This window comes from Artibeus jamaicensis, unplaced genomic scaffold, assembly GCF_021234435.1.
Source record: "Artibeus jamaicensis isolate MK-2021 breed Jamaican fruit bat unplaced genomic scaffold, CSHL_Jam_final scaffold_3222, whole genome shotgun sequence".
NCBI lineage: Eukaryota > Metazoa > Chordata > Mammalia > Chiroptera > Phyllostomidae > Artibeus > Artibeus jamaicensis.
Window position 1 is genome coordinate 2,432,628 of NW_026522038.1, and position 144,179 is coordinate 2,576,806.

Here is a 144,179-nt window from a genome sequence, read left to right on the forward strand (position 1 = left end):
TTTCTCTCTTTGTTTCTGATCTTCATGCGAGGCTAAAGAGAGCCAACTCTTTTTCTCTGATTCTTCATCCAGTCCAACAGCAAATCCAGTTGACTCTATCTTGTACAGTCCCAAAATACAATGATTTCTCATGACTTCCATTTTATCTTGATAATCTATGCCCCCTGCAGTTCATTCCTGGTGCACTAGATAGAATCTTCTCCACATAGTAGCCTGGTTGATCTTTTCAAAACATGTTAGCTTATGCGACTCTCATGCTCAAAAGCTCTTGCCAGGTCCAAATCTCTTTCAAAATACACTGGCCAATATTTTGCATAACATTCTGCACAATCTGATCCAAATCCTTCTCTGACCTCATCTCCTACCTCTCTCCTTTCCCATCCCAGTCCACTTTCCTCATTTGTCCCATTGTCAGTTGCTTGCCTTTCTCTTCTTCTTCCTATGCTACTGTTTCTCCAGTCCTTTCTATTGCCAACCCCTCACTTCACTCTGGTTTCTTTTCATGTTTTTTCCTCCAAGAGATCTTCCCTGACTATAGAATTGAAAATAGCACTACTCATTTCTCTCTGCTCCTTTATCACGTTGCAATTTTCTTTGAAGTGCTCCTCTCTGTCTTTTATAGTATTTATCAATTATTTGGTTATTTTTATGCCTCATAGCTATTTCTCTAAAAAGTAACTGGAATGGAAAAACAATGAGAAAACGAACTGTATTGGTTTGGTTCTTTGCTTCTACCCACTGTACCTACAGCTGCGTTCCTTAAAAGGTGCTTTTGGTGAGCATGTCCTTGAGTGAAAGAAAGTTGGAAGTTCCTTCTGTGTAGTGGATACTCCTTGCTAAAATAATTTTTGTATCAAGAGTAATTTCACTTCAGTAATCCACTGATGCGTTTTTAGAACAAAAGCAAGGATGAGGGAGTAGATTCACAGAGTGAAGCAGTGGAAGCTGTCACTGAGGCACACCTCTAAAAATAAGTCAACTTGAAAAATATTGTGAAGGTCACATCACCAGACCAAACCTATTCTCAGGTAATCACTGATGATGCTTTTTATATGCTAGGTCCATGAGAAAGAAGCTTCAGTAAAGCTAATACTATGATGAACTTCTGAAGTTGACCAGTTTTACATGAAGGCAGCAATTCTTCAAATCCTGTACACTCTCTAAAAGTAGGTGGAACACAGGTGGAGTGAGATTCTCCTCCCACTCTACCGTATGGTAAAATATAGTGCTATAGCTAAAGCCTTGGTGGGATAATTTTCTAAAGTAAGTTTAAGTACATAGGTCATGGGTTCCAGACAGCTTATTGGGATTGATTGAAATTTTTAGCAATGCAGAAACAAGTGTTTTCTCCATCTATCTTCTTTCACTCAGGTGTCAAGCATCTCTGCTATGGTTTTTGACAACATCTCATCCTAGCACATTTTTTGAAATATCTGCCCTAAGAGCTAGAGATTGGCTTGTTCTATAAATGTGGTGAAATGTTTGGCTTACTCTTGTGTATACTAAAAATGTGTTGGGCATTTTTTAAATGAAGTTTGCCATCCCAGCAAGACCCTGTCGAGGCCATAGCAGCTGAAGAAATCTGACTTCTAGATCCTGAGAACCCCTCTGAGGGACAAGGAGCCAAATGTGGAATGAGGGCAGACAACTCTGACCATTAATTTGCGGATTTTGAATTTCAATTTCTTTGGCTTCCTTATTCTAGAGAGAAAGATAACAAATAAATACTTTTACTTTATTTGACTTCAACTTATTTTGACTTTAATATGCAAGTGAATTTAAAATTTTATACTCTGCTTTTTTCCTCAGGATTTTTAAACTGAACTTTTTGGGTAACATTGGTTAATTAAAGTATATAGGTTTCAGGTGTACAATCTATGATACATCATCTGCATATTGTTTTGTGTGTTCACCGCCCCAAGTTAAGTCTCCTTCCATCGCCATTTACCTCCCCTTTTATCTTCTGCTTCTCCCCACTTCCCTTTCCCCCTGGTAATCGCCATACTGTTGTCTGTGTCCCTGAGTTTTGTTCTGCCCTGATTTTTTCTTAATCTTCTAGGGATTTTTAATGGAAGATAAACATATTTAAAAGTGAGACATCTCTGTATTGTTGAAATTTTACGATTGAAGTGCTTTTATACATTTTATTATCTGATGCACGATGTGCCCTTTAATCTCATTGCAGAACCTCTGATAGACTGTGATAATATGGTAAACATAATTTAGGGTGGTAAAGAGAAAGAGGAGTTATTTTCCAGTTCTGGGTGTAGTGTGGTCTTGGAGTAAATTGAATTGATTAACTATTTTCATCCACTTTGCAGTTTGGGGAGGATAAAATCTACACTGCCCACCACTAGTCCTGAGAGGAACCATATAGAAAAAGTGACTGGCCTTGAGCGAATGACCTCATTAGGGACTGTTCTAGTAGACAACTGATCAGATTTTGGGTAAAACCCATATCTTCACCATAGACAAGTGGTTATTATGTACAATGGGTTAAAATATAAAGATCTGGGGAATGATATCAATGGGGGCATTTCTAATTCTTAATGTTAGTTTAATGTGTAATGTATAATTATCTTTGTCTCACTCATCCCCTGCTTACTCCTCTCATGTGGTATGAATTATTTAATTTTGGAGAATTTCAAATGAAATTATTTAATGAGAAAAACATAGTTTCATCTCTTCTCCATGCTTCTTCTCTGGCACTAACTACCAGAAGAAAGGGTGTCTTCCTGTTCTGCCCATCCAGGTGGTACATTTTATGGGGGCAGCTCCCACAGGTAGAATGTATGTTGTCTGGTCTTGCTTGAGAATGGGCACAGAACATATCTCTTTCTGGTGTCCTTTTCCCCACAGATACAAGCCACATTCTGCATTATTAATTGCATCTGGATAATCTGTCAGCATCTGCCTTGCTGTCTTAACCTTTTTCTCCAATGGCCTGAATTCGGGGAAGGAAAAAAGTGTAATTGATTATTTCCTCAAATCCTAAGGCTACAACAGGAATTTCATTTCTTGGCTAAAAAGGAAGTCAGGACAATTTGTCACTTCTCAGAATACCTCACTGAACTCAATGGAAAAGAATAAAGAAAAATAATAATACCCATATGATTGGTATGGTATAAAATTACACTGCAGCTAGAAAACACAAATGTTCTGAATTTGAGGAAATGGATAACTACTGATGTTTACATTTAAGTGACTAATTAGAAATGTGGATTATTTCAGCAGTGCTCAAGGTGTCTTTAACTGATCTCTAGCTATGGGGCTGTTTCAGCTTCCTTAAGCTGCCATCACTATACTTAACCATTTCCACTATGTTACAGAGTGTTTATTTTTTTCCACATTTCCAGCCATTAACATCTCCAATATAACATGGGCTCTTGCAACCATGCCCAGTCTCATAACTGGTGAGTACCATTTGTCAAACACTCCTGACATCTCTGTGTTCAGGAAGCTCTCTTCTTTGCACCATAAGGGAATGAACCAATATCCTAAGCATGCTGGCATCTCTATTTTGAAAAAATTTAACCTGGAGAGAAGATTATACGAAATGTGGTAGGTGGCTTCAAGGGCTTTGAAGAAGTTTGTAGAGAATCCTTGCTCCAAGATGTTCCAGAAGGCAAAGTAAGAATAAATGAGTGGAAAACATAAACTGGAATACTCATATAAAAAATGACTTTCTAACAGCTACAGCTGTAATGCTATGAAAGAAGCTGCCTTCAGTAACAGTAAACCGCCTTGGGTCATCTTACAATCATGCCATCCAAAGGATTTCTACTCAGACTGCAAAATCAGATCCAGTCCAGTTGAACTTTGAGAATCTACGATTCTGTGAAAGTTTTTCCCATGAGCAAAATACAAGAAAATCTGAATTCAATTATTCAAAGAGAAAATTTAATATATTTTATCTTATTATACATTTCCCCTAAATTACAAAGTCAATTGCTGCAAATATATTCTGCTACAAAGCTTTCTGTAAGAAATATCTCTATAAGAAAATACATCTCATTAACATTTCCTGTAAATAAATTACTTCAAATAATAATTTTTGAAGGGATGTCTGTAAGGGAAATAATGCAGAAACCAGATTGTAAATGTAATTGTTACATAGGAAACGTTTGACTAAAATGTTCCATTTTCATGTTGCCAAGCTTATAGAATCCTGTTTGTACAGACTTTGGTTCTTGAATAGATTCGTTGAAATTTTTCTGTTTTTTTCAGACATGTGAGGAAAATGTAAATCCTAATTATCCTAGTAAATGTGTGTGGGAAGCTGAAATTCTTAATGGACATGCAGGCCCGGGTTCAATTTCTACTGGAGGAACTTGAATTTGAGACTGAAAATGACGGTTAAGTAAAAGAAAATTAAGACTTTTAGTCTATAAAAAAAGGTCAAAAATAACAACTATAACTGTTTTCCTTATGCTCTAGACATAATATTTAGAAATGAGTAAAGTAAAAAAGGTGATAAAATGGTTTCAAAGAATGAAGAACCTGTGGTTTTTATAGGTTAGCACTATGTAGATTTTACAGTTTATTCCATTTATATATTTTTCTCTCAATGGATGCAGAAAACAGAAACTATATCTTTGGCAAAACAATAATAAAAATATAAAAAGCTGTTGTAGAGAATGGTTGGCGCAGAAAAATCAGACGTTGCCACCTGCCAGTTGGACACTGATTGAAGGCAATGGAAATTTACTAGGTACTATCTGTCTTGGTAGTCCATTTTGTAAGAACTCCTCATATTATTTTAGGACCTCAAAGGTATAAAATATTCATTTTGGGGTCAAGTATTGACCTCACACTGTGCTCCTCTGTGTGGTAAATACTTGAGATAGCAAATTCCATGGAAAACTTCCATTTAGGTTGTGCAGCATTGGAACTCAATATGAAAGGTCATTTTGTGCTTCAGACATATCTGTTAGTTGCCCAAACCTGGATACTTGACAAAGTTTTGCCCATTTCTCTGCTGGCTTCAGTGCAACACTGACACAACTCCAGTCGGTGTGGTCAGCTTCACCCTGCTGTACTGCAGAGTATTCGAAGAGCAAGGGTGTTTACCAGTATAATGCTATGGAACATGGGACACGTCAAAGCTTTAGGAAGTAATGATCACTCTACTAGCTTTTTTACCATGTATTTTGGATATCTTAAAAAGATTTGCAATATGTGAAATCTCTGCTGTGTGCTTTTTATGGCTAATGGGGAGATGTGGGAAAATAAAATATATTCATGGTAGGAATCAGATATGATCTAAACAGATGAAATGCTATTCTTTGAGAATCTGAATGAACTACTTTTGCAATATTGGTTTTCAGTAAGTATAGGTGGAAGTAAATATTGGAAAATAAGCAGTTTGAGGAAAAACAAATTTTGTTCTTTTCTAAAGGCCTTGAAAAAAGACCTGCAATTATTTTAAAATTAAATGGAAAATATCGACTGCTTTTTTTCTTGTGTACCAAGGCCTTTAATTGAACAGTAGTAATGTTCCAAATTTAAAGGTGGTTCCATGTTGTGACTTAACTCTGCTCAGTGTTTCATTTCCTATTTAACAATTTTTAATGTTTTAGACCTTATTGTATACAAAGATATAATGAGAGTATTTTGTTAAACTATAACTTTGAACAGAAATATATCTTTTAGGTTATTTTGTAGACAATCACCAATCTGAAGGAAACCAATCCTCCAGCACAACCTAAAATCTTGGGAAGTCACATGGTATTTGTCAGTAACTTTCACTGTGCTTTTTTTTTCAATAATTGCATTTTCACAAGTGTGTACATTATTTACATAAACAAGCTGCAAAATGGAAACACACTGGTTGTATTGTCATCCTTTCCAATCAGCTCAGTTCTCTTTTTTTCTCTTACTCTGTGACCTATATTTTTATCACAAGCCTTACATTAGCCATTCTTACAAGATCCAAATCCTATTTTCCACCAGGCCATGATGCATTAAATGCACAGATTCACAGTCCGCTCATGACGCATTTCCTCTGAAGAGATCATATTTTCTGACACACGTGGAGTCTGGCTTTGGAGGAGTAGGTGGCATCTTTCCACACTTTACAAGACAGGCCCTTCGCGCAGTCACACCGCTGGAAGATTTCCAAGCCGTGAGAGCCCTTCTTGCGCTGCTTGGTACAGACTTCCCCCTGATGGAGAACCGGCTTGCAGATTTTGGTCCAGAAGTGACGAGCACAGCAAAATCCTTCAATGCAGTCTGATGATCGTAGGCAGGGGTCTCCTTCATGCCCTGCAGGGATGATGACCAAAATATATCACCATGACACTTCAGAAAAGAAGCACAAAAAATATTTTTACTTATGCTGTTTTCCATAATGTCTTGGATTCACATCAACTGGCTCTCCCTCTAATCACATAAATCCATTATTGTTTATTTTTATATTTGTATGAATATCAAGTTTAATAAATAGCTTGACCGTACTTCCTCTTTACTTTGTCATAGTCTGCTTCTAAATATTTCCTTGATCATCATCATTATTTTTTACTAGGTGAGTAAAAAATAAGTAAATAAAATGAACTGCTCTCAAATGAATTATTCTGGGACATTTTTGAGAGTTGTACACAAACTCTGCTTCAAGTAGGAAGGTGAAATTCCCAAGGACTCCTAAGATCATGTGACAGAGTCTAGCCAGGAAGACAGAAACTGATTCCTCAAAATAAAAGGTATTTAATGCAGTGAACTAATCACACAGGTACTGGCAGGACTAAGAAGTACCGGAAGATGCTAAAGCAAAACAGCAGGAAGCCACTACCACATTCGGGCTAAAGGACCCAGAATGAGAATTGAACGGGTCCAGCTGTCAAGGACTAAAACCCCCAGGAGATAAGGTCCTGCCGAGAACAGCAGTGGGGGCAGGGAGAACACACTGGCTTTTGCCTTCCTCTCCCTGTGGGCTTCCCACACAGCCATAGCCACTTGGCCACAAGCTATCTGACGGGGAGCTGAAGAAATGCAGTCTATAAAATGTGATGATAACAGAATAGGGCAGAGAGCCCCAGGGTCAACAAACAACCCATCATAAAAACCATGTGGGAGCACAAATGTGTGTATTTAATTCAGAAAAAGGATTAGGTCAGCAAAGAGCACCCACACATCACAGCTGGCTTGATGTGTAACCTGTATAAAGAAGGGGTCAGCAAACTTCTCTGTAACATCCAAATTGGAAATGTTTTTGGCTTTTTAGATGGTGTATTGTAGAATCTAAATTCTGCTGTTGTATTGCAAAAAGAGCCATAGATAATGCCAAATGAATGAGCATGTCTATGTTACAGTAAAAGATTATTTTAAAAAAACAGGCAGCAGGACAGATTTGACCTGCAGACCATGGTATGAGAATCCTGCTCAAAAGTATTCTCTGTCACACCAAATCTATCTCATCCCACCATGTGACATAGACACAACTCACTAGCCATCGGCATGAGGTTCCTTCCTACTTGCCATTAAAAATTACACATATAATTATATAAAATAATTAGTAAATTTGAAAGTATACAGTGACATAGACATCTGTTACAATAAAGAGAAATGCTTATGTACTAACAAATACCTGTGGATTTGATGGAGTACAAATGGGAGATAGGAGTAAAGGACTAGTCCATCAGGGAGTATAGACAAAGGATAATTGAAGAATTGTCATTCACTAGCCCTATCCTCATGACCATTAGTATCCCGGGTCAGACTAAAAGGTCAGGTATCCTACATGGTGACTTCACTGCAGAACACGAAAATGCATGGAAATAATTGTTGTGTTCAAGCAAGCCAGGGAAATAGAGTATTTTCAAAAGTTAACCAGTTTTCTTCATCACTGACTTCTAAGAACATTCAATATACCAACACTTATAAAGTTCCAAAAATGGCAATATACATGGATAAAGCTAAAGGGGGTTAGGATCTTGGGTGGGAGGTGGGGAATGGGTGGGGTAGGGGGGAGTGGTGGGGAAAAATGGAAACAATTGTACTAGAACAACAATAAAAATAGCAAGATAGATTATTACAAACAATTGTAATTATTACAAACAATTCTAAATTATTTTCAAACAATTTAGAAACTCCAGAAAGCTCTAAGCGTCCTCAAGATTAAGAATAGACTGAATTAAATATTTGCCCTTAAAACTATTGAACATAGGGCACTTTTATTCATAAAATGTCTAGAAAGAATAGTGCTCCACAAAATACACTTGCAAAAAGCTTCCTTTAAAAATGGATGTGTCTAATGCCATCAAAAGTATAAGGTTCATACTTTTACATTTTACTATTAGGGATTGGGCTTCTCAAAGGTTTTGAAACAAGGAAGAGGATTTCTGGCCATACATAATCTCACCAGAAAGCAATTATTTTTGGTAGATTGTTTTCTGAATAGTATGTTATCTGGTTGTTTAGTGAAATAAAATTTGTGAATCTGCAAAGATGAGAAAAACTAAAAAACACAGTAATTTAACCATGTGGAAATAAATATTGTCCTATTTACTTTTCAGAATGCTTTGTCATTTGATATGTGACAGAAATGCTTGTGTAAAAAATGTCATCTAAATTCCATGTGTAAGACAGGACCGTCTAAGAAAAGGTCATGGCACGGCAGGGTGCCACAACTCGTAGCACACATTTTCAAACCATTTAGAAACTCCAGAAAGCTCTAAGCATCCTCAAGATTAAGAATTAATAGACTGAATTAAATATTTGCCCTTAAAATATCTTCCTAAAACCAATGGAATTAATGATCTATATTTCATATCCTTCTTTATAAAACAAGAAAAAGTAAATATAAAACTACAGTTATTCCTACCTTTTATATGTGACATCTTAGTGTGTGGTCTTCCTAGATTCTGCCATCCCAAGTCATGGTTTGAGTAATGACCATGGTTTCGATCTCTGTGCCGAGTGCCGTCCAGAGCTGGGATGTGAGGGGTTAAGATGCTCTCAGTGACTGGGATGCAGATGCCTGGAGACAGGTAAGCCATTAGTCTGACTCAATTCTACACTGTGTGGTTCTTTTTTATCCAAGTATTCTATCATCCATCTATCTATTCATCCATCTATCTCATTTATCTATCATCTATCATCTATCAATTTATTTATCTATTCACTCATTTACAAAGTTATTGAAACTAAGTGCTGAGAATTTGGCCCTGACCCAGGCTTCCTTGATTAGCATCTTTTCTCTCTCAATGCTAAGTGATCTTTGGTAAAAATCAGAATAAAAATAGAATTCAGTTTACTAAGTTATCATGAATGCATGTGAAGTGTTTAGAATAGTGACATAGTAAAGTATTAAATCAATATTAGCTATTCGTACTTTTAAAGGTCTGATCAGACATCCAACTTTGGAACTCAGGTCCCTTTGTTTAATCAACAATACAATTCTTTTTTTAAAGATCTTATTTATTTATCTTTAGAGAAGAAGGGAAGGAGAGAAAGAGAGAAATATCAATGCATGGTTGCCTCTCATGTGTCCCCTGCTGGGAACTGGCCTGCAACCCAGGCATGTGCCCTGACTGGGAATCTAACTGCAATCATGTGGTTCGCAGGCCCACTCAACAATACAATTCTAATCTGCACTGTAAGCATCTCAAATGCCATGAGGTCCTCTTCCTTTCACCTCTTGTCCAAGGTTATTTTCGGTAGGACTATGCCCAGAGGAAAGGAACAAATACAGGAACATAAGCCTGATTATGTTGTTTGCATGAAGTGTATGTTTCTTATCATCTTCTGCAATTATTTAGTGGTTTTACCGCATTTCTGTGGTTCTTCATTTTATTATTAATGCTGAATTTGTGCTGATAGATTCATTGAGATTGGGTGAAGCCATGCTGATGGAATGTCTGGGGAATAGATTCCTGTGTCTCCTTTTGGAAGAACCCATCACTCCATCACCATCTGAGGGTACCACCAGGTAAGGCCTTCAAAAGGAGACATCTTGAGTATAAGAATCAAGGTGTGAAACTGGTATGAAATTGGAAGATGGACTCAAAACTGCATTGATAAATCACAGCAGGTTCTTTTCTTTAGTACCTTTGCATGTATTTGTTTATGTGTTTAGTAGAATAGAATATCTAGCTATTTTCACACAACTCTTCAACAGGGCAAATCTTAGCTCAGCATACAATATTAAATACAAAAGGTTATCAGAGTCTAGGAAAATTAAGATTTTAGAGGTAATCTAGGTAATTTTATCTAAACCATGTTTCAATTCTTGCCTATTTAAAAATATTCTTTATGTCCTGGCTGGTGTGGCTCAGTGGATTGAGGGCCAGTCAGTGAACCAAAGGGCTGCAGGTTTGATTCCCAGTCTAGGACACATGCCTGGGTTGTAAGCCAGGTCCCCAGTAGGGGACACATAAGAGGCATCCACACATGGATGCTTCTCTCCCTCTCTTTCTCTGTCCCTTCCTCTCTGTCTAAAAATAAATACATAAAACTCTTTTTTTAAAAAAAAACTGTAAAAAGTCCTGATATTTACATATCAGGAGTCTAAGGAAAAGGTAGCCTAAGTGGCCAGATCTCACAGGTGAAAAGAAGCCCACCAGGACTGAGCACGGTCTTTACCATTGTTGCAGCGGGTACCAGGACAACACATGCCATCCCTGTGGCAGCGCTTCTTTTTCCTGCGGCACACCATGCAGGCCGACGATCCTTGGTGGGGACTGTGGCAGTATCTCCCAACTTCACATTCCTTATCACTGCTGCAAGGGTAGGCCTGTCGTGAAGTGGAACAACACCAAAAGCAAAGTAGATTAGATCTTTTAACACTTAGGAAAAGTTACTGTTGCAAATTATAATGAAAAACACGTCACAATATGTACCACTGTAATGATGCTCTGAGCATAGATCCTACCTAGTGACACATACTTGATTGAGAACCTTAGGAACATTGATTATTGGTCGTCATGATACAGGGTGCAGCCGGGGGGGGGGGCCAAAAAAGATTTGGAATAGTGTCCAGAATTCAAAGTGTACAGGAATATTGGAGAGACATATAAGATGTCCTCACACCTCCCCCCAGGGGGGAAGAAACGAATGGAGCCAGGCCATTGAGAGCTGTTTTGCATAGCAACAGTTTTGGAGCTAACCTCTGGAATGGTTATTTAACATATGTATAACCTTTAACTAGTTTCATAGATGATGTTAAATAGCAGTGGCCAAGTTTGGAGCAAGGGAGAAGGGAGTAGCGGGGACTGAGGATGGAAACTAGGGTCTGCGTTCCTGAGTGAGGAGGCTTGGGTGAGAGCTTGGAAAAGACTGGCTCCAGGACATGAGGGGATAACTGCCCAGGTAGGGGGGAGAGCCACGCGGTTTCAGCAGAGTGAGGACCCCCTCTTGGTGAGGTGAAAGAGGGAGCCACGTGGATTTGGCAGAGTGCGGACCCCCTCTTTCCCAGGTGAAAGGGAAAAACCACCCAGCTTTGTCAGAATGGAGATCCCTGCAGCCAGGTGAAGAAGACAGCCACATGCTTTTGGTGGAGTGCGGACTCCTGCAACTTTGGTAGAAGAGGCCCACGTGGCTTTGGGGTGCCCCCTTTGGCCGCGGGGCCTGAAAAGCAAGAGAGACTTTGGCTGGAACTGGGTACAAAGGACTCTTGCCAGTGGACCATGAGAGGGTACCACAGTACTTTGGATTAACTCAAGATCCTGCACAGTGACACAGCTGACAGTGCCAGCAGCCTGCAACACAGACATGTGCTCTTTTCCTGATTTACGGTACCCGGAGTTGGGACAGTGGGAGAATGGAGCGCTGTGTGGGTGTAGGTGTACAACCTAAAGGACTTTGATATTTTAGTGGAGGCGTTAGGCCTGAATAGCATTAAATAAACATTTTGTTTCCTTTTCACAAATCTCTGGCATTAAGAGATGTCTTTCCAATTGGCGGCGGACAGAAGGGCCCAGTAGATTTTAGTATTTTGTTTTTTGGGGGGAGGGGCCCCTGTTGTATAGCAGTTTTGGGCATCCCTAGGTGGGCCAAATATTGTATTGCCCCTCCCTCGGACCTCTTGTTTGGTAACAGAAAAATAAAGTTGACACTATTCATATATTTTCATTGACACAACTTTGGAGTTAAAATTTAGACTTTCCACGGATTAGGAGAGCCCTTAAAAGTGACTTTGGGAGCTTACAAGCAGTATAATTATAGTGGCAAGGAGCAGAACCACTTCCAAGGTGGTGATGAACAGCCCAGCAGTGCTTTGAGGGGTCAGAGAGAGGCTAAGCTCCAGTCACATCCTCATGCTCTCAGGACACTACAGAGCAGGCTCCTTACACACAAGAATCACCCTATTGGCTACTGCATCTTCCATTTATGCAGAAAGGACTTCTAGTCCCACATTTCTCTACCAAGTTATGCATTTAGAAGGCTACTTAAGCAGTGTCATACATAGCAGCTCCAAATATAAAAACAGATTCTGCAGTTATATACTCTTTGGCTCTTGAAAGTTTTTAGACCACTTAAAACATCCCTGTTTTCAGAGTGTGAGAGCTGATTAAACTAAAATGTCACATAACACATCAAACTTACTCATATTTGGAGGTATGTTGAAAAGGAGGTTTCTTTCTATTTTTTTTTTTTTGGTAGTTCATTTCCTCCCCTGACTTTCAGAGTAATACATAGATATCTTTTTTAATTGAACAATAGGAAAAAGCTATGTAATTTTTAAAATAAGCATACATGATATAAACTATGGGATAATATTTTTGTGACTGAAATAAGAAGTGTGAATCACGTGCTTTACTTATGACATGGAGTTTGATGGCCTAACTCTGCATGCATTGCTTGTTCCTCTTCCCCTTCTCTCTCTCTCTCTCTCTCTCTCTCTCTCCTACCCTCCTTCTTTCTATTTCTACCATTGCCTTTCTCCCCTGCCCTTCTCCTGCTTTTGTGTATACACTGTGTGCATCCCTTCATCCCCCACATGGTATTCATTTAGACTGGATCATCTTCAGTAAGGGGAAATAAATATGAAGTTGATGTGTGAGTCTGAAAACTTTACATATGGTTCTATGAAAAAATACTTTTAGCATCATTACAATTTACTGTTTGCACTCAAAAGAAAATAAAAACTAGAAAAATCACTAACTTTAAACTGAAGTTGCATTTGAAGGACTGTACAGTGGCAATATTTGATGCTTGTGTTGTTATCACTGGAGCCAGATAAAGTTGTATGATGAATTGGATTATTAGTGTCCCATTCTGGAACTCTATTATTAGGCTTAAGGGAGACTCTGAATGAAGTTGATTCAGAATAATAGGCCATTTTTCAAGGCTCCAAAACCAATGAAAACAAAACAAATGCTACTTCCTGACTTGCCACACTCTTTCCCCCAAGCATTTTACTCCCTTTATATTTAAACCCATTCGTTTTAATTGAAACACAATTCACAAGGATCTGATTAATTCACATTTATTTCACCAAATTGTTTTGCAAGAAACATTTGATGTCTTACAAGTTTTTTTCCTTCCTCAAAAATAGGACATGTTCTTTCAACAGAAATAAACACATGCCACCTAAAACATCATGTGCAATTTACACTTCAAACGACAAATCTTCAAGAGCATCTGAATATGAAATAACACTTGGTTTCATTCCTGAAAAAACAGTTTATATTGTAGAAACCAAGTTGTTTGCTAAAAGCTGTTATTTATCCAGAAAATTGTGGAAAGCACATTATTATCTTCTCACTCTTACTGGATAAGAAATGAAAAATATTGAAATTGCAAATATTCAATACAGATGATATTATAAAAATAATGTGTATAGTAGTCCTTTATTTGAATGGGATCACCATAAAATTCTCACAATTTCTTTTAGAGATAAGCTCATTTTTTCTGAGAAAAATATATTAGAGGGTAAGTAGCTTTGTTACATTTCAATATATCTTTTGATAAACTTGAAACAGAAATGACAGGCAGAAAAATTATGCAGAATTTCTTTTTTAAAGGAAGGTTACTGTTAATGTGAACTTATACTTAGAATGGAATCCAAGAACATAATATTGAGAGGAATTCTTTGACAATTAAAAAAAATAAATTTTAATCATTGAAATGCCAGGCTAAGTTCCATGGCTTCTAGTCTGCTTGTAAAATAGTTCTGTTTCCAACAAATAGTTTTTAGGTATGAGTAAAATCAGGAAAGGATGCCCCAAATTAACTGAAGCAGGTTTTAGGGAAAGCAGGTGATATTCGGGGCATTCTGGCCTCCTGACATCAGAGGCCCCCAGCACAAATGTCTCTACTCAGCCATAAGGCTCCCCTTGCCTTAGCCATTAGCAAGGAAATGAAGAACGTGAGAAAATAGATGTGACCCATTAATTAATAGCATTGCTCATGTTTTCAGCCTAGTGATTTATTTTTCAGTAGAGAGTTTTAAACAAGACATTTTCAACTCAAGTATAAGGACTCTGCATCTTGCTATTGAGGATTTTTTCCCCTACATTAACCCCTTTAATACCTCTGAAAATAGTGTCATACAGTGGGAGAGAGATGGACGAAGGGAGGGAGGGAGGGAGGGAGGGAGGGAGGGAAGGAAGGATAAAAAAGCACTTGGTGAAAGTCGATGTGGAAGATTCTAAGCAGTGATGACGGTGGTGATTAACAGACCACTGAAGGAAATTATATACGTTAATAAAGGTGCCATTCAGAAACTTCCTCATGAAAAATATCTTACTTTTCCTTTTACTTTGGCTCCAAAACTCTGTTCTTGGTCTCATTCGAGGATGGTTTGTGACTAACAAAAAGTAAATTTGAGTAGTTTAAGTTTCCATTTAATAACAAAATATAATAATATGCTTCCTTGGTACTTATTTTATAAATGAGTGAAAAGACTGATTTATTTTACCTGCTATGGAAATTGTTCACAGTGAAGTTTTATGACTCCTCATTTACTTGACCTTCGGGAAACAGTCTGAGGAACAGTGACGTCTGTGTCACTCTAATTCAAATGATAGAATTAGAGAGAGACTTGAGCCACTTGTCCCGTACTGAAATACTCCAAAACTGCCCTGGCCAGTGTACCTCGGTTGGTCGGAGCATCATTTATAAGTCTAGACTGCGGGTTCGGTCCCCCATCTGGGCATGTGCAAGAGGCAACCAATCAGTGTCTCCCTCTCGCACTGACGTTTCTCCCCCACCCCCCCACCCCCCCTCTCTTCCCCTAACTTCCCCTCTCTCTAAAAATAAAATGAAAAGTCAATAAGCATGTCCTCAGGTGAGGATGCATACATAAGGAAATAAATGAAATAAAACAAAATGACACATTCTGAAACTGAAACAGGAATCTGGCTCCGTGAGCATCCAAGAATAATCACTGTCATGAAGAATCGTTCATGACTTAGCTCTGGTCACAATTAGGACAAGAACTCATTTGAGAAACCTAATAATAGCAGATGATGATGGGCCATAAATTAAGGATGTCTGAGAGCTGTCCAGAATCAGGCCAAAACACAAAGAAGTTTTGCCCAACCCCCCTTCCTAGGCAAAGAAAAAAAGGTTTCCCTAAAAACAGTGCTAGCTATCATTACAACCATAGCCTGAACCAAAGAAAAAATGTAAATACATTGACACACTGGACACAGCTTGAATAAAGTCAATCAGAAATGAGCATTTTTTTCCTTAGTATAAAAATTTTTTTCATTCCATTTACTCTGCGCTACTTTGAAATAATTATTTAAAATTTCAGCAATGAAGTGAAGACAGGCCAGATGACTGACTTCCACTAGTGAAGTCGCAGGTCTGTGCTCAGCAGCCGGGAGCTCAGGGATCTTGGGCCTGGCTGCAAGGTGTCATGACTCAGCACTCAGTAGTGACGGTTTAGTGCGCCCACGGAAAAGGTGTTTGAATGCTGACCTGGGCACTGGGGTTAGAGACTAAAAAGTAAACTTGGCCACTTCTCTCCCCGGAAGCCTCCAAACAACAACAGCATGTCCTGCTGTGGCTGTTGTCACGACACAACACTGGCAGAAGCCACCAACAGGACTTCGGACAACAGTTTCTCATTCCATTTCTTGACAACAGTTTATGTCCAGTTAAACTCAAGGTAATCAGAGTTATAAGCAAAAGCCCATGATGCAAATAATAACAATTACATGATATTCTGGTGAACAAAAGAAAATGAAACGTTACTACATCTTATTTTACCTTACTGAGCCTTGTTTTTCAATTATTCTCAAAACTGCAGAGAGAAAAGTCCTATTAATTTGAGACTTAGATTTAGGATTGAACTTATTCTTATTTCTCAAATACTGCCCATTCCTTAGAATGTTCAAATGCAACAATGAAGTAATCCGATCAATAAAAATAATAGAATAAGAAAAAGTGTTTCAGGAATCTCAACGGTACTGGCTATCCAATAGACATTTGGCCACGACTAAACCTTAGTTTAATTCTCAAGTTTTCAAAATAATGGCATTGTTCCTGTTTCATAGAGGGGAGCAGAAAGGAAGAGGGAAACATCACCAATTGTTCGCGTGGGAGGGCCACCCATCCGGATTTTTGCAAGACCGTCCTAGTTTTGTTGTTGTTTTAATCTGGACAATCCTTTGCCCCCAAGCACTGTTTGTAACAACCTCGGAAGTTTTCTGGAGCCAGAAAAACATCATCAGCTGGGCAGGCAGAAAAAAAGCCTGCAGGGGGTGGGGGAGGTGGCGACCCGGCTTCGGAAATAAGAAACATTTGGAGCGAGGGAAGGTAGCAGTGAGGAGCTGGGGTCTCAGGGAAACAGCAGAAGGTCACATGTGGGACACCAGATCGGGCTGCCTATCTCTAGGATTTTAGAGAAAAGATTAATTTTCCTCATCAGACATTTCATATGACGGATCTCTATTTCAATGAACAGGCAAGGTATGCTGCCCTTGAAGGTGCTCATTTCAAATTCGAACCCTGTGCCTGCAACTGCAGGAGGTCCAGCGACATCACCTGTCTGGCTCCTGTGTAGTTGAACCCTGCAAGCCACAGGCTGTGCCATCGCTCTTCTCCATTGTCCACGATTCCACAATTGTCTCTAGGGGATAAGGGTGTACTATGTTTAGAATTTCTGAACTTAAGGCCAAGAGGATTGAGCTATATTAAATTCCAGTGTAAAAGTTCAGGTATTTCATGATGTTCTGGATGTATGCCATAGCTTCATTAAGGCAGCTGCTTGGTAGTCATTCAATTTCAATAATTATTTAATTGGTATTTATTTACTGAACACCAACTACAATACAGACACAACTGGTTCAGTGCTCTATACATATTTTGCCTGTATAACTCCTAAAATAATTTTGAAAAACAAGTATTTTTCACACATTTGACACATAAAGTTTTCAGCATTAGTTTACCTCTGTTTCATTATTATCATATATACCATTATGTATTTTATAAAATGAAGTTCACAGCAATTTGATATCATTCAGCTGATCAATACATATTGATCCTAAAATAAATCACAACATATTTATTGCTAGATTTAAAAAATTAAACTGTCTTAAAAACATTTAGTTAAGTTTTAAAATATAAAAATCATCACAACTCATTTGAATATTCTGTATCCAGAACTTTCCAACTGGAGCCCAGCTTTACTTTTAAAGAATTAGTGACAGAACAAAGAAAAAAGTGCCTTTGTGCATTTGAGATGCCCTAATCAACCATTAAGAATATCTTTGTTAAACCAATATTCCAAATTCTACTTCAATTTGCCATCCAAAAAAGTTTTTTGTACCTCTGGCTAAAGCCAGAAGTGCAAAGAAGATTTAGAATGCATAATGGTTCCCCACTCCCCCAATAAAATGGCAAAACTTATTCTAAACACAAGCATATTCTGGACAATTTTAAGAAAAAGAACAATGGAGGTTGAGGATCTGGAAATTGATTCCCTTAAAACAATTTGTGCTGTGCACACTAGAGTACCGTACTTAAACTTGTCTGGAATATGCCTGTGTATAAGTACCTCTTACACATATTCATCTAAGGCTAAGGTTGTTGGACCTTTGTTTTTTGATATCAAGTTCAGAGCTGAGAAAATTTGTACTAATATTGCCTGGGTTATAAATTATAATGATGGATTTCTGCCAGTGGTCCATTAACTTCCCCACTGTATTCAGAAAACCTCACTTAAACAATCATTCTGTGAAATAAAGTCAAGGGCCTCTCTAACTTCTCTGTTCTCTGTGTGTCATTAGGCAAAAAGGAGATTCCAGGGAATTCTCCACTTGGAACTTGGACCATGTCCTCACTGTAAACCGCACATTAGCACTACTGACCGTGAGGTACATGGGGACCCCCTTCCCTGTGGCCTCAGTCCCTGGAGAAGAAGGAAATTCACCTGGCTAAAAGTTTCGCCTGTTTTTGACCCATTGCTCCCTGATTTGGAATCTGTAGGGCAAAACGATTCTATCCCATGTTCAAAAAGGGGCACCTCAAGAGTGCTTTTGCTGCAGTGATCAGAAACCATTATATTTCTTATATAATTATAAAGCCCTTTATAAATTCTGTGACTGGTTGAGTATAATTGTCCTAACCAAAACAGAGAAACCACATCATTTCAAGTTTTCTTCCAAATCCAGAACTGAATGTATATAATATAGAACTTTCATTGTACCTTACAAATTTCCCTGACCTCATGACCTTCAGAAAGGTAATGTGGCAGGAAAAATTTTGTAGTTCCGCTGCCATTTAAATTATGCCTCCACATTGAACTCACTGTTACAAGTATTTAACTGAGTCTGTTTCCTCCTTGATAAGCTGGATATATTGCTACCTTCAGCAACATTTTCCTACTTATCTAATCGCAAAAACCTCATGGGATTTGTTTAAAAATTATTTTTACACAGTCTTCTCATAGAGACTTTACTCCTGTAGGAGTAGATATGGTTTGAATATCTGTATTTTAATAAATACTGTCCTGCTGATCATATTATCAGGTAAGATAGGGAAATAGTGCTTATAAAGTTGTTGCAAAGACTAAGGGTTCCTCTTATATCGAGGTCTGTCCAGAAAAAGTCAAACCACTGTTAATATAACAAGAACAGTTTACACAATTTCAGTGTAACCTGGCAGCCAAGGAGAGTGGACTGGAATGGGCAAGTGTGAACAATGATGAGTTCACTGTACTAGTCAGTGGGGGTGGTAGACGCCACTGAATGAGCATGTGTACTGTGTGGCCATCACATTCAAAATGAGTAACTGAGTAGAGCAATGAATCTGCATCAAATTTTGCTTTAGGTTTGAACATTCCTCTGCAGAAACCAGTCAGATGATTCAGAAGACCACAGTTATGAGTGACTAGTGATTGGCAGCTTCATCAGGACAACATACCCACACCTTGTGCAGAGTTTTTTGGTGAAACATGAAATCATCTGGATGACTCAGACCCCCTACAGCCCAGATTTGTGACTTCTGGCTTTTCCCAAAACTAAAATCACCTTTAAAACGGAAGAGATTTCAGACTGTTGCTGATATTCAGGAAACACAATGGGGCAGCTGGTGGCAATTGAGAGAACCGTATGAGGTCCCAAGGTGACTACTTTGAAGGGAATAGAGGTGCCATTGTCCTATGTACAACGTTTCTTGTATCTTGTATCTTCTTCAATAAATGCCTCTATTTTTCATAGTGCGTGGCTGGACACCTTCTGGACAGATCTCATGTATTATACAGACAATGTCTGTTCTACATGGAACATGGACTCAGTGTTATCTCCCACATGGACATCGGTCTAAGTGAGGGGTTGGTTCCCTGATATCAATATTGAGTCTAAGTAAGATATTCACCGACAACAGCAAATACAATATTTTCAGGCAGGTTCATCTTCACTCATTACTTAACCACTATACTTGAGAATTTCTAAAACTATATGAAAAAGTAAAATAACACATAACAAACACACCTGTGAACTTTGGGAGAAATACAGTGTAGACTCAGAGCCGTCAACCCACCCATTATGGCTGTACTGTTTCATAGCCTCATGTGACATGCACCTGTGTCTTGTTAGCAATGCAAAGGTTTGCAGGTTTGGGGTGTTTTTGTTTATTTCTGATTGTGTGTTTTTGCATCCTGCGGCTCTTTACAAAACAAGTACTCTCTCTCCTGATATCCATTATGATATATGGATGATGTGTTTCATTATTTTTTATTTTTTGTATATCATCAAATTTCCCTTTCCAATGAAAATCACATTTAAATTTCAAATATTAATATCTAGGGAGATATGAAAATTTAACATACTTTAAAATTGCTATTTAGGAAAGACCTTCTTTACGATGATAGAGTAGGTCAGTGTCTGTAAATATTTTACTTTAAGTCATTTTCATTTATAATAACATGGATTTATAAATTAGAATATGAAAGGATGTGTAGTGTGTATGTGTGAGTTATCTAAGGAACTCTATTGAATAAATGTGGAAGAGAATTAAGTGAAATTTCTTATTCCTTGCTAATTTATGCTTTATGGTTGTCATATTAGAAAGGCTTAGAATAACTCTGCTTCTCTAGAGATAGGGTTTCATACAAGAGTATCAAGAATTCAGACTGAAGATTCTTAGCGTTACCTTTTTAGCAGAATCAGACTATCAGTGAAGCAATCCATATAAACAATCCATTGTTCCAACAATTATTTATTTGAGTGAGTGTTATCTTAGCCCATTTCATTTAGTATAGAACAAGCAAACTTTATATTTCTCTAATCTTCCTTAATTCTCTTTCATTTCCTCCAGGAACTAGGCTAGACTTCTATTAAAGGGCCACTCACTACAGTCTATTCTGCTATTCTGATTTTGAGGAAACAGTTCATGGAAACTGATAAAATTGAAAAGATTACTTTCTTTTTTGATTGAGAAAATGAAAAATAAGCATAGCAAAATATAATTCTCAGTATTTCTTTGCAGAGAAATGACTCTTAATTTCTGTTTAAGAACACCCTGAAGCCCTGTACAAATATTGCTTGAAAATACAAAACTGTTACCACTGAACTTAGAGTCATAATCAGGAAAGTGGACAGCATCTCATCCCTCCAGGTGTGCTGGGCAGGGAGGCAACTGTTTGAGAAGAAGCATGGCCCAGAATGACTACCTACATGGCTGGAGTAGGAGGTTTACTCAGTAGTGATAACACAAAGATCAAATCAACTAAGAAACCTTTTGATTAAAAAAATAGGATGAAGAGGTGGTTCACAGTTCTAACACAGAACTCTGTCATCTACTTCTGCCTCTGCCATTTCGAGGAAAATAAACAGTAAGTCTGAGAAGAGTCTTGGACTGGAATCATTATGTATTAGATACTCCTGATATTCAGAGATGCCAGTTACATGTGCAACAACGTGAAGGACTTGAACTCTGAGCTTTGGATAAGCAGGTTTGTCTGTAACTAAGAGAAAGGAGGGTGTTACCCCGTGTAAACAGTTTTTTTAACATCCTTATTTTTCCCATTTCTCAGCTCGCCTTCTTCTACGGGCATCTCAAGCCAATATTTTATAACCTGTAACAGTTAAATGATGTGTATTTTGTGCCTGTGTTTCATTTTTATTTACCTGGTATGTTCAGTTGGTAAGGCACATCTCACACATGTGTTCATGCAAAGAGCACACTAAGTAGACTTATATTATCATTTCTGGGTTCCAAAGATTAGGACTAACTACAATTGAGATGATGTGAACCGGTCTCAGACTTTCTAACATAATGACAAGGTTAAAGCATCCAGGTGGAATGGTTGCCTGACTTCCTGATGGAGGAAATTACAATAGCCATGGCTACTCATTTATTTCAGACATTCAAAGGATGATTGAGTTCAAAAGTGCCAGCTTGTATTTTTACTTTTTGTGTCTAATAATAGCAATTATACAACCACATATTTATTAAAATAAAATAATTTTCCAAAAAATAATTGATATCTCAATGCACACATGGTCTTTTCAGCCTCCTACCCACAACCCCATTTAAATCCTTATTGTATGGGAGAAGGGAGGGAAGGTCAGCACACACAAAGACAAAGAAAATTTATGTCTAGTCAAGGGTGTCACTCATTGGCTTATAACCCACTTCTATCAAAAAATTCTATTTAAATGTTTGCTAGAGGATTGAAAAGGGAGGAAATTCTGAGCTGGATGACAAAATCTTTTGTTTTATGTGACCCTAGTGTTCAAATCTCAGTCTCAGAACCGTGGTACATCTTGTAATGACATACTCAATGTGTTAGTAACTACAGAGAAAACACATTGAAGACGTTGGTCCCTGACACCATCCACATCCCAGTGCATCTGCTTTGTTGGGTGACCAGAACATTTGTAATAATGCAATAGGGACCAGATGACTTGTTACTAGATGAAAAAAATCATGTCTCTGGGCTTAAAGTACCTTTTCTTTTCCATTGGTCCTTCCAGCCTGTGCAAAGAGTATGCTCCTCTGTATGCCTATTGCTTCTTTTCTTGGCCCTTGTTCATCACTAAAGATCTCCAGATGCACTGGCATTGGAGTCTTGCTAACACCCCTGGGTCTGGCCTAACATCTCAGCAGACTGCAGCAAATTCGGGGGGGCTGTAAAATGTGAGATGGGGAGGGAAAGTGAGAAAGAGACATGGGGAGCAGCTAAGGCAGTAAGGGTCCCTCCAAGGACTGTTGGAGACATGTCTTAGCACAAGTGACTATTTTGGTTAAGGAAATCTAGGGGAACAAACTGAACAAAATTCATTAGCTATATAATTAACAGAGGTTTTACATAACTTTGTTGGGGCCAATCTGTAATTCTATGCATTTTTCAATTTTTTTCCCTTCGTATCTAGGAGTAAAGTGTTTCTAGAATTCGGTTTGGAATCCTATTTGAATTCTGCCCTATTTGTTTTTGTTGTAATCAGAGAAGACAGCTATGTTATAATAAAGATACACAGAAAGCATGTTCCTTGTTAGCACGGCATGTGATCCTTACGTGCCACCAGCACCTGAATTAGACACTGCAGCTCCACTCACAATTGTCTCCATGAGACACAGGCAGCCCCACTCTCTCATGACCATGTATGTGCAAACACTTTCCTCTGCCAAGAACACCTGTCCTCCATACGATTCACCGTTAGCCTAATTCCAACTCATCACTCAGAGGTTATATCAAGTGACCTTACTTTGGGGAAAACTTCCAGGATGGCTCCTCACTCCCAGCTGATGGGAAGGCCCCCGGTAACCTGTGCCCTGCTGACACTGCACGCTCATCTGCATGGTGATATGGGTCACGCTCTGTTGAATTCTTTGCTTTCATTAAACTCTTTGATTACAGAATCATCTCTCATCTGTATCCACAATGTCACGTAATGACTGGAATAATGTAACACTTCACATTTGTCCAGTGATGAATTAGTGAATGTGATTTTGTTAAAAGAGTGGTTGGAAATTTATACCATTGAATTGACCAAAAAAAAGAACACATGCAAGTACCATCACAAGATGGTAAGAAGAAAGAATTTGAAAATTAAGAGGTGATTTTATAGATATTTTGAAATAGATTTTAAGCAGTAAGACCTGCACAAAGCATTTATAACCAGCATCTACATACCTAAGGGCATCATATGTGTTTAAGGAAGAGGGGGTGGGTGATGAGTCATTTTCCAGCCAGCAGCTTGACTACCAGTGTTTCATGTTGAGCTCAGATTCGCACCTTTGAGTGCTATCATTGGTTCTTTTACATTACCTTCTTGTGGCTGTTATTTTTCACATATAAATTATCTAATGCAGCAATTTTCAAGGAGTATGCCACCACACGGTGGTGTGTCCCAGGAATTTTTAAAACAAGTAATATATGACTATGTAGTCAGGGGCACTGATGTCTTTTCCCTTAGACTGTCAAGTAAAGCAAATGACAACAGCCAACACAACGAGACCTGTCCAGTGTACACAAATCAAAATTATACCTCGTTTTTGTCAGATCGGCCAAAAATAACATATTTTTAAAGTGCTATAGAATTTTAGTAATTAGTTTATGTGTGCCATGAGATAAAAACAGTTGAAGATCACTGATCTAAAGTGAAGAGTAAGCTCTTTGGCTTCTAAGTGGCATCAGTGGTCTCTGCCGGAGCAGTAACACTGTCCTAGTCGGCATCCACCGCAGTGACTCTGTACTGCACCTCTTTCCTAACTGTTCTCTCAACATTGTTTAGACCTTTTAGTGGGTGGGAACTATGACACTGAGTCCTCTCAGGGATCAATGTGACAGTCCATCTAAAATGCTTCTTTCTAACTCTTCTTCACCTCTGCCTCTCACTGTTTTTCCCATTGGTGGATCATATCTGATAGTGTTCCTAGTTAACCTCCACCACCATGAGGTGTTTTTGCAAAGAAACCAAGAGAAATGAGCAACATGTGATGTCTTCCTGTATCATCTCGGAGGTACATAGGTAGAATAATAAAGGGATTCAATTTCCTGATACACATTAGTCACAGCAACATAACAACCAGGAAATAAGAAACTAAAGGACCTTTTCCCAATGCTTGTCCCATGGAATGCCACCACTAACACAGTTATTTGATGTCTAACATGATTATCATCCTCACGAATTGAGTTAACAAGCTTTTTCCCAGGAAGGTTGACAAACACACAAAATGTGGACAAATGCCTCTTGGTTTTGAGCCAGTTCCTTTTAAATCATGTCCATGGTTATTGGGCACACCTAAGCAATTCCTGTCATTAATCTTACACACTGAAATTTAGAGACACATACATTTTTCAGACCGTACTCCAAACTTTAAGATCTTAGAGAAATTTGGGAGGAACTTCATTCAGCTCAATCTAAGTTTGTCTTTGGTATTTATGAAAGGATAGTATAAGCCTATCGCATGGGCAAAGAAGCAAGAAATAGGAACTCTACCTCACAGGTTAAATTTTTAAGTTACATGTTTATTATATGTTTGGAGTCTAGGCAGGAATGCCACTTTGTGTTTGAAAAGGTTGTGTCTCTGTAAGTCTTCTGGGCAGTTTAGCTGCAGAGTCTGGAGAAGAGAGTGGTTGGATTTCCTTATAGGAAGAGGAAAGGCACAGCCTGACCTGGGCACAGCAGGTATCAGACAGGATGGATTACAGCCTGACTGTAACATTTCCTGGGTTTAAATGTGATCAGCAAAGCTTTACGCACACAAGCAAGTCAAGCTGTCTCCCCGTGAACCTTAGATGAAGTGAGTTTTATTACAAACCCCAGCACCGGCCGGGCTCTTCTGCGAGGGCAGATCAAAAACATCAGGATCTGGTCCTGTGCTGCTTTTCATCTCCCCTGCCTGAGCACACTCTAATTCACACAGGCCTGACTCTCCTGGGGTTTTAAGCGGGAGGGTTTGGAAAAGCCACGAATGAGCTCTTGAAATAAGGCTGCTCATCATTCCATAGACTCAAGAATAGGAGCCAAACTTTTATAGATAGTATATTGAAAGCTGTTTACAACTTAGAAATGATGGTTCCAAAACATATTATAATGGCTGTCTTATACAGAAATATTGATAAATAACAGCAAATTTGCTAAAATGTCCAGTCTTGCCTTCTGCAAACCTTTCAAAAATAAATCACAGGTCTCTGAGACACAGTTTTGTAGAAGGAATCATTAGGGTATTAATCAACCAGTTACTGGCTACATAATAACAATTAACATTAATATTTAACAGAAACTATGTTAAAGTCATTTGTCTTCAAAGTAGTGAACATCTTAAGTACCGGCAAATTAAGTCTCTGTCACAACTGCCAACATGTGTTTGGAGAGCTGTAGGGAGAACTTTGTGACATTCAGCATTCTGTCCTGGTAACCTCAGCAGGGGAATCTTTCCATTGTTTATCTAATGTTTGGATGTACAGAGATGGGGTTATAACACACACCCATGTCCCGCTGTCTGGCTGGTTCACTGCTGAGTCTTCAACTAATATCCAATCAAAGGGAAAATGTGTTTCCAGTGATAGAGTGGTATGGTTTTCATTGAGGACAGACTGCCGGAAATAATACAAAAACTGTCTGGGAATTTGGGTGCATAACCTGGGTGTGGTGAGGATGATCTTTCCACATTTCTCACTAGAGTTCAGCAACTCTCCTCATAACCTCAGTCCAGCCGTGGATCCTTGAATTCACCGTCTCACCAGCCAAAAATTTTCCTCCAGCTAACAGATGCCACAGTTGTTAGAATTTCTCTACAAACTAGACCCATTTCCTCGAGACCTGAAAACAGCAGGCTCCTGGAAACAACAGCTATTTTGCAGATGTACTTTTTACAAAATGATTTTACACTTTGCCTAGGCGCTTAATCAATGTGTTGCTTTACAGACCACTAGCGACCAACCACTGATGTTTACTACAAATCTCAAAATTTAATTGTAATCATTTTTCCCAAACAATTTCCAAATTTGTAAAGCATTCAAGAATTTTACTTACTGGATATTTAATGATATTCAGGTACTATTGTTAACTCCTACTTTTGATAATAGTAGGAGTTAACAATATTAACTCCTACTATTTTGAAATTGCTAATTTCAAAAATAGCAATTATATTTTTTAAATTCTGTCTCTTAAGCAACTGAAATATTTTTGGTGAAATAAGGGTATGTAGGATTTATTTGAAATGCTCTTCGGAAAATGGCGATGAGTTGGGGAGTGGGGAGAAAACAACATTAGCGGCGAGTTAAAAGTTGTTGAAGAGACAGGCTGGCCGTGGGGGCGTTAACCCAGACTGCACTCTCCCTTTGTGCATGTTTGAAATCGTAAAGGAAGGCTAAAGAATTCCTGCATCATAGGCAGAACTCTAAAACTGATCTTCCAGGAACAGCCAGCTCCAGACATAATCTAAAATCGCTTGGTTCCCCACACAGAGCACAGCCAATGTCCTGACAACAGGAAATAAAAATCTCTCCTGATCCCATTCTCACCTGGAAGAGGGGGGAAAGGTAAGCTCAGGTAGGGTTATGGCGGGCTGACAAGACCTCTGATAGTGTGAGTAAATGTCTGCGTTTGTACGCACTGGGTCATTTACATTCTGCCACACGGAGGTAGCCAGGAGTCCATTGGATTTATGAATTAGTGCTCCATCCTCTGATCCCCAAGTCTCTTAAGTGAAAATTACCCCAGGAGCCCACAGAAAACACCTGTTCTGAGCCATTGCCATCCATTGAGTATTTACTGAAGGGCTAGTAATGCGAGCATCTTAGGGCTGGTAAAGATGAATAAGACAAGATCCCTCAAGAGACGTAGGCCAAAAATAAGCCGTTGCTTTTGTGAGTAGTCACAACCCAGGTGGTGATGACCCGACCAACCCATCTCTTCAGGGAGTGCACAGGAGCCCCGTTACCTTGGGGGGGACAAACCAGGGGAGAGAGAATTGATACTAGACTGGGTGAAAAATCTCCAAATGCACCGAGTCTCTCAGTTTTTCTGGGTGGGGCATGAACTGATGGGGGGGTGCAGGTGTGACCTGGAGGTGTGGGATTGTATCTCTTGACCCTAACCAGTCAGCTGCAGCTGCATTCCCCTCCACCCACCCCAACTTCACCCCAGGACAGCTGTGGGGTGCAGGATACTGTAAAGATACCATGTTTCCTTTAGAATGCCACATTGTTTCACAGCACTTGCTAAGTGTCTGTCTATTGAAATGACAGAGCTCTTTCTTTTTTGCAGGAAAAAATAGAAGTAGCCAAAGGTACTTATTCTCTGAACAGCCTGCTCCCAATCTCACACCTGTATAGCACCTTCAGGTTGGCAAAGAGCCTTCACACACATTGTTTCATCCAATTAGGGAAGCTATTTAGGCAGGCTTTTTAAAAAAATTTATCGACGTCAAATTCACATGACATAAAACTAACCATTTCAAAGTGAATAATACAGTGGCATTTAGTACCTTTACAGTGGTGCGCCACCACTACCTCTGTCTAGTCCAAAACATTTCCCTCACTCCAAAGGTGTGGGCATTGTCAGCTTCAGCTTCACAGGTGAGGACGTTCACAGCTCGGAGCTCGGAGGTGACCTGGGGTCAGTACAGGCGGGAGCCACAAGGCCGGTGTTCTGTCCCTGAGTTCTTTACCAGACCAGTTGTTCTCAAACGCCAGTCTGTCTCTGAGTCACCTGGAGGACAAGGGAAAACAGATCGCAGGGCTCTCGCCATGGGGTTTCTGATTCAGTTAAGTCTGGAGCAGGGCCTGAGATTCTGTGTGTCTTGTAAGTTCCCAAGTCCTGCTGATGTTGCTGGTCTGGAGACTGCACTTTGAGAGCCACTGTGCTGTGATGAGCTGACTATTACCCTACTTTCTAATGACAGGTTTTGCTCATTCAATCAGGGATATTATATATATTTATACTAAGCAGGCTTATAGGAGCTGTCTGCTTTCTCCACCCTACAGGTTTATTGGCTCAATCAACATCAAAATGCAAATGGAGGTGAAAACACTTTGGTAGCTTCATTACCGCCATGTACATCCATATCTTACTCATTGCTGCAGGTCTGCCCTTTTACTTCACTATCTGAGCTTGTCATCTCTCCCAGCATGTCTGAGGAAACTGACAAACCGTGAAACTTTTATTCCCCAACACCAGAACGATTATGTGTGTGAGCCTGACACAGTGCCTGGCATAAAGCAGTCATTAAATGCTGAATTAATAGGTTTACTTAACAACCAAAGGTCAGAGGGTCTCTGTTAGTATTACTTAAGGCCCTTCTACATATACAGCTATGAAGCAGCCTATGTGGTGAGCATTATGCGCAGAGCTCTATTCCGTAGGGTTGTCCTCACCCCAGGTGGAGGTCACCCCAGCACCCCAATCCGACGGCACTGAAGACCTTAGCAGCGCTGCTTCGGGCACCCCCTCCTCTCTGCATCTCTGCACGAGTGGATGCCAGTGTTTTAGCATCAACCCCAAACCACTCTCTTTGCCCCCGTCCATGTGTGTAGATGTGTATGGATGGCAACTTGTAATACAGCCAACACAAATTCCAACATCTGCCCACCAGATACGCGTGCACTGCCCTGGTCACTTAGCTTGAGGTTGGGTAAGGAGGAGCATTGCAAGGGAGCAAAAGGTAGAGCTGACAATGTCTTATTTCTCAAGTGCTGGGATCCTTTAATCTCTCTTACTTTGATGTCTGGGATTTCCTTCTTTGTACAGTGACACCAGGACTAAATGAAACACCAGGAAACCATTTACCACTAAAGAGCGTGCGTTACAAACACCTGCAGAGCCCATGGAACCAGGTGACTTGAATTACTCACACATTTCTTGATCTCCGCTCTGTGGGTGGGAAGCGGCTCTGACTCTTTTTTAACTTTGGGTACAAGATGACAGTTCTGCTCACACTGTTGACTTCTATGTATTTTCTGTCCATTCATCAAATAAAGGCACAATCATGAAATGTGAAAAAAAAAAACCTTTATAGCTCCGATAAGTATAAAATCAGCTGCTTAAAAACAGAGAACCTCTGCACAGATGGTCTTTGCATTCACAACAAAAGAGAAATATTGTGGTCCAAGAGGCTGAGGACTGGAAGGCTGAAATTTTGGGTTCCAGTTCTGACATTTCCATCAATTAGCATGTATTTTATTCCATCAATGTATCATCTGTGGGCTTACGGCTTTTCATCTCTAGAATGAAGGAAATCACCTTAAAAACGTTGTTGTTTTTTGTTTTTAGCAGGCTATTTATTGCAGCTAATAAAATATAATTACCAATTCCCCGGGGCCTATTTATCATTATGCTGCTTTACTTTGCATTGCAGAAATAATATCAATATATTGCCTCCTTTTTTATTATTTGTCTCCATCTAGTAGAACAAACAAGACACTTAGGCAGAATATTTGATAAATGGGAGCAGTATCAACATTGTTAACACAGCCCAGCATTGCAAAAAGTTCTAATCGAGCTAACATTTATTGAGTTTTTTTACTATGTCCCCTGCTCTGTATTAAGTGCTTATAAGCAATGATGTGTGCAAGGCTCCTGCTCAGTATAAAACTATGAGACTTCAACAATTCAATTTCACATTGGAATGTCAAAAAGGTCCCAGTAGATATGTGTGTTTTGTGAAAACCCACATAGGTAGGTTTCAAAAAAATTACAAAGGGCATTTGATTTCTTTTTCACAGCAGTCTTCCCCATCTCAGCCTGGTAAGTCTGTAATGTTAAGTCTGTAATGGCAGCTGTCAGGCCAAAAACCTTGCCCCAACCTGGCTTCCTTTCTTTTGCTCCTAACTCCCTAACTTCAAATCCAATCAGCTCTGTCTTCAAAGTGTTTATGGAAACCAACATCCTCTCACCGTCTGCACTGCTCCGCCCCGCTGCATGCCTTCCATCTTTGCCCCTCCATCCCGGCATCCTCCTAACCCATTTTACTCTCAACACAGCAGCCCTTGTAAGCCTGTCAGTTACTCGCTAAAAACTGCCCACTGACTGTGTATATCACCCAGCATGAAAGCCTGAGCCCCTTCTGTTTGATGTGAGCTGATCCAATGCTTCTACCCCTCACCGCTTGCTCGCCCCTCTCCAGCTATGCTGGTCTCCTTGCTGTTATTCCTACACACAAGGCATCCTCGCACTGAGGGCCCAACACCACTTCTCTCTTCCCCAAGAGACACATGGCCACTTCCCTCTTCCCCCTCAGGTCTTGGCAGAAATATGCCACCTTACTTCTGAGGCCTTCCTAACACTGCCCTCTTGTTCCCCTTATCTCTTTATTGTTCTCTGTTTATAACATTTTCACTGTCTGACATGCCATTTACTTTATTTACATTTATTGTCTATCCCCTCCCTGAAATATGAGTACCATGAGGGCAGATATTTTTTTGTTTTGTTTTATTTACAACTGTATCTCCAACATCAAGAACTGTTCTCTGGCATATAATAGGTGAATGAATGAATGAATGAATGAATGAATGGCTGTATTTTATAAACATGGCTTTGCATATCTGGCCTTGAAGAGGTCCTTCTATTGCCTCTCTCCACAAACTCTTCCACCTCCAATTATTGTTCCTTTCTCTTGTAAAAGTTTGCTCCACTACTTGAATACATTGTTTTCTGAATTTGAGTAGTGAGAGTTTAGTTAGAAAGAGCTGATGCATTTATTTCTCCTCAGCAATTTTTCCCTAACAAAATTCTCTTATTAAAAATAAAATCTCCAACTATGCTCATTCTCTCTTTCATTGGAAAGCTTCTTAGAAGAGTAGTTTCTACCTGTAATGTCCTCTTCTGACCACTCATGACTTCTTAATTCAATATCCGCCCTCAGATCTGATACTAGCAATGTGCAGACACGCATCACCGCTCCTGGTCATCCTTAACCTTCTCCAAGCTCAGTTCAAAGGGCTGTGCTTGATTGTATTCTTCCCTACTCTTCCACTAGAAAACGGTTCTCCAGGAAGGACAACTGTTTTCTCCTTAGCTTCCTCCTGTTCTTCACCTTGTCTTACCTGGGTTCTCTTTTTCTCTCCTCTTTCCAACACAGTTATTATAAACACCTCTGGCCAAAGTTTATTTTTATTTTTGTAGAGTTTTTTGCTCCAGAATTTCACTGACTTCTGTGATTTTGACTATCTTACAAAGACAGTCATTCTAAATAATAATGACTATAAAGCTTGTCCCTTGAAACTCCAAACATTTCCCATTCACTGGATCTCTTTTGACTTCTTAAAGGCTGCATATTTACACCTATGTACACTAAGAGTCCCTCAAAACCACCTTTCCTCATGACCTTCTTGTTTTTCTTTAAACAGCCTCCAAAAGGTGAAACTGGAATGGTTTAAAGAGTGACCAACAAAACTGTGCCACCGAGGGAGTAGGGGATAAGATTACTTGAAAACTGTCCCTGAAACTATGTTTCTTAAGAAAAAATTATTGATATGTCTTGCCACATGGGAAAACTTTTTCATTGGTGGGAAATAATACAGTCAAGTATTCACTTATTTTTTTCTGAATGGCATTAAACAAAATGCATGTTCAGAAATAACTGCATGCTTGTTGCGGCACTGAATAAACAAGAAAACTAAGTCTTGGATTTTTACATGAGCTTATCAGTTATTCAACTGCACAGGAATCTCTTCCTGGGCATATGTGACAAGTGGCCCATCAGCCTGGACTGCAGTGCACAGCTGTGACCTCCAGAGACTGTTCATTCCATTTTGGCAACAAATTTCTAAGCAGTTCTTCCCCATATCAAGTAAAAGTCTAATTCCCTTCTCGTTCCTACTTGTTTTTTGATTCTGCCTATTAAATCTACTCAGAATAAGTCTTATACTTTTATTAGGTCAGTAGTTTAATAGAAAGTTTCTGTTAAGTTGATCTCTGCTTAGCTTTGGTAGATTTCCTTTTTTTTCTTTTTTGAAAAGGACCTATTTCTATTTGGATAGTCTGATATAACCTAGTATAAAGTAGGTACAGCATGAACATTTTTAAATATAGGATTGGAAATTTAATAAGCTTCCCAATTTAAGAGATTAAGGTGAAGAACTGTCACCACAACTCTCCATTAACAAGTTTTTGTAAACACTTAGATCCTATGGCCTTCAAAATGAACAGTAATACTGATGCCAAAATTATTTATTTGTGTTAAGGTTATGATTTAAGATGAGCACTACTTGAACATCGATGTGTACTCAGTGAATCCATGAAGTAAAAACAAACCTCAGCCCTGGCTTGTGTAGCTCAGTGGATTGAGCACAGGCCTGCGAACCAAAAGCACGGTTCGATTCCTCATCAGGGCACATGCCTGGGTTGCAGGCCAGTTCCCAGCAGGGGATGCGCCAGAAGCAACCATACATGGATATTTCTCTCCTTCTCTCCTTCCCTTCTCTTCTAAATATAAATAAATAAAATTATTTAAAAAACTGAAACAAAAATAAACCATTAAAAAAAACCTCAAAAATAAAAAATAGCCTCAAGGTTTTCAAGTATAATGATAACATGTTTAATTCAAAGAACAGATATAAAAATGTAAAAGTTATGCCTGGCTGGTGTAGCTCAGTGGATTGAGCGCGGGCCTGGGAACCAAGCAACCACGGTTCGATTCCCAATCAGGGCACATGCCTGGGTTGCAGGCCAGTTCTCTCCCTCTCTCCTTCCTTTTTCCTCTAAAAAGATAAATAAATAAAATCTTTTAAAAATAAATAAATAAATAAAATGTAAAAGTTATTAGTCCCCCACTCCTCTAGGGGAAGGCTGGAGCATTTTCCAATCTTCGAACACCTAACCATAAATTTGCAAAAGATTTCACCAAACTGGTAATTAGAGTGCCATTTCTGTTAGGGTTTGCAGAGACTCCAAAAATTCTTACTTCTTCAAAATTTAATTTTTATCTTCCATCTTACTAACATGTTGGTCAATTTGCTTATAAAAATAATGAAAACCTTAAACTCAATTTTCAGTTTAGTTTTTAGGGACGACATTATCTTTTAAAGTCTCTGATATATTTCTTTCCATCTTTTGCAAGTTGCATCTAATTTCCTGCATTAGCTTGGTTATTTCTTGGTATTCCTCCTAAATAACCACTTTTATTTTGTGGTATTTCCATTTGTGTTTTAACTCCTTGTTTAAATTTTTCTGTAGGCAACCAGCTGTTAGGCTTAAGAACACCAGATATTAGTATAAGGTTTGAGATGATGTTACCAGGGCAACCAGCACTGAGTACCGGCTGTGGGTTGTCCCCATCACTGTGTTCACTGTTCCAAATGGGGATCAAGCTTCACCTTTCTCTATGGAAATAAGACAAACAAAACACATCTGTAACCCAAATTTAAAGAGGCGGCTAGTATACCCTTCTGGGTATAAGCTCTGTTCGTACCTACCCAATGGCTCTGGTCTACATAAAAAGAACAAAATAACAAATGTTTAATCAAAGAAAAATGTGCAATAAATAAGGCTTTAACCATCACCACTTGCAGGATCAATCGCATTTTGATGATGTTCAAAGTAATAGATGAATTGTCTCATTCAGTAGATGAAAGGAGAAAGCTTCAGACCTCCCATCCTTCTTTCCCTTTCTTCAGAAGCTTAGGGGCTGCTGAGGTGTTTTTCTCCCTGTATCCATATGAGGCAACTCCTCACACAAAAAGAGAAATCCTACATTCAAATTATGACATAGCCCCGTGAAGTGTTAGGTGAGAGATCCCGGGTGTTCGCTGCAGAAAGGAAATACTTTTGCCTCCTTCTGACATTCCAGAATTGCAGAATTGTAAGACAAAGAATTTATAAAAATGTAGCACAGCATATCACGTTCAGATAAAGAAATTAAATATCTTAGACTTCAATCTATACTCATTTACTTTATCATTCTGGGCAATTTACCTTAAGCTTTTGACATCCAGTTTTCTTGTGGTGCCAGAGTCCTGCTGTGTGGCATGGTAAGGAAAACCCAATATGAGTACTATCTCCTGAAAATTATCAGCCAAGCCTCAGTGTCCACAAATATGCCATGAATAGAATAATGGCTACAATTTTATTCACTACACCATTCACTGGGTGTTCAAATGACATACCCTACTATTTAAAGTACACGGTCGATGTGATGAAAGTGGTATTATTCTCATTTATTTACATAAAAACTTTAAAATAGAAAATGACTAGTATGATGGAAACTTATGTACTGTCCCACATGTAGCTGAGGTCACCACTGTGGCCACTAAAGTTTCACAAACAAAAGATTTAGAATGTAAGTTATCACCTAAGTCCTAGGATTGTACATACAAATTTTAAAGTTTTGAGTTGTTGTTTTGCTTGCTGATTCTTTTTGCCTGGTGTAATATTGTCATCAGTTCCTTATATTTTCCATTTGCATTATCTAAAAGTCAATTTTTTCATAGCATAATAAGAGGGGAAGAAGAGATTACTATTTTAATTGCATTTTAATTAAGACACAATACATTCTTTAATATACCACTCTACTATTTTAAATGACAGCCTACAACAGATGTGAGAAAATGCTCATTTTTTTCTCAGTTTTATTGAGAATTTATTGGTATTCATCACTGTATAAGTTCAAGGCATACAGCATGACGATTTAATTTAGACATATTGGGAAATATTACAATAGGTTTAGCTAACGCCCATCTGCTTATACAGATACAATAAAAAGAAGAGAAAACAGAAAAAAATCTTCTTGTGATTGGAACTATTAGTACCTTTTTATCTTAGGGCTGGAAGAGTGTGCCTTTTGACCACCTTCTTCTGATTCTCTCTCACCCCCATCCTTCACCTCGAGTAACCATGAACTTGATCCCTTTCTCTCTGTGAGTCTGAACTTTTTGTTTACTTGTTTTCAGACACCACGTATAAATGAGATCATACAGCATTTGTCTTTCTGACTTATTTCACTTAGCACATGCCTTCCAGTCCCATCCATGCTGTCAAAAATGGTAGAGCTGCTCAATTTTTATGTCTGAATAATATTCTATTTTATACATAAATGTTATAACTTCCTTATCGACTCATCCGTCAATGGACGTTAGGCTGTTTCCATGTCCTTGTGATTATAAATATTGCTGCCATGAGCATGGGGGTACAGAGATCTTTTTGATTAAGCGTTTTTGTTTCTTTTGGGTACGTACCCAGAAGTAATATATACCCAAAAGTGAAATTACCGGGTCACACGGTTGTTCTATTTTGAATTTTTTTGAGGAATCTCCATACTGTTTTCTGTAGTGACTGCATCAACTTATAATCCCACCAACAGTGCCCAAGAGTTCCCTTTCTTCCACATCCACGTCAGCATTTGTTCTCTCGTCTTTTTAGATGATGGCCTTTCTCACAGGCGTGACGTAACATCTCACCGTAGTTTTTAACTTGCATTTCTAGTGACTAGTTATGTTCAGCATTTCTTTGTGTGCCTATTGGCCTTTAACATATCTTCTTTGGAGAAATGTCTGCTTAGGCCCTTTACACATTTTTAATTGTTATTTGTGTTTGTTTTTTTGTTACTATTGAGCTTTGAGTTTTTATGTTTTAGATATTAACCTTTTATGAGATACGTGGTTTACAAATATTTTCCCCATTTCATCAATTTTCTTTTCACTTTGTTCATAGTTTCTTTTGCCATATAGCAGGTTTTTATTTTGATGTAGTTCTCCTTGTTAATTTTTTATTTTGTTTCTTGTGCTTTAGGGTTATATCCAGAAATCCACTACCAAAACCCATGTCCAATGGTAAAGAGTTTTGTTACTGTTTTTTTTAGGAGTTTCAGGTCTTACATTTATTTAAAACTTTAATTCATTTTAAGTTGATTTTTTGAGCATTATAAGATATGGATCCAGATGTTTTGTTTTTTTTTTCTTTTTATGTGCCTGTCCTCCTATCCTAGCACCATTTATTGAAGAGCCTGTCTTTTCTCCATTGGCTATTCTTGACTCCCTTGTCACATATGAGTTGACCATATATGCTTGAGTTTACTTCTGGGCTCTTGATTCTGTTACATCTATCCATTTGTCCACTTTGATAACTATACCTTTATTGTGCAACTTGAAATCAGGAAGTATTAAGTCTCCTACTTCGTTCTTCTTTCCTAGTAGCTCTTTGGCTAGTTGGGGTTTTTGTGGTTAGGAGTACTTTTTTTTCTAATTCTGTAAAAAATACCATGAGAATCTTGATAGGGATTGCATTAAATCTATAGATGGCTTTTGGAAGTATTGACATTTTAGCAATATTTAGTTTTCTAAACCATGAACACAGGCTGTCTTTTTATTTTTTGCATCTAAGGAATGCCCATTTTTATGTGACAGAGATAAGTGGGTCTTCGGCAGTTTGCAGTACATAGAAACCACCATCTGTATTAAGCAGAAGGCCATGCTTCTAAAGACTGGAATGGAAACATTTCAGAATGTTGTGCAGGGGTGTCCCCATTGTGGAATATGATCTCATAGTTTTATAATTAATAACACTGCTTTGCTTCAATTGGACGATCTTGAGAAATGGCACAGTGAGGCCATTTTGCATGTGTTCTCACTGGAAATTTATCATTCATAAATCAAGTAATAACACAACATAGCATGCTGGATTTTAATGTTAATTATTTTTTAAAAAACAACAACTAACTGAAAATGTAATGGGTGCTATTTTCTCTTTCCACGTTATAGTTACCACCTTTCAAAAACGAAAGGCTTAGTGGCTTTTTAACCCCTTTTTATTATCCTTAGAGGTGAGAAAAACTAGGTTTGCCCTTGTCATACAAACAAATACAATAATGAATAAATGAGAAATAAGAATAAACTCTGTGTTTGCACACTCCCAACTGTATTTTCCTACCTGTCCTTCTAAAGTCAGAAAGATAAAGTATTTCCATAGCCAAAACTCTCTGACAGTAAATATAAGGGGAACACATTTTAAAAATAAACTCATTGCTTGTTTCCATTTTTTAGAATAGAGCATGACCTCTGGGGAGGTTTTATGTGGCGTGGAAAGAAAGCACCGCGTCACAGTGTGTCCGTTTGGAAACTGTTTTCTCTCTTCCGGAATCACATCCAACACACATCAACATGTCACCCATGAATTTGCCACAGTGCAGGTCATCACACCGAACCATACATAGGGAGTGGCAAACTATTGCTTTTTTCTAGGAAAGGTCAACAAATATCTGATGTACCATGGAAATCTTTGGTAAAATTGCAGCTAAACTGAGATATGCCAACTGGCTTTATTTGCAATAATTAGAAATACAAAGAAAACAAATGAAAAGCATTTCTTGGTGTGAGCTATTGCTATTTACCACAGAGTACTGACAGACAAGTCTTACATTTAAGCTACGACATAGACAAGCAAAGACTATGTCATAACTTAAAGACTATGTCCACTCTGGAGCCCCTCTTCCATGCCTTCCTCTGGCACCCCACTCCCTAAAACAAAACACCAGCCCCAGCTTCCAACTGAACTCATTTTTCTTGGTTGCAACATTTATCATAATCTACTATAATGGATTACAAGTTTCCCTAAGGGCAAGTAGGGTGTTTAGCTCATCTCTGTATGCAAGTTCACAGTGCAGTTTCTGGTGCCTACAAGAGAATCAGTGAACTATTATCAAATATACGAATTCTGAACTCAGAAGATAATTTAATTTAACACCTAAGAGAATGTGGTCCATATTGATTAAGATGATAGTCTACCAACATTTTTAAAGATAACATGAACTCTTCAGAAAATTTAGCTGACTGCCGCTATTGAATTAAAAAACTAAAAATTTATTCCGAATTGTCTACATTATAAAACTTTTTTTGCATGTTTGTAACCTAGACGAGAAATTATTTATAACATGATAATGTATATCAAAAGTTATATATATATATATAATATATATAGGTTATATTACAGGGCTCTTGCCATGGACTTACTCTTATCTTTGTTGAAAGAAACTCATTTTAAAAAATAAAGGATCAGCCCTGACCAGTGTGACTCAGTGGATTGAGTGCCAGACTGAGAACCAAAGGGTCATCAGTTTGATTCCCAGTCAGGGCACATGCCTGGGTTGCGAGCCATGTCCCCAGTGGAGAGAGCACGAGAGGCAACCACACATTGATGTTTCTCTCTCTGTTTCTCCCCCCCTTCCTCTGTCTCTAGAAATAAATAAAATCTTTTTTAAAAGGAGTAAACATTATAAAAACTAAAAGAAAAAGAAGAATCAGTGAAAAGCAGATGTGAATGTGAGATGTATGAGAACACACCTGAATTACAAACTACCTATAATTTATAAGAATCACACTTATATTCCAAAAACAAAGGTGATATTGTCACTCTAAATCTCCCATTTATATTATACATTCCCCCAAATAATACATATAAACTTTAAAAAATGTCCTACTGTATTGAGTGCATATGTAGCATCATTTAGTTTGGTAAAAATTCTAATCAACCACGAAGGGCAGAAAAATTATGCACTTGAACACATCTGCTTCTAATTTTCGGTACCCAGTTCAACTGATTGCTCTCCTACCTCAAAGATTCAGTTTACCTCATGTTTTCTCCATTTCTTAAATACAACAAAATGAGCAGAAATGTCATTATTAAGAATGTAAGAAATGAAAAATGACATTAAATACAGACATATGTTTACATTTCTTATAGTTGATATCACACAGACAATATTTTGAAATGCCAAAAATATATGCCTAATTATTGTATTTGACTTACTACATTGACGAGATATCTAAAATAAGATATTATTTGCCTGTGTAGGAAAATATTCTAAACATATAAAAATGTTTTCCTGGTGGATTAGGAATGAAATACCCCATGTCTCCACATCACAAAAACTAATGACATTAAGCTGTTTTGATGAGTGCCTGATTGCCTCACAGAAGTTTCTGTTCTTCATTCATCTCCTTTCTCAGAGTCTCTAGGAAATTGGCCTTCCATGCAGTTAAATATGATTGGTTTTCAGTACTCAAGAAGTCAACCCTTCCCCTTTCATGTAAATCTCCTCATTTATCTGGTAAGCCTATTTGACTTTATATGCTTATTTTTCCAAATGTTTCTTAAAGACTTAATCTTAAAGATTAAATGGGATCTAGACACCCAATTTGTAAAATCCATATAAATAACTTCATGTTTAGAACAGAATGATCTGATTTTAATGGGAATTGCAAAAATTAATATGGATATGATTATAAAAATAAAATACAAATTTAAAATATGAGTAAACCAATGACAATATGGTTTATAAAAGGAAAGGATATTGAAAAAGTTATAGTTGGCAGAAGTTTATTATTTCTTCTCTTATTCACTGATTTATTTATTCACTCATTCAACAAATATTATTAGCCACTTTCTACCATAGAGTGTGTAGATGTATATTCAATTAAGCTCGTATACAATGAAGCTCGGATAATTTTTAAAATGTGATTTCTGAGTTTTCTCAACATGTCACCAATTTATGAAACAACTTGATCTCTTATTTAAAGATAACTGAGGTCAGTGAAAACTTAGACTGAAAGAGGAAAACTAGTAAAAAGAAGAACTTGGATGTCTAATATCTATATAAACAGTGATTTATATCTCATTAAATAAATGGTCAATTACTCTTAAGACATACTGCCTAAAGATTCACAGTTTCACAGTAACATTGATATTGTTATAAAATGTGTAAACTTTTCTCATGCCGTCTCACCTGTTCTATCTTTTGAAAATCCAGAGTTGGCTAGATTTCTGTGTGTTCTAAAATAGTAGTCCTATACTCATTAAATCTTTTAGGGAGGAAATAAAGGTGTTTGACTCTGTTGAAAACTTGGAACATGTTGTGTATTGTTTCTTTTGCAATGTTTTTAGAGTTGAAAAATATTTAGAATTTAAATATAGTAGCTATATTTTAATATGATGTTACTTTTCCTAAATTTCAATCTTTACAAGTTTTAAGACCTTGACATTTTTTACAAGAAAGTGGTTCTAGAATTCCAACAAAATCAAATAACCATACAACAATAAATGTTAAAATGTTTTAACCTTACGAAAAATTTCACACACTTACATTTGCAACCACCAAAATTTTAGTATAAAAAAATTTTTAATCTGGTAACAGTTAACAGCCATAGATTTTCTTTGTAAGCATGGGTTTTTTCTGTCCTGTGCTTCTGACATTAACAATTTAGTTTTAATTTGTAAATTAATAATGCTTTATGCAAATTTATGTATTTAAACTGAATTTTATAACTAAAATTGACTTCTCACATAATCTTGTCTATCATTTACCACAAAATTCATACAAATACAAAGAAACCAGCTGGTAATTAGATAGCACATTAATTAAAAGACCATAAAGAACCTGGTTCCAACACTTAAGAACTGCATGACTATAAGCAAGTAACGCTACTTCTCTGTGTGTCTGTAAAATCTTATCTCATGAAGTTTTGCTAAAACTGATGTGAGGTGACTTATATAAAGCACTTAGAACAGTGTCTGGCTACTGCTATCGTGACTCTTGTCATTAGGGCAATGCTTGAGAAATTAAATGCATAGATAATCTCTACGTCTCGGTCAAACTATCTTGTTGTTGTTGTTCTCATCAGTGAACTGGTTCTTAACCAGAGGTCTCTGACCTTGGTTGGGAAAACATGACAGCTTTCTCCAGGGACCTCTAACTACATAGCCCTCAACTGTGAATGCGCAGTATCAGTCCCAGCGGGACTGGCGGTATCTGTGCCTGTCAACAATAGAGATCACAGATATACAGAAAGAGTTACTTCTGAATCTCAAAGTACTGTTTCCACTCATCACCATTATAAAATTATGGTAGCTATCAACCTAGACCTAGATCTTGTTATTCAATATATAATAAAGACATATTTTGAAATATCACAAACTTAGTTTGTCACTTTTTTTATTTATTTATCTTTAGAGGGGAAGGGAAGGAGAGAGGGAGAGAAATATCAATGTATGGTTGCCTCTCATGTGTCCCCTGCTGGGAACTGGCCTGCAACCCAGGCATGTGCCCTGACTGGGAATCAAACCTCAATCCTTTGGTTTGCAGGCCCACGCTCATTCCACTGAGCTACACCAGCCAGGGCAGTTTGTCACATTTCAATATAAATGTTTTTTCATATTTTATTTTAGAGAGAGAGGAAGAGAGGGAGAAAGAGATAGGGAGAAACATAAACATAAAAGAGAGACATCAATTGCAGGCCAGCCCAGGCATATGCCCTGGCAGGCAATTGAACCAGCAACCTTTGGGTTCACAGGTTGGTGCTCAATTCACTGAGCCATGCCAGCAAAAGATCAGCCATATTATTTTATTTAAACATTATTCTGAGAAGGATTTCTAAGTTTTACCAGACTGTCAAAGGGACCTTGTATACTTGACCTACTGATCAAGTACATGAATGGATGGAGTGAGCTTTATTTACTCTCTTTTTTATAATTCTAGATGAGTATACCAATATACAACAAAAGAGTAAAGAGTGAACAACTAAACAAAGAAAAGACAACTCTCACAAGTACCAGAGTTTTCAAAACTGCTTTATTTTGAACTTTAAATTCAGCATGTGAATTGAATTGCTAGCAAGGGCAAGATCAGAAGTTGGAGACTAATAAGCAAGTTGGTGGTTGCGATGGTTGGGTTTATGTGTCCACGTTGGTAGACTACTGTGCCCAGTCATTTAATCAAACACTAATCTATCTAGGGGTTTCTGTGCCAGTATTTGTAGATGTGGCTAACATCTCTAATGGGTTGACTTTTGCTGAAGAGATAATCCTTGATAATGTGAGTGGTGGGCCTCATCTAATCAGTTGAAAAGGCTAAAGAGCGAAACCTGAGATTTCCAGAAAAATTCTGCCTGAGACGGCAGTGTGTCAGCTGTCTCCGAGTTTCCATCCTGTGGGTTCGGGACTTACTGGCACCACAAGCATGTGAGCCAATTTCTTTTAAAATGCACACACGTGGGTAGGCAGGTAAAGAATAGACACAGACACAGACATCTGTACAGTCTCTTTCTCTCCCATTGGTCCTGTTTCCCCAGAAAAGCCTGACTGATCTTACCACTCAACCTACTTGATTTCAAACTGAATAAAGGTAAAAAAAGAAATACTTCTCTTTCCATATTCTTATACTCCTCCATCCTTTTCACTGTATCTACCTCTTGTAAATTTTGTTTCTTGACACTTAAATACCACCTAAGAAGCAGTTTTGAAGACAAAAATAGAAATATACTTTTATCTTATTTTGTTAATGTTCAGATAATTCATATTTCTTCTTTCTTAGAATAGGTAATATCAGCCATTCTGTTAAAACTATGGCAACGTATATTTTTATGAGCCTAGTGAGTTATTTCTAAAAGCTCGAGAGGAATAAGCTTTCCCAGAATGAAAAGCTAAGAGTTATGCAGGCCTCCCTGATTAAAAAGCAATTAAAAACTATTTGCATCATCCCACCAAAGACAAGATTTAATACAGGTAATGTACTTCACTTGCTTTCAATTTTTTACATAATTCTTTCTATCTTCTTCCAAACAATATGAATACCATCGAGAAGTTCCTGGTTGTATTTGACATCCAGTGGGAAATCCCAATAATACATACAGTAATTTAAGACTTAAAAATAATTTGGAAAAATGTAAAGGCTTTTAAGCACATACTTTAAAATGAACTTGGGTTTGAATGTTTTTGACAAATTATGGATAATCAATTTATACTTGTAAGATTATTGAAATTACAAGATAGTGACCAACTGGTAATTTCACATATTAATTTGCCCCAAAACAGTAGCTGATATACCAACTCTAGTAAAAAGTTGACTTTCATGACATATTTTTCTTTCACTGAAAAATAATAACAAACATTTCCAAACTTGGAATCAGACTCTGAGTTTAAAGAAAAGCAGACAATACATTCAATGTTTTCATATACCTTCCACACAGTGGAATTTTTGTAGGAATATGCATTTCAGGTCAAAATTTATGTAACATCGCTGTCAACTTTACTCACAAAAGCTGCATCTGAATACCACCCTAATCAATTTCCTGGGATTTTCTCATTATTGGCCAACTCTCCATCCCTTCTAAATTTTCAACCACTGTAATTTCCCAAGTATGCAAGCGTGTTTTTTATTTAAATCTCATCTGTTAGGAAGTAAACTAAATGTCTTGACCATTGTTCTCAAACAGTCGTGTTTGAAAGAGAGTATTGTAAGCCTGGGGTTCTTACTTCCTTTAAACAATACGCATCTTAATGAAGAGCCTGAAACTCATAACTCTCTGAAGGCCGTCTCAGAACTACAGGCTTTTCAGCCACAGGCCTCTGGTTAATAATAGACTACAAGGATTAAGTAAGCTCACAATAAAAAAAAAACTGTCTTCCAAGAATTATTTTCATTATTATAATCCACTTATGTATTACAGAAGTGCACACATTTTTATTTTTATTTTTTATTTTAAAGGAGGAAACGCTTATTAACATCTTTTCAGTCACAAACAGAGACAGGAATTGATGCCAATTTCACCAAGTCCCTTGGTGGGTCCACTCATTCCTTCACACATTCATTCAACTAGTAAATATAGAGCCCTTATCATAGGTCGGGCCCCGGGGGAGGCACTGGCTTCACAATAGTGGAAGAAGACAGGCACAGTATGTACTCTTACGGGCTTTGTTGTTTGGTAGAGCTTAATAAATAAGTAGGATAAGCTTAGAGAATACACCGGATAAATGTGGCACAGTGCTATGGGAGCGCAAAGCAGAAGAGAAGGGTCAGAGAAAGTTTTTCCAAAGAGGCGATATTTGAGCTGAGATCTGAAGGATGCCTAGGAGTTAACTAATGGAAGGGAAAGCCATGCCGAGGAAAAGTTCCCGAAAGTGGAAATGGTTTGTGTTCAGTCCCTGTGGCAACAGAACAGCATGGTGAAAAAGAGGCCCAGACAGATGAGAGCAAGGTGGCAACAGAGTGAGATGAGGCTGGCTCAGACATGATGCAGATATCTGTTATTATTGCACAAGAAATAGGAAGTCGCAGAAGGGTTTAAGGAGGATAGTGGCATTATCCTAGGGCACATCACCGGTTTTCCCACTGATGGTTTTGTTAAATACTTAGAATACAATGCCTGTCACTTAGTAGAGTTGACAAATACTTGAAAGAAAGAAAGAAAGAAAGAAAGAAAGAAAGAAAGAAAGAAAGAAAGAAAGAAAGAAAGAAAGAAAGAAAGAAAGAAAGAGAGAGAGAGAGAGAGAGAGAGAGAGAGAGAGGGAGGGAGGGAGGAAAGAAGGAAGGAAGGAAGGAAGGAAGGAAGGAAGGGAGGAAGGAAGGAAGGAAGGAAGGAAGGAAGGGAGGAAGGAAGGAAGGAAGGAAGGGAGGAAGGGAGGAAGGGATTGAAGAAAACCCCAGAGAATGAGACATGCCAGAGATGCAAAATTTGCACATATTGAAGCTGGTAGAAGTAGGGAAACTTTGTGCTCACCTCCTCCTATGATCACATTAAAATGAGAACTAAACCATAGAAAACTGTCACTGAGAACCACCTGAAGACTATCTACAACTAAGGGTACAAATAAGAAGCCACCCCTATCAGAATGGCTGTTCTCAACATATCAACAATAATGTTGATGAACCTGTGGAGAAAAGGGAACACTTGTGCTCTGTTGGTGGGATTGTAATTGGCACAGATGCTCTGGAAAACAGTAAATATAGGAGTGAGTATTCAAAAGATATATGCACTCCTATATTTACTACATAATGGTAAATTATTTCAATAGTCAACATGTAGGAGGAACCAAAGTGTCTTTCAATAGATTAATGGAAAAAGAAGAGGTGGTCCATAGACACAATAAAATATTACTCAGCCTTAAAAAAGAATGAAACCTTCTCATTTGCAACAACATGGATGGACCTAGAGGGTATTATGTTAGCTGAACTAAGTCTGACAAAGACGAACAGCATAATTTCACTTATATGTGGAATCTAAAAAAATAAATGAATAAACAAGACAGAAACAAGCTTACAGACACAGAAAAAAAATGATGGTTTCCAAATGGGAAAGAGGTTGGGGAGTAAGTGATAAAAGTGGAAGGAATTAAGAAGTACAAACTGCCAATTTTAAAAATAGTTACAGGGATGGAAAATACAGCATAGGGAATACAGTCAATAATATTGGCAGAACTATGTGTGGTGTCAGGTGGGTACTAGACCAGGCAAAATAGACTTCACCACAAAGTCTCTAACAAATGACAAGGACCCAGCATCTCCACTTCTGGATATTTATCTGAAGAAGCCCTAAACACTCATTTGAAAAAACATATGTGTTCATCCGTTCATTACAGCATTATTTACAATAGCCAAGACATTGAAGCAATCTAAGTGTCCATCAATAGATGAGTGGGTATAGAAGTGGTGCATATATACCATGGAATGTGACTCAGGACTCACCCATAAAAATGAATGAAATCTTGCCATCTGCAACACCATGGAAGGACCTAGAGAGTATTGTACTTAGTGAAATGAAACAGAAAAATACAAATGCCATATGATTTCATTTATACATGAAATCTAAAAAACAAAATAAATGAACAACAACAACAATAACAAAACAGAAGCAGCCCTGGCTGGCGTGGCTCAGTGGATTGAGCACCGGCCTGCAAACCAAAGGCTCGCTGGCTTCATTCCCAGTCAGGGCACAGGCCTGGGTTGCAGATCAGGTCCCCGGTAGGGGGCACATGAGAGGCAACCACACATTTATGTTTCTCTCTCTCTCTCTTTCTCCTTCCCTTCCCCTCTCTAAGAATACATTTCGGAGACATTTGTAGACATTGAAGTCAAAGAGAGCACCCATTCGCTACTGTGGCTCCTCAACATTTTTCTAGAGCTTGCCTCCTTTTGGGTGTTATCATTTTTATAGATGAGGATGTTAAATCTAGAATAGTTAAGCAACTTGCTTAAAGTGATACAACCAATTCTCATGTCATCCTCTCTCCAGCGTTTTAGTGCTGTGTTCCTGCATGCACACACACACACACCTTTTTTTCTCTCCACTTAGGAGGTCTTGATTATTATTAATATTTGAAGTAAAAGTCTAAATAATAGGACTGTTACCGAACAAGAGGTCTAAGGGAGGGGCAATACAATATTTGGCCCACCTAGGGATGCCCAAAACTGCTATACAACAGGGGCCCCTCCCAAAAACAAAATACTAATATCTACTGGGCTCTTCTGTCCGCCGCCAATTGGAAAGACATCTCTCAATGCCAGAGATTTGTGAAAAGGAAACAAAATGTTTATTTAATGCTATTCAGGCCTAATGCCTCCACTAAAATATCAAAGTCCTTTAGGGTATACACCTACACCCACACAGTTCTCCCTTCTCCCACTGTCCCAACTCCGGGTACCGTAAAACAGGAAAAGAGCACATGTCTGTGTTGCAGGCCGCTGGCACCGTCAGCTGTATCACTGTGCAGGATCTTGAGTTAATCCAAAGTACTGTGGTACCCTCTCATGGTCCACTGGCAAGAGTCCTTTGTACCCAGTTCCAGTCAAAGTCTCTCTTGCTTTCCCAGGCCACTCGGCCAAACGGGGCACCCCAAAGCCGCGTGGGCCTCTTCTACCAAAGCTGCAGGGGTTCGCACTCCACCAAAAGCATGTGGCTTTCTTCTTCACCTGGCTGCAGGGATTTCCATTCTGGCAAAGCTGCGTGGTTTTCCCTTTCACCTGGGCAGTTATCGCCTCATGTCCTAGAGCCCATCGTTTCCAAGCTCTCACACAGGATCTCTCACTCAGGAGCGCAGCAGCCCCTCATTACATTCTGAGTCCAAGCCCTTCTCCCTCGGGAGTGCAGCCCCTAGTTCCATCCTGAGTCCCTGCTACTCCCTTCTCCCTCGCTCCAAACTTGGCCACAGCTATTTAACATATCTATGAAACCTGTTAAAGGTTATAGATACGTTAAATAATCATTCCAGAGGTTAGCTGCAAAACTATTGCTATGCAAAACAGCTCTCAATGGCCCTGGTCCATTCATCCCTTCCCCCTTGGGGGGGGGGGGCGGGCGGTGAGGACATCTTATATGTCTCCAATATTCCCATACACTTTGAATTTTGGACACCATTCCAAATCCTTTTTTGGGGCCCCCCTGGATGCACCCTGTATCAGGACCATGCTTCAACTTCTTAAAATTAATCCACATGTTACATTTACTTTTAGCTAAAGTTGCTGTAAAGCATGGTGTGCCCAACAGACAGCAGAAATACGCTCTGCAGAAAACGGACTGCACAGTGAGGTCACCGAGTCTCCATTTTCCACACGGCTTTCTGGGCAGTTCGGCTTTGAATGTGCTGGTGAGTTTCCTGAATGGCAGTCACACACGGGTTTACAGAACACCCAGGAGCTGGCTCTGGGGGTAGTTTCTCGGGTTCAGAGGAAAGGAGTTACTACTACTGACTCTCCCACTGAAGAGAAGATAAAAAGCCACTCCCTCCAGATACACACTCGTATCCTTCCTCCCCTTCCCATTTGTCCAGTTTGGGTTTCCCAGAAGCACGACTGGTCAACTCAGAGATATTCCCAGTACAAAAAGAGTACTCAAGAAGAAATTTTAGCCTTTGACCCCAAATAAATCCTAGTTGAGTGGTAGGTTCCTGGATGATAAGGTGATTTATTATTTTTTTAATTATTTAAGGTAGGAGTCAGTTACCCCAAGAAGTAGTTTCATGATTTTTGGTTAGTACTGAAGCCTGGCTTACTTATCTGCCTTCCCCCAACCCCTAAGCTCCACACTGGGAAGTCTCCTCCCTTTGCTTTCTCGCATAGCCCAGGGGCATCCCAGGTGCCCCACTTCTCCTCCCCCAGGACTATTTTCCTGGGCTCCCTCACCCTCTGGACCTATCCTCAGTTATGCTAATGCCATCCTTGTCCTCATCCACCCCTTTCCACACTCCCCAGCCCACCCGGAGCAGGACTGCAGCCCATGCTGACTCCAGAATAATGGAAAAACCTATGACACTGAAAATCAATTATATAACTTGTGTCATATGTGTGTGGGGGGGTGTAGTGTCTAAATGGTGGTGTGGGGAGGGAAAAGGATAGATTTTTTTTAAAGGAAGAATGTATTTTTCCCTCTGATAAATTCACCTTCTATTTCTGTTCCCTGGCAGTAAAGCCTTTGAAAAACTTTTGATACTTACTTTTAATGCTTGCTTCCAGCGTGCAAAATATAAAAGGGGTCAGATATATGGTGACTAAACTTGACTTTGGGTGGTGGGCCCATAATGCAATATACAGAATTATTATTATAACAGTATTATAGAACTGTATACTTGAAACTATATAATTTTATTAACCAATGTCATCCTAATAAAATTAATGAGAAAAAAAGAATACAGGTAGGAAAAAAGTGCTTGGCATACAGCAGGTACTTAACAGTAGCCATTATTACAATCAGCATCTTTCTCCTCCTCGTGAGTAGGTAATATCACACGCTCACCTTCTTTTCCTCATGGCACCCCAGAGGGTATCTCCATTATCAGTCCCTCTTGCTACTACCTCTCAAATGACTGACCCAACAAGTACTCACTGCTTTTGGTCAAAATGCAGTCTTATTTTTACTGCTCTGGTCTAGCTGGCAAACTGCTGTGTCTACGCGGGACCTATTGCATCCACAGAACATGGGGACTGTAGCAACACTGGCATTACTGACCTTTGGAAACATCTTTAACCCAGAGAACGTGCTTCCAAAACTACAGGTAAATTCCTGATATCTTTGCGGCTCCCTTGTACCTGAAGAGGAGCAAACTAACTGGTGGCTACAATTTACAGTGTTTCTCAGAAAGTCTTGCTCTTAAATGCGATTGACCCCTTCTTTACAGAGAACCAGAAAGATAAAGTTTCCAAAAAGTTAATACAAGTATTAGAAACATAAAAAAAGAATAAAACAACTGTTGTTGTGTTTCAAGCTTTCAAAATACCACATTAGGTTCTGTTTTGCTTTGCTTTGCTGACAGAAGTAAACATTTGTTTGGGTGGCCATCTTAGAATCTGTTTTAGCGCTGACTTCTGTCACAAACACTTTCCTATGCAAACATTTTTTGCAAACATTTTATTGCCTTACGTTTTCTCTGGGTAAACATATAGAGAATGCGATTTTCCAAATGTACTCTGTCATTTGCATTACTTTGGGGATTTGGTTAGTCTGAGATATACAAGATCCCTGAATTAGGATAATAAACCCAGCCGCTAGCTTTCTAAGTAATTCTGAGCTAATCCCTGTAGACATGTAATTTCTTTGCATTGTAGACTTATCTCTCCTAAAATAAAACCATGTTATGTTCCTTGCAATGCTTTCTATCTTATTAAAGCAACAGTAGCTGCATCATTCAATTCAATGTATTTCAAAAATCATTACTAAGCAACTTGTATCTATACTGTGCTTAGTTCTGGAGGAGGAAAGGCCTAGAAGGTGAACAGCACATGGATGAGACAGAGCAGAGCAACCCCCTCCCTCACGGTCATCAACTCCAAAAACACAGACACGGCTACCCGTGATGGAGGCAAGACCATGTAAATGGTAAGCAATGCCTTAAAGTCTTCTGCAAAGTAACGCCATAACAAAATTTCTAAATCCAGAGTATGAACGGTGCTGTTATTACTTATTTCTATTGCTTTCCATTTACTTTAGTGTCCTTTGATTCATTCTTTGCATTCTTATCTGAAAGTAATATTCTTGATATGTTTAATAAGAAGACCCCCTTCTTTATTCCTAGATGCTTTGGCTGCTGGTCAACAAAAGCCACTGAAAGACTTAATCTTCTAAGCTTGGCACCACATCAGTCTGGAAGTAGTTTACATGTAGAGACTTTTGGAGTAAATACTCATTAGAGATTCTGTTGGCTCCTTTGGTCACCCACATTTTGCAGTGGGTGGCCCAGTTGGTATCCTCGTTATTTTATTTTCCACTCCTGAAAATAGTCCAGATGTAGCAACCTGACACTCCTTTTTTGGTACCCTGAATCCATTGTAATGGAGCATCCATTTATTTGTGATGTTAGTTAATAGGTCCAGAGAAGTAAGGGCCTCAGCTAGTGATGCTATAATAATTTTGTATTTTTGCTAATACAGTATGCCTTTTTCAGCACAACTTTTTGAAGTGCAATCCAATCACTTCAAGGACAATTCACTAGCCATGTGTCACACATGAGACCTCAGAGAATTGTCATCTCCTTCCCTGCTTCCTTCTCTCTCCCTCCCTCCTTCCACCTCTCACTTTCATCACCCTGCTTCCTCTCCAGGCCCATATTTACTGAAATGAACAAACTAGTTCACAGAATCAAAATGTACCAAAGTGATTAACAAATTACAGAGCAAAACTCTTGCTTTTTCACTCACAACCTAGATAGATTTTCATTACCTGGAGCTTCTTGATTAGTACTTGGATTGGAGAAGCAGCATCTGTATAATGTCACCTTCTAGGGTTAGCAATAAAAGTTTTCCAGAAAAAAATCAACTAATGTTCTTTGACTAACTATTAGGTGCAAAACAAAGTGCTGTTAAAAATACAGAAGGATCGATGCTTTTTCTTCTTGTGGAGCTTGAACTCTTGTTCTATAGCCAATATAAACAGGTTGGCACTTTTTCCTCGTGATTATTATGGAAAGCATTTGCAAAATTCTTGTAATAATATCTATCAGATGAGATATTTATTAATGTATGGATTGAAATTATAACATACATGAAGTTCATAGGACAGTTGATAGCTTTTTCTTATAGGTACCAATATATGAGAAGCTATCGAATTCATCTCATATGAATTAGCATCCATTTTCAATAGGGAAAAATCAAAGTTTTAAATTTTAGAAATAATAAACTCTAAGGTTATATTGTTAATTTCCCCATGGATGACAGAAAATGGAGAAATGGGTGTTGGAGGATAAGGAAGCATGACCATCTAATAGATATTGGGCAGTATATTGTATATTTGATTCCATTATCTCATTTAATATTCAAAATGACCTTGCAAGTGCATGTGGTTTTGTCTATTGTGCAAAAAAAATCCTAAAACACAAGCCAACAAAATTTAAATAAAGAGCCCAGATTTGAAGGCAAGTTCACATGGCTCAAAAATTCACATTGTTCCCATTCCTTGAGTTCTGATCAAACTACTTAATATCACTTTTTCAAAGACAGGAAGAGTGTAGGAAGCATCCTGTCATCTTGTGCAAAGTCATATAGTATCTTGGATTTTAACTGCTGCTAAGATTTAATAACTGTGGAAAAAACAACCAGCAAGGTATCCTCCTGTGTACCATAAATAGGCCACGCCACGGTAAATTATCCGCTCCTGACTTATCCTAGGAGAATCCCCAAATCACTGTTGGATGGTGTTGCTGACCAAAACCATGAGGGCTTGCACGTGTTCAGGATCTGCTCCGCTAAGTGTGTAGCACACTCAGCAGATGCTGGGCTATTTTCAGCCTCACTACCGACTTACTCACTACACTCATGCACATATGTAGTTTCTATCTTTTCTCACACAGTACAGTATCCAGGTATTTGTTTGTTCATCAGACTTTTGCAGTTAACCACAGAAGACTTTTATAAATGGTCAACTGGATTCATAGGGGACAATTCATAAAACGAGTCATTTCATTTTGGTGTATGTATTATGGTTCCTTTCACACCAATCTATATTACAAAAAGCATCTTCCTATATAGGAGGCTATCAGAGCTCTGGAATAAAAGCTTAGTTTTAACAAGATGACATAATATAGCTATTGCTGTGTAGCTGTAGCTATACATATTTATTTTGTTTAACTATCAATGTGATTCAAAACTCAGAACAGTCTTAGGCACTAGTATTATTAATTTTAACTTAGACTATATGGATGTATGCCTATAATATTTACAAATGCATATATTTACATATACAGAAGTATATAGATATATTTTGTGTGTGCATATGTACACATATATGTATATATATGTAGCCATATATTATCAAAAATAAGTTTAAATATTTAGGCTCAAACCTTTAAAATTTAAACTTCTTAATTTTTCTGCATGTTGTATAATCACTATTATATCATGTATTATGTCTGCTTAAACATGAAGGAAAGCCAGTAGGAGACATGTCATTTGACTTTTACTCAGCATTACACTAGATGTATCATCCAAAAAGTATTACAAGTAATAATTCCCTGAATTTGGGGTTTTGTTTCATTTTGGACACAAGTAATATGACCTTTCTATTCTGGCTGATTTACTATGATTACATGCTAAGCCCTTTGTTAAGTTCATAGAAAATTCATTTACTCACCAATGAACTTGTTAAACAGATTCTATGTGCAAAGTCAAATAAAAGTACTTTGGTGCTTTTGCTGATAATGCTGCTGTTTTCAACACTGCTACCTACCAATAAGTAGGAGCTCTGAGGTACTGCAGGAGGTACTTTGATATGGATTAGCACTCTAACAACTCTTTACTAACTTATATACATGGTCTCATCTTATTCTCGAGACAATAATGTAAGTAAATATTATTATTATATCCCCATTCAAAGAGAGCAAGTGACATGGGCAAGAACTCAGTACAGGTCAGGACTCCAACTCTTAAGCACGCTGGTAGGGCAAGGGGTTCTGCTCATAACTTTGCCAGCCCAGCATGTAGTAATTTAAAAACTATTTAAAGTGTTGACTGACTGCTATTATCAAAAGGGTCAGCCTATATGGGAAAAGTGGATAGAATCAGAGTAAAGCAAAATTGTGTCCTGTGGACTTATGAAGGAATGGCCTGAATTTTTTTAAATACACAATTGGACAAATAATAAAATTATCATGATTTTATGTTGACACATTATGCAAAAAAAGTATTTCTAACCTTTAATTGGGAACTGTGCTTTTTCTCCACGCTGAGCTTTTCTTTGGGCAATTATCTTCACTGCCCTTTGCCTCCTCCATGGTTTTTCACTATTTGAAATCTTGCTTCCCCTTTAAGGTTTGCTACAAATCCCATCCTGGTGACATTTCTCAATGATCATTTCCAAGGAAAGGACTTTCCCTCCTCACTGTTTTTGTTTAAACTTTTATTTATCATACTTTCTCTTCATATGACACATAATATATTTGTGTTTATGTATATTCTTATCTATTCATCTAAGTTGTAAATTCTTGGACATCAAGACTTATGTAATATTTTTTCTTTGGGATTATAGCAGCAGTTAAGACAATGTTGGTATACTCATAATATTGGGTTAATTAATAAAATATTGTCAATAAATTGAACCCCAATAGCACTCTAATGACACATCTTATAATTCTAGTAGTGCCATCAAAATAACTAATATTCAAAGATTTGGAATATTTCAAAGTATGACAATGATAACACATTATAAAATGGCATTTATTCCAATCTAATTATTCCATTGATTTATTTACTTATTTTCTTCATTTCACCTAGGAAGATATACAGACAGCAAAATGCATCTGAAGGGTGTCCACACTAAAACCACAGTGAAATACCAGTGCGCATCGATCAGAACAGCTTAATTGAAAAACAATCATGGTGACGCCAAATGAATGTTGTCAAGGATGTGGAGAAACTGAATCACTCATACTCTGCTGATGAATGTTAAATGGTGCGTTACTCTGCAAAATCTGGCATCTTTTAAGAAAACTAAAAACACAACTGTCAAACAACCCATCACTTATATTCCTGGGCTTTTATTCCAGAGAAATGAAGACATTTGATCATATAAAAAATTATCCACAAATGTCTGTGTAGTTTTGTTGTAGCGAATATACATAAAAGTTACCATTCTAACCATTTGAGGTGGGCAGTTCAGTGGCATTATGTGCATTTGCAGTGTTGTGTAACTATCACACTCTCCATCTCCAGAACTTTCTTATCATCCCAAACAGAAACTTCATGCCCATTAAATAACCCCCCATTTCCCTTTCCCTTCAGTCCCTGCTAACCTCTATTCTACTTTCTATCTCTATGAATTTGCCTATTCTAGGTACTTCATATAAGTGGAATCATACATTAATGTTTTCTTTCATGTTTGACTTATTTCACTTAGCATAACGTTTTCAAGGTTCATCCATGTTGTAGTGTGTGTCAGAATTTCACCCCTTTTTAAGGCTGAATAATATCCCATGTTACGTATATACCACATTTTGTTTATCCATTTATCTGTTGATGTACATAAATGGGCTGTTTCCACCTTTTGCCTATTTTGAACAATGCTGCCCAGAACACTGGTATGCAAGTACCTTTAGTGGCCTTATTCTTAAGGAACAAAAACAAATCCAGTTGTCTTTCAATAGGTAAATAGCTAAACAAACTGGTATATTCATACCATAGAATACTACTCAGCATTATAAAGGAATGAACTATTGATATATACAACTGAAGGAAGTTTCAGAATTATGCTAAGAAAAGTTGATCCCAAAAGATTATATGACTCTATGATTCCATTTATGAAACATTCCTAAAATGACAGGATTAGGGCGAGAGAAAAGTGAATGTGAATATAAAAGGCAACATAACAGATCTCTGTGCAATGGAAATGTTCTATATTTTGACATATCAATATCAATATCCTGGATGTGATACCATACTATAGTTTTACAAAATGTTACAACTGGGGAAAACTGGGCAAAGGGTAAACCAAGTCTCTCTCTCTTATTTATTACAACTGCATGTGAATCTACAATGACATCAAATAAAATGTCCAACTAAAAGAAAGAAAAGAAGAAAGGGAGGGAGGGAAGGTGAGGGCTCTGAAGACAACTTGGTGTAGATTTTGTCAACCAAGCTTCCTCCACATTGCCCCCTAATGGTGGCCCAGAAGTACTGTGAGAATATTAAGATACAGTTCCAGAAGGGAAGGGGTGGTGACTAAGATATATTTGAATACCTAAAGTGTACTTATATACAATACAGTTATAGGATGACATAATTATAAATTTCTTTCAACTTGAATTTCTTCCAAGTATTCTCTGAAAAGTCCTGGCATATGCTGTATCTTGACACTAAGGAGCCACAGTCAGAGTAGTAAGAGTTACTCTTACTGGAGATGTGTTATGGAAGCACAGGGCATACTGTGGTTCCTCCTCATATTGCATAAGTATCTTGTCTCTGTACTAAAGACTTCCGGAATGGGAAATAAATTTGAGTCTTACATTAATCGTATGAGGCCTTGCTTTGATGGCGCAAATTATTTAGTTTCAATGGAAGACGTTGTGAAGTGAAAGCGGTAGTTTAAAGAAATCCAGAGTTGGTTACTTTTTCTTTTGCCATTTCATTTTTTATTTTAACTCTTGTTTAAGTACAGTTTTCTGTCTTTTACTCCCATCCCAGCCCACCCACCCAGCACTCCCTAGAGTTGGTTACTTTTAAGTTCCTGGTGTTGTCATGCACTCCATAGGAATTTCAGGCTAAGCATTAATAGATTATGTTTTAATATTCTTAGAAAGTTACAAATTTTGATGCAGATTGGCAATCTTTGTGTAGAATAGCAAATTCCCACAGAATATATCTCTCTATAAACTAAAAAGTGTTCCAGAGACATCCACATACTCACACATGAACCCATGTCAGAAAAGTCTACAGTCTCTCTAACTTGAAGCAGCTGGTGCATGCTAAATATGGAGAGCCCATGCTCCAAGAATCATTAGTACCATCATTAAGAATCAAAATTCTTGATTTAAATGTTCCTCATTATTCTCTCTTTAGGGGGATTTATATCACATAACTGTTAGGTCCTCCCTATTGTTCCCAGACTGTCGTGCATGAATGTCAACAAGAGCATATTTCATTCATATACTAAAATTAAACCCTTTATCCCATAATGAGCCATAATCATGACCACATACAACTCTGAGTTACCATAACTAAAATAAATGGCATGGGATATATTGTTGACTTATGTTTGAAAAAGCAAAGGCAGATTTTTGAATTAAATAATTGCTTGCTAACTATTTGGGGCATAATTACTACATATTTTGCTTTCCATGTATCTCCATGTAGACAGCAAATTGTTACAATGCCCCATTAGTAAAAGCTAAGAACCACTGTGTGTGTATACAAAACATGCTCTGAGAATATGATGATTCTTAGTATAGAAGAATAAATTGGATCATGAAGTCTTTCCTAATGATGAAATGTTTAAATTATCTTTATTGACAACTTTTATGTACTGTCACAGTATGTCAATGATCTCATTTGAAGGGCATAGTGATTCTGTAATTCAATAGGACTGTAAAATACCTTTTCTACCCAACAGCCATGTTCCTTTCCTTGGTAACCTGGTGTTTTGTTTAAGAACTCAGCCTCCTTCATTTACAAACTCAGGTTGGTCAGTTGGGGCATTGTACTTTCTCCTCCTTCCCTTGGCCAAAGGAAGGATCGCAACTAGTACTCACAAGTCTCTCTGGGAATGTGCTTCTTGAGTAGAGAGGCCAAAGGATAAAATTTGATTAGCACTCTTTTGTTCTGTTGAGGTAAACTTATAACACCCATCAGGTCTTTTCTGTAGCCCTGGAGCTCAATGGGTTCATATTCTCTTGAGACCAAGTTCATTCTTTCATTTAAATGTTTTCTTTTTTTCTTTTATTTTTATCATTGTTCAGTTATAGTCGTTCCCCTCTTTCCCCAGGTTGCTCTCCCCCTGCCCTGTCCAATCTCTGCCCCTGAAAACAACCCCCACCCCATTGTCCTTGTCAATGGGTCCTTTGTACGTGTTCCCTTTCTTTCCCCTATTACCCCCTCCCAACCCTCTCTCTAGTCACTGTGAGTTTATTCTTTATTTTCATGTCTCTGGTTCTTTTAAAAAATTTTTAGCTACTTCATATCCCTATAATAAATATAAAAATATATTTTTATAAGTCACTTAAGAGTTTATTTCTATTGCTTATACCTAAAAGAACTCTCTGATATGATGTCACCCTCTTCCTGCAGATGAAGAAATGTAGAGAGAAGAAGGAACTAGGCCACAATCATACAGCATTTAGGTAACACAGGTGAACTCAGCAGATATGCTTGATTCCAAGCTCTGCTTTTAATCTCCAAGTAACAATGCCTCTGTTTTCAGTTTTAGGCAAGTTTACATGAGAGAAAGACTAGATGGCCACAGGTCATATTAGATCAGACCAACAATATAAAATGGATACAGGAGAAAGCACCACTTGCTTTGTTTCAGTTAATCAGATAGTATTTATTATGCACCCAAAGGATTCCTTGCGCTAAATAAAAAATACAAACCATAACCAGTTTTGCAGTGATTCTGAAGTTTCCTGTCATTCCCTTTTGAGTGTTTGATGTTACACAGCTGTGCTTAATTCCAGAATTAACATGGGTTCAGGCACAGTCCCTACCTGCACTTAAAAAATATTTTTATTTCACACCCATTTAGCAAGGGAGGATATATGAAGTCTAATGCAACAAGTGGTAACATGTGTGTAAACATTACTTGAAAACTCCCATAAGGATTTACATTGTAAATTGAAGTTAAATGCAGGAGGGTTTAATTATGCATAGATTGAAAATAAGAATGGGAAGCAGCACTGTGATGTCTTTAACCCCAAGGTCAAGGGCATAGTCCCTATTGTGACTTAGGTGTGGATCACTTCTCTGTTTTCCTCCTTTCCCGGTGTTATTAAAGGAAAACAAGACTATTGAATGGTCTACACGCACTCCAATTAAAGGTCAAGGACAGGATGTGGTGAGACCATGGCTGAGGAAGGGGCTGGACGCTGCAGAATAGAGCCTGCCTGATTTATTCCACCAAACCACGGGCTCTCCCTTCCTCAAAGTGACCTTACAAGCCACTCCTAGGAAGGAGTTTTCATAGAAGTGTTGTGAGCTACGGTCTTTTCCAGGTCTGTTAGAAAGTGGTTACCCTTGGGGCTGAGGAAGAAGTGTGAGATTATCTAAGAGACTGGATGGGAGGGAAAAGAAACATGGAAGACCACCAACACTGCAAGGAATGTTTTAAAATTAGTATCTAGCAACATCAGCAACCTTTTCCCCCTTTTGTTTAAGATGCCTTAGGGTTATAAAGACAAGAAAATCTGAGCTTGATTTTGGAATCTACACTTACTAGCTCTGTGGCTTTGAAGAAGTGGTTTCTCTGTGCCTCAGTTTCCCAGTCTATAAAATGAGGATATCTCAAAAACACTGCTATCTCCCAAAGTTATGGGGAGAATTGTATTGGACAATATATCTAAAACTTGTCTGGCAAAGGATAACTGCTTAACAATATTAACACTTCCTTCTATTTAAGAAATAGCTTTGAGGATTATTCCTCTAGATCATACTGTACAAGTTGTTTAGGAAATATCATTAGAAGCAAGTGCCACACCCCTAATAGTGCCCACTGAACATATCCCACAAAAGAAGTCTGTTTCTTTTCTCTTTACAAATAGAGTGGTAATTTTGCTCATCGAGAATAAAATGAATTAGTCACTGATTTTATTTTTAGTGGTGGTGGTATTAGTTAGGGTCTCCCCAGTCAGAAACTGATGGCATATTCAAGCCTTGCTTTTCAAGAGTCTAAAGGGGCTATTTATAGGAGTGTGGGCAAGGTTTAGAGCAGGAATGTCCAATAGTGGCAGCCATATAGTAATTTAGAATTTTTAATAACCCCATTTAAAAAGTACAAAGAAACAGGTAAAATTAATCTTAATAATATATTCAGTTTAACCAAACATAACCAAAATATTATTTTAATATATAATGTTTTAAAAGTTATTAGTAAGATGTTTTTCTTTTTTTCATATTAAGTCTTTGAAATGGCATGTGTATTTTACATTTACAGCCCATCTCAGTTCAAATAATAAATTCTCAAATAAAAAAAATATAGTCCTACAATAAAATTCTGTTTAATGGAAATAACCTTTATACTATTGCTGTTTTTAAGTTTTAATCAAATAAAATTAAACATTTCATTCACCTGTTACACTGTTTTGACAGTCACACCATGAAGTGCTCAATAGTCGCATGGAGCTGTCAGGTACCATATTGGAAGGTGTAGGTTTAGAGAAATAGAAGCAATGGTGAAGTTGCCTGAGGTGGGCAGGGAAGAGAACCATTATCTCTTTTAAGCCTGAGGAAGAAACTGTTCTTAAATCTGAATAGTGTTGGTGTATAAAGTACCCTTTATGCACCTTTGGTTGAGAGACTTGGCCAACCTCGATGGCCCAGTACAGAGGATAAAAAATATGAACATGAGGAACCACACTCCTCCAGGGGCATGCTGGTAACCGGATTTTCCAAAAATGAAAACCTTGATTTGTAACATTCACTCAGTGTCATGGTGTAAGTTTACCATCATGGCTGATTGCAAGCTAGAAACATGATGCCACTGAAAGCGGAGTTGGGGAAAATGTGCAGAGTTGACTTGAACACACCACTGCCTCTCCTCCTACCACTCAATCTCCTGTCTTTTCCGGTGGCCAAACTCAACTGGCAACCAGAGGCAGGGGTGCTTCTGATGCATTTCGTGCAGGTCAGCCTCCCAGGGCACAGAACAGGTTAGAGAAGGATCAGAAAGCCCAAGAGGAAAATATACAAAGGTGAACTGAAAGGTAAAACCTGGAACTATCTTCTAGAGCGTGGTTCCCCTGCGGTACATGCTTACCCTGCTAGGTGAGTGTTCTAGAAATCCGTCTGTATCAGTGTAACAGCCGGTGCTGTCATGAGAGGCTGTGTCTGGCTTCAGTGAAATTTTTTTGAAGACTGAAGGTGCTTGCCCATTTCATAATGAGGGATTCACAAGAGCATCTACCCATACTGGGCTGAGTGTTCAGCAGTTTTTGACCAACAACACCATGACCCCCACCTCTCACTATTCCCTCATCTTGCCCTGAGCTACTTTCTTTTTGTTCCCCTGATGCAAAAAGTCCTCAAAGGGAATGTTTTGCCAGTGTGGAATAAGTGAAACAAAAATGGCAGAAACACTAAAAGACATCAAAATAGATGCATTCAAAACCCATTTTTAAGCACTGGAAAAAAGTCTCCACGGGTATAGTGCATCAAATGGAGAGCACTTTGACAGTGACTGAAGTTTGAACATGTAAAAATGAACACAAAACTTTATAAATAAATTGGGGTTTTTTGCACCCCGCCCTTCTGTACTCAATGTTCAAATAAAGAAAGCTTGTCTACCTTTTTCTCTCTTCCTTCTGTATATTTAGAAGAAAATGATGATCAGAAGGAAACTGAAAGTGATAGCATAGACTTTGAAGGTAGGACGCAAAATAGAACAAGCATCAGATTATTTCCTTTTTGGTTCAAAAATTTTACTCTATGTCGGTGCAGAATTTATGCAAAGGAAGAATGCCCTTCCAGTGTGAATCAATGGCAGACACCACTTGGGGAAGATAGTTAATATAGCCTCACAAATCATGCGAGCACATTCCTTTTTCTTTCTTTTTTTTTTTTGCAACAGAATAAGAAAATTCCTTTGCAAAAATAATTTTGCAAACAATTATGGAAATGTTACATTTTGTATAGAATAATGAGTTTATATTAACAGCATAATTATTTAGGATGCGTTATTGTCAAAATTGATGTGCTGCATAAAGTGTGGTTCAAAGCTCATTATTTTAACCTCCACTTCAGAATCACCAAGTTTGTATACCTGCATTCCTCTGCAGCTGTCTTCACCCTTATGTCTGGTAATCCTTCAAGCCCCCCCTTTCAGTTTTGCTCACAAAATGTAAGTCCAGGTTTTTATCATGCTGACGCCGTGCCTGTGCCTGCCGTCTGGTCCTCTGCCCTGTTTCCTTCCACACTGTCTCACCCAGCCCCGCTCCATGATTCTTCCTGACACAGGTCTTCTGTCATCCCACTGCTCTAGAGCCTTCAGGGTTTCCTTTCTACTACCAACACAGATCCTAACTCTTGGCCTGGCTCTTCAAAACACTACTTAACTCAAATTTAACCTACCTTTCTAAAGTCTCATATGAGCACATCTGTGCAGCCAGATCAAGTTATTGTAATTTCCAGAATGCTGGCTGCCTTTGTCACAGTACTTTTGTTTCAAACAGACTCCTTTTTTTTACTGGGTCTCCACACATACACCCACACACACACGCACATGTATACATGTGTATACAAATCAGAATACTGTTTTTCCCCATCAGTATGGTTCCAAACCCCACCCATTATTGAGGTTAGTCACTGGGGCTCAAGCTTTCTGATGCCTTGATGAGCCTTCAGCCTGCATCCTCAGCTCCAGATGCTGCATTTTAGTGACCGTTCATTCCAGCACACATTTGCCACTCGGAGGCTCTCCTAGTTGTTTCTGTGGCCAACTTCACACCGCTTTTTCTTACTTCCATCTTAACACTAAACTCAGAAAGATCCCTTAAATCTAGAAAGGTGACCAGATTTTGAATCCAAGTCACTTGCTCAGTGTGTCCTCAGAGGTCTGAGGTTAGCCCCAGACCACGAAAGATTAATAATCTTGCAAGTAGGTGCTTGTAATAAGATTATCTATGCTTGAGCAGAATTATCCTATCATCAGCAATTACATATGTGGTGCTACTCTTCCCTACGTCTTGGAATCACCTTATTATTAAATAAAAGATTTGCATTAGGAAATAGCAGAAATACTAAAGGTTTGGTTTGGTTAAGTGCCAACCTGAGGTTAAGTGCCAAATATTTTGCATATTTTTGTACTGGCAAAAAACTCTCCAGCACTGAAACACTGCTTTGCTCTTCTGAGTCCAGTGTCTCTCGTGTGGTCTCCAGATTTACTGGAGAAACGCCCCTTCCCACCTGCCGCCCTGCCCCAGCACCTCCTGGCCATTAAAGCTTTTCCCATGGGTTGGCTTCTGAACTCAGGCTATTATTGACAATCTGGAAGACCAATCATCAGTCTGTATTCCATGAGATGTTAATAGATGCTGGTGTAGAGGGGAATGTATATTAAAATAAATTTGGGATATGCTGGCTAAAACAGAGATGTTCTTATTGCAGAATTCAGAGCACTTACTAGGCCAATGTGAAACGTGAATAATTAAAAAGAGAATACAATAGGTAGCATTTCACACATATATTTGAATTTAAAAATCTCCCTCTGCTGTAATACACTCTGCCCCTAGAACATGAGAACTTACATTATAGGATTGTTGTGAAGGCCAACTGGAAAATACTTAGTACTTAGCAGAAAATGAAAAAATGCTTTGGGCTCATTGTTGTCATCGTTGTCATGGAGATGTCTAACTAAGGTCCTACTGGGTGTTCCTGTGCCCTCTGAGAAAGAAACAGCTGTGTATGTATTGAATGGAGATCTTTTTTGGAGCTAAGAAGACCCCATATGGATACTGAAGAAAACTACTGTGGACCTCTCTTGGGGTTCCTTTGAATGAGAGACCAGTTCAAGTGCAGAGAAGTTTATTCTTTTCCATTCTTCCAAAAGTTGGCTAACCAGGACTCATTTAATGGTGTGGGGTAATGAATGGTTCAAAGCACAGCTTTGGAGTCTTGCTTAAATTTTGGTTCTTTTGGTGACCATATATCCTTGGGGAAATTGTTTAAGTAAGCTATGCCTATATATATATATATATATATATATATATATATATATATATATATATATGCATAATTTGAAAAATAATATTTATCTCTCTGGGTTGTCAGTAATTCAAGAGATTAGATATATAAAGTACTTAGCCCATGCCTGATATATTATAAAGTGCTCAATAAGTGGAGGCTCTGCATTATCTGGGGGTTAGGTTCATTTCTCTAGTTTATTTTAACTGTGAAATACTAGCTAACTTTACCCATGTGGCCATTGCCACAGTATCCATGAAGACCAAGTCACAATTCGCTTGAGTAATTAGGTTGGCCACTTGGACTGCTGACTGATTGGACTGCTGGGTTAGGCCCATGAGGCTTAATGTGTAATTCCTTGCTGTTAGGACATGGACAGGGAAGTCATACCAGCTCCCAGTGACCACTGCTCTGGGCAGCCCACACAGGCCAACTAGATTACAATATCAAAAAGTAACCTCTAAAGCAACTCTGGTATTCCTTTATTTTTTAAAAAATTATGAATAGTTTCTAATCTAATGCATGAAGATTTAGTTCCTAGATAAAATTAAAAGTATTCCCAAGTTCATTGCTTTGATTGGGAAGGTTGTGAATAATACTGAAGTTATCCACAATCCAGTGGTCGGAAGCTGTGGGAAAAATAATTTTAATTTTAGATGTTTCATGCACCACTGCTAATGTTATCTATCCTGTTTGGGCAGGGAGAAAACTGGCAGGAGTTGTGAGATGGGGAATTTATGTGAGTTAATGGAAATGTTGTGGCTGACCAACAAAGGAACTTACCCAGCCAAAATCCAAACAAAAAATATTAACTTGGAAGAGGGAAAATGCCTACAGCATAATAATATCGTGCACTGAAATCTTATCTAGTGGTTGAAGTAATTCAGTTTGAAGAACTTTAAGAGCATTTTGTGGTTTATGGTAACTGCCAACAGACGCTGTATGTAGCCGCCTCTCCATTATTTAGTTCACATACCGTCCTCCCCACTCACCAAAGGGCCATTTAGCTTTCCTTATCTCTGGGCTGTTACCAACCTGTTTAAGACCTCTTAGGACAAAAGCCATGCACGGCTTGTTGTTTCCAAAAATCGAAGTGGCCACAACACATGAGAATACTTACTCACACTCACTTAAGAGAATTTTTCAGTCTACTTACACAAGTTTGGTCCGGGATTTAGACGCATATATGCCTCTTTCTTCCAGAAAGAAGTCTTGCAAAACAATCATACACACACACACAAGATCCTCATTACAACTTCACGATTAAAGTTTATAATAACTCTGAATTAAACAATTCAAAGGAATGCTTATATGGAGTTAATGCAGAAAAAAATTAAAGGTTAGAGACCAATTCTCCTTTTCTCTTTTAGATTTTATCACCATGGCTTTCTTTGTGTTAAATAATAGGAAAATGAGCCCTGAAGAATAAGAAGACCTTGCTAAGAAACTTAGCAAATTAGCCCTTTATTGTCAATAACTGGCCCCATCTGGCCCCCAGCTGCTCTCCTTTGAAGTCCTGCTGCTCTTTCAAAAACTGTCCTGCTCACCTGACCCTAGAGCACATAGTACAAGGGCTCTTGTTTGACCAGCACCTGGCACAGGCTGTTAACTCAGCTCAAACAGCTTCAGGGAGACGTCTGGACTTACTTCCTTGTTCATTTTGCTGGTAAAATATACTATTATTCTACCACTAAGAAATTCTCAAGGCTGCCGTATTATTTTATAATAATAGTGTTCATTGGTTATAGATAATATTATTGATACTGTTAGTAGTATTAATTATATATCACACTAGAACTATTATCTAAAATACTAATTTCTTAAAATTCATCTTTTCATTTTTTATGTCTCTATAACTTAATAACAGTAAGTGTTTTATTAAGATTAATAATAGTCCTAATGTCATTTTCCAGGATAGTATCTAAGAATTAATATCAGGAATTAAAATATGCAGTATTGTTAATTTTTTCATTTCATTTTTCTAGCGATAGGCATTGTTGAAATATGTTGATTTTCCTACTTAAAGTACTTTATATAAGAATCTATAAATTAACATTAAACTTCATCTCAGAAATTTCACCAATGTTTCATTTATTAACTTTTCAGTTTAAAGTCTGGTACTGGTCTCTTAATTTTCATGAAATAAAATACACAGAAAGAATTTATTGTGCTCTTGCTTATTCACTATTTGCTGAAGCAATAATTGAGAAATAAAATCCCCAATATTAATTTTTATAATACTACAAATATAGGGAGAAAAACAAATTGTTTTCATGCACAGAATGAGGTCACTAAGGAAGGAGACTCTATGTACCTTTAAGTGCCCCTCTCCATTAGAAATCCATAAGAAATTTTACTTCCTTATTTTTACTTGATCGGCCATATAAAAATCTGTCCCAAACTCTATTTTTGAGACACTGAGAAAGATCTTATGGGGGAAAATAGTTCTGAAGAATTAAAAACTAAACACATCTACTTTGGAAATCTATCTTTCATTTGTGAAAACCAAATAGAATTATATAGACACTGATTAGATTTGTCATTGTGGATCTTCAGAACCACAGAATCTCTAAAATGATGTGTTCAGCTACAAATCTAACCTCATCTACAAAATTTGTAGATGAGATTATAAAAATGTGATTCAACTTACAGAGGCTGTAGCATATGGCTCAAGAATAAAGTATAAACTTAGAGATTTCTTGTTCCAAGTGTTCTGAGCAGGATCCCATTCTACTTCTGGGAAGGATAACTGAACACTTCTCAGAGACAGCAGATTGTAAGTTTAGTATCTACAAACAGAAAAAAAAAGGTTCCTGAATGAAGAAAGAACTCCTTTGAGCTCACAATTCTAAGGTAAACTATGAAATCGTGTGGATATTGAAGTTGGCAGATCTCAGAGGCCACAGCTACCCTCATACTCTAAGACATCAAAGCAAAGGCAACGTCTGGTGATTAACCTCACACACAAAATTATTGGGTCATGGGATGGAGACAGGTTTTCATGGTTCTCTCAGTGACCTGTTTGCTAGTCTAATAACTAGCAGAACAAGGAAAAGCAGCTGCACAAGACTGGCTCTCTCCTTCCGAAGGCAGTTGTGACAGGAATACAACCATAGGTTTTTTCTTGCTTCTCTACAGTGTCTGTCTGACATCTAGTTCAGCTTTTTTCTGTAGGCCAGGGTTAACTCTGTGAACCATATTTTAATTTGACTAATAATAAATGACACATGATTCTAAAAGCAAATCATTGACTTGAGAACTATTATATATTAAATATTCCTTATAAGTTGGCACATGATTATATTCAGAACTCTTCTAAGGGCTCTATAACAGAAAACAGCCATTTATTTTCATAAAATCTCTGACTTTTTGAAAAATTTACCTTATGCAAAACTCAAACTTGAATCTCTGTAATGCCTACCCACCAGTCCTAATGCCCTCTTTCCTTTACAGAGAATAACTATTCTCAGCGCACTACACAATGCAAGAGCTCTTTCTATATCAGCATCTAGCCCAGCGCCTGACACATACTAGGCTCTTAATAAATGTGTGTTAAATAAATGTCTGAATGAATGCATGAGCAATTAGTTTATATCAACACACAATACTGCTAGACATTTTTCTGGGTTAAAATGTTTTAGTTATTTTATTTGTTCATCCTGTGAAATAGTTTTCAGATATTTTTACCAGCAAAGTGTTGTATATGTTGGTGGGAATATATGATCACATTATGCATGCAATGAAAGTATGCAAATGGATTAAATTCCTTCTGAAATATTATAATTCACCAAGAGTCACAACAGATTACTTGAAGCCAATCAGCTAGCCACACATCCGGGAGCTACAAGGGGGGACCTCTCCCCCAAAACACCTCCATTTATTTATTAAAAAATGTGTACTTATTCTTACATGTTTAAACTTCAGTCATCTTCAAAATACTCTCCATTTGATGCAATTCAGCTATCAAGACATGTGTTTCACTGCTCAAAACAGTTTTTGAATGAATCAATTTTGATTCCTTTTAGTTTTTCTGCTGTATTTTTGTTTCAACTCTTCCACGTCTACAAAACGTTTTCCTTTGAGGACTTTTTCATCAGAACAACAATGAAAAAAAGTCACTGACGCTTCATTGGGTGAAGCACAGGGGTCACGCCATTTTTTGGTCAAAAACTGCTGAACACTCAGCCCAGTGTAGGCTGGTGCTGCATAAATATCCCATCATGAAATGGGCAAATGCATTGACTGATATGCTGATACAGATGGGTTCCTGGAACACTCACCTAGTGAGGGAAATACTGTACTACAAGAGGCCAGCCCTCCAGAAGATCATTCAGGTTTCTGGGGGGGTTCCCTCTGTATCTTTCTTAATTTCCTCAGCATTCAATTCTTCCTTTACTGCACCAACTAAAACACTTCCTTGCAATTTCATTCAGAAAAGTGACTGGAGGACAGAAACAGATCTTAAGTCTGAAGATCAAAATATCCATGATAAAGACCCTAGTAGCTTAAATACTGAATTTTCTTCTCAAAAATCTCTGATACTCAGGTGTATTGAAATAAATACTCAGGTCTACATTTATGCATGTATGTGTAATTGATTACTCAGATGCTTTTTAATAGGAATTATACACTTTTCTTTCTCATTGTCAGGAAACAGTTTTCTTTTTTATGACCTAGCAAATTACAGCTGACTAAACGTACCTATTTAATGAAAATGGATTCCATGAGAGTGTAATCTCACCTAACTATTGTTTTCTTTTCAGGAAATAATGGAGAACATATGCAGATGCTTTGAATATCGGGCTCCTGTTTCTAGAATTACAGTCTTAAAGCTGTCAAGACTATTCAAGAACATGGATGATCCAGAGCTGGCCTGGCATATAAGATGCTTTTTGAACATCTTTTTGAGCATTTAAGTAGGAGAAGCAGGAGAATGCCAAACATAGAAAGCTTGAAATATCCAAGCAAAGGGACATTTCTTCTCGGGTGTCATTCTGTTTTTCCAAAAATAAATGAGTCATATTTTCTAATCTATTTTCAATGTACTGGGCCTTTCTACTCCATTCTGTTTCAAATGAACCATGTGGTAGCCCTTCCTCTGGCCACAAAGCAATTACTTTTGCTTAAATTTCTTTTGGAAGAAGAGGACATGAAGTATATCCACAATTTTCTGTCAAATCATTGCAATCATTTTGGCTATGCAAGAGCGTAAAGGCCTATTTATATCCCTTTTTTACTTCAGTAAGTGCGACCATCAATGTTCCCTCCAAAAGCGATCTCTGTGATGGAGGCCAGCAAGCAGTTTACAATAAATTTTATTTAAGTCAGAAGTTCTAGTCAAAAAAAATAGTTATTCAACAAATTATAATATTTTAAATAAAAATCTTTAATGGATTCTCATATAAGGGGAATAGTTCTATGAAGTAACAATACTTCCCAATATTGTAGGCCTAATAAATTTGTTGCCAAATATTCTTAAGATAAGCCATGTCTGAATAGCTATGGATAATCAGAAAAATTGCCCTATGTTCCATTTAGAATGAAAAATCAGTTTATTTGTGCTAATTACAGACAGCATTAAGTAGCACTTCACATTGAGTACTACCTATTTATTACAAAGCTTACATCTGAGGCAAGTATCCCAAGCAATTTTGTCACCTATATTATAGGTGATCATATTATAGTGTGTAATTTTGCAATGGATAAAAATAACTTCCTGAATACTATGTGCAAAAATTCTAGAGGATCAATCATAACATTAAAAATGGGCTCACTGACATAAGCCAATATGTGTGAAAAGAAATTCCTTATAGTTACCACTTTACATTTCTTTAGGGAAGGTAAGGCAGAAATTGGCGTCAGAGAAAGCATACAAACTTTGAAATCAGGAAGACCTGGATTATTATCCTGATCTCAGAGTTTGTGTTCTTAGGCAAATTGCTTTATCATCCTGATGATAATTCTGCACCTACTTTCTAGAGTTACTCTGAGATCCACAGCTGAGGTATAAATCAGCACAGGCCTGGGTCATTGTACATTGTAGGGTTTTAAGAATCAGGTGTGACCCTACTTTATAAAGAAAAATTTTAAATATAAATATTTGGCCCTGGCTGGTGTAGCTCAGTGGATTGAGCACTGGCCTGTGAAGCAAAGGGTCGCTGGTTCAATTCCCAGTCAGGGCACATGCCTGGGTTGCAGGCCGGGTCCTCAGCAGGGGAAACACAAGAGCCAACTACACATTAATGTTTCTCTCCCACTCTTTCTCCTTCCCTTCCCTTCTCTAAAAATAAATAATAAAATATTTTTAAATAAAATAAAATAGAAATATGTATGTATATGCAGATATGTTTGTATGTGCATGAACATGCATAAACATTTATCTTTTTTTCAAGAATACTTTTCCAATCCAACCTTTATTTCTTTAGTTAGAAAGCATGTGGCTACATGAATAATAAATAATTAAAAATTAAGTCAAATTATTGTACTTTTTTATCTTTGTAATTTTAATATTCTATAGATATGTGTTTAATGGAAAATTTAAGTATAAACTAGAGTATTTTACATTGTGCCCATAAAAGGAAGGGCAATGTTTTGAAACCTTATCATCACAAAAATTGAATAAATGTGATAAAATATGTAATGTGTAAATAAATGCATAAAGAACTGATAAATGCATACATAATTGGAGAAAAGGATATTATGGAAAAGGGTGATAAAATAGAATGTAAACATTAACAGACAAAAATATCGAAAACAATAGCTTTAATGGCAAATTTGTTTTTACTATGGATTTTTCTTTGCTAGAGCTTTAGACTGAAAAAAAACCCCACAGTTCATTGTTTTGAAATAATGTTAATGGCTAGGGAAAATTACAGTGATTCTGTTCTATTTATCAGCAATATAGCACTCATTTCAACTGGAATGAAGAATGTTGTTTATAATATTTGGACAAAAATATGGGTTTTTTAATCCAAGCAAAACTTCCAACATCAGTTTTGTAACACTGGACACTAAATTACTTTTAGCACCTGAAATAGTGCTCAGAGTGATGGCTTCTACTCAAGGAGTAAAAAGGAGACTCAAACCTGCAAAACTTAATTTGTTATTTGGTATCTTTTCGGAATGTTTGTGTTTTGTGTATGCTAATTTTTTTATTTTACTATTTGTCCTATTCTATATGCTAAAATATAGGGGCATACACAGATTTCCTAAATGATGACCCCTTCGAAATAACAGTGTACCTGTGTAAGCCAAAGGACAAAGGAATAAAACAAACATCTCTGTTCGCGTGTGTCAGACATGATGCCAGACCCTTTAAATGTCTTGTCTCATAGAGTCCTCATGTAATGTATTTTACGTTCAAATGAGGACACCGAAATTTGAATTTAGTCTCTCGCCCACAGCCATGCAGCTAGGAAGTTTAGATTTTACTGTCTTCAAGATCCGTGAGAGGTGGGGGAAGTAGTTACTCTGGGTTCTACTACCTGAACTGTACTAATTTTAACTGGTTCCAAGATCACAGATTTGAAGCTTCCTGGAAGGGAAAAATCAGGTATGACCAGCCTAGAGATTGACCTCTTTTCACTTTCTTCCATATCCTGTGGACAGGCTCTTCTCTCTGCTTAAAAAAAAAAAACACGAAAAACAAAAAACCTTACTGTCAACTTAGAAACATAAAGTCCCAATAAGACCAGGTGCTATAACTGTGCAGCATCACAAGCCTGTACAACAGACAAAGCTAAGGAATGTCAAGAATTGCCAACAACCATCAGATGCGAGGATGTGGCAAGAAAGAAGCCTTCCCTGTAGCCCTCAGAGGGATCATGGTTCACAAACACCTTGATTCGGAATTCTCCCCTCCACACCTGTGAGAGAATAAATTTCTGTCTTTTTAAACCACCCAGTTTGTGGTGTTTTGTTACAGCAGCCCTAGAAAATTAACAGAAATCTTGGTAATCCTAAAGCCTTTCCTTTTCTAAGATTTTTCCAAATAACACAATGTAACTCTCATATATGTGGTGATGTTCATAGTTTCAGAATTAAATTAACAAGAATAGCTCTTCAATGCACCAGAACTGGCATTTAAATCAACTAGTGCTGATTATTGTAAGGATTAAATGATACATTGAAAGCTCTCAGCTCCAAACGTGGGAGGTATCTCCTGCTCAGTAAAGAGCAGTACATTCTTTCTTTCCTTTTCCTCTTACCCCAGATCCTTTGCAGGTGTTAAGGTCCCACAGGCAGGCATCGTGGTTTCCCACTTTTCAATACCACTTAGCTGCATTGTCTTGCTCTTAGTGGACAGTATCTTATGTATACAAAAGAATGAACTATTGTTTTTTAACCTATATACATTTTTCATATTTGTTTCCCATAAAGAAATGCATACAACAATCACTAAAGACAATTTCTGGAATGATTAAGAAAAATAAGCAGTTTGAATTCGCAACAGGGAGGAAATAACCATTGTCCTGTGGAATGTGAAAACTTCATCATCACATTATTACCTTCACTAGACTACTGCAGACCTCACCACTGGTCTCTTCCGATAGGAGATACACCCACCCAATCAAACATGAGCAGGGAAAGAAATGATACCTGCCATGAAAATCTTAACCTGTACTTAATTTCTATACTTGGTACATAATGGCATTTTCATCTTCCTTTGAAGAAAGAAATCTTCAATTTCAAAGCCATGTGTTCAAGAAGAAAAAAAAAGTCTGTCCTGAATTATATCATTGAACAAGTTACAATACTCTGTTTATTCACAATGCCTGATTTCCCAGTGTACAGATATGCAAACAAATTGCTCAAATATTTTAAGTGTATATTTTTGTATTCTGGAATTCTAAGTATCACTGTTTGACTATATGGTTAGCAGACCTACTGGTTCTCCCTGCCTTTTACTTGCTTTTTCCATAAGCAGAAGCTGGATCTAATTTCCAAATGAAAGACCTCTTCACCAAAAATATATTTTTATGAAAGAATGACTTTACAGTGTTTGCCATTTGGGTTCTTTTATTTGGGCTGTTTTATTCTTTTCAAAATGTGAATGGAAAATGTTTATCTGCTGCAGGGCTGCACATGCTTCTGCTTTGCTGGCTCAATGATTTTTACTGCCAAAAAGGAAAAAAAGAAAAATAAGAAAAAAAAGGAAAAGAAAGAAAACCACTAGTCATTGAACAAATGTTGAGTCAAAAGCAACTTTGGTATGTCCTAAAAATGGTATAAAATTGAAAATTAGCCTTGTTGTAATATTCCTACTTCTGAAACTGGAGTATTCAGTTACTCCCTGTTTAAATAACAGTGATCAAAATTCCAGATCCTAGAATAACATAAATGTATTTGAGTTTGGCTGTGCCACTTAAACATTGTGTGATCTTGAACAAATCATTTGACTTGGCTCAGCTTTTGCCTCCTTTTCAGTAAAATGGGGATAATACCCATTTTTTGACACTGGTATCTGAATTAAATCAGATGACATACACAAAATGCTTAGTACAGTATTAGATAATTTACATTTCATAAATGATTAATAACATATACTTCATGGCATCTACCACAGCATCATAGATGAATTAAAAATGAAATCCTTCATAGTGCAAGTCCACTAAAACCTTGTTACTTATAGGCAGGGCTGTTTTCTTCTGAGAGTGCTGAGGGAGAATGTGTTCCTTTCTTCTCCCTCCCAAGGCATGCGATGGTTGTGGACCATTTTTGGAGACCCTTGGCTTGCAGAGGTTTGCCTTTCCCTTCATATCATGTTCTCCACCTGTGCCTGCTATCCTGAGGGAAACTTTAAACAGAACCAGCAATCGGATGGCTCAGACTTTCCCCTCTATACTCGGGTCGAACAAGGGATTTGCACAGGACTGCTACGAACCTCCACCAGACTGTCCTCTGGCTTCACTATGCCCCAGCACAGTTTACCATCATTCTAGTCCTAGCAGAAGTGCTCACGCTCTATATACACTCACATGCACGCTCCAGTCCTGACTGTGCCTTTGGCCGACCTGAAAGACATTGGGTTTCCACTTCAGTGAGCAATCCCATTAGCCTTCACTGACATTGGGCCTTTGGCTCAGTGATATTGTCTTGAAGTTCTACTTTGGTGGGATTCAAACGTAGATGTGTTTAATTATAATCCCACAGAACGTAGCTCCACTCCTTTGGTTCCTTAGCCAAGTACATACACCAAACACCCAAATCAGCTTTCTGTCCTGCCCCAAGGTTACCATGGCAACAGCACATCATCTGTAGGGTACAACTAGGTCCAGCGTCATCACATTACCTGGGGCCTTGTTCAAATGCAAAATATTAGGTTCACCCGGGATCTGCCGATGCAGATCAGCATTGAAATCAGATCCAAAGGTAATTTATATGCATGTTATGATTTGAGAAGCACTGCTGTAAGAAGTTGTATAATTCTTGTATTCCAAATGAATTATGACAGAAAAACTGATAGGATGGAATTCACATTCTCTATTCCTTATACTTATTTCTCTTCTTGTGAGAGTCAAAATTAGAATTTGTGAAGCAACATAGTTCAATATGACATATTCATAATAGTATGTGGATTGGGAGAGAGGACATGAGAATCCATAAAGTAGAGTGCAAGAGGAAAAGACAATTTAAATTAAACCCACATTTCCAAACCAGGTAATCAGAGTAAGTGAGAGATCGGGAATATGAGTATTCTATTGAATTACTCAATTCAAAGTATTTCTTATACTGCTATATTGTGGTGTCTAACTTTACTGTGACTATAGTTATTAGAGATACACATTTTTCATCTTCTAACTGTATCATCTGGTACTCAGACATATCACAATTCCAGCAATATATTCCAGTAATGAGGAGAAAATGGACTGTATTGATAGAACTATGCTAGAATTCACAATGATGCCTTCCTAAGAAATGTTAAGGTTGATTTAGACCAAAACCCCAAATGAGAATTTAGTAACATCTATCCTACCATTAACCACAAGTCATCTGCTATTGCCAAAAAATACTTCCTATAAAATTATAGGAATTATACATATATAATTCAACAAAATTACAGACGTCATATACAAAATAACTCCCTAAAGGTCATACATGTTGTAGTAGGAAGAATAATGGTCTCCCAATGATGTCCATATCTAATCTTCAAAACCTGTGACAAAATGGACTTTGCAGATATTAAAAATCTTGGGATGGGAAGAACATTCTGGAATATCTGGGCAAGGCCAATCGAATCACATAGGTCTTTAAAACTGGAAAAACTTTCCAGGCTAAAGTCAGAAGAACTATAAGACTTAGAGGTATCACTAACGAAGAAGGGTCAGAGGGTTGCAATGTGAGGACCGCACTTGCTGTTGCTGGTCTCAAGGACAGAGGAAGTGGGTCCCGTAAACCAAGGAATGTGGGTGGTCTCTAGAAGCTGAAAAAGTCCAGGAAATGGATTCTTCCCTAGAGCTCCAGAAAGAAAATAAAAACTAAACTGAGAAAGTCATCCATACGGTATAGCTAATGAGCTAGAAGGTGAATGTTGGAAATAAAAATTAAAATGCTGAAAGGTAATTGTTTGAAGGCTTGCATTAAAGTGACTTTTTAGAAAAGACAAGCAGTCTTTTTCTGTTATTAATGATAATCATTTGAATATATAATTTTGACAATGTGGTGTTACAGCATGGTTCAGATGGAAGAATTTCAACATCTCAATGATGATACCAAAGCAGTCCATTTTTCTATACAACCTAACTAAACCCAAGGGCAAGAGTCCTCCTTGGTCTCTTTGGATGCTCAGCAGCACCTGGTTGTGGGAAAAAGAACACCCTTCAGCAAACGATCTTTTGGTGACCAACCTTGTTTGTCTGGGTCGAATTTCTAGGGTCTGGTTGAAATCAACAGAGACTTCAAGATCAATTTAAGTGCTCAGTATTTGTCAAGTGTTAAACACTATGATTCATTTGATGGCCGAATTAAGTACAGGTGGTTTCCACTTTTTTAACCCTTTGCTCACTCCTTTTTGCACACCCACACTACATACCTCCAATTTGACTTAAGTAAAAGGAGTGAAAAGGCATGTGACAATCTCTGGCTTGTGTTCTGTTTTTGTATAAAACAAATCAGATGACAATAAAGAAAATATGTAACTTAAATAAGAACCTTTTGACAAACATAATGTTATCAAATTTTGATTGCAAAATACAGCATTTAGGGCAAGTTGAAATGAAATCTTAACCTTCTTTGGTTGCGAAATGCATCTTTTTTGGAGGTGAAAGCGAAGGGAAATAAGGAATGCTAATATGACAAACATGTCGAAGATTGATAGACTGTGAAATTTTTCAAAGGGATAGTGTTTTAGATGTAACAAGAGGACATTCTTTAAAATACAGCTTCATACTTTTACAGCTAATAGATTAAATAAATGGATGCATAAATCCTAAAAGACCAACTATCATAGTAACTTTTCTTTTTTAGGTTAATGATTTTTGTCCACAGTAGAATGATCCTGAATCTTTTTTCAATGATGTTTGTGTTGAGTATTAAGTTTGTGCTTACACTGAACTGACTACATGAAAGTTGAAGATATCCCTTCTGTGTTAATGGATTGAAGAGTAAAAAAGGATCTCTTCTCTCTATATAGGGTAACAAGGATTTTAGGATTTTTTCAGCATAGGTTTAAGGAAGGTGGCAATAGGAAACAGGTTGTTTTTTTCCAAAGGTATTATCTCCTTTTTCCAAGGTAGCCATTTTTCTCAACACTGCTAAAAATAGAGTGACTTTTTTGAGACTTTATTAATATTTCAAAATAATATAGTTTTAAATGATACCACTAAAAAATAAGAAATGTTTGAGAAAAATCAAATGCCATATGTGTAGTGGTGCTACACTTCACTGCAGGTGGCAATTTTCTAACCCAAAGATGCCTTTACTTGAGCATGTTCATGGAGCTTAATGAGACTCCCAATCAACAGTTGCTGTCAATTCAAGTGCAGTGGATATCAAGTTGACTGTGTACTGAAACCACCTGAAGAACTTGAAGAACTAGTGATGCCTAGATTTTACCCAGGAGGTTTGATTTAATCAGTCTGAGGTACAACCTGGGCATCTGGTGATTCTACTGCTTAGGAGCCGGTATGCTAGTGGATGGAGTCATGCTAAATGGCAGGAAGACATACAGTGACACATTTCATATTGTTAACTTGAGGTAAATAGTGGGAGGCAATTGCATTTTATTATACAAGTTTGTTGACTCCTTGGGACACATCAATTCTCAGAATGAGAAATTATCCAAACTAGACCCCTAGCTCATCTCCTGACCCTTACTTACTCCCTTCCTGGATGCACCTTGTTATATTCAACATCAATGTTTCAGCCCCTGATATAAACAGGGTAAAAAAAATAGCTATTTTCTAATCATCACCATTAAAACCTAAGTAGACTACATTAAAAGCAACATAGAATTATATTTCAGGGTTTAGAAGGACTTCAAAGCATTTGTAATTCAACATTAATTCATCCATTCAAGAAATATTTAATATATATTTGCTCTGTGTCTGTTACTGTGCTTCACTGGGTATACAATAGTGAAAAAAGATGCAATATTTCAGTATGAGTAGGAATGGGGAGTGAGAAGTAATACTGACCAAAAATATTCAGAATAGCAACAATTATGAGAGTAAATACAGGGTACTACTGAAACACTTCGGACATCTAGGAATCTTATTTTGTCTTAAACTCAATAAGGCCTGAAGGATAAGTAAGAGTTATCCAAGTAAAATGGTAAAATGTGTAATGGGAAAAGGAAAAATGTACTAGGCAAAGATCAGCAGTCTTGTAAGTCAAGGACATCCAAGTCCTGTTAAAGCAATTAGATTTTATCTTACCATCGGATCTGCAATTTTGAAAGTTTACCCTAGCCACAATTTAGAAGAGCAAGGAAAAGGGCCAAAGTTCCTTTAGTGTTTCATATATAAAACAATAACTTACATATACGCACATGCAAATTGAACCTCCTCTAGATGTCAAATTATTTAGTGTCTAATTAGGCTCATATTGTTTCCAAGTCAAATAAAATTACTTCAATGGTAGACTTGATACTTTACTATGCAGAAATTTTCAAATGTAGAAATATGAAGACTGAATATAATCAAAATTGGACTATATAAAGTAAATATCAGTTAATTACTCTACAATCAGGAATATTTGAATATTTGTAATATCTTTTCATAAACTGCCAAATAATAGAGAATTTTGTTTTTTCAAATCTGGTAAATAATTGAAAACAAATATCAAATAAAAGGTTATCAAAATGGAATGAAGTATGTCTTCTCAACAACTGAAAGGCTCTCATATACTTACATTTTTAATATGAAGGAATTAAAGATAATCTTCTAAAAGATCAGTTGAAAAGGTTGGCCATCTACTGTCTTCAAATATACAAAAACTTCCCATTAACTTCAGAACTAGAAAACTGCCACTTGTCCTTCCTTGACTAATGCTTATTCAGTAATGTTTTGAGGACTGATGGATTCAAAAATAAAATAAAAATAGTGGAATTTAAAAGTAATGTTGCAGCTGAGGAAGGGCCTGGGCTAATCTTCACTGGTGAGAATCAGAACCACTGAGAGTCAGGAGACAGTGTGGGCCTGGAAAGAAGCACAGGAGAATCTAAAGCATGCCCTGTATTGATGAAGTATCACTACACACAAAAAGCTGAAAAGGCCATGGAAGTGCTGGAAATCACAAATGGGACGATAAAAGAGAGAAGATGAGTTCTTATTTTAAATATATATATACTAATTATTGCACAAGACTGGTAGAAGTTTGCAGCTGGCAGGGGTACAGCAAATGAAAAATGAAATTTTATTTCAGAATACATTTATGAAATCATGCTTCAACAAGGGAACTTGCAGCTGGGGGGGAGGATGAAGGAACAGCAATATTTCTCAAGTAAGTCACTTCAAACATGCAGCCCTCACTCTGACACAGCAATAGGAGGGACGTTCTTGAATCAATATCAAAGTGGAGTAAGGCAATTTGTTACGCAAAAAGCAATTTTTGGCTCCTTGGCTAACAGATATTTTTCTTTAAATGAGTACTTACTAACTAGTTTCTAAATCTCTAATTCTGGGGGAATTCTTCTGGAATTACAGGGAATAAGAATTTGGCTGCAGGTGAAGGTTTCTCAATTCCTCAAATTTGTGCTTCAAAGGATTTTATTTGCCTCTAAGGATCCTAAAGTATTTTACCATCTGTGAAATGCACCAACACTTTATGGAAATAACTAAGATGCTTTTAACACGAAAAACAAGAAAACCCTCTCCCCCCAAAACTGTTTTCCTCTGTTTACGTGATTTTATTTACGTACAATAAGGCTGCCTTCCCACAAAGTTAGGAAAGGAATAGTGAAACAACGTCCATACTCACAGTGTGCGCTTTGAGTTGGACTACAGCCATAGTTCTTCGTTAAAAAGCTATCAACTTAAAACTATAAAACATCCAATGATTTCCTTCAAAATAAAAGATTAACCTTTTATGAATACAGCGAAACATGAGAGTGGGTAGGCAATAAATATAATAATTTTATTCTTTTTTTCTAAATTGAAATAATCTACTAAGTATACTTCAGTGCCTTTACATAATCTTTCACTCTTATAAATTTAAGTTAAATCCAATATTTAGTTTAAGCATCCCTTCTGAGAGAGGACAGGGGCATTTGCCTTTTCTCTGTATTCCCAGTTATAGCCCGACATTTATCCCACAGAAAATTCTCAGTAAATGTTGTTTAAGGGACAAATAAGGAGTTCAATCTTAGTAAGAGGCTTTCAGTATGAAAAAGTAGACCAGGAAACTAAAACGAATGGATCAAGTCACCTTCCTACTTCTGCTGGTAAGTTCTGGAATTCCTGAAACTTTTCTATTGCCTTTGCTTCTCAGCACTGGAAGACCAAGAATTTGCACAAGAAAACTGTTCTCTGAGTTGAGTCTAAGGACCCTAGTAAGTCTTAGGAACTATTGAGGGAACCAAAAGGCTTTTGTGTATGTTTGTTGTATCTGTCCATAATGACCATTTCAGAAGTTAAAACTTAAAAACATATTTCTTAGTTAATTTTTTACATTTTTGAAAATCTCTTTCAACTTGACTTAGTAGAAGACAATTGGATTCTCTTATCTGCTTCTGTATTTAATTTCTTGAGGTATGTTATTTTGGTTGAAATAAAGAAAATCTGATTTCATACAGACATGTAGTTTGAAAGGGAAGGAGTATTTTAATAGCTTTTTCACATATTTGTGAATATTTTTTTAATTACCACACCAAAACTTGACAAATGGTGGTTTCTTAAAAAGGTCAGTTGCAATATAGAATTCGAAACCATGCCAATGAATCTTTCATATGGCATTACATTAAGATTCTTTGGTTTCAACATCATCCATTGACTATTTAGAAAATGTTGGTTCATAGAGTTATGGAGACCTTGAAAGTTCAAATCTTATCATGGCAACAAATATCACAAAATGTTTTCCTTGAACTTATAGTCTCATTTTGCTCATTTCTAAGAAAATACTTGAAAAATACTTACTAAGCCTGAATATCCACAGCTTGCTTTTCAACTATTCTTTCAGGGGAAAAAACTATTTCTAAAAAAAAAAATTGTAACTATATTCTCTTACATATAAATCTGCTTTATACACAACTCTCCCTAATACTGCTGACAACATATGACCTGTAAAAACTACTTTTAGAGCAAAAACGCTTTTCAGAGGATGTGCTTAGAGATACTTACATCTCTCTTGTCTCTCATTTGCAGTTGTCTCCACATGGAAGATGTATACATTATACAAAGATTCTCAAATCTTTTCTTTACTTTTTTATTTCTAAAAAACCTAAGTATATTAGATACATGCAAAATATGTTTTTGTGTTAAGGTATGTAACACAATTACGACCCCAGCATCCAACCCAAGAACTATAACAATATTAATAACTTACCTCTAGTTAGTATACTTCCCATAGACCCAGCCCTCTGACTCCCATCAAAATCAACACTATCCTCAATATTATTTATACTTATTTTTCTTTCCACCACAAACTATTTCATTTCAAAACTTTATTCATGCTCATTTATAGCTAGTTTATTTATTTATTTCCATTGTTCTATCACTTTCCATTGTATTAATCTACCATAACTTATAGATGCATTCTCTCATCAATGAACTGTTTTTTAATATTAATAACAGTATTGCTATAGCCTTTTAAATACATATCTTCTGGCATACACGGACAAACATTTCCCTGGGTGATACAGGAGCAAAGTTGCTACATCACAGAATATATGAATTTTTAGAGTTATATTTACCAGTAGTTATAGCAACTAGTCTCCCATGAACAATATGTTAGAGCTTTACATATTCTCCTGCACATTAGGTATTATTAACTTCTTAATTTTTGATTATCCAGTATGTATACAAATTAAGATGTCAGTATCTTAATTTGCATTCTTTTTACTATGAATAAGTTTGAGGCTCTATCCAAATATTTATTGACTATTTTATTACTGTTCCGTCAAATGCATGTTCATGTGTTTTCCCAATTTTATTAGATTATCTCCCTTTTAATTCCTCTTTAATTTATAGGAATTTGTTAAATATTCTGGACAATAATCTATAGTCCCACAGGCGTTGGGATTGCTATATGCACTGCCCACTTACTGAGCTGCATTCTACTTTCTTTATAGTGTCATTTTGTAGGCCCATAGTATTACCTTTATCAAAAATTTTTTTTCCTTTTGGTTAGTGTCTTGCTTTAAAATCCCTGCTTATGCAACACTTTAAAGATATTTACTATATTTTCTTCTAAATATTTATTCTTCTTATTTATAAGTACTGGTCCATTTGGAATTGATTGGTGTATATAGTAAGGTAATGTTATAATATCAATTTTTCTACACGGATATTTAATTTTTCCAGCATCAGTTTTTATTTTTTTAATTCAATTATTTATTTATTTATATTTAGACACTTGTTTTTTTTCCTTTTTTAACTTTTTTAAAATTATTGTTCAAGTACAGTTGTCTCCATTCAACAAAACACACAAGCAAGAAAATATAACCAGGGCCCCGGCTGGTGCCGCTCAGTGGATTGAGCACAGGCCTGTGAACCAGAGGATTGTGGCTTGATTCCCAGTCAGGGCCAGGTCCCCAATAGGGGGCACATGAGAGGCAACCATACACTGATGTTTCTCACCTTCTCTCCTTCCCTTCCCCTCTAAAGATAAATAAATTTTAAAAAAGAAAGAAAATATAACCAGAGACATTGAAATCAAGAACAAACTGACAGTAATCAGAGGGGAGTGGGGAGGGGGATAATGGGAGTGGTGGGGGAAAAATGGGCCCAGCATGAGTTGTTAAATGGTTCCTCTTTCTCTCTCTCTTTTTTAATCCTCACCTGACAATATTTTTTATTGCTTTTAGAGACAGAAGATGGGAGAGATAAAGGGAGAGAAACATCAGTGTGAGAGAAGCATTGATCTGTTGTCCTCCGGACATGCGCTGTGCAAGGATCACATGCACCCCAACCAGAGACGGAACCCACAAACCAGGTATGTGCCCTGACTAGAATTGAACTCCTAACCTTACAGTAATGGGATGACACTCCAACCAACTGAATTACACTGGGAAGGGCCCTCTGTCTTTTAATGACCTATGGTTCAATCTATACCTAGGCTCTCTAGTCTCTGTCATTGGTTAATTTGTCAATACCATAGTATCAACTAATACAGCTCTGTATTTTTCATCTCTCTTAAGACACAGATACTAAGTTCTATAAATGGGATTAGAAAATAACCTGAGCTCCCAGCCAAGATGGAAGTGTAGGAGGAAACACATTGCCTCTACACACAACCAAAAGAAGGACAACAAATTTAAAAACCAAAAATAACAAGAACTGACAGAAAATCAAACTGTATGGAAGTCCCACAACCAACAAGTTAAAGAAGAAACATTCATTCAGACTGGTAGGAAGAGCAGAAGACAGGTAGCTGGAGTGGAGAGGACTTCCAGTAAGGGGTGGCTGGAGGACTGAGTGGGCCCACATTTACATGCAGATAAACCAGGAGGAACAATGGGAGAATGAGACAGACTGCACAATCCAAAGTTCCAATGAGGGGAAATAAAGCCTTAAAACCTCTGGCTGTGAAAATCTGTAGGGGTTGCGGCAGCAGGAGAAAGTACCACCTTCACAGGAGGGTTTGTTGGAGAGACCCACAGGGTCCTAAAGTGTACACAAAACTATCTACCTGGAAATCAGCACCAGAAGGGCCAATTTGCTTGTGGGTAGAGGGAGAAGTGACTGAGAGCTGAGCAAGCAGCATTGTTCCCTTTAAGACCCCTTCCTCACAGGCAAGCAACCTGGGTTGCCCCAACCTGGCAAATACCTAAAGCTCTGCCCCTCGCAATGTAACAGGCTCACTAAGAAAAAAATATATATGGCCTAAATGAAAGAACAGAGTAAAGCTCCAGAAAAAATACAACTAAGTGATGAAGAGAGAGCAAACCCAACAGATATAGAGTTCAAACCACTGGTAATCAGGATGCTCACAGAAATGGTTGAGTATAGTCACAAAATAGAGGAAAAGTGAAGGCTATGAAAAGTGAAATAAAGAAAAATATATAGGGAACCAACAGAGATGGGAATGAAACCAGGACTCAAATCAACAGTGTGTACCAGAAGTTCCAAACATTCAACCAGAACAGAATGAAGAAACAAGAATTCAAAAAAATTAGCAGAGGTTTAAGAACCTCCAGTACAACTCTAAATATTCCAACATCAAAATCATAGCAGTGCCAGAAGGAGAAGAGGAAGAGCAAGAAATTGAAAACATCATGAAAGAGAACTTCCCCAATCTGGCAAAGAAAATAGACTTTCAGAAAGTCCAGGAAGCTCAGAGAGTCCCAAACAACTTGGACCCGAGGAAGCACACACCAAGGCACATCAAAATTATATTACCCAAGATTAAAGATAAGGAGAAACTCTTAAAAGCAGCAAGAGAAAAGGAGATAGTTACCTACAAAGGAGTTCCCATAAGACTACCAGCTAATTTCTCAAAAGAAACCTTATAGGCAAAAATGGGCTAGAAAGAAGTATTCAAAGTCATGGAAAGGCAGGGAGCTACATCCAAGATGACTCTATCAAGCAAAGCTCTCATTTAGAATGGAAGGGCAGATAAAGTGCTTCTCAGATAAGGTCAAGTTAAAGGAGTTCATATCACCAAGCCCTTATTATATGGAATATTAAAGGGACTCATCTAAGAAAAAGAAGATAATCAAAAATATGAACACTAAAATAAGAACAAACTCACAATTATCAACAACTGAACCTAAAACACACACACACACACACACAAACCTAAGCAAACTACTAGAACAGGAACAGAATCACAGAAATGGAGATCTCATGGAGGGTTATCATCGGGGAGGGGAGGGAGCATGGGGAGAAAGTATGGGGAATAAGAAGCATAAATGGTAGGTACAAAATAAACAGGGGAGGTTAACAATAGTGTAGGAGATGAAGAAGGCAACAAACTTACACATAAGACCCATGGACTAAGGGGAGTGGAATGCTGGTGGGAAGCAGGTGCAGGGTGGAGGGGAATAAAAAGGAGAAAAATGGGACAAATGTAATAGCATAATCAATAACTATATTTTAAAAATTTAAATGAATAAAATTTAAAAGGTCTATTTTGGGAAAAATATAACCCAAAATTTAGGCAAAAGATGATACTTTTCATTGTTAAAATGAAACATCATGTTCTTTAAATGTCAATGTACCAGTGTGACAGATAGTTATATGAGTCATTTTAAAACAGAAAATTTTAATACAATAAAAATTGGGACTTTAACTAATGGTGTGATAACAATATCATGACACCTCTCATGTGATGGCGTTTTCCCAAGACCTACCCAACAAATAAAGCTTGCTTTTTAGAGTCAGATTAGAGCAAGGTTATTTGAAAGTCCGAGTTAGAGGAGCTGTCACATCTCAGTGTAAGACCATTAGAGAATGTCATGGCCAAGCAAAAGATTATTCTCCTTATCATCTTAGCATCTAACACTATCTATATGCACACCATGACAGAGAAAAACAAAAAAAATTGTAGGCATCAAGAAAACACAGCATATAAGCCACTTGATAGGTTCTGACATTGTCTAGTCACTAAAGGAAATGATTGAGGAATCCAGCTTACTAGCAAAGAGCAGGATTTACAAAGTGTCTTTGTTTTTATGGTGTATGACACTTGTATGATTTTTCCTGCCCTGGCAATAGCAGACTTGATGATAGAACTGGTTCCCAGAATCCTAATTTTTTTAATGTTCTACATGTATATAGATAAACACCTCCTAAACTATAGAATAAATATGTTTCTCATATTTGTATGAAGTAATTTTCTTAGAAGGTCTGCTCTTCCCTATCCATATCTTGTTCAGTATGATTTAAATTCCTAAGTCATTTTTCTGTGAGCTCCTATTACCTCATACCTTGGTAGAGATGTCTGTTTTGGTTTATAGATATGTTTTAAAGATAGGGCTAAGGGGCTAAGATGGGATGAATGGGAATATGAGGGAAGAGAAAAGTTATAGATAAATTCAAGGTTTGGGGTTGAGCAATTATGAAAAATAATTTATTATCAAGTAAGATATAGAAATCCATGGATAAGCCGACTTAGAAAAGGGAAAAGTTTTGATATGGTAAGCAAGAAATCTCTATCAGTGGAAATGTTAGGTACACACTTGGATATTATTTTGAAGTTCAAGGAAGAGATTTTGCCTTGAAGTATAAATAAATAGGAAAATCATTGGCATACAGTGGCATTTAAATCCACAAGACCATTAAATCACAAAGGGAATAACTACAAATGGTAAGAATTAAACATCATACTGACAGCAGACCAGGTTTTTTGTTCGAGAAAAAATCAAATTAGTATGTCATCATTTATTGTAAGAAATAAATTATGTTATTTGTTGGGCATTTCTATTTCCCTAAGTACTTAATTTTATAATCTGTTCTGTAATGTAGTCTAGATTCAGTATCAAACTAATCATTCTAGGAAATAAATTCTTCACTTTTTAAAAATAAGAATATCTTCTCTATATTATATCATTCCTTTCCAATCAATGGCAATGGTCCAATATCTTAAAACAGTGGCATAAAATCACTTCTGGGTAACAAAGTTTTAGTTCCCTCCGGAGTCGAGTAATCATTCATGTGTCCAAAGGCAAAGCCAGTCAATTGTAGGGAATAATTAAGTGAAGATGACTAGCTTCTAGTAAATGAGACACAATTTTCAAAGTCATGATGTGAAATAGCGAGAAAGACAGACAAGACAAGAACACAACCTAAAACTCTAAGTTTGACATGATCTACTTCTATCACTATTTCCATTAATGTTTTTCCTAGCTGGCCATACTCATTATAAGCAATTGTTAGAGGCAGCTGTTACTAAGCTGGGAAAAAATGAAAACATTTAAAATATTGTTTTTTTAGAAAAAATAAAACTTAAAAACATCTGGACTTTGCACTGAGAAATATTTTTGGTGAGACTGAAATGATTATGAAAAATATTATGCAGAAGAAACAGCAACTAAATTTCTTGTTTGCTGCCTGCATTTGAAATCTCCTTTTACTTTCACAGTAGTTTTTGTCAAACGCTGTGAAAAGTTTAATAAATGTATCTCGTTTTCTCAGTTTTTAAATCCTTGAATGTTGCTTAACATGGGAACGTGGTTGCCCAGTATTTGCCAATGATGAGAAAAGCCACCCACTTTATGTTCGATTTTCAGCCTTGTTTATTACAGCATTTTCCCCAGCTGAGGGACTTTCCCACCCTTCTCAGAAATACCAAAGTTCAGAGAGGTGAAGGGAGGAGACATGGATGACAAAAGATAATATAAAAGAGGAAATCAAAACCAAAAAGTTGGCTCAGACTAGGAGGACAAACTGTGTACTCTTTGGGTCCGAGCTAAATATGAGTTAGAGGGTTACGTTATCGCCCTGGTCAGAGCTGTTGTTAAGCCAGTATATTTGTTGTTACTGGAAAAAATAGCATAGCCAAGTCACACTTCCCAGTGGAGGAAAGTGTGGTGTCAGAATTTCAAGAAGGTCCAAATCAGGACACCTGTGTGCCAGATAGGCCCAGCTGCGCATGTGGGCTGGCCCGTACTGCAGGACACCATCTGCTCCACACACCAAGTGCCAGTTTCTTTGCTGAAGATGGGTTTGAAGAATGGGACTCTTTAGAGAAAGTTCACAGCTCAGCTGTGACATCCTTAGCCTTTTTCATATTTTAAAATAAACAATTTTTGGAAGAAGGGATTAAAAGCTTATGTCTGAAAGATGACAAGTAGGGTACATTGCTAGCTCCAGAAGAATTGCCTCAGAAGTTCTCCTTCAGATCAGCATTTGGCTTTTCATTCTGGTGACGGATGAAGTATGACTGTAACTCTCAGAAAATTCCAGGTGTTAAGCATGTGCACATTCCAAAAATGCTCTATGTTCCTGTCACCGGGTTTGGAATTATCAGACCAGCAAGGGAATATCTCTCTTCCTTAGTCTCTCTAAAACGGAATGAGACTTTTGGCCTACACCTTGACTCCCTGATCATTAATGAAAATCTGGTCAGAATAAACAGGATGAACAATCCAGAATCTATTGAACAATTAGTACTAATTGCTTTTTTCTTGCTGCACTAAAACTGACATTTAGAAGACCCTAAACTCTCATTTTGTTTGTGATTTTGTGGGCTGAATACCCCACAACCATCTTTAAGTCCTTGTTTAGCAAGGTTTCCTTTTTGGAATGATCAGATACTTATAATGTTTATTTTTTTCATTCAGTGGATATCTATGGTTACTCCCCTTGAAGATCATGGTAACTTTAGTATCTTCATCAGACAGGGGAAGATAAGGACTTCAATACTGTGCCTAGAGTGTACAGGCACGGCCCTGCCAAGTTGCTAAACTCCTGTAACAAAACACAATAAAAACCCAGGATAGGGAAAACAATTTCATTCAATTTTGTTTTAGATCAGTAACAAAAAACTTAGATTTTATAATATACCTATAGTTGCAATATTACCCTGAAAGTACAGTAACTCTAACAATGATTTCACAAATCACATTCAATAGATCCCAACTGATCAAGATCATAACATTCACCTTAATTCATTGAACAAAAAATTCATAATCTTAATGCAAGAATATAGACTGATTTGAGAAATTATTCACATTTCAGATTAAATACCACTGATCATTCTTCTTTCTCAGTGCATGTAACGCCTGCTCCAGTAAAACATGCTCATCCACCCCTGTATAATGGAAAATATCTTGCACAAGCAATGAAGTACATAAAAGAATACTCAGATACCTTTGCTAGACTGAAGTCTCAGTGATGTGTTATCTTTCCCATTCTTTTTTTTTTACTTAAGATAATTATTTTTATTCTTCCACCCTCTACCATCTGTCTTTAGCAACCTCCAATTTGTTCTCTGTATGTGTAAGTTTGTTGTCTGTATGTATGTTTGTTTTTTATAAGAGTCCACATATAAGAGAGATTATATGGTCATATGGCATTTGTCTTTTTGTCTGACTTATTCCACTTAGCATAATGCCATTGAAGTCCTTCCATGTCATGGCAAATGGCAAGATGTCATTGTTGGTTATGATGCAATTATACACAAACACACACACACCCCCATATATATAGTCTTGGCTATTGTAAATAATGCTGCAGTGGACATGTAGGTGCATACATCTTTTGAAGTAGTGCTTTTATTTCCTTTGAATAAATACCCAGAAGTGGAATTGCTGGATCATGTGATAGTTCTAGTCTTCAGTTTTTGAGGAGACTCAATACTGTTTTCTGTAGCGGCTGCACCAATTTTCATTCCCGCCAATAATACCTAAAGGTTCGCTTTTCTCTACAGCCTCAATAACGCTTCTTATTTCTTGTCTTTTTTCTAATAGCCATGCTAACAGGTGTGAGGTTTTATCTCTCTGTGGTTTTGATTTACATTTCCCTGATATTAATAATGTTGAGCATATTTCAACATTATTTGCTCAATAATGTTGAGCAAATAATGTTGGCCATTGTTATGATGGCCTGATGACCTGGTGACTTTCTGAATTTCATTCACTTTCACATATTTTAAAAAAAATCAAGTGGTCTCCCCATCATCTCCGAGTCTGAAGGCGAGCCATCATGGGACCACAGATACCAAATGCTGAGCTAGCTCATAGTGCATATGGCCATAGTGTAGCATCTTTCTTCTTGCCTGCCTGCTTCTTTCAACATTTGCTATGCTCTGCATATGACAGAAGCTCACAGCATATTGAGAAAATTGAGTGAGGTAACACAAAGTTCTCAACAGAAAGTAGGTTCTGAAAAACTGTCAGTTGCCCCATCTTTTAGAAACAAGACACTCTCTATTGCCCAGTATCCAACCACACTAATGCTGGCTGTAGTACTGCTTTGAGTGTGCTGAAAATGGGTGGTGCTATCAGGTTCGATATCAGACTGCATTGTCCATGCCTGGACAACGACTATGATTTGGAAGTTGGCCTCTTTAGCCAGCTTGATTTTGTGTTTATCAAGTAGCTATTGGTTGTGCTCTTCCTTCTTTTTCATACTTCTTATCTGAAGAATATCACTCCTTCCAATCCTTACATTAAATCTTACTATGATCGCTGGTGAATGAATGGAGCTTCATTGAGTTCGAAGTTCTTAAATGGATTTACATTATTTACATCATCAGCATAATGGCCACTATGAACAGACATGCTCTTGACCATTTATGGAGACAGTCTTACTCTTCCAGGTCAACTTGACTTTCCAGCAAAGGAGCTTCATTGAGTTTGCAGCTCTTAACTGGATTTAAATTACTGTCTGTTGCTTTGGCAACTCTGCCTTGACTCCCTAAAGTATTTTAAATTTGAGATACCCTAAGGTATCTGAAATTTGCCCTTGAAATTTCAGAACATTTTGGTCTCGACCATTAGAGCATTCTCTTCAGTTAGTCTCTCACTTCTTGAAAAAACAGAATTACTGTTGAGATTGGACTCCACTCTTCTTTACTGATGTTTACTAAGAACCAGAATTATATTTTTGTCTTAATTCATTAAGTGCCAGGCCATCAAATATAATTATTCTGTTGTGTTGAAAGCTTGTGTTTTCTAACAAGACATCAGAGTACACACTCCAATCCAATTTGTCCTTAGGCACTGGGTCGACCAGGGCACAAGACCTGAGTGGTCAGCGAGCTTCAACAGTGAGAACCAACAGAGATGGGAATTCAGCTACAATGTGCTACAGCCAGTGGGGCCAAGATCCTTTGGAAATGCAGTTTCAAGATTTTTCTTGTTAGAAAGCCATTTCCTTCTGACAGTGTTGGGGAGATAGCAGGACGGCAAACAGGCAAACAAGGAAATTTACAAGAATTTCCAAAGAGCTTTTTGGAAGCATTGTATTAATTTGAGCAATTGCAACAACATGTTTACTGAGTTAAGCAGTTTAGCATTTTCTCTGAAATTTTAATTGGATATGTTTGCATTTTAAAAAATAACCTTTGACAGACTTCTTTTTTTTTTTGCCTCAGTCCATGAATTTATCTAATAAGTGGCAGTTAAAATGTGTCACCAGACTGATCTCTAGGGAATTATACTGTGTATGACTTGTTCCTGCCTCTTCTTTCAGAACAAGAGTGGGTTTTGGGTGGGGAGCTTACTGCTGGCTTGCACTCAGCAACTGCTTCCTGAACACTATGAATCTCTGAGAAATAGTAACCATATTACACTAATTTTGACCAGGTTCCTCAAATGGAGAAGACCTCATTACAAAATAATATTACATACCTTTTTAAAAAATTTAAGACTATAAACCCAACTAAAGGTTTTCGCCGTAAAGTCCTCACCACCATTGAAAGGTTCATAATCGAAACCTCAGTACTGATTTAGTGACTGAGAAAATCTTTTGGAACATTTTGGAAATGTTTCCAAAAATACCCCCTTTTTTTTACACCCTCATCTTCCGTGGGATATTGGTTTACGGAAATAACACAGCCACTCAGAGCCAAGTATTTTGAAAGTGGAATGTGAACATGTATAACATTGTTTATGGCCATAAAGTTATTGTCTAAATCAAATAAACATATAAACTATTTCTAAAATTAGTTTCAAAAAAGTTCTAAATGGTAGTATCAAACAAATGAGTTGTCTGTGGGTCCCAATATTGAAAAATAATGTTAAAGTGTGTTTGTTTAAAATAATCTGTGGCATCATTTTGAGTTGCATCTTTATCAAATTTCTGTCTTCCGTGTACGCCAGCACGCATTCTACCCCTTTGCCCTGCCTGGCGCTCGTCCATCTCACAAGCACACCCCTCACCAGTCAATCCTGAGGTCACCAGACCCCCACCCTCCTGCTAGTGCAGCTTTGTTATTTCTTACCATATTTCTAATCCCTTGTACATCTACCTCTTCCCACGAATGTTTCTTTAGTGTGTTGTAAATGTTCGGAGTAGGTTTCCTCAGGAAAGAGTAGGGCTTTTACAAAAAAAAAATGTTTAATATATTTCTTCTAAAACATTGGGGAAAAACGGGCAGATGGCACCTCTTTACATCATCAGCATAGTGTCCACCGTGAACAGACATGCTCTTGACTATTTATGGAGGCAGTCTTACTCTTCCAGGTCAACTCGACTTTCCAGCAAGGGAACCAGAGTCTAATCCATGAAGAATGACAAAAATAAATAGCTTACATTTTTTTGTTAAGAAGGAAGAGTTTTTATGCCAGGTTGATTCCTAGCTTTGTTATATACATGTTTTGCTTACAGCAGAAAGCAGAATGTTCCCATTCTTACCCTAATTAAAACTAAGATGATAAGCTAAGAGATGCAATGCAAATGTCCATCCTTAGAAATTTTTCTAAAAAGGAAACCTTATCAAATTGCTAGCTCTAATATTGTATTGGAAATGGAGCACGAACTGGGCAATTTCTAGGTGCTTCTGTTAACCTTAAAATTCTAACTGGATTTCACAAGAAGAGAACATTTGTTTTTATAGCTACATAAACCAAGGACCCAGCATATGTATCTATAAGCAATTCTATTATTTTTGCTGTAATAATAGAATCTAATACACCTAAGAAGTAAGTAAGCAATGAGCAAGTTCACTGACTTACCTTAAAGAATTCAATAGCATAAGAATTAGAAAACATGCCAATAACAAGTTTCTAGCTAGTTTCTCTGGCCTCTGGTCTATCTGAGGGGCAGCACAGCCTAGTGATCAAATAAACAGACTCAGTAAGACTATCGGGCTTTACATCCCAACTTTGCCACTCGCTAGCTGTGTAGCCCCAAGAATAAAGTGCAAAGAAATAAGACACTTGATGACATTGATAGCACATTGAGAAATTTAGATTTTGTGCTCTAGAAATGTACATAAAGTGGAGAAGAGCCTGATCAGATTTTTACTTTAGAAAAGTGCCTGGCTGATGTAGTGTGGACAATGGTTTGTAAAGTACAAAACTCTTAAAATAGTGTAATAGTCTCTCAGAACACAATAATAGTGTGTGTCAAAGCAATGACAACTAGGATGACAATAAAGCAGCTAAAGAGATAAAAATTAATGATGGAATCCTATAGATTAGAGAAATACTGAACACTTGGTTGTCTGATTCCTGACAATTTGAAGTTACAGATAAAAGTCTTGATTTATTATAGGAAGAGTTTTTTTTTTTTTGATGTTTGTTTCTGGAATAAACTTCCAAAAGAATGGAGCAAGCGAAAGAGCTTGGAAGTTTCATCAAGCTAAAGACAGATATCTGCATGGGTGAAATGATTCCAACAAAGGAAATAATATCAGCAAAGAAGAGAAAATGGAACAAAAAGAAAAAAGGGCTGAAGAGAGAATGAGAAGTGCCCAGGTTCATGGGTAAAAGGTTATGGAGGAATCAGCGGGAAAATAAAAGAGGAATGAACCCTAGTGGAAAAGGGAAATATATAATATTACAGAAGCAAAAAGATATATAATGTATAAAAGATAGACAACAAAGTACAGAGGGTGTTTACTGGGAAAAAAAGACTTTGAATTTCAACAGACGAGTTAGCAAAATGCCCCTTGAGCCAAATTTCAAAGGGTTAAGATGAAGTAGAGCTAGATTGAGCAAATGAAGACTCTTATTTGAATGTGAACTGTCATTTCAATTGGTTTCCAATGACAGCTTTCCCCCCACCTCCACATTTGGAGGAAGCTTGTTTTTACTTCATTATTAGATAGAAACATTTACCGACAAATTGTTTCCAACATGCTAAATTTATCACACACTTCGATGAGATGACTTTCACTCTCAATTCAACACTCTTAATGTATTTCCAAATTACCTGAATCATAAGAAACAAAAACTTCAAATTTTAAAAAAAGACAGTGAAGAGAATGAAATGGGAATAATGATCCCGTATTTCTGAGTGCCGCTAGTAGGACAGCTGAAACCCAAAGAGAGCTGTAAACCTTCCAAATTCTCAGCAAGCTCTCTGGGCCCCAGGCGCTGCGCACAGCGTGGAGAAGCCTGCCTTCGCAGAGGCTAGCTTACTTCGGAGAATATCAGATTAATGCTGTTGGCAGCGGACTCCAAATGCTCTTCCATCGTTGGGTTCCCGTGCTTAAATAACGAACATTGCAGTGGTTGTTAGGACCTCTGCTTACCATGATTATATTTTTAATGTCTGACGCGCCCTTGCTTCTGTGTAGTTTCACCAATGACTCAATTATACATTATTTCGCTTACTTTTTACAAGACAACTGTGACTTAACATCCCTCTTATTGTTAACATGCAAGATGAGAAACGTGACAGTATGCCTGTGTGTGTGTGTGTGTTTTGTTTTATTTTGCTTTACAATTCTTGGCCTTAGTGCCATTGAGTTCATTTGTTCCTTCATGAACATGACATGCACTAGTTTAACTACTCCTGCCCACCTGGGTCGGGGAGAAGAAGCACCCACTTTCTGCTCTGCGTTCCTGCACTTGACCTTACTGATTTCTGTGATGGTTGTACTAACAAAGGGATTCAGCACAATAACTACGTGCACTTTCCTCCTCCTCCCTGTCATCCCGTATCATTACTAGTACAGCTGCTGTTGTTGTTATCTTATTTCAGCAACTTAAAAATAAAAAGAACCAGAATTAAGTGACTTGTATCAAAGCCATTCCTGAGTGGTGAGCAGGAATGCAGGGCCTGTTATGAAATCAGTGTCGTGGAACTACCACAGACCGTGTGAAAGGCAGCTAGGAGCGGGTAAAGGTAAGGAGAAAGCAATAGTAGGCTCTAAACCTAGACAACTTTCCCTTTCTCACCAGTGGGTGAGGAATGTCTGCTGACCCAACCCCAAGCCACTGTAGAGAGGCCAGATAGAAGGCCCCAGCTTGTGGCTGGCACGCACCTAGTGGCACACAGGTGTAGGGAGAGGGGTATGAGGAGCGGGCGGTGGTTGCCATGAGAAGAGAATAGCATTTATCCAACAACATTCTCTTCCGCTTGGGCAACGCTATAATTTATCAGAAAGAGTAGAAGAAAGAAAGGAGGGGTGTGTATTGGCTTTGATGACCCCGAAGAATTGCTGGCAGGGAGGCAGCCAGAAATGAAAACGATGTACTGCTCTGGTGTCTGCCTTTGTATCCATGAAGTGCTAACATACTTTGGCTGCTCAGAGTAGAGGCAGTTGGCAGCAACAGAGGGCTTGGGGTTTGCTATGGTTTTTAATGAACCTATAGTTATAACCATCTCATTAGAAAATATAGCCCTGGCTGCTGTGGCTCAGTGGATTGAGTACTGGCCTGCGAACCAAAGGGCTGCAGGTTCAATTCCCAGTCAGGGCACAAGCCTCCACTGTGGGCCAGATACCCAGTTGGGGGGTGGGTGTGAGAGGCGACCACACATTGATGTTTCTCTCCCTTTCCTTCTCCTTCCCTTCTTTCTAAAAATAAATAAATAAGTAAACAAATAAATAAATAATCTTAAAAAAAGAAAATATAAGAGGGAAGAATAAAATGAAGTTCCTCTGGAGTCCAGAATAACTTCGGCAAATTGTAGCAGCTACCCTGGTAGCTGAGTATACAGCCTCTGACATTATGTTGCACTGGTTTTATTTTGACTTTCTCTGCTTACTACTTTGTGATTTGCAAAAATTGCATAACCTCTCTGTGCCTCAGGAGAATTAGTGTTTTAGTATTCATATAACATTCCATCACTTATAAAACTAAGGATGATACGAGGCCTTGCTTCAAAGGCCTGCAGAGAGAATCAAGAGTTAATGTAAATACAGCATTCAGGGCATTAGCACAGGGCAAATATTCAATGGAACCTCCTACTGTAATATAAAGTGTGCTCTAACTACTTCCAAGCCATTTGAAGAAAATAGTATTCTGAAAATCACTCTTCCCTTTCAGTCCCCAGAAGAGAAAACATTCTCATTTCACATGATAAAGCATCATATGGAGAACTAACATCTTAAGGTTGGTTAAGTACACCACTTGAAGAAGTCACTCCCCTTAACTGTGATGCTTTGGTTTATTTCAGGACTTACTCATTCATGGATTTTGTTTGTTTTAGACAGGTTGGAGCATTTAAAATGTCATAATATTATGAAACAAGTAAATGTAAGATATTCTATGTACCAAGTTTTAATACATAAATAGAATCAACCAGTGGAACTAGACACTCTAATATATTAAAAAGGATATCTGATGTACATTTGTCCTTTTGACTTGACTATGGAAGAGAGATAAATAACTTTTTTAAAAAATGTATTACTTTTGTGTTTTGCTCGTTTTATTTCTAAATTTATTATTTGGACCACACTGATAAACTGAAGTAGTAGTAAGGTCTCCAAAATATAATGTTATATAGGTTCAGTGGTTGTGGAATGTGTTAGAATAATAATTTTCTGTTTTCAGAGCTACATAAGTGAATTACGTGAAGTCACTCTGCCTTAACGGCTTCTCTGATTCAGCTGACACTCACAAAGTTCAGAACTGAGGTGATGAGCTCTCCGTAAGGACTTCTGATTAGATGTGATATTGTGCCCTTCATTCCTTGATCTGAACCCAAAGAAGTGGGCAGTGACCCAAAGTTGTTAGTGTGGGAGACCCACTGGGAAGTCACTATTGAAAATATTTGGATGGTGACTTTTCTTCCTGTGGACAGATGTTTCTATCAAAAAAAAAGCAAACAACTAGAACAAGAACAGAACCACAGAAATGGAGATGGCATGGAGGGTTATCAGTGGGGGAGTGGGAATGGGAGAGGGGGGAAAAGGTACAGAGAATAAGTAGCATAGATGGCAGGTAGAATATAGTCAGGGGGGAGAGCAAGAGTAGTATGAGAAATGTAGAAGCTAAAGAACTTATAAGCATAACCCATGGACATGAACTAAAGGGGGGGAATGTGGGTGGGGTGTGTACAGGGTAGAAGGGAGTGAAGGGGGGAAATGGGACAACTGTAATAGCATAATCAATAAAATATATTAAAAAACAAAAACAAAACAAAAAAGTTCATATTGTACATAAGCTGACCTCTTATTTGGGACACTGGTTTATATTTGCTCTAAAAATATCCAACAATTAGACAATACTATGTCACTCTTCTTTAGCTCCCAGCAAGAGAAGATGGGGGAGAAAGAGAAAATTAACTTCTGCTTGCCTTAAATAGTAATACTAAAATTTTGTTTTTCATTCCATATTTAATTTTTCTGTGTAACCTCAAAGCAATTCTAAACCATGCAAAAGTTATCTATTATTTATTATGTAGTTTGTTTCCTTTATCATTTTACTTGGGAATTTAAAAAACATGACCCAGTAAGACGCACAGGCAGACACAGAGTCACCTAAATCTTTTCAATCGTCAGTTAAATAACTAAGAGCAGCTTTATCTGATTTTTGTAGATGAGGAGAAGTAATAGAGGTATAATGAAGTACACTGCCTTGAAAGGGCCATAAGGGAGTCACAGACAGAAAAAAATTGTAATGTATTTTGATGTTACATCAATCCCAAGAAATAAATTCAGAAGAGACTTTGTCTAAAATGTTAGATATACTAAGTATTATAAAAGGCTTCTACAACTTAACAGTATTTTAATATACATTTCAAATGATTGTACAGGAAAAAAAGAAAGTCGCAATATTCTCCTAGAACAGAATAGCTTTCTATCATATTCCTTTCTCAACTTTAAAAATCTATAATGCTTGAAACCTCCTGAGCCGAAGCCTATTTCAGAGGGGAGCAATGCAGAAGACTATGGTAGGGTCAAAGTCACAGCTGGAGTGAGTTTAAGTAGCTTTGTCCCTCGCTCTCTCTAGACTAACACAAAAATAAAATGATGGATGCTCATACCCAGATTAGCGTTGAAATACTTTTCTTGCTTTTCATGAGGTAACCTTCCACTTGTATCCACTATCATCAATGCTGTATTATTTGCAGCAAAAGGAAAGAAATTTTAATGTAGGTTGTTTCAAAATCTTTTTCTTTTGGAAAATTTCATTTTAAAAATGATTTACTTTCCCAATTTCTTTTAATGCCTATTGACGTCCTGAGGAGATGGCAGATATTTACTCTCCAGCAAGGGAAACTGGGCTGGGGTTAAAAAAATCATGGATCGTTTCATAAAATGAGGAGATCACCTACAGAAAAAAGAGTGTATAGTTTATTCCAGCAAGCAATTTCATGCGTGTTTGTGCATGCAAATTGATACAACATTTTTATTGCAAAATGTGATCTAAAAATATTAATGCATTCTAACCAACTCCCTCAAGCTTTTGTTTCAATGTATTTCAAGCATTCTTTTTTCACAACATAACTTCATCCAAATCACTGTCCTGCAAACATCCAAGTTACATTAGGAAATTCTGGAAGCTGAATTTATGTTAAACCAACTTCAGCTTCTTTTTAGAGACGCATATCAGGAAGCTTATCTACCTTTAAAATGTAATTATTTTCCATAATTTTTTTCAAAACTTTAAAAAATATTTTAAAATTCTATAGCATTACATTCAAATTAATTAATCCGCTTGCCTGAAGAGACAAAGCAAGGAGTAAGGACTAAAAAAAGTAATTACAAACATAAATCAAAAAAGACTTCTATTCCCCCCCAAATATCATTGAGTACCACAAAGGTAAAGTGATTTTATAAACTGATTTTTCTAAAATTAATCTTTCAGACAGCTCGTAAAAGTTGATACCTCAAGCCCCAGAGGCGATGTTGAGCAAAAGTGTACTTAATCAGAATATATTTAATCGTATGATTAGAAGATTTTGTCTAAAATTGCCTTCGATTTAGAAAATTAGCAATTGTCTCTTTAGAGCTTGAAGTATATAAATATTGACACACCTATATGTTAGTAACAATCCTACAATCCAATTTATTTCATGTATACATATATTCACTATATCATTAAACTCATTAGCAATAGATACAAACAGAAAGTCAAATTAAAACACTAAGGTGAATAATTTAGCAAAAACATTTTTGTTACTTTTGTACCAATCCCCAGAATATTACTATATTCAATTTTCTGTGTCAGTTTCTGTTATAACTTTCAATTGTATCTTTGAAAGCAAACCTCAAAAGAACTGTATAACACCTTTGGAAAACTGTTTTTTTCTCTGAAAGCCCATCCCTGAAATTCAAAGGCACATTTTCAAGGAGTGACTTACGAATAATGCACCTTACCTATAACAAGTAGGATTCCTATAAATAAGGGGAAGTGGAGGAGGATATAAGGAGTATAAATGGGGTTGGAATTAGACTTGACGTAGGGTGGTGAACGTACAATACAGTGTATAGATTATTTGTTGTAGAATTGTGCACCTGAAACTTGTATAATTTTATTAACCAGTGTCACACCAACAAAGTAAAAAAAAAAAAGAATGTTTCTCCGAATGAAATCAAGCTACGGTAAATGGAGAAAACCTTGGGTCCTATCAAATCTCATTTTCAGTTTTGCAGATTAATAAATTCTTAAAACTTTTTGATAATTTCTTCTTCAATGGAAATAACATTTTTATTTAAATTTTCTATTCTGTAAGTAAATCAGAAAAAAACTACATAGACAATTTTCACTACAGAACAGAAAACCAAGGCGTGTCTAATGCGCCTACTTGACATTGCACCCGACAGCTCCTTGTTCCTGCATCTCTGAATGCATGCATTTCAACATCATCAGTCCAAGATGGGGAAAGGTGGGAAATTAAACTCGTTAGGTCTCAGGATGACACCATACAATGCACCAAATTTGATCAGTTGACATTTTACTTCCAGTCTTCTCAGTCATTCATGTTCTTCTATTATGATAAACAAAAATTTTACTTAGCTATGTTTCGATTCTAGTTTCTCTCCATAAAAGGAAATGACATCTTCCCTTTTGAAAAGCCTTTTCTAATTTTCATTCCCTTACTGAAAATAAGAGTATTAAGAATTTCGGTGACTATATAACTAGTAAAAAAAGAAGATAAAAAGGCCCATAAATATTCAAAGAAGACAGATGTTTCTGTTTGTTTCTTCACAACCGTACACATTTGAGATCACACACCAAACAAGTGAGCAGCCAGAATATATAAGACACTCCTCGCTATTGTCCTGCAGTTCAACTCAATGTTCTATTTTACATGTTACCATTTTCTCTAATGTGTTCATATTTTCTCACAAACCCAATAACAAATTTTAAGGATCTAATATTGCAGTTTAATAAATATAAGAAATTACATTCTGTAGAATGACTAAGTTACAGAGGGCATATGAGAAACTCAACTAAAAATCAACTCCCTTTTTAAATAAATAAATAAATCTTCAGTTCAATAAAAATTTTCAAATTGAGTTGCAATCTCTTTAAGAAGCAAAAGTAGACATGGTAACATGAACAGGCATTTAATACATATTTATGTACAAACTATATTATTAAAAAAGGTCCTGGGGTGCACCCCTCAGAACAGTCCAGGCAACCCCATGGCTAGTGACAGTGCTGATGTAACTGACGATTTAACTGAGGAGCATCAGGTGTTGGGGCTCAGCCGTGACAGAAACAGAAAGTCCTCTACAGAAACTCACAGCCTCTGCATATATTGGAATCAAAAGAAACCTCAAAAAAACATCGGGTCCATCCCTCTGTCCCTGGCTGAACTAAATATTAAGCTCTTTTCAGCAGCTGATAAGATGGAATTGGAAGTCAGCTGCATTAGAGATATGTCTGATGTGTCTAATTTGTATTGTGAGCATCCTTTCTTTGCAAACTATGCCCTGTCTCATGACGGACTAATAACAGAATGTTGAATTCGTTCCAGTTGAAAATGTCAGGGTGTTTCTGAAGGAAGAGAATAAGGATAGTGGTCATGTATGTGTGGAGATATGTGGCATGTGTGAGAATGTGCAAAGGATATGTATGTGTGTATTATGTATGCATATGTGTAGTTTATTTCCCTCAAGACCTTTAAAAAACCCTGTGATTACAGAGTTGTACTCCATTGAGAGGATAGCTGAAATGTTTGACATCTCAAAGTCCAGGAAGCCTTCTGGAACTGCAAAACCAGCAAAAATGTCCTTTGACAGGGCCGTAGGGGCCAAGCGCGGGCCAAGGGTTCCCTGGCTGCCCATCCGGGACTGGCCCAAGCTGTCAACCTTCACCCCAGGCTTGCCCTGGGGTCAAGGTCAGTGGAGGATACTGGGAGTGCACAGAGCCTGTGCAGTTGGCTACTTTGATGCAACAAGGAACCCAGGGAACGGTGGGGGCAATGAGCTGCCTTCCTTCATGGGTTGACAGCTCTGCCTTTCGCGAAGTGTGTTTGCTGTTTGGCAAATTGGCTTTCGGTTTTGGCTTCCTACTAAAGGAGCGGAAGGAGGAGCTGTCGCGGTTGGAAGTGCCCACACGGCCCCCTCTCCTGGCCACTCACTGTGCGCCAACCACAGCTGGTGCAGTGTATGCACGCTCCTGTCTTTGCGTATGTCTGTTTGTCTAACTGTTTACATGTGACTGTCAATCCATCTGTCTGTCAGACAGGGACACAGAAACTCCGGCGGAAAGTTCCCTCTGGCAAAAATGCCTCCGGGTTTTCCTTGCTATGTCGCTGGTCGACCGCATCTATGATGCTGTCATTGTCACTTCGTTACTTCGCTTCCTCTCGGGTGATTTATTTACAGTTCTACAGCAGTGAGAAATGCGCGCTTATTCAAGCTCTCTGTCTGTGACCTTACTTCTTTGAACAGAACATAGCGTTGTGAGGAAAGGCAAACCTGAAAAGGGGTAAGCGTCCGTGACCTTTAAATTGTAAAACGTAATAATGATGAAGAGCCCAGAGCCCAGACTTAGTTGGGATTGGACTCCCGCTCTGACATTCAAGCTAGCTGTACACCTTTGGCAAAAAGCTGCTACTCCGTGCCTCAGTTTCTCCGTTTGCTGAATATAGTACCAGCGCCTAGCTCATAGAGTTGTGAAGATTAAATGTATGTAAAACTCTTGCAACACTGCCAATTGTTATGTGTTAAACATTAACAACATCCTCAGCATCGCAGTGTTAAATTTAGAGGCGGACCACCGGCACGCACTAGATCTCGGTACATGCCCATTCCCCAAAGGAAAGGTGAGACAAAACTCTAACCCCTCCGCTCCACGCCCTCCGGCTCCAGCAGCCACCCCGCCACCTCCTCCCTCGCAGACTTGCTCCGGGACCCCCTTCCCCGTCCTGGTGCGCGCCGCACCTGCGGGCGCTTTCCGAAGACCAAGTGGCGCAAAGGGACACAGCGCTCTCCGGAGCGCTCCTTCCCCCCTCTCCTGCCAGAGGAGGGTATTGGGGGTGTTTTCCTACCTGCCCCAGGTTTTTGCCCTTCTTACTGCCGCCGAAAGCCAGTCCTTGGTATGTGCCCGCAGATCGGTTGGCGGCCTGTAAAGGCGTCTCCCCGCCCAGAGAGGACTTGATGGAGTTGAGTTTGGCCCGCGAACTGCTGAGCTGTGAGCTCTCCACCATCAGCACCGCGGCCAGTAGGAGCAGGCAACGGGACGAGTCCTTGCCCCGCATCGACGCGGCCATCTCCCGGCGAGGGGTCCCCGGGGAGGCGCAAAGCCCGACGGATGCTGATGCAAAGGGAGGAAGGACCCCGACGCGGGGCCACTCACTCGGGCCGCGGCGGCTCGCAGGCAGTTCCCCCAACCCGACTTGGCTGTGGGGCCCGGCACTGTGTGAACTCAGTCTCACGCCTCGAACCAGGAGCGAGCGCGACCCGAGCGAGACCCACTTTCTCCACCGGGAAGGAAGTTCTGTAGTAACTGGAAGCAATCAGAGGCGAGACGCCTTCTGGCCAAGGAGGCGTGACCCGAGGTGCAAGAAGGCAGCTCCACGGACAGAACCGCTTCTGCCGTTCCTTGCTCCGCACCTCCCCGGGCAGTCCGGTCCTCGTCTTAGTTCCTCGGGAACTAAGTTCCTACGCTTTCGGCCTCCGCTGCTTTTCTTTCCTCTTTCCTTCCCTACCCTTTCTGTCTCAACCTTTGCAAGACTCAAGTCCTCCTTTTCAGCGTCAGCGGGCGCTACAATGCGAGACCAGGAACCGCCCCCAGACACGACCCTGCAGGTCTGAGACAAGCACAGGTCCCCCCACGAGAACGCGTGCAGTCCTCCAAAGCCTGGTTCCCCGGTTCACACCGGGCAGCCAAACGCTGCGGGGGACGCCGCGGTGCCCCGGAGCTGTCCTGAGCTCCGCGCGGTCTCCCGCTCTGTGTCTGCTCTCTCACCGCTACCCCCTTTGCTTTTTATAGCTTCCATAGTGTTTTTTTTTTTCCTCCGCCCCCAATTCAAGAGTGACAAAGAGTGGAAGCGCTTCTCTCACCCGGCATGTTCCCGCCCTCGTCTTCTCCTTCCCCCTGCGGCTTCCACTCCAGGTTCTCCCTCTCCCCGCCTCCATCCTCCGTCACCCCACAATGGAGAAAATGGGATTCACCCCCAGAGGAGCACAAGGGCTCCTAATTTCTAACAGCAGCTCCAGAGGGTGGAAGCACCCGTGGAAACAGGAGTGAAAATGCGTAAGTGGAGAGGGGCTAATTACCACCGCGCCTGGGCAGCGCCAGCACCCTTCCTTAGGTTCCCAGCGCGGCTTCCTTCCCGGACTCCGAGAGGAGCGAGGGGAAAGCCCTGCAGAAGACGCGCGTGTGGGCGTTAATACTGTGATCTGCGAACGCTCAGGTTGGGTTTCCGTCGGTCTGTGCCTCCCAGTGACAAAGGAGGCTGGCGCTGTGTGGGCGCGCCTGCGGGGTGCCCAGCTGAGCCGGAGGGGGGCTTTGGAACCCTGGAGAAGTAAACCAGAGAAGGGTTGGAAAAAATGGTTCTAATTCTCTCTCCTGGAAACGTTTAGGACTTTCTAGTCGAGATATTCTCCACCCTTCAGCCCTCCACCCTACCATACATGCGACCTTTGTCCATGTCTCTGAGGGGCTGGGAGGAATGAGGGTGCTCCCAAGGTTTGAACCTCACAGCTCCACCGGGCACCTTAGCCCACCGGAGAGTAATGAACGGGGGCGGGGGAGGGGGCTTACAGTGCGTCCTTCCTCGGCTCCCAGCCCCTAAGAATTACGTGGGAAACCTTTCCTGCCGCACCCAGCGCAGCTCCTCAGGTGGAGTTTGTGGCTGCGGAGGTCCAACCAGGCTCCAAGAAGCGCTGGGGTGAGCGAGCGCTCGGGCGCTTGGGGGCGCCAGTAGCAGCGGCTGGACCAGGCGCGGAAGAACTACAACAGGCAAGTTGTCCTGGCAACAGCCTGCAGATGCCAGCCAAGGCTTCCAAGGCAAAGCAGGGGATTGTTAGAAAGCTGTGGCATTTCCCCTTCTCCGCCGGCCTTTAAAGCCTGCGAGCAGAGAAAGCGAGGCAGTGCGGCCCAACTTGGCGGTTAACTGCTAGGGATGGAGGTTTTTCTCTCCAGTTGCACGCTGAAACTTTCGTACCTGGGTCCCTTCGCTTTCACACCTGATCCTGGCACACACCTCGTACAGGAGTGTGATTTCATCATGTGTCTAACTGGGAACACTAGTGGCTCTTTTTCTTTTTCCCCTAAAAGGGCCAAGTTCAAAGTGTGAATTTATTGTCTGGGTTCTTCCCAACAGCACCAGTTTTGCATATTTCTCTGTCCCAATCTGAGTCTGTCCGCCATAGAATTTTTTATACTCAGAAAGTTTGTTTGTTTATTTTTTAATACACAGTCAAAGGGGGATTAAAACTTTAGATGCCCTCCAGCATATGTTCTTATCTTTGGATTGCCTTGTGCTTCCCTATGGTAAGATTTTCACATTAAAAAATTTCTTACTACTTTTTAAAAATATGCTCAGGAATGGGTTTTTTTAAGGACAACAGGAGAATTCCAGGCACTAGCAAAGGGCAAGGAAACTGACCCCTACTCTATAAATAAGAACTTGGGATTCAGAGCTCAGACTTTGCAGAAGGGTACATCTTTTGCCTTTATTCTGATGCAATGGAAAAGCATTAGAGAAAATTAAGAGTCTACTGGTTCAGGTATTTGTCATTAGTACTTTAGAGCAAAATGAAAAGACAAAAGAGAGCTAGCCAACTACGTAGCAGGGAATCGCCGTGCGTCCGCTTCTCCTGAGAACACAAAAGAAAATTTGAAGATACTTCACCTATTTCTGTCAATTCCCTTTTTAGGTTCCCAACCTAACACTTGCACTGTGTGCTGCTAAAAAAGAGAAGTGACTCCAAGCTCAGCACATTTACTCTCAAGAAACTCCTCAGCTTGGAGTACCATGATAAAGACATTGCCTCAAAGGCTTATACAGCACCCCATAAAGCTCCAAAGACAAACTTTTACAATGACAGTTAAAAATTAAAATTCAGCCCTGGCTAGTGGCTCAGTCGTTGAGAGTCGGCTGGTGAATCCAAGAGGCACTGGTCAATTCCCAGTCCAGGGCACACACTGGGGTGTGGGCCAAGTCCCCAGTAGGCAACCACACATTGATGTTTCTCTCTCTTTCTTTCTCCCTCCCATCCCCTCTCTAAAAAATGAATAAAAACATTAAAAAAATTAAAATTTACATGAACTTCACTTGCACAATATAAAATCACACTCAGGGATCAAATACTAAAACCTACACAACTCCACCTAACGTAAAAACAAAAAGAGATAAAAACTAATTTCATTCATGGTCCAAATGCTGTCAGTAAAATTGTGTAACAGACAGAAAATTGTGTAAACCATATGCAGACGAGTAGACAAGCATACTCACCAAAATCAACTCACTACAGATAAACGTAGTCTTTGGGTTACTGTCATAACCCTACACGTGTTTCTTCCCGTGTTTTCATAGGTCTGAAGAAACAAGCTCTATACTTAATTAGAAAAATAGACTTTTTATGCCTCCTTCAATAACATCATTAGGTAAGTACAGAAAAGCAATACTGTAGAGAAGTAAGAATAGGCGCTCTCATCCAGAAGAAAGGGCCTCTGTGAAGAGTTTTTCCTTTGACCCTCTTTCCTTCATGATTAACTCCTCCAGTTGCAGGGTCACTTTGGTTCCTGTGGAAAAACCACAGCTGTCTCAGAAGTTGTTTCTGGATCCTGGTTTCCTTCTTCATACTTAGCCCCAAGGTGAGTTAAATGTACACATCATCACCTTTTTCTTGTTTTCCATCCCATTGTCTTTCTCCCTGCATTAGTAACCGCTTCTTTAAAAAGTCTGTTCAGCAGTTGTTTATGCATGAACTGCATATTTATTAAGTTCACGGCCTTGAAGATACAAAGTTGAGTCAGCCAGGGCCCCAGCCATGGAGAGGCTTACAGTCTATTGTCAAAGCCATGCCTCACTGAAACTGCTGGTGGCCTCTTTCTGGAGTTGCTGCCATGAGCCTCCCTCTGTTCTCGCCCACTGCTCGATTCTGCATCCCGGTCTCTCGCGGGGTCGCTGGAACTTCTGATCTGGATTGCATTTATGTGACTTGGGGAATAAAAAAATTGGAGGTGACCCCCAGAAAAGTTCCATGTAAATGTACATGTAACTTTTTCTTATAAATATACAGGGAGAAAATGTCCAAAGAAATGACACCAATCGTGGCCATCTTAGGTTAGTAAGAACGAAAGTATGGTACTATGGCAAACTTGGGGAGACTAGTTTTTAGTAGTTCTTACAGGACCCCAAATGGTCTTATTCACACAGGTGGGACATGAAAGACCTTCTCCTTGTTGGATATTAAAGGGCTTAGAAAATATGACTATGTGGTTTTCCTCCACAGCAAACTAGGCTACCTGGTCCTTTAGTCTGGCAGTACGCACACTTGAATCTTAGGACGTGAGAATTTTGTTTCTTTGCCTCAAAACAACAGTGCCATGTATTGATGTCAATTACATTTTAAATAATTTTCAATGAATGTAAGCACTGGTGCTGTGAACATTTTTGTGTGTGTTTCTTTTATAAAGATTTTATTGATCTATTTCTGAGAGAAGTGAAGGGAGGGAGAAAGAGAGAGAGAAACACTTTGATGTAAGAGAGAAACTTTGATTGGTTGTCTCTCACACTTGCCCCAGCCAGGGACCCAAACCCACAACCATGACTGGAAATCAAATCAGTGACCCTTTGCCCTGTAGGACAATGCTCAGCCTATTGGGACACATTGGCCAGAGCATTTTTGATGTTTCTTGATGGGATTAATTTTCATACCACATATAAAAATTGCATCTCCTATTTGATCCCTGTTATAATTTCACCTGTTAACCTTCTTCTATCTTGATCTCTTGAATAACAGGAACAGTTCATGAGAGAAGGCTTCGTCACCCACATTTGAAGCGTAAGATTCAAACATGTACCAGTGAAATGGTTCAGGGAATTTCACAGCAAATGAGTCTGAAACATAACTGTTTAGCCAATGCTTATTTTTTGATCCTTGACATATCAATCACCTCCTCAATACTTTATCTGTCACCCAAATAAAGAGAATTACTGAACAGATGCCTTCCTGGGATGTGAACCTAACTAATAAAATATGTGCAAATAATGTAGTCAGAGACTCAGGCAGATAAAATTCTATTGACATATGAGTTGCCGTAGGTGGAAATGAAATTAGGAAAAATCTCTAAATGTTTAATACCAAATATTACCCTTTATGATACACAATTTCTGCTGCTTCTGTACACTGCATGTGGAAGGCACCTACAGAGAAGAAGAGCGCATTAGAGGACACCAACAAGACCTCTGCCACACTGGGGCGCGGCTCCACGCCGATTCCTCTGAAGGAGCCACCATAAACCACGTGGTAAAAGGCCGCAAATAACACCAAGAACGTAATAAATTACTTCATACACTGCAGCTTTGCTCAGTATACTAAAGTCTCTTGGACACCGGATGGTCACTCTGCAGAGAACCAAAAAATTCCCTCTACAATAAGGGTGCTGTCTCAGTTTGCTCAGGCTGTTTTAACAAAACACCAGAGTCTGGTGGCTTAAACAACAAATACTTTATTGTCTCATGGTCTGGAGGCAAGAAATCCAAGATTAAGGCGTCAGTAGATTTGGCTTCTTCTGAGGCCTCTCTCCTTGGCTCGTAGAAGGCCTCCTTCTCATTGTGTAGTAACTCTGTGTTTGTCCAAATTTCTTCTTCTTTTTTTTCAAAACTTTCAATCTATTCTTTTCAGAAAGAGAGAGATAGAGAGGGACCAATAGGGAGAGAGAGAGAAACATTGACCAATTGTCCCACCCATCCACTCATTTGTAGTTTCTTGAATGTACCCTGATTGAGAGGGTCGAACTCACAACCTCAGCAGTGCCCTGACTGAGCTACTCATCCAAGGCCAGATTTCCTCTTCTTATAAGGTCACTAGTCTTATTGGATTAGGGCCTGTACATTAACATTAATTACAGTTTTAAACACCTTATTTCCAAGTGTGTTTATATTCTCAACTGCTGGTGGTTGGTTAGGGTTTTAACATATGAATTGTGCAGGGAGGAAAAAAACTTCCTTTATACCAGGTAGATTTATAAGCATCATGCCTATTAAAACACTTGGGGAAAGAGTAACATTTCTGAAACTCTATCAGAGTTCCTAAACTTAATGTGAGAGATGTGTCATACACTTAAACACATTATTTAAATTTTTCTGTTACCATTTTACCTTGGGCCTGTGTTAATGATATTAGCTTCCCAACCTTCCTTCTTTGTGTGAATTATGGCTAAACATGAACTCAGCCGACCGCGTCTGAATGTGATTGCCAAGGTTCCACAGGGCCCTGAAAGAGAAAACAGACTACAAGCCATGTGCCAAGAAGATAAGGTCACAGCAGTTTTTAATGCAAGTGGGAAATGATAAACTATGGGAGTAGATGATACAAAACTGAAATCTTGATAGAACAAAGAAAAAGGAAGTGGCCATCAGAAATAGGGTGATCTAGTGATCAGCAAGCTGCTGTTACTAACTTAATTTGTTCATTTGTTTAATTTGATTTGTTCAGTTTATTCAGTAAATTAATAGTCACTTGGAATCACAGTTCCTTTGATTAATTCAAGACAGTGCTAAATATGCAGAAGCAGAGGGGATATCTAATTTCATTGAAACTGCTCATGAAATCATTTTTTAAAGTACGAGCACTTTGACCACTAAGTTTTTAAATTATCAGGACAGATGAGTTAGAATAAACTTAAATTGTGTTTAATTTTTATTGTTATTTTTCTTCTTTCTGAAATCCATTTAATGTCATTTTGGTTGTTTGTATTGAGGATATATGTGCAAATTTGTAAATACCTAAGGGCAGGTAACATCTCCTAGAACATAGCAACTATTTCCACAGTCTAGAACTAGGTTAGCCTTCTTTTCCAGTATCACTGTTGTATACTTTAATTAACAAGAAAATAAAATTCTTAAATATTTAATCACCTTGCCTTTTTAGGTATTAAACTGTATTATACAAATATGAGCTTAATATGCACTAGAATTATTCAAATTTTGTAAGCTACAAAATTTTGTTTACTCAACACCGGAGCTGACACTGGAGCCAAGGGTCATGCAAATGGGCACCCTTTCTAACATGAAAAGGCAAAATACATTTACAACCATCTAAGCACTACTTTCAATTTTATAGGATTACCTGGTTTTCCTTCTACATGTTTCCATAACTCTAATAGTTCATCCATTTAAAAAGTTCACAAGTTCTGATAAAAAATTATGCTTTTGATAACATTGTTTATTGTCTTTAGCCAAGCATAGATACAGTTTAAGACTCCAAAATATGCATTAATTTGTACACTGTCGCTCATTTGTTAAGCACTTTCTGTATGTAGCAGACATGATAATCTGATTGGCTTTTACAGTGGCCATTTAGTGGTCAAATGCTTGTAAGGAAACCACTCTGAGTAATCCATCCATCGGAGCAAGTCCATATATACGGTGGATGGAAATTGCAACTTATCACAATACTATTGTTTGACAACAGGAGAGCTGCAGTTAACTGTTAGAAATGTGCTTAAAAATCAATGACTTTACACAGTTATTAATCTAGGAGACTTGGAGAGGTCCGAATCCCTGCAGCAGAGGGCAGTAATGCACATTTATCAATGGTTGAAAGATGAAGAGCTAGAGATTATTACAAAGTAACCTCTCTGGAGAAGTGTTTAGAGGCCTTTTCTATATCAGTGTTAGTGAGTGGAAGAAAGGTGACCAAAAAATGCAAACACTGTCTACCCCTCCCATGAACAAGCTGAAATAATTCTCAAACCTAGATTGTCAAGATCTAAAACAAAAGAAAACAAAAACAAAAAAAACAAACTAAAACAGATAGATTTCTTACCCAACTATACACAAGGAGCCACCTGCCTTTGTCAAGGTCAATGCAGAGATTGCTCATAGACCAATGAAGTCTGCTGAAAAAAGCTCCAAACCGCTCAGGAACACAGGCAAATAAACTATATTGCAAAAGGTCCAATGAATGTGCAGAATACACTAGAAATAATCACCTACTTAATCTTTCTACCACTTCATTCTCAAACTATCTGGCTACTCGGAAAAAAAATGCAGCAACACCCAAGGTGCTCAGCAGCATCCCCTCCTTCAGCTCTTGTGGCTGCCCACCACAGTAACGTTGTTTGCAGCCTTTTGTCCTGGGTCTTTACGAAGCTACTTCAGCAAGCTCTTTCTCATCTCACCCATCCTGACTTTACTCTGTGTCCTATTGTACTACTTGTAATAAATGAACAGTGTTACTCATCAAAAGACTTGAAATAAAAATTTGAAGGTACAGCCTGGGAATGCATGATGGCATAGTTTTTAACTCCTGCTATACAAAACTAGAAAAAGACACTAGTATAACACACACACACACACACACACACACACACACACAGACACACGCACACCATCTATTGCAAAATTAGGCACAAGGTGAATGAGCAAAATCACCAGCAGTTATAAGGCTGACAGAATATTAGTTCCTCTGGAAAATGATGTTGAGGGGAAGCAATGAGGCTCGAGAATAAGAGAACACTGTAATCTCTATCTGCTCCTCAGTGAGAACAAACTGACCATTTAAGAAATAACCAGGAGGGAATGGATTCTGCAGGTTTGCAATCAAGGAACAAACCCTCTTAATGAGAAGAAACTTCTAAAAATAAAATCCAAATTGAGCAGGCCAGAAACAATCGTGACAAAAGAAAAGTCTAGATAAAAAATAGCTACTCTGGCTGGTGTAGCTCAGTGGATTGAGTGCAGGCTGCAAATCAAAGGGCCGCAGGTTTGATTCCCAGTCAGGGCACATGCCTGATTTGCAAGCCGGGTCCCCAGTGGGGGCCATGTGAGAGGCAGCCACACACTGATGTTTCTCTCTCTTTCTTTCTCCCTCTCTTCCCTTCTCTGAAAATAAATAAATAAAATCTTTTAAAAACAGCAAAAGGGGGAAGTAGATCTCAAAAATACAAGTTCTACTTCATAAACTCAAAATTAAAAATTACTTCATAAACACAACAGAAAAGGGAGTGATACAGAAAAACAACAGAAGAGCAATGTAGTTGAAACCGTTACACTGACCCAACCCACTCTTCCATAGCAAAGAAAAACTTGACTTAGAAATGGGCAACCAGAAAGATGATGGCCTAAATTTAATATGTGAGACAAAGAGAATAGGACTAGAATAGCGTCACTGCAAGCAAGCCAAAATGCAGTGTCCACAAACATAAAACAGTAACCTATATTCCAAACCATGCTGAAAGAAATTAAGAATTGAAACTTTAAAAAAACATAGTAAATCAGAATCAGAAAAACTCTGATAACATGTTTCAAAAAAGAAAAGATTTTAAAAGAAGTGTAACAAGGAAAATCATTTCAGAAATTAATATTGAACTGGAAAAATCAAAAGAGCAACACATAATGCTTTCGTAGAAATATCAGGTGAAGAGGAAAAACATTAGGTAAATCAAAAAGAAGTAAGAAAAATCAAAAAAGAGCTCAAGAAAATAATAAAAGTAGAAGATACAAAAAGAATATGCAACAGTCTTATAATAGATTTTCCCAAATAAGAAACTCAAACAACAGGGCAAAACAAAGGCTAAATAAAATAATTTAAGAAAATTTTCTTAAGTGACATGAACAAAAAGCTGTCTACATATCATAAAGTTACACAGAAGAAAGAGGCTACACCAGAACAGACAACACCTTAACATATTCTAGTTAAACTATTAAATTTGAAAAAAAATTCTTTAGCTAGTAGGCAAAAAGATCATATCACTTTCAACAACCATGTTTTATGCCAGAAGACAATTAAGTAACATATCTAAGATATTTTTTAAAAAGGAAAATGTGAACCAAAGGTTTTGAATACAGCTAAGTTGACCTTCATGTACAAAAGTTCCAGACAAAAATATTCTGTGACTCCAAGAGGTTAGAGAATATTATTTATAAAACCTTCCCTAGAAATTAAGATTTGAAAACCACAATGATTGAAATAAGGACAGTGAAATAAGCACTGGTGCTAAATATGCAATTACCAGTAGAACTAAGACACATGATGGCCTTCAGAGAGATCAGGTGTTATATAATGGCTACATGCAGAAACAAGTTGAGAGAAAGAGAGAGAAACAAACCAATCTTGAAAATACTGGTGTGACAAAAACTTAAGGTAGTAATAAATGAAATGCAACAGTCGTTTTAACAATACACCGTGACTAAATGGGGTTTATTTAGAAATGTGAGTTTAGAAAATCCATCAATATGCTTGGTCAGTGTAATACAGCTAAGGAGAAAAATAAAATGATCATCTCTACTGATGCAGAAAAAGCATTTAGCAGCACTGAACCCACACCATTCATGTTAAGAATTAACCAACAGAATGGAAATGTATGGAGACATATAAATAAATATATAATATATAAATATATAAATGTCTATCTCCATACAGTTGGTATATCCATGAGGTATATATATACCTCATCAGAGAAGTTAGCATCTTAATAAGGAATCATTCTATGCTTAAATTGAAAATAAAGAACAGGATAAGGATGACTACAATCTCCACTGCTATTGAGCACTGTGCTGTCAATCATTCAACTGAGCAACAAAAGTCAATTATAGCTATAAGAATTAGAAAGGTTAAATTAAAACCATTCTATTTGAATATAAAGTAAATATACATCGGGAAAATTCAGAAAAACAGAATTTACTAAAGGAACAGTTTTTAAACTTAATATCTGATAATCACATTTTCATATATAAGAAAAAATAATTTAGAAGTTATAATGGGAGAGAAGACCCCATGTCAATTGCTAAAGACTAATAATACAATTCTTAAGTATAAACATTAGCTAAAATGTACAAAATCTATACGGAAACAACAAATACCCCCAAAAGATTAAAAAGGCAAGCTGAACAAAATGGACAGTTGTACAGTATTAGAGAAGAAGATTCCACATTTCTAAGATGCCAGTTATATCTGAATTAATTAATGCATTTAATGTAATCACAATAAAAAAACACCATGTTTCTTTTTCCCAAAAACTAGGAAAGTTGGTTTAAAAATGCATTGGATTAAATCAAAAATCTTTTGGGAGATAAACTGAGAGCGTTCAAGAACACTGTAAAAAGGAAGAGTAACTGTTGAAGAGATGAGGTGCTACTTTGTGATTGGCAGGAACCAGACGCGAGACCAACGTGACGCAATGGAACACTCAGAAGGACGCCCAACTGCCCGTGGACGTTTAGTACGTGATGGGAACAGCATCCCCAATCGGGGGCTGAAAAGTAAATTGTTGAAGTGGTGGTTTAACTAGATAGTCATGTGAAAAAAGTTAAAATTTGATCTGTTTCTCATACTCTAACAGATAAATGCCATGGATCAAAAATTGAAATGTAAAAAATAAATAAAGCAATACCAGGGTAAAAGGAAAACATGGGTGGATTGTCCCAAAACTGGATTTGTCCACAAACAGGGAAATGCACTTAGGATTTAAAATCCAGGATGATAAAGGGAAGATTGGAAATTTTTATTTCATATAGATAATTTTTTCATGGCAAAAAATCCCTACAGACAGAGCTAAAAAGATTAATGTCAAACAGGAAAAAGTTCATCTTAGAGACAAATGATGAAAATCTCTATTATGCATAGATATAAAAGAAAAGTCTAACAACTTTATAAAGAAAAATGGTCTGGAGATATGAACAGAGAGCTTAGAGAAAAATTAAGTGATTTAAAATATGAAAAAGTGTGTGTGATAAGAGAAATGTGTATTAAAACTATACCAATATACCATTTCTTACCCATAACACTGCAAACATCCCAGTGTTTAACAACAGATCTGCAGCAAGGCTGTGGGCACACAAGCACCCTGGTGTGCTGCTGATGGGAATACAAAGTGGCGTTACCCCGTTAGAGGGGGCTTTGGCACACTACACTTTAATTTTCCCTTTGACTCAGTGAGTAATCCCACTGTTAGGAATCTATTCCAAAGATATACTAGTAAAAATAGGGCAAGACACAGAGGTATTTATTGTAGCACTATTTGTAATATCAAGTGTTTGAAAAGAATCTAAATTTTCATAAGCAAGGCATTGGTTGAATAAACTCAGGGCATATCCACAATGGAGTTCTGTAAAAAGCACTGAGAGTCATATTTACACACTACGATAGCGTGATCTCCAAGGTGAATCCTTACATGAAAAAAATACAAGATGGAAACCTGGGTGTTATTGTTTAACCAAGAAAGGGTAGGCTTCAAATACATACCCTTACTGTATCTCTATCTATATGTCTTTGCTTATAATTTTTTAAAAATAAAGACAAACCAGCATAAAAATAAAATAGAAAACAGGAATAGGGTAGAGGTGACCATGGATATAAACTACTCTTGTTCCATAGAGTTGGCTAAGTAACCATATAAATATTTTGCATAACTACAATATAAAATAATGATTTGTTATGGAACTATTTTTAATAATCAGATTCTTAGTGGTAGGGTTGTTATCATTATCCTGAGACTGTTTTGGACTCCTGTGTGATAGTCACTTTTGTGCAGTGGAAGACCTGGACTTTTGATGTAGGAGAAAGGAGAAACAGATTTAGGAACCAAGAGACTGAATAGAAATAAGCCGTGCATACTGGAATTTTAATTTTCAGTATGACTATTAACTTTCTACTAAAGGATCCAGTGCTCTTTCACAAAAAATGTGAACTTCAAGTCTGAACTAAGAAATATACAAAACCAGCCTTGCTGTCTTGACAGATGGGACAGCAAGTAAATCATAAATGACTGCTGGGATCGTGTTCAGTGGATTTAGGACCCAACTAAAGAGTCTCTGCTGGGCAAATGTGAATCAATTCGGAAAACAGCTGTGATCTCCTGAAAGTCATAAAATAGATTGAGACCCATCGGTTCATAACAATATTAAGAAATCATAGGTAACCTCTGAATGATGCAAGTAGCCAGCTTACTGTTTTGGAAAGTTATAGAAGATGAAAAATAAGCATTTATTTTGCTTTTCTTAGTCTCATCATATCTCAGGATAACCAAGTAACCTGTCAAGAAGTTTTCTTCACATAAGGGTTAATATATAAAAAATAAGTGATAAAATTAAGATATCACCATTTCTCAATGCCTGAGGGGCTATGAAATCTGGGCAGTCATCATCAACATTTGATGATGTTACAGAAACTGAGACAGCTGAACATTATGAGCCGCTTGATGGAAGCTCACATCACCACCTATGAAGTTGTCTTGCCAAAAAATTGAATCTGAATCTCATTAAGCATCTAGATAAAAGTATGCAATTCAGTTATACTGGGAATGGAAGAACGTGTTAAACAACACCATGGGGATAAAATCAGTGAAACCCTGATCATGTGCAAAGCTGCATAATAATGACTCAGTTTTTATGAACAGTATGGATCATACATAAATCTGATTCAAGCAAACAAATTGAAAAAATTATACAATGGATATTTGGTAAATTTAGAAGCTATTGTTAATTTTTAAGATGCAATCACAGTTACTGTGAACGAGTTTTCTTAGACAGTCCTTACCTTTGAAAGATACATACTGAGGTATTTACAAGATGAGATGGCTTTATGCCTGGTATTTGCTTCAATATAATAGGGGGTGGAAAGAGTGTAGTGAGATGTCATTGAAACTTGATTGGTCACAGTTGGTAATTGTTGAAACTGGGTCATATGTACATGTGGATTCACTATACTCATCTACTTTTATAGCTTTCAAAGTTTCCAAATATAAAAAAATGACAATAGCAGTAAAAACAATAACTTTTTTTACTCATCAAATACTTATTGAGTACCTACTATGTGCCACCACTTCCACAATTTTTAAGGCAAAATCCCGAATGATACAAACAGGTGGTCTTTGGGGCAAAGCATCATCGTAAATAGTGATTATAGCATTTTGTATTCTTCTAATCTCTTCGGAAGAACTGAAAACATTAAAGCATTGGCTCTGTAAGTATCCTGAAGGTGTCGCGAGGAGTTCACCTCTTCTAGCTTCCCTGGCAATGACAAGTTGGCTTCAGAGCCATTGTCCATACCCAGATGCTCTTCTACTTAGGGTGGGGTTTTGTCGGGATAAAATCATCAGAAGCTGAAAATGAATTTAATTCACCTGACTTAGTGAACATCATACCTTAGATTAGCCTACCCTAAATATGCTCCAAATAATGCCGGCAGCACAGTACACTGTAGAGTAACTGCTGTCTATTCTCACGAACCTGTGGCTGAATGGAGGCTGTGGTGCTGCCTCCCAGCATGGTGAGAGAGAATCTGACCACATGTCACCAGCCGGGGAAGTGATCAGTGTGTATAGCTTTCCCACCAGGGTGTATACTCAAAAAACCCTAAGTCTAAGGATGATAAATCAGAGAACATGTTACTAGGAGATATACCTAAAACAAGCATATTTTGAACTTTTTCAAGAGGCATCTGATTTCAATAATACTATCCTTTTGTTTCAATAATAACTTCAGACAAGGTATCCTAACTTAGCTTAGAGAAATAATAGTGTACTGCCACTGGCTCAGATTCCAAGAAAATGCATTTTGTAATGTGGAAGTGATCATGGTAATGCAGGTCCAGAAGTCAGAGAATATAAGAGGATGTCCCAGAACTATTTATATAAAAAAGTAACTCCTTGATCTGGCTGGTGTGGCTCAGTGGATTGAGTGCCGGCCTGCAAACCAAAGGGTCACGGTTCGATTCCCAGTCAGGGCACATGCCTGGGTTGTGGGCCAGGTCCCCAGTAGAGGGCACATGAGAGGCAACCACACATTGATATTTCTCTCCCTCTCTCCCTCCCTTCCTCTCTCTAAAAGTAAATAAATAAAATCTTTTTAAAAAAGATAATTCCTATACAAATGTCCAAAATATATTGATGTTAGTGTTCACCTTTAAGAGGTAAGTTTTACGATTGAGTTGAATTTTTAAAGAGGAAGTTGACCTGTAAGTAGACACTTACCGAAGTGGGGACCCAGATCCCCACCTCTTTTCCAAAGAACACTTTTCTCTGTGAACTGCCTCTAATTTACAGTCCCCATAGCGGCAGGCCAAGGTTTCTGGCCACTGCATTGCTACAACACCATTTGCCTCCCTGGCCACTGTAGATGAATTTGATGCCTTATCTGAACCAGTAAGGCAACAGAGCTCCTTTCTTCTCTGTAAAACTTGGAATAAGCACCAAAAATAACAGTCTAAGTCTGTATGTGTTCTTGAGATAGGGAGATGCAAACTCAGAATCATTGGTAGTATTTTCTGTCACGTGAACAGGAGGACTAGAGGTCAGTCTTTGCTGAGACTGGTACAGGTGAGCAGAAAGAGGTAGACATGAGTGATGGGGAGAGAGGACTTACTATGTGGGGTAAAAAATGATAGACTGATAAAGGGAGGGGTGGGTGAAGGGGTGGATAGATGGATGGATGAATAGGTAGGCAAACATATATAGATGAAGATATGGCAATAGAGATAACTGAATAATTGAACTGAATATTGAACATTCTAATGAAGCTCAGACTTCTGTTTGTCAAATCCATGGAAGAGAATGAGGATTGAGGGAAATGGGTTAATGAAGACTACTTTATATTAGATACATTTTAATATTAATTAAATGTTTACAGCTCATTTGTATTTTTATTTACCTATATAAATACTAAGATATATCCAAGTATTACTTGAGCTGGTAGAAAAACAAAATTTAGAAATGTTAAAATGCAGTAAACACTGAGCAAGAACTCAAGATCTAGACTTTTAAATAATTAGTAAGATATAAAATTCTATTAATTAAAAAAGTCTATCATTTCTCAACTTTTCCACTAAAAATGACAAGAAATAGCAGTATGAGTTATTTTTGGAGTGCAACATTTTATTTCCCTTCATACACCTGCTTTCTTGTGTTTACTTTGTCTAATACTAAGTAAATAACACAAATTCTCTAAGCATTCACATTCCTTGGAAGAAAAAAGCCATAGATTCTGTCACTCAGTGGCAGAGGCATGGCTGGGAATAAATGCTCAAGAACAGAAAATTCAAAATGTATGACTGTTATCAAGAGTAGGTACCCTCATTTTCTGTTTTTGTAATTTTTCCCCTAAATACCTTAGCTTCATCCTTAGGGTTTGGTATTAACAAATGTTTATAAAATATATTATTTAACATAAAACGACTATTGACAATTGACAATAATAACTGATCTCAAATAAATGTTATCAGCTACCAAGTTACTTTACAATGATGCATTCAACCCTTTTCACTAACGGAAGATCCTGATCAGTAACTGGCCCACAGTTGCCCAGTGACAATGCAAGGCCTGAACTGAACATCATTGGGACTACAAGGGAGCAGTTTCCAAACTATTCCACTCCACTAAGTTCTGCACAGTTTTTTTCTCCTGGACGCTAGAGGGAGATTGCTTGCAGTTTTCCACTTTTAAGCATATTTTGCAAGAAGGCTATGTCTTTTTCATCATCATCCACTCTGTGACTGGGTAGGGTTACATATGGCAATACTGCATCCTGAAGCCCTATCCAGAAATCACATTTTTAAAAATATTCATCTAACATACACTAGACAGACACCAATTTGGGAAATAGTCACGTTTATTTATAAAATGTGATTCTAAATTGAGGGCATGAAAAATAGGTAAAAATAACATTTAGCCAAAGTAGACCATCATTCACACCTTGTTCATTTAATCACCCAGCTCATATTTACAAATCAAAACACATTTTAAAAAGTGTGATAGCTAAACTTTTGGGACCTCAGAGGATACCACTAACTGGTACTAAAGTATTTTGGTGGAAAATAATGTTTATAACCTCTGTTTCTCAGCTCCCTCTACTCTCCCTCTTGTCCACTCACTCCCAGCACACCCGCCTGGTTACTGTGGCCGAGTCCTTCAGAGCACTCACACCTGTGTACTTCTCTACCCACCACTTTTTTCTGCCAGTGTCCCTGTGGCTCATGCCCCGAACAGTCTCAAGTCTGCACCATGTGGGTATCTTCCCAATCAAGTCTATTCTACTTACAACTTCACCATTGCCACAACATAGCCACGCTCATCTCCTTTAATTTACTCTGTGTTTTATTTTTCTTGTGGCGTTTATATGTTTCTACTATTCTATACATTTTACTTATTTATTATGGTGATTATTCCATATGTTCTCCCCTAATATGTAAGTTCAATGAAGGTAAAGAGTTTAGTCTATTTTTTGTATCAGGGCATTTCTAACACCAAGATTAATGCCAGGCACATAGAAAGTACAAAACATTCGAAGACTTAAATTCTCTCCAATTCAAGTTAAAAAAACATTACTGCTTTGTACTTGAATTTAATAATATTTTTCATGATCTCAACATCTGTTATTGAAATAAGTTTTTTCTACCAGGAAAACTTGCAAAGATAATAATATTATCTATCTTTGATAAAGAGTCTTACCCCACGAATCTGATAGATAGCTATTGTAGCTTGTCTTTCTTGTGGTTTGGCACTTGAGATCCCTTCATTTTTTCAACATCTATGAATAAGAAATCCTTGTGTCATTTTTCCCCCTTTTCTCTTACGGTCATTAGAATGTATCTGTTATTTTTCCACTGGGATTGAAGCAGTCTAAGAGATGGCTTAAAGAGGGAATAACCATAAGTAAAATTGTAAAGTTAGACCAAGTAAATCTTTGAAGTTGTGCCAATAAAAAAAAATCATCCAATATTTTATCTCCCATAGACACTGCCCCTCAGAAAACTGTTTCATCACTAGCCATCACCTAATCTCTGCTAGAGAACCAACTTTGAGTGGCTTAAAATACTACTGCTTCAAGGGGATATTTGTGTTTAAAAATGACAACTCTAAGACAACTAGAATCCAAAACAGTACACATCTGTGTTAGAAAATGAGAGGGAATATTTGAAAGAAATTTTTTTCATTATTCAGAGAATACTTTATTAGTTTCTGTAATCAACCCATGTAGATTAAGACCTTACATATTTAATACAGTGCGTTACCCCTGTACAAATGGGAAAAATTGTGTCAAACATTTCTAGACCAGTATGGCTGTTAATTTCTACACCATGCCAACACATTCTGGTACTACTAAGACAGTTTTTCCAAAATTGACATCAGAGTTAGTTTCCAAAAATTCAAATTATTTATTTATTTATTTATTTATTTATTTATTTCTATAAAAAGACCACTACCAGTATGTTATGCATCAATAGCAGCAACAGCCTTTCCAGGTTCTGCAGTCATCTGAACAAAATTAGAGAGACATCTAGCACAGTCCATTAAAAGAAAAAAAAGGTAAAAAACAAATCCCCAGAAAACAGCAAAGTGCCATTACTGTTGTGGTACCTGGCACCATTTTTTTTATTAGCTTCTCCATCATCATCCGGAAGGAAAGCATTCTGGGATAACATCATTAGAAACATCTCTGGTCAAGCACGGTCATGACCACGCATCATAATCAGGGACAACATGGTTTACACTCACAGAGGTATGATACACTACTGTTCTACGGCTAGAATGCTAGAGGGGACAATAACAAAGGCATTCTTTGAGACTTGATTTTGTTTCTCCAGCAGAGGGCTCAGCCAGAAATGTGGGGCAACACGACTCTGGTAAAGTGTGCACCTTCTCTGACAGAATTTCCTTTCCCTGGTGGCATCGTTCTAGGTGCTCACTGCTCTTCATGAGTGTAAGCTGAAAACCACTTAAAAAGAAGGAAATCTTTAACTGCTCTTTGAATCATGTCACATAAAAGGTCTGTGTAGGACCTTTTAAGAGTAGGCTAAAAGGATAGGCTTTTAAGACTATCCCTGGATGAATGATTTTTGAATTGGTGGGTCTCTTTAGAAAGATAAGGCACTATTAGTGCATAAGAATGTGTAGGTCAACAGGCTATAACTGACAGCAACAAAACCATGACTGAGGTTGTCGAGAGAAGTCGGATGAATACAGAAATGCATGAGGTGTTGAGTACAACGGATATCTTTGTTTAGGCCTCCCAGCACCATCTATCCGTCCTTCTCCTTATGGTAAAAGCATCTTGATTTTCCTTTATGAAAGTACCCCCTGCCCCATTACCCCATTCTTACTTCAGGTGACTTCACTAGTAGATCTGGGACCCAGAGCTAGCAACTCAGAGCATTCAGCCCTGGCCACAGGAGATGATTGTTAGTAGCATGGTCAGACATTTGCAGGAAGCATTGAGAATGATTTTGCCTTTTGACAAGATTTCTAGATTTCTCAACCAGCAGGGCATGAGATAGGAGAGCACCTACCTAAGAAATGAGGCCTCCATGCAAAAGCAGAGTCAAGAGACAAACAGAAAAACATTATTACCACTTATGGTTTGAGCCAGACCTGAAATCTGAGAGGCAATACATTTCTCATTTTATCTAAGCTATTTCAAAGTTGGGACTTTTTATCAAAATCAAAAGAGTTCTAAAGCATAAAAAATATACTGAATTTGAAATAAGTTAGAGCAAAACTTGGAAAAATACTAGTCTAGAAATGGATAGAGAAAATTTGTTACTTGAGCAAATATGTTTACTTTCCATTAAGTTCAAGCAAAACAATGCTAGAGTTAGGGTTTGACGGTGGCAAGAAGATGCAGAACTAGAGAACATCTTACATGATTGGTGTGATCAAAAGCACAGGAAGAAGTGCTTATGATTTTCTGATATGTAAACATACCTTAAGATTCTTTTCCAGACTGAAATACAAATATTTCATTATTCATATACTTTGGATCTGGTAGTTTTATATGACAGGAAATTTAAGGACAATGTCTTTCACTTTTCTGATTTATAATACCCTAACTCAAGATTATTAGGTTGCAATTAATAAAAATTTAATCAAACTGGCATAGAAAATTTGAAGCAGGTAGTGGAAGAAAACTGAGAGTAAGAGCACAACAGGCAGTTTCCCAAGCACCATTCCATTTGGCTTTTTTTTTAAAGAGAGAGCTTCCAGTCATATCTCTTTATAATCTTGGGATTCAGTTTTTCTTAACTGGGTGATTCATTCACTTTGAGTATTCTGAATTCCAAATTCCCGGCTAAGAAAGTGGTTCAGTTTCTTTGAGGGTCAGGGTCACTTCACTCAAAGAAACTTCCTACATTCTACATTGCCCACAGTGGGAGCTTTAATTGGGAACAGGTACTTTTCAGAAAGGATGTGAGCAGAGAGGCAATACTGCAGAAACTTTCGGGTTGGCTAAAAAGTTTGTTTGACTTTCTCCATAGGATGGATTTAACAACACTTAGTCATCTTTAACATCCTTCAAAACAATTTCATTAGCTTTTATTGTGACAGCTTTCATATCAGCATGCACTTAAAAAAACATCGAAACTGGTGAATTTTTGTGTAGCCATTTTAATATTGATGGAAAAACATGCAACATTTTCTGCATATTATACATTATTATTTCAAGAAAGGTAAAGACGCAACTGAAATGCCAGTAGATGGCTAAGGTGCTGTGACTGATCCAATGTGTCAGAAGTGGTTTGGGAAATTTCAGACTGGAGATTTCTCACTGGACGATGCTCCACAGAGGAGTAGACCAGTGAAAATAGATAGCAAATCGAGACATTAATTAATAACAATAAATGTTAAACCATGCAGAAGATAGCTGACATACTCAAAATATCCAAATCAATGAAGTTATTGGTGAAAATAAAAAAGGTATCTTTGATTTTATGAAAAAAATCCATGTAGACTTTTGGCCAACCCAATAATATAAAAACCATTCTGATCACCACAGACCCACTCACACATTCTTTCCCGCTGGCAATAATGTCATAAGACACAGCACGTCAGAATAAATCATAATGATCTGAGTCATTAATTCACACTTTGAGACTATTATTGAATGAGTTGTGCTCCATGTGATCCATACAGGGGATGTTGGTTTGTATTATGGATAAACTAAAATATCTCAGTTTTATACTTTGAAGATACTTTGACAATAAGTATCTTTCAAGAATCATTAGGCATGTTTGAAATTATTCTGCCTATTATGTCTTACAAAGTTAAAATCAACAGTATTACCTCTATTGCATTCATAGGAATGTGGTTTAAATATATTTCAAAACTCAGAGATTTTAGAACCAAACCAGACATTACATTCACTCTGATAATTGTGAAGACATGTTGGTTTTACTAGAAAGTTCAAGAGGGAAAAAAGGAAAATGGAAAAACATCAATGACTAAGTTGTAAGATCAACTGAAAAATTCAAAATTGTTTCTGATGTTACAATGAACATAATTTCTGAAGACATCATAAAGTAATTTAAAGCACATTCATATTGTTCTATAATAGTTATCTAAAACAAATAAATTATAGCCAAAAAAATTGAATGTATCTAATTTACTTTTAAGAATACTTTGTGACCTAATATACAAAGCAATTTTGGACAAAACTAAAGCAAAAAATTCAAGCTCTCCAAGATCTGACATTTTTCTCTGAAGTGTGACATATTGAAATAATTGCTACTAGAAGAAGTCCTGGTGAGGCAATTGAGTAAATGGTATTAGTTAGATGTTAAAAGAAACAAATGACGTAGTGAAGAATCAATGATATAAACAATGTAAAATGGTGCACAAAGTTTGTTGTAACTCTAGGGTTCTTATACTGCTTGGTATTTGACATTTATAAAGGTGATGATGATTATGAAAATATTTTACTAATAAGCAAATTGGAAACTTAATGTAAACATAAAAGTCCATGTTACCCAAGCAATCTATAAAGTCAACACAATACCTATCAAAATACCAATGACATATTTCACAGACATAGAACAAACATTTCAAAAATCTATATGGAACCATAAACAACCCTAAATAGCAGTGGCAATTTTGAAGAAGAAGAACAAAGTAGGAGGAATCACAATACCTGATATCAAACTATATCACAGGGCCACTGTAATCAAAACAGCCTGGTACTGGCATAAGAGTAGACACATAGATCAATGGAACAGAATAGAGAGCTCAGAAATAAACACATGTTTCTAGAAACAATTAATATTTGACAAAGAGGGCAGGAGCATAAAATGGAGTAAAAATAGCCTCTTCAATAAATGTTCTTGAGAGATCTGGACAGGTGCATGCAAAAAAATGAAACTTGACCACCAACTTATATCATAAACCAAAATAAACTCAAGATGAACAAAAGACTTAAGTCATGACACCATAAAAGTCCTAGAAAAGAACATAGGCAGGAAAAGTTCAGATATCCCACGCAGCAATATTTTCACAGATAATGTTCCCTAGAGCAAAGAACATAAGGAAGAAAATTTTAAAAACAGGACAAATCAAATTAAAAGGCTTCTGCATGGCTAAAGAAAACATCAAAAAATGAAAAGGGAACCAAGCATATGGGAAAACATATTTTCCAATGATACCTCAAACAAGGGTTTGATCTCCAAAATATATAAAGAACTCACACAACTGCACACCAGGGAGACAAACAATCCAATTAAAAATGGGCAAAGGCCGCCCTGGCTGCTGTAGCTCAGTGGATTGAGTGCGGGCCTGCGAACCAAACAATGGGGGTTCGATTCCCAGTCAGGGCACATGCCTGGGTTGCAGGCCAGTTCCTAGCAGGGGACATATGAGAGGCAACCATACATTGATATTTCTCTCCCTCTCTCCTTCCCTTCCCCTCTGAAGATAAATAAATAAAAAATCTTTTAAAAAATGGGCAAAGGCCTTTAACAGACAGTTCTCAAAGGAGGACACACAGAAGGCCCATAGACATGTGAAAAGATGCTCAATATCATTAGCCATTAGAGAGATGCAAATTAAAGCCATGATGAGATACTGCTTCCCACAGGTCAGAATGGCCAAAATAAACAAATCAACAAATAACAATTGCTGGTGAGGATATGGAGAGAAGGGAACCCTAGTACATTGTTGGTGGGAATGCAGACTGGTGCTGCCACTGTGGAAAACAGTATGGAATTTCCTCAGAAAACTAAAAACGGAACTGCCTTTTGATCCAGTTATCCCACTGCTGGGATTATACCCTAAGAATCCTGAATCACCAATTCAAAAGAACCTATGAACCCCAACGTTCATAGCAGTGCTATTTATAATAACCAAGTGCTGGAAATAGTGCCCATCAGTAAATGAGTGGATCAAAAATTGTGGTACATTTACACAATGGAATACTATGCAGCAGAAATAAAGAAGGAGCTCCTATCATTTGTGATAGCATGGATGGAACTGGAGAGCATTATGTCAAGTAAAATAAGCTAGGTGGTAAAAAGCAAATGCCATATAATCTCATCTGTACATGAAACCTAATCAACAAAACAAATGACCGAAATAGAACCAGAGACACTGAAATAAAAAACAAACTGACAGTGACCAGAGGGGATGAGGATGGGGGATACGTGGGAAAGAAGAGGAAGGGGCAAGTCAGGGAACACGTATAAAGGACCCACGGACATGGACAACAGGTTGGGGATGGCCTGTGGTGGGTGGGGTGAGGCAGGGGAAAGCAGTGGGGGGTAATGTGGGACAACTGTCACCGAACAACAATAAACAAAAGAGTGTAAAAGTATCCTCCTTTTGTTTAAAGACAACAAATTTTAAGAAATAATTGACTTAATGGAGCTTCAAATTTGTTTACTTCTTGAGACATACACTCGGTTCTCTATTTGAAGTCTTTGATTTGCTTAAAGTCCTCGGTGGTACAAAGATCAAGCTTTTCAGAGCCCACACTGAGAGACTGCAGTTAATTCAGCCCCATAATGACAAGTGAGAAAATTAAGCAACTTCTGAAGTAAATTCTTATTAACCCATCTCTCCATATTCTGAAGTGAATATTAAATACTCATAGTATGAAACATCCTAGATCTGCTTAAGTTACAATCTAAATTCTGAGGAAGAAGACGTTTTTCCTAATGAATGCGACAAACCATTTGTAGGTTTAGAAAAATGTTAGGAGTCATTCTTATTTAAATTAATAGGATACAAAATCACAATAAAACTAAGTAGATCTATCAGATTGTTATACTAGTGATCACTTCAACAGGATATAACATTTCAAAAGACTGAGTAATAAATTCAAAGAAATCTTTCCAAGTAGAGGTGATATTTGAACCGAGTGTAAGGGATAAATAGGTGAGAGGGAACTGGAGGGCGACAGAGGCCCCAGGGACATTGAGCTATAAAAATGCACGGCAGGAACCTAACAAGTAGCAGCGATTCCTAGCTGGGTGGAGCACAAAATCTACTGGGGACAAATGAGAAGAGTCTATAAAAGCAACAATTCTGGGGAAAAAAGAGTCTCTTGGGTATAGAGAAGACAGGCTCATTGACTTACTTCAAAGTTTCAGGTATGCCCTGTATGTACCTCTAAAACCTTTATCTCCTTAAACCTGATAACAGACTCCAAGAATAGTATCTGTCCTTGCTCAATTGCACTCTTCATCAAATATTAAACAGAAATTTTTGATGTTCAGAATGGGTGTTCATGTGGCCAGCTCTGCTGCAGGGCATGGGCCGCTCAGTGTGTAACACCATGCAGCACACTGAAGGTGCTAAATAAACGTTTAATGAACAAAGAAAAAGACAAACTCCAAGCAGTAACTGTCTGCATACTCATAGTAGACCTCGCATTGAAAATTAATAAAAAATTGGCACAAAGACCCAATGCATTATGTAATTTTTATGGTCAGTAAGGAGAGAACTGAAATGCACTGACAATTCTTGATTATGTATGTTGCTGATTTATTGGCCTAAAAATAACAAGACCATAGTCTGTCTGCAAGTCAAGAGAATTTGGCTACTAACCAGTTGTGTGACGCTGGACAAATAACTGAACTTCATCTTTAAAATGAAAACTAACATTAATGTCCTTTTAAATTCTGTGTTATTACATAGTGCAGAGATCATTTTACTTTAAATGTAATTTTTAGCATTTAAAAAATATTTATGTCACTGGTTTACTATGAATCTGGAAATAATTTAGTTCTGGGTAGTAAAATTAATTTCTGCCCTTTAGCCATAATTGCATATAAAATTATTTTACTATTATTATTAATACATGTCCATATTATTAATTATTTTTATATTTTACATAAAATACATATCTTGCTTTCTCTCTTATGAGGATAAGAAAAGCAGAATTAACATTCTAATTTAGTTATCTATGAAAGTTTATAAAGTAAAATATTGAAATGTAAATGTTAGAAGTAAGGAAAAGAGATAAACAGAATTCGGTTATAATTTATTTGTTCTCCTTTGCCTTTTTTAAAAAAAAATGTTATAGTAATTAAACATAGTTAAGGTGCTCATCAACTTGTGATGGAACAATATCCTGATAAACCCATCATTACAGTCTTTTAGTTGAGAAGACTGTAAGTCAATAATGCATTTAACACACCTAACCTACAGAACATCACAGGGTAGCCTAGCCTACCTTAAGAATGCTCAGAACACTTCCACTAGCCTACATTTGTTTAATTATCTCAAGGGTAATTGTCTTCCTCTTCTCCTCACTAGAAACAAGAGACACAGATGGGTGATTTGCAAACATTCTATGATAAAAAATATATATGTATACAACATCCAAAAAACGCTGCAACACAGCACTCTGTCGAGTATGGGCTGCTTACTCTCGAGATTGTGAGGCTGACTGGGAGCTGAGGGTTGCTGCTGCCACCCAGCAGCATGAGAAGGATCTGTCATCATATCGAAAATCATTATCCTGGGAAAAGATCAAAATTCAAAATTCTAAGTACAATTTCTACTGAGTGCATATTGCTTTTGTACCATCATAAAGTGGAAAAATTAATAGTCGCTCCATCATAAGGCAGGAGCTATCTGTAAATACTATTCCAAAAAACAGCTTTTTATATTTGCTAAATTTTTTATTGGAGGAACAACAGAGAGAAAATAAATCTTTTAAATATCAGGCCAGTCCCTTAGGGGCAATTCAGTCTAGGATATTTATATAACAACTTAGGTAGAGAGGCACTATCCTGTTAGAAAGAATGTGTCCTTACAGAAAAAGTAAGTAAATTAAACACATCCAACAGGAAAACATTTATCAGAAAAGGCAGAACAGGCAGGAAACTTTTCACCAAGAGCTTAAAGCCGCATGTGTAGCAGAAGTAATTCATCACCAAGAGTGTAGCGATTAAAACACATAATAGCACCACCAACTTTTAAAAGCAGAAAATAGAAATGTATTACAAAGAAAACATTTTCAAAATGATGGCTTAACCAGACAGTTATCACTGATTACTTGTTTTGAAGATGGACATGTAACCATGTTTTCAAATATGTTAACTAGAAGCAATAGCAAAAACTTAAGAACTCAACAATTCAGGCCAGTAAATAACTGCCACATACATATTCAAACAGCTCTCGGGATAAAAGATGTTTATAGCCCGGTCTTTATCCTCCAGCAGCCCACAGTCTCAGAGGACAGGCAGGTTATTGCAAAGAAATAAGTGACAGCAGGTCTGATAAAGTGAAAGATTAACCATATGAGCAGAGAACAGAGATAGGACAGAAAATAAATAATTATGAGGAATTACTCCTATAAAAATTGGGGGAAAGGAAGGTGTAGAAGAAGGTTTCCCAGAGGAGAGGAACTCTGAGCTGAACAGTTCAACCAGAAGTTCACTTTCCCCTGCTTTCCTCTCTGTGTTCCTGGAAAGACGGCACTTGTCTGGGAAAATGAAAAAGACCATCACAGTGGGGTTCGATTTTCTTCCTTGGCAAGAAATGAAGGGGGAGGGTGTGGGGCCAGAAGTCATGGTAATCACAAGAGGAGGGCCAGAACTTAGACAGTCATAATAACCAAAGAAAAAGACTTTTAAATCAATTTTAAATTGAATTTACAATCATTATGAAGCATTATTTTCCTCCCTATCTTCCAAAAGGGTCTAAATCTGCCAAATACCCTGCGCAGATTTATCCAGCACATTTGTTTCTAGTAGAGTGGAAATTGTTTGTGCAAGCTGCCCCTCGTGATAGGCAGGTAGGGGCATGACCTGGATGTCTTTGCACTTTTAAAAGTGCAAAGTGATTATTTCAGAATCAAAGAATTATTATATGCCTCCTAACTGTGTGTCTCAGATAGTCTCTAAGGATAAAATATAAGCTGATTAAATATTTCTCAATCTGATTAAGCTTATAACCACACTAGAAAGACATATAAGATTGTAAAATAAATTCAAGGTAAAATCTTTTTTATGGGTTATATATATGATCAAATGAAGAAAAGGACAGACAGCACTCACTAGAGTAACTTAAAATAAAGAAGAAGTGATGTGGGGATAGTATCATTATGACAACAGTTCAAAGAATAAAGATACAGTTCTTAGTATCTTTGATCTCAAGCTGTCACCGATTTAGTGTCTACTATGTGCCAGGCATTTCAGGAAGGGCTGCATGCACATTTTTTCATTTAGTCTTATTATCATATTGCTAGTGTAACTGACACTATGTCCAATTTACAGATGAGGAGTTTGGGACCCCAGATTGACCTGCCTTCAGAAGCTTCGCAAAAGTATAGAATTAAATTTAATGAGGACAGAAGAAATAAGATACAGAGGGACTTTTGAGGTACAACGGACAATCTGAAGAAAGATGACCAGGGAACCTGAACTGTGAATTCTGCCCTTTTCACACCCAGAAAGACAGCAAGCACTCACATGCAGCCATAGGTGGCCGTGCCTGCTGACTTTCCCACCGTGTCTGCCTTGCCGAATTTTCAGAATCCTTATGTGGCTAAAGTCACATGACATTCCTTGGACTGAGGAAGCACCAAGATCTTGAATTTGGGAGGTGAAGCTGTGGGTGTGGGTCACACCTAAGGAGCTCAATAGCCAGTCCGGTGTGGGCTTTCCAGCTTCACCTGTGCAAGCGCAGATATACAACCTGTTTGACCTGCAGGAAAAAAAAAGCATGCCATGAGTAATGGAAACATTTCTCTTCCTGCTATTTTTAAGGATTCCAAGGTAATCCATAAAACAGCTTGTTTCCTCTCCAGAAAAGCAGAAAGATGCATTTATTTTGACTGCCTATCTCTTCTCCAAATACCTCTCATAAATTACTCACTGTTTCCCTAACAGAACTCCAGATTCCCCAAACCAGAGAAGACAGTTTTATTTGTTATCCCTCATGTATTTTCTCCGTCAGCATCAAGTCCCCAAGGTGCTGGTGTTAAAGCTTGCCTTCCGCGACCACATGGCATTTTAATGAACCTCTTTAAATTATCTCTCAGTGTCCAGAATTTCATGGACTACAAATTGAGATTTGTTGGTCTGAGTTATTGCATCCTTAATTTCAAAGAAAGATGAATATTTTTGCACAAGGAAAAGAATCTCACAATAGACAGGAGATTCACTTAGTTTGAAATACTATAAAAAACTACCAGACACTGGGTGGCTTCAACACCAGTCATTTATTTTTCATGATTCTGGAGCCTGGAGGTCAGAGATCAGGGTCTGAACATGGTCAAGTTCTTGGCAAGGGCCTCCCTCTTGGTGATGTCCTCACGTGGCCTTCTCTTGGTGTATACACATGCAGAAAGACCTTTCATGTCTTTTCCTCTTTTTATAAGAGCACTAACCCTGTGAAATCTGCACCCTCATGACCTTATCACCTCCCAAGGCCCCACCTCCAAATGCCATCATATGAGGCATTAGGGTTTCAACATATAAATTCGGGGGCAAGAAACACATTTGGCTCGCAGGACTTAAAAAATAGGCCTTTAATTTTTTTTTAGTTGCTGGAGGGGAGCATGTAATGAACACAAATGAAAGCCGCATCGGGAGCACCTATTCCCAGCTTTCTCGTTCTGTCTCAGGTTCCAGCCTGGGAAGAGGTCTGGGTACTCCTCCTAAGAACAATAGTGACTGAGACTTATGTGAAGTTAATGCCTCTTCTTAGCACAGTCAGGTCTATAAATCCTCTGGCTCCTGTAAAAAGGTAAATGGGAGAGGATGGTTGCCTCTCGGGTTGTCACCCTAACTGTGTCAATGTAGAATGTCAACTGTGGCCACCCTAGATCATGACCAGAGCTCAGATACTCTACAGAGCTTCCTTCCAATGGAGCCATCCACAGATAGCAACAAATTCATCAGAAGGAAGTGTGTTCTTAGTGGCTTCACCCTGCCTTGGTTACAGCAGAAGAGGCTTACCCTTTATCTGCTTATTATTTCCAACATCAATTCAGAGAAGCAGGGGCCGCAGTGTTATGCATTCAGTGACTTTATTAAGGAAGGCAATGTTTATCAATACTGAGCTGAGTCTTCTCTGAGGGAAGTGGGGAGACTGTCGAGTTGCCACCCCATAGGAGAGACCCAGAGCAACAGCTACCCCATGCAAACCTTACATGATCATTGTACCATTGACCATTACTCCTGGAGATTTGCCATAGATAATACCCACACTCCAGTCTCCATTCCTAAGGTAAGAAAATTGGAGGCATTTAAAAAGTATCCTAACCAGGATCCTCAGAAATCATAGCATAAGACTTAAAAGATTTTGAGAAGGATTCCACCACAACTAAGAAGTAGCAGCCAAAACTTTTAATTGATTCAATATGTAAAAAATTAATATTGCTTTTTACCAAGACTTATTTATAACTTAATGTAAATGTGTAATTCCATGGAAATTACACTTAAAATCCAAAGTAAAATATAAAAAGTTAATTTATCAACCAATGTGAAATACAATTTTAAAACATCACAGTTTTGCTAAGTTAAAACTTTAGTTTTGAAGCTTCTTCCACTTTTCCTGTATTTCTAAGAAATGGAAGATCTGTAGTATTAAAATTACTTTATTACTTATTCTTTCCTACAACAAGCAAATACTTAATACTTACTGCATACTGAACTCTGTTCTTGGCCCTTCCTGAGGAGTAGTTTGCTCTTTGGTTAGTTCATATGAGTGTGCTAGCAAGGTATGGCTTCTCTATCTGGTATCTGGCTTTAATATTGATAATAAGAATCATAAGGAACTTACATAATTTTGGGAATGCCTTAAAGACTCTAGATAGAGTGAACATATCCTTACATTAAAAAAATGAGAGCATCAAGCCAAATAGAGATGAACTAACCCACCCAAGTTTTATCTGTTGAGCACATAATTATGGGATGACCACAGTATGCACCAGTAATGAAGTCATTACTGGTACACTGCGGTTGTAAAATCACATAATCACATTCTTTCGTACATAAGAAAAAGTTTGGGAGCTGTAAGGAGATTGATTCACCATGTTTGGATTTAAATACCTAAAATCACTAGTCAGTTTCTCTGCTGAGTACAGGGAATTTAATAACTGAGGCTAATGTCAAAACTCATGCAGCGAATTGTGAAGTCTGATAGCTTAAAGAGGAGGGCGAGGGAATTTTTCAACATCAAAATTCCTAGTGAAGGCAGCAGTATTTGTTCATTTCTTTATTAAAAAATAATTGACCAGTCCCTTTTGTGCCAGTCCCTTTTGTGCCAGAAATAACAAGGGTGATCAAGAAGACACCGTCTTGTTTTTTGTTGAAGTTTTGGTTGAATTATTAAAGAATTGAACATGTTGAATCCCCAATTTCACTAACCATCGGGGAAACTTCAGGATACCATGGGGAGGGAAGAGAAATTTTAGGGTACTTTAATGGAAAATTATGACCAACAGGTTTGGAATGTCAGAGAAGTTCTTTTTGGTCAAGTAATATTGTAGCTGGAGTAACATGGGTAGCATCAAGGCAAGAAAAAAAATGCTGGAGTGGTGGAAAGATACTCCGAGCAAAGAGGAACCGGTGGGCAGAGCCTTGCAGTGGGAAGGAGCGTGTCCCACTGGCGTGACACAGAGAAGAGCAGGGTGGCTAGAGACACAAAGTAAAAGAGGCGGAGTGAGGTGGGAGGTGTCGCTGAAGGTGTAGACAGAAGCCAGATCGCGCAGGCACAGGTCACTTTAGGGGACTAGCACTTCATTCTAAGACCAGAGGCATAGTGTTGAGAAGATTTACAAAGGAGAGCAATTTGAACAAAATTACTTGAGAAGTTCATTCTGGCCACATGCGCAAAACGGTTTGAAAAAGGACAAGGAAACTAGTTTGAAAGTTAGAATTATTCAAGGGAAACGTAAAAGATTATGGTACAACAAATGAAAAAGAGAAAAAGATAGGAGGAATTTAAGGGCAGGAGTGAACTAGTAGAAAGGACACCATATTTCTAAGCCTAGGAGATTGGAAGTAATGCAGTTTGTTTTTATAAATCAGCTAATTGATAAGAGGTGGGAAGCTGAAGGAGATGGCACCGAAGGAATTCAATAACTTTGCTTAATTGCACATTGAGATTGTCAGATGAAGATAAATGGGACAGGGTTAACAAATCACCTCAGGGGACTGGGGAAACTTGAAATAGCTACGAATGGAAACAAAAATGATAATAGCTGGTGACTTGAGGGCACTGGAGATTGTTTCAAGTGCCTAGTTGTTGTTTTTTTTTAACTCACAAAAGCTCCATGGATTATAGAATTGCACCCGCTTTACTTTGGGAATGAGGACATTTAGAGAACAAAACAAAAGGAAGAAGGGAAATGAACTTCTCTAAAGTCCCAGGCAATCTGGGCGTGGAGTGTGACGGCTAACGCACTCTGCTGTCGGCCACACAACTGATCCTCCACGCAGACCACGCCGGGGCCTGCGTCCTGGCAGCGCGCTGGACCTTTCTGCGGCAACCTGCTGGTGGCATCCCGGGGGCTCTCTCCTGCGTGTTCTCTGCACACTCAGTTTTCCTAATTGAAGCTGGTGACATTTTCTGATGCTGTTTTCTGTTGTTTTCTCACTTCACTGTCTGTTCTCCTCTATTTTTTTTTTATCTAGAATCTCTTTCTCTTATTTTTTCTAATGCAAATATCTCAAAGTAATAAAATTAATTTTATTGTTTACCATTGGCATTTGTGTTATTTTAATTTCTTAGAGATTTTAAACAGAGGGAGAAAGAGAGGGAGAGAAACATCAATGTGTGGTTGCCTCTCACACGCCCCCTACCGGGGACCTTGCCCACAACCCAGGCAGCGCTCTGACGGGGAATGAAATCTGTGACCCTTTGGTTTGCAGGCCACTGAATGTACTGAGTCACACCAGCCAGGGCATTACATTTGTGATTTTAAATCATATATGTGATGTTCTCTCTCTCTGCCATTCTCAGACACACACACACAATCTCCATACATGGGAAAGTACATGAGCATAATCACATGATGATTTCTTGGGTTGTTGAAAGAAGCTTTGAGCAAGGCCTGGATTTCAAAAATGTTCCTTTTCTAAAAGAAAAAGAAGATACTAATTTCGTTAAAAAGGTTTTAGACATAATTTTGTTCTTTTCACCAAGTCCTTTGCAGTGTGTATGTAATGGCTGATACAAACAACATAGGAGATCACAAAATGTCTACCACGTAAAAAGGAGAATCATGCAACTGTTCAGTGCTGTTTTCTCTTCAGCCTCTCATTTGTATTCTCTTCAAACCACCTGAAAGGTCCCCATCAAATCACAATTCCCAGGAAATGATCGACAACAAATTTACCAACGTACATTAATTAATGAAGCATTACCCTTTGTGCCTAGACAGTGCCTCATAGATAAAAGTCAATAAACATGTCTTTGTTGAATGTCAGAAAAGTCACTAAACATGTATTTTAAAGACAAGAGTTGCTCAGATTCTTGGATAAAATGTGTATTCACTGTCAGGTTATCCTAGGTGATGGATTTGTATGCCTTTTGTTATTTAGATTGTGATAAAAAAAATCCATCCACTTCATTACAAATGGAAACTGGATACAAGTAAAAACATATAGATGTAAAACAACAATGAGAACATGCAAGGAATTCAATGGTTGTGAACAAAATCATTCTTGATTGCAACCGAATCACCTGGATTTTTGCAACATACACAGATAGGAATATATAATGCCTTCCTCTCCTACCTAAGCAGCTTTAAATAATCAAAAAATAAAATGTGTTCAGTACCCATATTTGCATATTTTAATGAATACAGTTACTTGAAAAGAGGTATGCTTTAGTTTTTAAAATATACATACTTATAAAATCTCTCCATATCAAATATTGTATTTCTCCTTATTTTTGCTATTAGAAAAAGGATATGTGGTCCTATAAAAATCTTTTGTTAAAGTTAATAAAGTTGAAAAATCATAAAATATATTAAGTACCCCACTGACTGTTTGGAAGTCAAGGAGACGAGTGGCTCCTGTCAGTGAACTTGGGGCAGACAGAGGCTGCAGCACAGTGTCTTTGAGGCACCACGGCCACTCACACAGTGTGGCTGCCCACATATCAACAGGCAACACCATCACCACCCCGAGGTGGGCCCTTTACTAAGCTGTAGTTTCTCTGTCCCTACAGTCACAATTTATTAGTTAACAATAGCTTGCAGGTTTTCATTTCTATTTTTTTGTTGTTAAAGAAAAGATTCTTTCTCACTCCATATTTTTCTCCTTTTATGTCCTTGTTAAGGAAAAATAACATTGCTCTTTTCTTATAATTTTGGAAACAATTCCAAGAAAATTGCCAAATATTGTTTTATTTTAATGTTGCATCCAAAAGAATTTTCTGCTTCTCTGTAGTATAGAGACATAAAAAAAATTTCAACCAGTTGTATATCTTATTTATATAATACATTTTATACAAAACAGATATATATATATAAATATATATATATACATATATATATATTTCTCAGACTGGTGAATATGAAAGTATGTGTCATTGATTTAAAACTTCACATTCCATTTTTTCCCTTTTGCATCAGCTAATCAATTAGTAGAAGGTCACCAATTAACTATCCAATTTAACATTTTGGGAGTGGTCTAACAAAACTCAAAATGATAACAAACAAGAAAATGTAAATGTGGGATGTGATTTACATAAGTTATTTGGACCAAAGTGTTTGTGGGAATAGCACAGGCATTAGTCAAGTGCAACCAACTAAACACGATGCTCATTACCTCTGGATATTGCACGATTCTTTCTTTGGATCCAATCGTGTGTTAAAATATTTAACTTATGTGCAATGGAAAAGATGCATGTTGATAAAGTATAAGTTACATGTCTGAAGTGTATAACTATTGTAGTTATGTGATTCACTTAGTTAGACACCCTTTCTAAATGACTCCCAAGTGATATTTTAAAATATATATTGTTCTAGAGGAAGCGATAAGAGAAATCACTGTATGTTCTTTGCTCCAAGCCCTAAAAGCTGTTTAGTAAAAACCCTATCTCTTTAATTAATGGACCTCAAGCTTCCCAGACAGTTGAATATACCCTATAACAGAGTATCTTAAAGCAAAAATACACATAACATGCTTTCTTCAAGCCCACATGTAACAAATAAAGATATCAAATGAACTGACATCTCTGCATTATAGTTTAAAATAACATCCTGTGTGACTTATATTATGCTGTGCTGTTAGCTCAATTTCAGATTTTCTAAACACTGGCTTTGCTTTCAAAGAATAATGTTCCAGTTCCTGCACTGAGTGTGTGGAGACCGGTTCTGAAGCTGGGGGGAAAGTTAAGAATGTGTGGGGTTTGGCTTCAGAATTAGCCATGCTTTACTGATCTCCTGCTTTAAACTGTTTCTTATTAATAGATCATGCAACTACCCACCATTCACCCTCCCCCCTCCCCACACACATATCTGACACATTCTCATAATCAGTAACAAATGTTCGTTCCCAAAGTTTCACTTTTTTCCTTAAGCCCACCCTGACTTTCATAATGATACAATGAAACCATCAACTATCAGAATTTAGTGTTTGGAGCAAGGCATATAAAGTATGTGAGCATATCCATCTTAAAAGTATAGTTGATACTTTTGAAATGACATATGCAGCATTTATTGACTTTATTTTTCTCTACAAAGATAATGAAGATGTAGCCTAAATAAACGGAAAGGAAATATATAAAGTTATGTAGATAACTGAAGAAAATATGACAAAAGATTTAAATGGTCTATTCTTAGAAACCTTTTCACTTTGGATAGAGATTTTGAAAGTGTCTGCTTTAGAGATATTTTAAAAGATTTTCCAGAGTGTACTTTTTGATTTTAAATCATTCTAAAGTACATCAGCTCTCCCCAAATATTTAACCCCCATTTAGGTCTTATGATATCCACTATGATCCAGCACAAGAATGGAGCTCTTTATTAAACATAATGGCCAAGCATGTATCTTTTCTCAGTTTTTACATTCTTACCTGCTTTGTTTCACATACGAGATTGGTCCTTCTTTCTCTGACACCTATTGCTTTCCTTGGCTTCTTTGTCAGTGACCTGGCTATCGTCTCTACATAGATTCTTATCTCAGTCTTTCATGAATTGACCTTCTCTCTCATAGTTCCTAAATATAAATGTTCCACATCTTTCTTTCTGTCTACCTGTCTCCTGTCCTCCATTTCTGCACTTCCATTGACTTTGTCTGAACTGAAGACTAATATTAAACTCTATAAATACAAGGATCTCTTTCTCCCCTCTCCCACCCTCCCTATATTTTCTGAAATTCTTTTGTGATAGTGTGCTACAGAAATAAATGAGGGGTGTGGCAATATACATTGTAATTATATACCATTAGAGTAGAACAGAATTTTAGAGATCATCCATTTTGCTCCATGTATGAAGAAAGAGTGTAGAGATTTTCCTTTGCTGGGGTTTAATAGCCATTCATGGAGCCCATATTACATGTCAGGCACTATGCTGATGCTTATTAAGAGAATATGAAAGCCATTACAATACAATTCTCTATGTAAAATAGAAGACACACGTACAAGACAGGCCTTTTACAGAAGAGGGGGTGTAATGTGTCGACAGTGTAGTCAGAGACCCCAATCAGAGGAAGAGAAGCTTTGACAGAAGGAGAAAACGTGGACATTTCCTGGGAGAATTCAGGGAGAAGGGCTTTCCAAACAGAGGAAACAACCAGCTTGGGGAACCCTGGTGGCTTAGCTGGAGTGCAAGATAAAGGCAAATATTGACGGAAAGTTTAGAAAGTGACCTGATCATCCTACAAAGAAGGGTTATTTTTTATTGAACAGGTATAGTCATAGCTCCTTCTTAAACTGCATACAGGACCATGTTACCGTCTATGTTAACCGGTTAGAAGGGGTTCTCAGCACTAGTTCGTGCCTCAGACAACATTTTCAGCCACAGTTTAAATGGGCTCATGGAGGGGATTCTAGTAAAATTTGCCATTTATCACCTTACCCTTTGGCACCATAAACTTCCTCAAAAACTTATTTAATTGCCACTCACAAATTTTGACAGATAAATTATTATTATAACTGTCGTAATACTTTCTGAGTTTTAAATTTTGACCCATAAATCACTTAGACCTGTTTTAAAATGCCTAAATATATGGTGAATGGTGTAAATATGTATTGTTATTAGTATCTAAATTACATTGATCGTGGTCAGAAAATGTTGCCTTTATGATATGAATTTTTTTAAGTTTTAAAGGTTTATTTTTATTTATTTTTACAGAGAGGAGAAGGAAGGGAGAAAGAGAGGGAGAGAAACATCATGTGTGGTTGCCTCTGACGTGGCCCCCCACTGGGGACCTGGCCTGCAACCCAGGCATGTGCCCTGACTGGGAATAGAAATGGCGACCTTTTTTTCGCAGCCTGTGCTCAATCCACTGAGCTACACCAGCCAGGGTAAATTTTTTAACATCCAAGCTCAATTCTGGTAAGTACTATCTACACATGAAATGGGCATCTGCTTCCGGTGTTTACCCAAAACAAAGGATACTGACATATGCAACAACATAAGTGACTCATAAAATAAACCCTTGGTATCAAAACAGATACCAAACTTGAGACACTCCTAGTAAGTACTAGTGTGAGTACATTATATAGAATTTTAAAACTGGAAAAACTCACTTAGAATGACAGAAATCATCTCAGTGGTTGCCTGGGGCTGGGACTGGGACTCGGGAAGGGGCTGACTACAGAGATTCAAGGGAACTGGGAATGTGCTGAAATGTTGCATATCTTGATTGTGGTGGTGGTTAAATGTGTGTAAACATTTGTTAAACCTCATCAAATTGTATTCAATATATTTCAAAGAAACGTATTTTATTTTATTCAAATTATACCATAGAAAATTTGGTTTAAAACAGAAAACAAAAAGATTTGACCTAATGATCTGACCTAATGATCCTAGTAGGGTGTGTAAGGATAATCCACATCACATAAACAGGAAAAAACATATAACTATATCTGCTTGTATGTATGCATGTCTCCTCACACAAAACAATTTAGCAGACAATAAAAAGAAAATGAAAATTTCTTCTCCAGATAACTTTTTATCAAATATAAATTCATGCATCATTTGTATGATTAAAAAAAAGTTGAAATAGTATTTTAAAACTCTGCTAAGAATGAAGGATTAGGAAAATATGAGAATTTACAACTGTGATCCCTGAGAGCTGGATTCTAGTTCCTCCACCACAGCACAAAGAAATAGACATGCTCCTTGTTTTAAAAATTCTACTTACAGAAATATTTTATAGATATATTTGAATTTTGCAGACACCTATTTAAGATGTTGTTAACTTTTTGCAGCAAAAGTGGGGTAAATTTAAATGACCACTGTTGGGGAATAATTTCAGTAAGATATGGCTCAACTGTGTATACAGAGTTTGAAAAAGGAGGAAGGAAGGAAGGAAAGAATGAGGGAACAAAGGAAGGAAATGAAGGGACTGCTGACAAAAAAAGAGATAAAAGATAAAATTAGCAAATGTGTACCATATTACTGAGATTCAGAGAAAAACACTGAAAATCATTAATGCCAACGTTGGATTTATTGAAAACCCTAAATCAGTCACTTCCTTCAGAAACACAAATAGTTACAAAATGTGATGGGTGCACAACTCTAAAGTAAAATTAGCAATATTTGTGAGAGTTTATAAGTAAGATAATGAAGGAAAAGATTTCTTTTGTTCTGCAAGCTGATTCTTTTTGAATAAAAATCAACATTAAGAAAGTTGGGTAAAATCATTTAAATAATGAACTACGGACCCTGGCCAGGTGGCTCAGTTGGTTGGAGCATTGTCCCACACACCAAAAAAAATAATGAACTACAGTCAAGCAAAGTTTTACTCTAATAGATGAAATCATCCTGTGTGATAATGAAGTATTTCACATAATGCACCATTCATATGAAATGCAAAAGTGTTAGGGGATATGTTATGTTCAAAATTACATGCAATGTATACAAAGAGGTCTCACGTTTGAAAGCCTTAAAAATTAACTCTTGGAAAAGGTCCGTTTCCCAGTGGTACACATTGTGCAGTAGATGGTGCCCAGGCCATGGTTGACAGGCCATTTACTAGTACAACCCCCTTTTGAAAAAGAAGCAAGAGCTGCATTAGCAATTCATTGACTTATGTATGCATAACAACAGCTGGTCTTCTAGAATAATTGTGAAGCATTCCACAAAATAATGGATGTCATTACCAGTGCCCTTAATGAAAATAAGAATAATTCCATAAAAAACATTATTTTATAAGTGATGGAGATACTGAAGAACAGTCTTAAATTATATTCTGAGTGTGGAAGTAAGGGTTCTAACAAAAACCTTTTTAAAAAGAATTTTTGCAACAGATTTAACATTACTGTAGTTTTTTTCACTTGGTTTAAATTTTAACATCCAATTTTTGAGATGATGTGACAAATGAAATAATGTGACAAATCTTTGCACTGTATCAAAAAGGTAAATGAAAATCTTCTGAAGCTACGAGAAAAATAAGGTTTAGTTTGTTACTGTGAAGAGAGGCACCCTTGGCATTCTCAGGGAGCGTTCAGGACGACCGTGGTTGACTCGCGTCATCCTTCTTCGGGAGGTGTTCACTGCAGTTTCTCACAGTCTGACCATCACACCAGTCCACCCGCTCACCTAAGAATGACGGTCAGCCCGAGAATTCTGTGAATTCCTCGGAGGAGCACCCTCTGCCCCTCTTTCTAAAACTTCGTGTTTTCAAGTCACCGAATGGCTTAAAACATGTTCTGATGATTCTTTTTTGACCCTGACAGCCAGTTACTTTTTCACAGAAGTGCTTTATCGTGTTCATACCCTGAACACACTCCTTACCTCAAGTTTTGCAATCCCACATGACATAATTCATTCATGTCACTCCTCCTCCCCACGAGAAAATAAATGCAGGCACAAAATTTATAATCAGCACGGTTAATGACTTTTTTGTGGGGCCTACTTTAGAGGAAATTTCCATGAGATACATAGCTTCTCATTCCCAGTGCTTCTTGGACACGGTTACACGCAGGTTCACAGAGCACCCGAGCGCTGCCAGGCCACGAAAGGCCGTGGAAGGTGACGTTTCTGCAGACAGACTGGGGGGGATTTGCTGTCAGCTCCTGCGGGAGAGCTATGCTGCCGCCGACAGGGTTTGATTCCTGGACATCCTGATTTTTTTGTTATGAGGTAAGTTCAGGCTTAATTTGTATCAATAAAAATATTACAGGCAGGTTTTATTTCAGGTATTTTTTAAAGATAACGTATAGTGGGAAATACAGAATAAGCGCCTGAGCACTGGCTGGTGTGGTTTAGTGGACTGAGCGCCAGCTACAAACCAGTCACCTCACCCACTGGTTCTGCTCCCAGTCAGGGCACATGCCTGGGTTGTGGGCCAGGTCTCCAGCTGGGGCCACGCCAGAGGTGACCACACATGATGTTTTTCTCCCTTTCTTTCTCCCTTCTTCTCACTCTAAAAATAATAAATAAAATCTTTAAAAATAGCTTAGAAAAAGAATAAGCACCTGAAAGAATTAATAACTAACATAGGATTCTGTTTTGATTGTGTTCCTTACTTCTAAGGCAACTTGTAAAGTCTCTTGGATGCCTCCAGAGTTGCATTCGATTGTTTTAGTCTACAGTAAATATGAAGTCCTTCTGTAATTTCATATAAACAGTACACGTATTACTGTTATTACTTTAATTAATATTGGTTATCTTAGATTTATGTGCCAGGCGGCTGCTCACTCAGATACTCAGCAATCTTACCTACCTTCGAGATTTCAATTGCCATCAATGTAACTGAGGGTTGTCAAGGCAATATCAGTTTAAAGTGCTCTCTGGACTTCCAGCCCCGTATATCCAACAATGTCTTAGACGTCTCTACTTTCGTGTCATACAGATAGCAAAACACAATGCGAACAAAAGTGAACTCATCGATAGGAGCCAACTTAACAAGGAATCCCACATTAAAATGTCCTGGCTAAAACCTAAATATCAACTGCAGCAGAACTCGCAACTAAATGCTGAAAGCAAACACTCAACTGGCTGAATATGGGACAAGTGAAGTATCAAATAAATAAAGATAATAGTGAATTATAAACCATGGAAAAATAGGAACCCACAAGCCCTTAGTTATACTAAGAAAGTAAGTCAGTCAAATGCTGGGGGGAGAAAGGAGACTCTGAGAACACAATGCCAACTGATAAATGTGCAGGAAGTACTGGAGTTGGAAAGTCATTTTGTAACCAATATAGAAAAGATGGGTTCACATAAGAATCATCAATGCATGATAAATTATTGCAGGGTGGGGAGGGATAAGAGAAGAAAGATTTTAATGAAGAGCATATGTTTATTAGTATGTCTGGAGTGTCTCTTCATAAAATGCCTGTAAGTTGCAAAGGGGAAAGAGTAACTATTTGTGGTAAAATGAGATAAGACCTTGATGAAGTGATCAAAATGCACAGCATCCATGAGAGGTAGGTGAGCATCATATGCCTGTGCATGTATTACCCTGAGGAGGACACACAGCACTTACATAATGTTATAGCCTGGAATACATAGCCTGAGTCTAATCAGGACAAGAATATCAGACAATTTCAAACGAAAACCATTCTATTATAAAAAAGAATGAGGCTGTATTTCTTTAAAAAGGGAAGACGGTCTAAGGAACTATTTCAGATAAGATAAAATTATAGAGATATATAATGAAACGCAATACGCGATCCTGGACTGGCTCCAGTTCCAGAGGGAAAATATGTTTTAAAGAACATTATTGGATCAATCAACAAAGTTGGAATATGGATGCTACATGAAAGTGTTTTATCAATGTAAAATTCCTAAAGTGGAAAATTACAGTATGATTATATAAAAGTAAGTCCCTATTCTTTAAAATATATACACTGATATTTTTAGAGATAAAAATGTATAATGTGAACTTACTTTAAATGGTTCAGAGAAAGTGATACTTATCTATACATCACCTACTTATCTGTCTGTCTCCCCCATCTATGTACATCTGTATAAGAGAGAGAGAATAAAATGTCTTAGGTTTTTGGATCATTTTTGCATCATTTTTGCATCATTTTTGGCAAGTTTTTATTAACTGTGAAACTCTTTTCAAATAGAAAGTTTTATTTACAAAAAATAACTCATTTTTCTTTCTTCTAAAACTTTCTTTTCTTCACATTTAAATGAATTACATCACCAGACACTGCTTGTCCACATAAAAACAATGATGGTGTCTTTAAATCCTCCTTCTCTTTCATGTCTCTGTTTCAATCAACCACAAGTCATGGCGATTCCACTTTATAATTATGTCTTGAATTTGTGCATTTCTTTCCCTCTCATTGCCCTTATAAGGATGACAACAAACATTTTCCATCTCAAACAAGATTAGTCTTGAGGATTGTCATTTCACTTGGACTCCTGCAGGGTAACAAGGACCCTAATCCCTTGACCCCACAGTTCTTTCTCCACCACACAAACAGCAGTCTAAAGCGAAGCTCTGAAGTCAATTCTGATTTTCTCACAATGTTTAAAATCCTTTCCATTGACCTCAGAATGAAGCCTGCCTTTTTAGCATGGTTTATGTTACTTAACACTTACGTCCCCTACCTTTGCAGCCCATCCTTCTTCACGGCCAGATCCACCACAGTAAATATTAATTTCTGGAAACAGATGTCACCTTTCTTTCCTCTGAGCCTTTGCCCATGAAGTTTGCTCTGGAACACTCTGCTCCTCTCTTTCCTTGGCATATCCTACTCATTTCAACTTTCAGGTCTTGGTTTAAATACAACTTCCTTCAGGATACCTGTCTATCTCACCCCTATAACTGTGATGCACCTCTGCTCTGTCCCCCCTTTTCCTCTTGTACTCCCCTCTCTCTGTGCACTTAACGCAGTATCACAACTGCTCACTGCGTTGTATGCTGCCGCATTTCCTTGATCATCACTGCACTCTCAAACCCAGTGTAGCGGCTGGCACTGGAAAAACTATTTTCTGTAATAAATAAATGACCATGAGAATATGCTAGTTTTATATTTTTTTCAACAAGACAGTTAAAAAGGACAAAGAAGTTTCTTTGTCCTTATGAAATCCATATACTAGGGAATTAATTGGACAGCATGTATAGCATATTCTGAAATACAAGAAGAAAAACTGACTAATAACATATGAAATATGAGTGTTTTTGTTATATGACTTGTATTGGCCATTCTGGGTCTATTGGGTTACACTGAATAAAACAAAGACTTAAGTCTTGTAGTTCCCTCAAGGGTGATTATTCCGGGGTTGTTACTGGAAGCCGTGGGACTGGCGGCAGCACCTCAGATGGCAGTGGTCAGGGCAGCCATGTAATGATGGTGGCGGTGGGTGGGGGCTCTGGTGGGAAAGGGCAGTGGGGGTGGTGAGCACATGGAAACCAACTGTGGTGATGATGTCGACAAGGGAGGACTAAGGCTGGCTTGAGAATCAGATTAGGATGCCATCTCAATTTAGTCATTTATCATCTCAGAGAAGCTATCTAAATTTCTGATACCTATAAAATGGGGGAAATACAGTTTACTAGACTGTTGAAGGGAAAATTAAACGAGATTATCTCAATATTTAATTATTTAGGCACACACTAGTTACTTAAGAAATGGCTAGTTTGTTGTTATTTTATTCCTGTTAACTACAGTACTCTATATTCTTATCCTCAGCCTTCATCAAGTCTCAACCATCTGACAGTTTAAATTCTTTGCTCAGTTGAAATCTTTCCTGAGTCAAATATCCCACAGCTCTTTTCAATATGTAATGACCCTTGTTTTCAGGAAAGTCCACTTTCATACATAGCTTGTGTCATACAAGCCATGGAAGCCCTCTTCTCTTGATTCATTCTCAGTGACTAAGACCACAGCTTGACTTAAATTTATTTAGTTAAACACACACAAAAATAAAAATTTCATTTGGCTACTTATCTAGAAAATCATGAAA

The 144,179-nt window shown here is 37.8% G+C and overlaps 1 protein-coding gene across 1 annotated transcript; it reads right to left on the reverse strand.

The window, feature by feature from the left end:
• Positions 1 to 3,937: 3,937 nt before the first annotated feature.
• DKK2 (dickkopf WNT signaling pathway inhibitor 2) lies at positions 3,938 to 101,685 on the reverse strand. Its single transcript, XM_037137951.2, has 4 exons — positions 100,785 to 101,685; positions 10,579 to 10,729; positions 8,819 to 8,974; positions 3,938 to 6,264 (listed from the first exon to the last, which is right to left on the reverse strand). The coding sequence occupies exons 1-4, from the start codon at positions 101,004 to 101,006 to the stop codon at positions 6,014 to 6,016; spliced, it is 780 nt and encodes a 259-aa protein (XP_036993846.1). The 5' UTR covers positions 101,007 to 101,685; the 3' UTR covers positions 3,938 to 6,013.
• Positions 101,686 to 144,179: the final 42,494 nt, after the last annotated feature.

What these genes read in the sequence shown, in the direction of transcription:
- DKK2 (XM_037137951.2), bottom strand. Translation starts at nt 101,006, where the DNA reads ATGGCCGCGTCGATGCGGGGCAAGGACTCGTCCCGTTGCCTGCTCCTA. An exon ending in AGGGCAAAAACCTGGGGCAG is followed by an intron (nt 10,730 to 100,784) that starts GTAGGAAAACAC and finishes ACTTCACGACAG; the next exon opens with GCCTACCCTTGCAGCAGTGA. An exon ending in TGGTACCCGCTGCAACAATG is followed by an intron (nt 8,975 to 10,578) that starts GTAAAGACCGTG and finishes ACCTGTCTCCAG; the next exon opens with GCATCTGCATCCCAGTCACT.